The sequence below is a fragment of the Trachypithecus francoisi genome, unplaced genomic scaffold (assembly GCF_009764315.1).
Source record: "Trachypithecus francoisi isolate TF-2019V2 unplaced genomic scaffold, Tfra_2.0 Lachesis_group3, whole genome shotgun sequence".
In the NCBI taxonomy this organism is placed as follows: domain Eukaryota; kingdom Metazoa; phylum Chordata; class Mammalia; order Primates; family Cercopithecidae; genus Trachypithecus; species Trachypithecus francoisi.
This window is the reverse complement of record NW_022681468.1, coordinates 106,984,032-107,128,210: the sequence shown is the minus strand read 5'-3', so window position 1 is coordinate 107,128,210 and position 144,179 is coordinate 106,984,032.

Genomic DNA, 144,179 nt, shown 5'->3' with positions numbered 1-144,179 from the left:
ATGGATTGAAAGGAGCTGGTGAATTAATGTATGCCAAAGTGCATAAATAGTCGTGAATGCTTTATAAGTATGGGACACCACCACTACCACCACTACCACCATCATCATCATCATCATCTTCATCATCATCATCGTTATCCTTATTTCCTCTTGGCCATGGTGTAGAGCATTCCAGTAAGAAGTTTGGATCTAAAGCAAGACTTCTCAATCTGGGCACTATTGACATTCTGGGCCAAATAATTCTTTGTTGTGCAGTCCTGTCCTATGCATAGTAGGATGTTTAGCAACATCCCTGGCCTCTACCCACTAGATATTGCCTATGGCACCCTCTCCTGCTCGTGACAACCAAAAAATGTCTCCAGACATTGCCAAATGTCCCTGGGGGGTAAATTACTCCTAATTGAGAACCACTGCTCTAAAGGCAAGCACTACTCCAGATAAGAGATGGAAAGATGGAAGGAAGGAAGGGTCAAGTTATTTGGGCAACATGGCAACTGCTCTCCTCTGAACATGTGAACAAGAATCAGAAGAGATATGAGCTCCTGAATCCCATTACTCCTCTTATATCCTTTTGTGACTTTTCCCAAATACTCTTGGTGTGTCGTGGACATCATGAGCCCAGTAACCTTTGACTCTAGTTGCGTCTGCCAGATAGTCCCCATGTTTACATCCTGCCCTTTGCATGGACAATGTACCATCCACTTTTTCTGGTGATCTGCTCTAGCAGCCCAGAACTAGGAATCAGAGTATATGGTAGAGGGATTCCTGGCTCTTAGCAATGCCATGGGCAACTCTAGTATTTATACAGCTGGGAAGAACTCAAACAAAAGGGTTATTAGGGGAATTCAACTTCCACCTTGATAAAGCCGCTAAACAGGTTACCAGCCTCCTGAAAAGCCAATTGGGATAATCCCAGAACTTACCACTGTGGAGTCCCCTCTGACTTTTTGTCCTGCTTGGTTCTCTCCCCAAAGATGGGTGCCCTCTAAAAGACCCCAACCATCTCTCTTCCTTTGAGAATCTTATCAGTTGTGTTCCATCTTGTCTAGATTCCTAAACTTGCCCTGCAGAGTTACTCTCTCCTTGCAACCAAACTGACCCACCCTGCAGATCCCAGATGCCTCTCATTCAGCCTCCAGGAATTTTTGCCTATTCTCCCTCCTAGCCAAGAACCCCACAGTGCCTGGGCCTCCTACCTTGCCCTATCTCCTTGCCGAGGAAGGAAGATAGAATATTTATGGTACTTTAACAAGAATAAATGGTTTGAAAAATTGAAGCATTCAGAGACACAATTTCACCCTTCAGCACATCAGCTTGCTTCATTTATTTGTATTCTTATCTAATCCCTGTCTATATGCAAGCATAGCTTAAATGCTTATTAAGGTATATAGACACTCTTCGACTTTCAGTGGGTTGTATTGTGATGAAACCTCATATGTCGGAAAATATCATAAATGAAAATTGCATAGCTATCTGGGAGCTATAGCTTGCTGCCACTGCCCATCATCATGAAAGAAGTATAATATATTTCTACTGAAGGAGTATCATTTTCACGCCATCCTAAAGTCAAAAAAATGATAAAGTTGAACCACTGTCATTCAGGGACCATCTGTAAATATCATTATTTGTCCTGTTTTTTCATAGTTAATTTTATATCATAGGTATTTTCCATTTTGCTTTAAAAATTACCATTTTAACAACCACCTAGGTCTCTATAGAGTGGGTATAAAATTGTTTATGTGATCATTTTTCCAATATTTGGTCTATTCCTTTATTTTCTATTAAAGTTAATTCTGCAATCAACATTTAACATCTTCCATAACTGAGAATTTTTTTTCTTCTAAACTATTTCCTTGGGATAAATTCCTAAAGAAGGATTAACATTCAAGGATATACATGCTTTATAACCTTAATACAGATTGTCAATTATTTACCCAGAGGATTGCCCCAGATAACCCTGACATGAGCACTATTGGAGAAATTATTTTATCACAATGATGCCATTATTTTTACTGTTTTAATAGTATAGTACTGTTTGTGATTCGTTTCACTTGCATCTCTTTGATTGCTCTTTAAGACAAACATTTAACTCTGCATGAATTTTGCAGTTCACCTGAAGAGCTCTTGGGAAGGACAGAGGAAGGAACAAATGTCCTGAGTCCTGCTCCAAGCCACTCAGAATCCCACATTAAGTGTTCTGTCACATCCTTCCTTGGCTTTATCACTGTCTGTGTTTAGTGGTGATTACTTTGGTATCTGTCTTTCACCTCAGCCTACCATCAAATACTAACTTGCTGACATCTGACTATTATCAGAACCTCAAATTCCTCATGCTTTCATATCCAAGACAACTTAGCTCTGCCCAAGACTTATACACCCAAACCCATAAAGGCTCAAAGGCTTGATAGTCCCCACAAGTAAAAGACCCAGCAAACATAAAAGGTAGTCAGCAACAGCATTTTGAGACTTAAAGTTATTGACCCTTGGGTCACACCCTTTACAACCTAAAGTTATCAGTCATACTCCTGAACAGAGGCAGTCCACAGACTCCTGGTGAGGAAATTTTCTCTATCTTATCATAAGCTTCTATTCCTGAAGATAATCTGTGTATAATCTCTTCATCGTCATGTAAGGAACCACATGGAGAATCTGTACCTTGCTTCTGATAGATTTAATGATACTTTCCTTCTTGTAGATGTAAAAACAACAACCATAGTAATAAAAGCTAACACTTCTGTAGCTCAAATTATATGCCAGGTGCCCCTCTAAACGTTTCACATATATTAACTCATTTAGTCCTCCCCAAAACTATATGAGTTAAGTACGATAATGATCCCCATTTCACAGGGGAGGAAATTGAGGCACAAAGAGTATCTGGAGCTGGAGCCTATTCATAGCACTCTGCTTTGGGCTGTGAGGGCTATTGATGACTTGCAGCTGGTAAGATGCTGAGCCTAGAGACTAAGGGGAGGAGCATGTGGAGGCCAAGCAGCTCCTCAAATGCCTCACTCTGACCATGCACAGACCGAGTCTGTGGCCGGCTCTTTATGCAAGGCCATTCAGGAGGGGCACATGCTCATAGTCACAGTGGGCTCCAGCCTTTGCCCATTCTCAGATACAGGTTTTTATAAACACACTAATGTCCTATTTCTCTTTGTCAGCTAATGATAAGGTCAGAATGAATGTGGTAGGATAATGGATCTTAGTCAATACTGCACAGGAGGCACGTTTTGCCGGTCATAATGCTTCCTTAAAAATCAATTCCATTGGCATTAACAGAATGTTCTCATTAAAAATATATGAGGCATGCTGAGTGCCATATGAATGGAAAATAAACATTATGAAACAAAGTCAGCAACTGTGCTGAATCTACTCTTTAATGGTTTCTGTTTTTCTCCAAACTATCAGCCCCTCACTCTGATTATTGCTAATTAATTACTATTTGTTAGTGCAAGAACTGACAGCATCACTATCTGAATGGCAGGACCCTATACCAGAATAGACACTAGGTCTTCGGGGGGAGTCTGAGCTATGCCACCTGAACATCTCTGAGCCACCTGCTCTCCTTTATGAAGCATGGGTGATTAAAAATTCCATAACTGGAAAGCTTAGGGCCACACAAAGACTGCATATGGATATCTACAGCAGCTTTATTAATAACTACCAAAACTTGGAAGCAACCATGATGTCCTTTGTAGGTGAATGGATAAATAAACTTTGCTATATCCAGACAATTGATTATTACTCAGTGCTAAAAAGAAATGAGCTACCAAGCCATGAAAAGCCACGAAATTTAAAGGAGGAAATTTAAAGGCATATTACTAAGTGAAAGAAGCCAGTCTGAAAAGGCTGCAAACTGTAAGTTTCCAACTAGCTGACATTCTGAAAAAGGCAAAACTATGGAGACAATAAAAAGATCAGGCCAGATGCCATGGCTCACGCCTATAATCCCAGCACTTTGGGAGGCTGAGGTGGGCAGATCACCTGAGGCCAGCGTGGCCAACATAGTGAAATCCTGTCTGTACTAAAAACCCAAAAATTAGCTGGATGTGATGGCACACACCTGTAGTCCCAGATGCTCAGGAGGCTGAGGCAAGAGAAGCGCTTGAACTTGGAAGGCAGACATTGCAATGAGCAGAGATTGTGCCACTGTACTCCAACCTGGGAGACAGAGTGAGACTACATTTCAAAAAATAAAAAAGAAAGATCAGCGATTGCCATGGGTTGGGGCAGAGGAGGGATGACTAGGTGGAGAACAGAGGAGTTTTAGGGCAGTGAGACTACTCTGTATAATACAATAATGAATATATGTCATTATACGTTTATCCAAACCAATAGAATTTACATCACCAAAAGTGAACTCTAATATAAACTATGAACTTTGAATGATTAGGATGTGTCAATGTGGGTTCATCAGTTGTAACAGATGTTCCACTCTGGCGGGGGATGTTGTTAATGAGAGAGGTTGTGCATGGGGGGATAGAGCATATAGGATATCTCATGCCTTTCTCAATTTTGCCATGAACTTATAACTCCTTAAAATTTTTTTCCTTAAAAAAAAAGTACTTTAATTGCATTCAAGTCTCTGTGAGACCCAGATGAAATCATGAATCTGCAAGTTCTGCTTCTACCCTCACTAACTCTGGAATTTTTGCAGATTACATACCAGTGTGAACTTCAGTTTTCTTGTCAGTGAAATACGGGTTAAAATCATGGGGTTGATCGGGGAATCAGGAAGATGTAGATGTGGACATAGTTTGTAAACCAGGATGTGTTGTACATACATAATAGATGACCTCTGCTTCTCTTTAAGTTAACAGATTAAAGATAATAACTAAGAAAAGAATGGAGACCTTCCTGTTCTCATAATAACTCTTTTATTTTTTCTTCCCAAAGGTGGTGCACTGTTGCCCAAAACCATCCTTCCTTTCCCTATTGAAAGACTACTTTCCCCCAAGGTGACACAGAGGTAGAGCTACCTCATGAATGTCCAACCAGCACTGACCAAATATTTTCAATGACAAATGGTGATGTGAATGCACCACATGGGCTCATGATGGTTTATACCTAAAATAGGGCATCCATGTATGGCTGGGCTGTGTCGTTTCAGTTCCACCAAGAAGCAGATATTTATTGGGGGGTGGAGGAGGAGTAAGACCAGTGGAAGAAGTAGGGCTGGAGACAGAAAGCCTCCCAGTGCCATGCAGGGCACACAAAACCTCTGCCCACCCAATGGGGAGCTCTGCAGAAGATTGCCCATAGGAGCCCTGTATGGGGCGGAAATGACTAGGCCTGAGTCCCCATGCCATGTTCCGTCATTGCCTAAAGGCTGCCAAGTGGAAGCATGACCTTGGCTAAGTTGTTGCAGCAGATTCTGAAGTGAGGTAGCCATTCTGGCTGGAGCAATGTAAAGTAGAAGAAGAGAAGTAAGAGAAGATGTCAGAAAGGGAGTGAGAGGCCAGCTCAAATGGGGACTTGTCAACATTGTAAAGACCAACATTTACACTGCTTGAGATGAGAACTATTGGTTGGTTTTGAGCACAGTCAATGTGACTGCTGTGTGAAGCTGTGATGGGCAAGGGGAGAAGCAGAAAAACCTGGAGAAGAGCCAATGCCAGCATTCCAAGTAAGAAATAGTGGTTATTTAAACCAGAGCCCTAACTGGGTAAGTGGTAAGAGGTAAAATTCTAGGTATATTTTACAGGGGTCCTCAAGGAATTGCTTTGTGGTAAGACCACAAATGTCTTGTATATTTTGTTTTTCCTGAAAATAGAATTTTTTCCTCCTTAAAAAAAGATATCTGTGTTTTTTCTAACAGTATTTTTTTCTATATATTGATTGAATTCTTTTCTATTCTCCTTTTTGGAGGCATTGTTCTGGAGCCCACTTAATTCTGACTAGAAAAAAATTGTTTCCTCAGCCTGCAGTACAATCATTATCCTGGGATTTATTTTCTTCACATTCACAGGTTGCTTTATATTATTTCTTATATCTCACATCACCCTTTTCTTTGGCTTTTTGCTCATTTTGCTGGAACACAGTCTTAAATAACTTCTTCAGAAATAGTGCACAGGAGGTAACATTTCCCATTATTTGAATACCTGAGATTGTTTTTATTTTACCTCCTTTCTTGGCTGATAGTTTCAGTGGGTATAAAATTTAAAGTTCAAATCAATTTTCCTCAAAACATTGAGAACCTAGTTCCATGGACTAGGTTTTCTTTTGTGGAAAATATGATTTAATTCTTATTTTTGTTTTTGCAAGTGACTCATGCCAACTCTTGAATATTTTTGAAACTTTTTTCGATACATGATATTGTTAAATTTCCCAGTCTTGCTCCTGGGTGAAGATTTTGTTGTTGTTATTGTTCTCTTTTTGCTGGAAATCAGGTGAGTCCTCTTGATTTTGGTATTTCTAACTGTCTTCAACTCAAAACCATATCAAATGGTTGTTCTTGCTTTGAATATTATAGATTAGTGATAAAAGATGTGATACACTTCTCTGTGGTGTTTGTATTATTGACAGATCACTGTCTTCTAACTCTCTCTTACCTTCTAGTCATGTATGTAGTATACTTTTCACTTGTACCGTATTGCTATTTACTTTTATTTTTAACTTTTATTTTACGTTTCAGGGTACATGTGAAGGTTTGTTACATAGGTAAACACGTATCATGGAGGTTTGTTGAACAGATTATTTAATCTCCCAGGTATTAAGCCCAGTACCCAGTAGTTATCTTTTCTGCTCCTCTCCCTCTTCCCATCCTCCCTGCACTATTTAATTGTCTGTGTTTTCTTCCCAATTATGGTACAAGCTCCTTGAAAACAGGCAATGTTGCTAATGAATATGTCATCTTTCTAGAGCCATAGTGGGCAAACTGCTGAATGCCCAAAATATTGAAAGGAATTACATTTTCTAATTCCAGTTCATAAGCATGAGAAAATCTAGCAGATATTGTAGAAAAAGACTTAGAGCATTCCAATAGCACCAAGACAGAGGCAAGAAGAGAATAGGAATAGAAGATTCACTACTGAGAGGGTGAAATCAAGACAGAACCATGTGTAGGGAACAGGGAAAGAGACACTTCAAAACTGGGGCCAGGAACGACGGGGCCATTGCAACTTCCTTTAACACATGGCGCAGATGGAGGTGAGGCTGCATGAGGAGGAGAACTGAGCTGAGCCCCTGTACATCTCTGCCCCACCCTTCCTTCCAGGCACACACTTTCACTGAGTATCCTTTATTCACTGCCAATGTTACACTCAATTCAAAGTTTTTAAAAGATGGATAAAATATGATGGAGATTACCTTTTGGGGAAATTAATGACTAGGACACGATATGGGGTGGCGGTCCTCTGAGGCAGCTGATAAAATGGTCTTTCTCATGATCTGGGCCCTGATTACACAGGTGTGTTCGCTTTGTGGAAATTCATAAGGCTGCACATACTTATGATCTGTCCACTGTTCTCCACATATGTTACCTAACAATAAAAAGCTTACTCCAGGCTGGGTGATGTGACTCATGCCTGTAATCCCAGCACTTTGGGAGGCAGAGGCAGGTGGATTACGAGGTCAAGAGATCGGGACCATCCTGGCCAACATGGTGAAACCCCGCTGCTACTAAAAATACAAAAATTTGCTGACTGTGGTGGTGTACACCTGTAGTCCCGGCTACTCGGGAGGCTGAGGCAGGAGAATCACTTGAACCTGAGATGTGGAGGTTACAGTGAGCCAAGACTGCACCACTGCACTCCAGCGTGGCAACAGAGCTAGACTCCGCCTAAAAAAAAAAAAAAAATTCACCAAAAAAAGAATCCCTGCCCTCAAGGAGCTCTCTACCTAGGAAGGGAAGGAGAGATGAAGATTTGTCCCTTATTGTACTATTTTAGGCACTAAGAAACCGAGCTGCAGTGCAGAGTAGACAGCATTTACCTTCTCAGTGCCCAGCATAGCAGGACACACATCCCATGCATAGGAAGTGCTCTGTGGGAAACTCCGTGGGTTTTGTCCCCATTCCCCACGTGGCCGCACTTAAAGGAAAGTTCCTACGCGAGGACACATTGTGTCCTTTGCACTTTGCTTTTCACCCAAAGAGGATTCCAAACCCAGACCATTCACCAGCTGCAATAGATTGTGGCAGATGCTTCTGGAGAAAAGAGGGACTTGCCCTTATGGGTCAGAGTGGCTGGCTGGTCTCTCCCTGACCCACTGGGCTGCCTGCTCCTCATTATTGATAATGACTAACATTTAGTTGAATATTTATTATGCATCAGCACTGAGCTTAGTTCTTTGCCAAATTAACTCACTTAATCGTCACAGCAACTCTACGGGGTAAGAACTATTTTTTTCCCCATTTTGCAGATTAGGAAGCTAAGTGTCATATGGTTACTAAATGGCAAAGCTTGGACTCAAATGTGGAGCTAGGCGACCTCAGCACTCATGTACTCAAACTCCAGGCTGTATTTCCTTTTGAGGAGGGAAGGTGTAGGGTTTCCTCTTGGTGCATAAAGGGCCTGATCCTAGAGGAAAGTCAACAACGAAGTCTGGGACAAGGTTTGCCCATTCTGAGGGGCTTTAGCCCACAGATTGCTTCATAGTGTCTGCTGAATTTTTAAATAACTTCTTGTAGTGATACTGCAGGCCCCAGCTGGGAGAGCACCAAGGCCCTCTGACCATCCTGCGGGCAGTATGTCCAGGCTTCCAGCCTGTAGGCACTTTCCAACTACTATGGCAAGTCAGGCCATGGGGAGCTAATTTATGGGAACTCACTAAGTGCTCCACAAACATCATCCAGAGAGATTAATTGGTGGTTAAAATATGATTGCTTGGAGGTCCCTTGCTGATAGTTTGAAAAGGCAAACACGATAGGTGGGCTACTCCATTGGCAGCTTTTGCGGCAGGCCAGGCTGAGGACAGGGCTGCTCAGACGTGACCCAATTACCTGAAAGTGGTCATTAGCTGCATCCATTATGGGTTGTGTTTTCCCGAAGCCTACCTTGGTTCCAGGTTTTCCAAAGTTGCAATCAATCCAAATTAAACTGCATGAGACATTCAATAAAACAACTGATTGTAAACTATTTGCCCTTTGGTAACTTCCAAAGCTTATTCCCCCGGACACCAAAGGCCATTTTTTACATTAATGTTTGTGATATTTTCTGTCACTTTATAGGTTAAGTTTGCAAGCTCAGCATTCAAAATGCTGTTGGTTGTTAATTCACTTCAACAAGCATCTGTTACAGGCCTAGGGATGTTCCAGGTCCTGTGCCAGGAAGTAAGGATCATTAGAGAAAACAACACTTAACATGGCCTCAAAGAGCTTGCACCCTAAGGATATGGACAGATGTATTGGTTGTATTGTGCACCAACCTAATATAAACTAAGAATAATGCAATGAAATATGTGTTAGAACAGAGGTGTGTTCAAAGTGACATGGCACCTCCAAAACGATGACATCTAACTTTGTGTGGGGTTTGGGGGAAGTGAAGGAAAGATTTGAGGAGTGAATGGCATTTGAGCAGAAGGAAAAATAAACATGGAAGGACACACTGGCCTGCTCCGAGGGTCCTAGCAGTCTGACATGCTGGGACTTTGGCTATCCGGGTGAGGAACTGGAGAAGAGGCTTACTACTGCCATGTGAGGGTCTTCATTTTATCCTGTAGGAGGTGGAGAATTTCACCTGGAGCACTTACTGATGGTCAAGTTGTCATGGAAACCAATGGATTTTTTTTTTTTTTCTTCTAAAGGAAGTCTTCTGGTTTACCTGAGATTAATATGTTCTATACTGTTATATTGGATTTCTTAATTATAATGACAACATTAAACAGAGTTGTATATATGTGTGGAAAGCTCAGGAAATGATTTGGTTTGGAGATACAGATTTTGGAGTAATACAAATATATTTTTTTAATTGAAGCTGTTGGAGTGAATAAGCTCACCAAAGGAGATGTTATTTTAAAAATTAAAAGTATAGAGGAGGCTTGGGATTCAACAAAAATATAAAACACCTGGGAAAGTATCATATAAAAAATTATGCCACTTTGCTAAAGGCCAAAAAAGAAATTTAAGGTATCAATTCTTTGCAAATGAAACTGCACCATTAAGGTCATCCCAACCAAACTGCATATGGTATTAACTTTTTTAATTTGATAAATATAATTCTAAAGGTCATCTGGAGCCCTGATTATTTTAAAATCTGTTCTGATACCCCTGAATGTCCCTAACACCCTTTCCAAGAGTCTGCCAGTCCAAAATTATTTTTATATTAGTAAGGTCTGTTGGCCATCTTCCCCTTGATTCTTTCACAAGAATGGAGTTTTCTAAAGCCATACAACATGTAATTAAATCATCATTTGACAGTTATTAGAAGATGAGCTTGTATATTCATGTTTTTGGATATTCAAATGTAGTAAGTTTAGAGAATAAATATATGCATTTTGAGGATTAACTCTTCACTCTCCGTGCTTTTACTGTGTTTTGCTGTGGTCTCACTATTTCTTATTTACTATTCCTCTGTAATGACATTTATCATCCTATAAATCGTTACTTTAAAATCTCAAAGTTTTCTTTGTGGCTATGCAAAAACCAACAAGAAATAATTCAACTTGTCAAATTTTGCAATAATACTTAAAAGATTTTTGAAAAATTTCTGAATTATTATGCTACCTAAAACTTATTTTAGAATTATATATTTTATTCAAAATAAAATAAACAAACACTTATAAATTATTTGTCTCGTATTTATTGCTCATTGACTTGAAGAAGATTGGAAGATTTGCTTTCTCAACCTACAGGTGCACCATCTAAGTCTAAAGATGCTAACGACAGATGAAACAGATGTATCAGAGAATTCACTAACTCATGAAAAGGAGGAATCTATGCCAAAGAAACTGGAAAAACTATAAATAAGAAACAGAAATATGACAAACATTGTTATTCTCTTGGCTTTAGAAATGTTAGTAATTTACCTTATTGTGCATGCATAACCAAATATTTTCAAATAGGATTGTGGTGCCTGTTAAGTATCTGCATCCTTTTGAGTCTAATTATTCAGTGTTTCAAGACAATGGAATTGAATATTTAAGTGTAGGCATGATGAACTCTTTGAAAGGCAGACATAGTGTTTGATAAAGCCACTAAAGTATCTTATCTTACAGGGTAAGTGATCCCGTTGCACTGACTGGAGAAGTGCAAACAATGATGAAAAGACTAATACTCTTTTATTGAACAGGACCAAGAACTTCAAAGACATTTTCTTTCTGAGTATTATATCTATTGATATATATACCTATTGGAAATTAAAACTGAGAGATATTTAAAATATTTGTTTGCTAAGGCATGTAAAGTAAACACAATATCTGGCCTGTGTTTAGGAAAAATAAATAAATAAATAAACACAATGTAACCATTACATGTTAACAGAAATTACATGATTTTTATTTTTAAAAAGCTACATTTTTCAAAACAAAATATTGGTAAGGACAGGGTTTTTTGCTGTTTTTTGTTTGTTTGTTTTTTACATTTTTGAAAATCTCTTCACTATCTGGTTTAATAGAAGACTGCTTGATTTTTTACATCTGATTCGGCATCCAACTATTGGCCTATGCTGTTTTAGCTAAAGTATATAAAGAAAATCTGATCTCACACATACAAGTAGTTGGAAAAGGGAGGAGTCTTTTAATAGCCTTCTCAGGCAATTGTGGATACTCTTCTCTGATATTAAACCAATACTGGACAAATGGTAGTTTCTTAAAGGTTGCTTGCAATGTGTCATCTGAAATTATATCAAGGAAATTTTTGTACTGTATTGCTGTAAAATGTACTGGTCTATCTTATTCTTTAAATAAGTCTTTTATCCATGATTTTATAATGCTCCACATTGGTAATTTGGAAAATATTGGTTCAGCAAATTATGCAGGTCTTCAGAATGTTGGCATATTTCATTACACAAAATTTTTAAAATCACATTAATTAATATCATCATTGATATCGTGGCATCCCATGATTTCTTTCACTGACTTCTCATCTAGCAAGCATTTGGCAATGACAACTGTACATTGTATGTAATGAAAACTCACAGTAGGAAAACAAATTCAGCAAATGTGCAAGGACTGTGTTTTATCAACCCAAATGTCCATCAGTGACAGACTGGATTAAGAAAATGTGGCATATATACACCATGGAATACTATGCAGCCATAAAAAAGGATGTTTGTGTTCTTTGTAAGGACATGGATGCAGCTGGAAACCATCATTCTCAGCAAACTCTCGCAAGAACAGAAAACCAAACACCGCATGTTCTCACTCATAGGTGAGAACTGAACAATGAGGTCACTTGGACTCGGGAAGGGGAACATAACACACCGGGACCTATCATGGGGAGGGGGTAGGGGGGAGGGATTGCATTGAGAGTTATACCTGATGTAAATGACGAGTTGATGGGTGCTGACGAGTTGATGGGTGCAGCACACCAACATGGCACAAGTATACATATGTAACAAACCTGCACGTTATGCACATGTACCCTAGAACTTAAAGTATAATAATAAAAAAAAAAAAGAAAGAAAGAGAGGGAGTTGGCGGCTCTACAGAAATGCAGGTTCTACGTTCAGCATAAGACCTGCAGAGGTGGAGGACCAGCTTAATGCCAGTGTTCACCACTGCTTACAGGCTGGGGCAATTATAGCCCTGGGTGGGAGGGATTAAAAAAAAAAAAAAAGAATGTTCTTCATAACATTGTTTTCAAAAGACCAGCCTGGCCAACATGGTGAAACCCTGTCTCTATTAAAAATACAAAAATTAGCCAGGCATGGTGGTGTGCACCTGTAATCCCAGCTACTTGGGAGGCTAAAGCAGAAGAATCACTTCAACCTGCAAGGTGGAGTTTGCAATGAGCTGAGATCACACCACTGCACTCCAGCCTGGGTGACAGAGCAAGACTCCGTCTCCAAAAATAAATAAATAAATAGTTAATTAATTAAATAAGCCCATCTAATCCTCAACCATGAATAAGGGATTATTTCAATAAAATGTGATGCAACCTTAGAACAGAATATGGTGCAGCCGCTGAAAACAACAATGATACCGATGGAGAGATGCTCATGACAAATTGTTAGCTGAAAACAGTAGACTCTAAGTTAATATGGATAGTATGAATCCATGTGTGGAAGATATTACTAGTATTTCCACATGCAGTCTTCCTTCTTTTTTGGGCAGGAAGCAAGCCTCCCTTTTCAGTTTCATTGAAACTCGATGGAATCACAGGACTAGCTCTGGTCGATTGGATGTGTGCAGAGTGACTGGTGTGATTTCTGGGTTGAGGAAGCAAAAAGCCAATGTCCAATACTCCAGTCTTTCTTTCTCTTCTCAGTAACCAAGAACCCCTAACCATGGTCCAGATGGTGCAGTCACAAGACAGTGGAGTCTGTGCTAGCCTGGCTCACTGAAAAGCCATGTAGAGCAGAGACCCTGCCAACCTGTGTTGGAAAATCATCATGAGCAGGAATAAATCTTTGTTTTATTAAGCCACTGAGAATCCAGAGTTAATGTATTGCTGCAGTAAAACTCAGTTAACATAAGCAATGTGCTATTTTATTAAATAAAATCACAACAAATGTGGTGTGTGAATACACACACGTGTGTATGTTTTTGTTTTCTTAGTACAATATCTGGAAAATTATATTCCAGGTTGTAGCTGGCGACTTTCTCTGGCTGATGGATATTCATGATTTTAATTTTACTCTGTATTCTGTTTCCTGAACTTTACACAATAAACATGTATTTCAAAATCAGAAACAGCAGAACTATTTCCATTTTGTTAAATAAAAAGCACATTGATAACATCTCAGATGAGAATTATCTCAGTCATTTGTGGGCTTATGTCCATTCACGTCCATCTGTTATTAATGGAAGATAATAATCCTCTAAGCATGCTTTTCTCAATAAACAAGCATATCACGTTCGGGTAAGAACACATTTTCCTTTTGGACCAGTACTGAGGAGGGACTACAATTGAAATGAGAGTGCCACATGGGTGGATGCCAGATTGGGCAGGTCTTGAACATCAGAGTACAAAAAGAGAGACCTTGAAAAGGAGAAAAGAGAAAGAGTGGAAGGAAAGCACAGGCCAGCTGACCCACCGTCCTGACCACGCCCCAGCCATGTTCCCAGGCAGCTAGTGTCGCTGCTGGAAACACAACAGAACTGTCAAAACCCATGAAATCAACCACATAAATTAGGTTTCTGTTTGCTGGTGCTTGTTCATAGTATATTATTCATTCTGTGACAGAGAGAAACAAAAGAACCGTATCTTTTTCAAGATAGGAAATCAAAGCAGAGACTTTGACGCCATTTCATGAAGAGTCCTAACGCTTCCTCGCCTGTATCTGTGCTCTCCTGGCCCCTTCCACATGCCCCAACAGATATAACTTTAGTATAAATATGTCCCAAATATTGCATGGAACATATTTAACTGAAAAATTAATCTGTTGTTGATCTGAAGTTTAAGTTTAACTAAGCATCCTGTATTTTTATTTGCTGTATCTGGCAACCTTAAAAAAGAGAAGATATGTTGTACTTCCTGTTCCTGACAATGGCACCCCAGACTCACTTCTTCACCCTAGCAGCCACAGTCTATTCTAGAAGAAGCAACTGTGTCCAGTGTGCATTCTATGCAATGCCTCCAGACTCGGCCTCATTTCCCACCCTCAGCAATGCCAGCACCAGCTAGTTAGTGCCTCCTCCTCAGAAGTCTGGGTCCCAGCATCAAGGATCCTCCTCCAAGTTCAGAAACACTGTCCCCAGCCGATCAGTGCCCCCTTCACAGAAGTCTGAGCTTCAACTCGGAGATGGTTTCAACTGCTTTCTCCTGTTCCCCTAGCCTTTGGGATGGCAATTGCTTCCTCCAATTGCTACTTCTTGATACATTAGTATTTTCTTTTGGCCTTTTTAGTTCTTTAATAACAAATGCACAACCACCTGAGCTCCATCTCCTGGCGGCAGATCAGTGGTGGCATTAGATTCTCATTGGAGCAGGAACCCTATTGTGAACTGTGCGTGTGAGGGGTCTAGGTTGTGCGCTTCTTAGGAAAATCTAATGCCTGATGATCCCCCCACACTCATCCATGGAAAAATCAGTCCCTGTTGCCAAAAAGGTTGGGGACTTCTGGCTCAGAGTGACACAAACTTACTGTCTCATAGTTCCAGGGGTCAAAAGTCTAAAACGACTCTCCCTGGGCCAAAATCAAAGTGTCAGCAGTGCTGCCTTCCTTCTAGAGCAGCAGCCCTCAACCTTTTTGGCAACAGGTACCTGTTTCATGGAAGACAATTTTTCCACAGACCAGGGTGGGGGGATGGTTTTGGGAGTATTCAAACACATTATATTTATTATACACTTTATTTTTATTATTATTACATTGTAATATATAATGAAATAATTATACAACTCAGCATATTGTAGAATCAGTGAGAACCCTGAGCTTGTTTTGCTACAACAAGATGGTCTGGTCTGGGGGTGATGGGAGACAGTGACAGATCATCAGGCATTAGATTCTCATAAGGAGTGCCCACCTAGATCCCTCGCATGTGCAGTTCACAATAGGGCTCATGCTCCTACGAGAATCTAATGTCACCACTGATCCAACAGGAGATGGAGCTCAGGTGATAATGAGAGGTGCTATAAATACAGATGAAGCTTCCCTCACTTGCCTGCCTCTCACCTCCTACTTGTGCCATCCATTTCTAACATACTGGCCCATGGCCCAGGAGTTGGGGACCCACATTCTAGAAGATCTAGGGTCTAGGAGACAATCTGCTTTCTTGCTTTTTCCAGCATCTAGAGGTTGCCCACATCCCTTTGTTCCTGACCCACATCATTCTTTACATTTAAATTTTTTTTTGTAGTGATGGAGTCTCACTATGTTGCCTAGGCTAGTCTCAAACTCCTGGCTTCAACTGATCCTCCAGCCCTGGCCTCCCAAAGTGCTGGGATTACAGTGACCCACATCACTCTGACCTCTGCTCTTGATATCACATCTCAGACTCTCTTACTTCTGCCTTGTACTTTTAAGGATCTTTGTGATCTGGGCACTCCCAGATAATCCAGGATAATCTCTCCATCTCAATATTTGTAACCTCAATCACATATGCAAAGTCCTTTTTGCAATATAAGGTAAATGTATTCACAGATTCCAGGAATTAGGATGTAGATCTCTTTGGGAGACGTTATTCTGCTTACCACAGGGACCATGAGAGAGCTTCATGTGCACCAGTCCCTTTGACTAACTGAAGTGGAGGAAGGTTGATTCACCTGCTTGTGAAACCACCTTTGTAAAATTTAAAACTGAGAAAATGATGCCAGAGAAAGAGATCTGACCTAACTGACTCCATCTTGCTTCTAACCTTCAAGCTGTCCTTGTTCATTCCTGGGCGCAGGCTGAACTAACTTTGGGAGGAACTTAGATTATAGTGTAACTTTGAAACAAAGATGATTAACAGCCCTTTCCCAAAACAAATCTATTTTGTGCCTTAGGACTAGGCTGCCTTTGAAGGGATAACAAATTAGCCACAAGATTAGAAATTAGAGACCGGGAGCAGTGGCTCATGCCTATAATCCCAGCACTTTGGGAGGCTGAGGCAAACAGATCATGAAGTCAGGAGATCGAGATCATCCTGGCCAATATGGTGAAACCCTGTTTCCACTAAAAATACAAAAATTAGCTGGCAGTGATGGCACGTGCCTGTAATCCAAGCTACTCGGGAGGCTGAAGCAGGAGAATCCCTTGAACCAGGGAGTAGTTGGAGGTTGCAGTGAGCTGAGATCGCACCACCGCCCTCCAGCCTGGCGACAGAGCAAGACTTCATCAAAAAAAAAAAAAAAGGGAAGAAATTATGGCTTTGGAGTCATGCAACCGGAGGCTGCAAGATTCTGAACCTCCCTGAATTGCTCCTGGCAATAGCAACACTATTATAAAAACTAAGATTGGTGCTTGAGATATTTTGCAGACCCTGTACACGATGAATCAGTTGGCACCACCCAGATCAATACACTGGCTCATATGGTCTTGTGGCTTCCACCCAGCAACTGACTCTGTACAAGAGGGCAGCTTCAACTCCCTATGATTTCATCTTCCACCCAATCAATCAGTACTTCCCATTTTCCAATCCCTTACCCACCAAATTAGCCTTAAACACCCCAGTCCCTGAGTTCTCTTGGAGACTGATTTGAGTAACAATAAAACTCCAGTCTCCTATACAGCTGGCCCTGTGTGAATTAAAGTATTTTTCTATTGCAATTCCCCTGTGTTGATAAATCAGCTCTGTCTAGACAGTGGGCAAGGAGAACCTGCAGGGCGACCTATGATTCTTCAGATAACTCCAGTATGAGGTGGCAGTTACCTGTGGGTCATCTTTGGTTCCACCAAGGGTGACGATGGAGAGCAGTATGGAGAAGCTGGCCCATGTGATCAGGACAGGTCATATCAACAAGCATAGTAAGGGGCCGTCTATCCCAATGTAACACATTTACAACACCCACTGTTTTGGAAAGGTTCATCTTTAGCCATTAACCCTGGGAACTCAAGGTAAGCAGCAAATGACAGGAAAGGTACAAGTGGAAGGAACAGTGAAGGTGTGAGTGGGGTGCTGTGGAGGAACTATTCTAGCATTTCAATTCTGCCCTGGAGTGTTGCTGCTGCCAGAGCCCTGCCCCAGAGGACAGACATCCTTCCATAGAGAACCAACCAGGAGAGGAGCCAATTGGCAATTCGGTACCCTTAAACATTTTATTATTGTAACTTAGGAGCCAGGACTTCTGTTCCAGAACACCTGCCAAGTTGGCCAGCAAAAGAGGTTTTTCTGAATATGCTAAGCCAGAAAAAGCAATGTCCATTTGCTCATGTGACCCTTTGTCTGACAGCTTTAAGAAGCACCAGAAGTCAATTATCTGAAACCTAATTTCCCAAATGAAGTAATAAAGGGACAGAGAAGTAATTCACAGTTCCTGTGCAGCATTTGGGAGAGAGGTCAAGAACACAAACCCCAGGCCAGTCACATCCTGGCCACCATTTATATCCTCCCAAACCATGCTGCCATTTCACGCATGGTGAACCTTCCAGGCATGTGGTTCGGGGGGCTTGCAAACAGCTGTGTAAGCAAAAAAGTACATAAAATGGCAAAGTCATTTTCATAACACATCTTGCTTCCTTATAGACATTTTTTAAATTCATAGCAGTGTCTCCAATATTTCTGCTATCTTTAACTGTTGTTATGCCACTCTCTGATTTTCCAAATGAGGAAGTGGTCTCAAACGGGTGAAGTGATTCAATGTTTATTGAAATTTATGAACTTGCCATTGTGGTTGACTTTGGGAGCTTTGCAAAGATGGACAAGAAGTGGTTCCTGCCTTCACAGGACTTCCCACATGGAGAACTACAGGTGTGAGTAGAATATGAAAATAAAAGCTGTGCATGCTACAAGTGGAGAACAGATAAAGTGCAGAGTGTTTGGAGCAAATATAACTGCTAGACAAGGGGAGAGGCAATGTTTCTAGAGAAGGTAGAGTTTGTGTTGAGCACAGAAAGAAGCAGCGATGGATGGGAGAGCAAAGGCATAGATGCAGCAGAATCAAGGTTTTGCTGGGGGGAACAAGGAGCCTCCAACTGGGTTGGAATATCCAGATGATATCGAGTGGTAGAAAGAAGAAAGCAATCAATGAAATAGAGTGTATGAGTTTTACTCTAAGGAACCTACAGTCATCAAATGTACACATGTGAAAACAGAGCCATAAAGGGTCAGTGCCTGAGAAAGTGTGTTGTGAGAACTGAGTGGATGAGAAGCACAAAGGCAAGGAGGTAACCAAACAACAGATGGGACTGGGGAGGACAGGGGTCTGGATCTGGGTTTTGAAGGCATTGAGTTGGGTAGGGGGTATGTCTTATTTATGGACAAGTTGGCAGCCTGAGTCCAACTTTCTGGGGTGTTTCAAAATCCATGAATGCACAGTGGTTCTATGACCCAAAAAGTTCCAGAAGGCTGGCAGGTGCCTCGGGGTTCCCTTACAATGAAGCTGTCCCATGGACTAGTAGATTTAAAAAGGCTTCTAAATACCCAATACCATGTTTTCCGATGGCTCCCATGGGAGATGCTGTGCTTGCTCCGCATTTATTCCAACCTCTAGTGTGTCTCCTGGACTGCAAAGTCTGAAAAGCTAAAACCAATCCCCATACGCCCTTGAAGCCAGGGTTCCACACGTCCTGTTCCCCCAAGCAGTTCTACACTAGGGTGAGAACTGACGAAGAAACCAAGTTAAGTAGGGTGAGTGGGCAGGAGGACCAGAGGACATCCATTCTGTGGATGCAAGTTGTCACAGCAAGGTCCCGGGGAAAGATGTCCACTGGTAACCTTCAGTGACAGCAAGGACAGCAGCTTCCTGGACAGCTCCACCCTGAAGTGTGGTTTTAGGAGTTGCTCCTGAACACTTAGTCTGGAGTCTGTTCCTTAAGCCCTTCCAATTTTCAGTAACCCATTTATTACCTAGAAATATAACCCTTTCTGCTTAAACTAGCTAGAGTCAAATTTACTTTCTGTATCTGAATCCTGACTCATATAAGAGCTAGGAATGTCTCCTATCAGCAAAAGGGCACTTAAAATGTAGTCACCTGAGGCCTCAAAGCAATACGCTATAGTAGGTCATATAATGGTCCCCAAACACACCCATGCCCTCATCCTCAGAACCTATGAATGTGTTATCTTACACAGTAAAAGGGACTTTACAGAAGTGATTAAATTAAAGATCTTAAAATGTGGGCATTGTCCTGGGTTAGCCACATGGGTACCTAATGCAATCACAAGGCTTCTTGTAAGATGGACACAGGAGGGTCGGAGAAGGAGATGTGAGGACAGGAGGAGAGGTCAGGGAGATGTAGGGCCATGCATCCAGGAGCGGGATGCTTCCAGAAGATGAAACAGGCAACGAAATGGATTTTACTTTGAAGCCTCCAGAAGGCACACTGTCCCTGCCAACAATTTGATTTTAGCCCTGGAAGATTCATGGCAGACTTCTGACCTCCAAAACCATACGGCAGAAAATTGTATTGCTTTAACCCTTTATATCAGTGGTAATGTGTTACAGCAGTAATGGGAAACTAACAAAGGTGGCAATGGGAATCCACCCTATGGTTGCTGAAAAAGTCACCTTGCCCTTTTGTATTGGTTTCTTAGGGCTGCTGTAACAAATTACCACAAACTAAATGGTTCAAAACAACCAAAATTTATTTTCTCACAATTCTAGAGGGCAAAAGTCTGAAATCCAGGTGTTGGCAGTGCTGCACTCCCTTCAAATGATCTAGGAAATGATTAGATCCTTGGTTCTTCCAGCTTCTGGTGGCTCCTGGCATTCCTTGGCTTGCAGTTGCATCACTCCAATCTCTGCTTCTGTGGTCACATTGCCTGCTCCTCTTCTTTGTGTCTTCTCCTTTGTGTGTCTGACTCTAAGACATGTTAAATCATGTCTCTTTTATAAGGCATTAATTGCATTTAGGGCTTACCCAGACAATCCAGAATAAGCTCCTCCTTTCAAGATCTTTCATTTAATCACAGCTCTTATCAAATAAGGGATATTCACAGGTTCCAGGGTAAGCATATCTTTTGGAGGCCCCCACTACATCTTGGCCCCTAGGATCTAGGTGAGGGTGGCCAGGTGACTTTGAGGGCTCAGGAGGCCCTGAAAGGCCTAGCTCCAAGAGCGCCTTTCAGGACAGCCTGGCTTTCCCGGCATCATCTGGAGCTCCACTCACTGCCCTCCAACCCATGGCCTGGGGGGAAAAGCAGCAGGGTGGCAGGAAGGATGACTGGAATGAAAAATAGGATTTGGGGACAGGGTTGAGCAGGGTCTGGGTCAGTCGGAAACCTTTGGCTATGTCTCCTGCTAAACCCCTGAGAAATTATTCAGAGAATATTAATGGCATTCAGAGATTCTTGGAAATCTAGCAGGGACCCACACTCAAAAACTCCTAAGATGGAACACTTAATAAGAGACCAAAAGAAGCTGGATGGGAGCTGGGAGGTGCGGCGGGGGGGAAGCGCATGACATTTTCTCTTTGAAACCAAATTCTAGGTGCAGTAAAAATACTCTGGCAGATGAGTGGATGCCAGGGGAAGAAAGGAGGGGGAAGTGCAGAGTGACTGCTTAAATGGGTGTGGGATTTCCTTTTGGGATGACGAAAATATTCTAGGACTAGGTAGTGGTTATGGTTGCACAGCACTGGAGATGTACTAAATGTCACAGAATTATACACTTTAGAATGGTTAAAATCTTAAACTTTTTAAGTGTATGTATTTTATCACAATGAAAGAAAAAACACTCTGCCCTTATGGCTGGATTAGAGCAATAAAGCCAAATTATCTGGACATCGTGTATCCCTTTAAACATCCCTCAAAGGAAGCTGTGTTACCTATCACCCCCTTCTGCCCCAGAGCAAAGCACAGTGGCCCTGGGTGAGCCCGAGACTCAGCATGGGAAGCTCAAGAACGGGCATGATCAGAAGCAAAGCCTGTGGCCAGGTGAGGCCGCCCAAACCACCCAGCAGCATGGAGCAGCCCTTGCTGAAAGTCCATCCCTGGTAAGACTCACATGAGTCCTAGTGGTAGAAATATTTAGTCCAAAAGGCTCTTGGACTCTTCAAGCTTTAATAATCCCTACCCTGTGCCTGCCTATAGGCAGGTGCTAAAAGTAAATCAGAAAGACATGGAACTGGAGGACAGAAACTCCAGGGCTTTGCTGTGGACAAGAGAAGAAAAAAGGTGTCTATGACTCCTCTCTCTCCTCCAGAGATGGCTAGAAGAGAAGCTCTGCTCAAGAAGCTGCTCTGCTCTTGCTGGTTCTCTGTGCAGCTAAGGGGAGTTTCAAGGACAGATGTCTGTATTCCTTCAGTGAGACAAGGTCTGCAATGGCAATCATTGCAAAAACTTAGGAGCTTATGATGTGCCAGGCTTTCTGCACAGTGCTTAATCCTCTTTAATCTATCCTTTGAGGGAAGTCCACCCTAATGTCTGCCCCGACTTTACAGAGGAGGAAACAGGAGCCTCTAGTAGTTAAGGGCTATTTCCCACATGTCACACACATAGAAAGCTTCAGAGACTGAACTCTGAACAGCTGTAGAAAATGTAGAAAAATGGGATGTAGAAAATGGGGTGAAACAGCTCTTGTAAAGAGTTAAGATATTTGTAATATTTGTATATTATGTTGTCTTTGGGGAAAAAAATGTGTTTTTGCTTTTTTGTCCTTTATATAAATTAAACTACAGCTGGAATTAGATGATATAGTTATGTTTGTCATGGGTGGTGGGAGTGTAGGTTTGAGAGGGAAGCATGAGGGAATGTATCTTCACTTCACACTGGTAGAGAGACTTCTAAAGCAATGAGACCTAGAATAATAAAGCCTGACTGGACAGTTGTGCCGAAGGCTCCTAGGGTGTCACTCTAGGACCTAAAATGAATACTCCCCAGGTCCAGGCAATGTTTTGTGGATGGTTGTGCTCTCCATTTTAGTGGAGAAGAGGAGCTGATTCTTGGAGACAGCACTCCTAGAGGATTGGAGGCCTGAGACAGCAAGACAAGGTTAGGAACAGAGAGGTGCCCACCAGGGGACTGCTGTAGAAGGAGTATATTCCCTTTTGCTCTGGACTTTGAAAACAGTCACTTTTTGAACCTTGTATTGAAATACTACCTCCTTACAGAAAAGTGTACAAACTGTGAGTGTACAGCTTGATGCACTTTCACAAACTAAATTTATTCATGTAGCCAGAACCCAACCCAGAAAAGAGAGCAGGGCCAGCACTTCTGAGGCCACTTTATGTCTCCTTTCAATTGCAACTAGCCTCCCACCTCCACCACTGCCTTGAACTCTAACACTAAAGATCATTATGTCCAACACAGAACTACGCATACATGGAATCATACAGTAAATACTCTTTTCTAACTTCTTTTGCTCAAAATATTTTTTGTAAGATTCATCCATATTGTTCCATGATACATAGTTACAGTTTGTTCATTTTTGTTGCTGCATAGTATTTATTTTCTTCTACAAATACAGCCCAATCCATGCACTCTACTGTCAATGGACATCTGGGTGCTTTCCAGCTTGGGGCTATTATAAGTACTGCCACAAACATTCTTATAAAAGTCTTTTGATGAACCTTGTATGTACTTTTTAAATTATATTTTAGTATTCAGTTTTAAGTGGATTTTCCCACATAAATTGGGAAAGTCCTAAAAACTGGATACTAAAATATAATTTTAAAAATATGTACTTGACAGCCTCATCCCCAAACCCACAGTGAACTCTCTTATATATGCATCTATTAAATTCAAAATGTGAAAACAGCAACTGAATAAAAATAAAATCCCAAATGCCTCTCAACAGTAGAATAAATAAATATCTGTTGGTATATTCACATAATAAAATGTGATGCTCTCTTATGGCGCAGAAGGGACTAAGGGATAGGGAAGTAGAGGAACTGAAGCTTCCCTTTGTTATTCCTTCCCTGAGAACACCATAGCTGTAGCCACATCGCATTAAGGAAATAGTCCTCTCTCCATTCCAGGCAGCTGTCGATGGCAGTCTTTATGCATTAGCAAAGATGATAAAGGCCCCCAGAAGGGCAACTGGGAAATTCAGGTTCAGAGTAAAATCACACTAGGGTCAAGTTCACACTCTCTCAGAGCAGCACTGCCCACATTCTTTTCTCCTTCACTCTGATTTTGTGTTTTAGTAAGACAATTTCCTATTTTAATGCAAGCCATTACACATCTGCTGAAGAAGTGCTCTCTGAGATATATACCCATTTTCAGGATTATACTTGGATGAGATAAACATGAGAAAGCTTAGGAGAACACATGCTCATGAGTGAGAGGGAGAGGAGAGAGAAAAACAGAGAAAGAAGGAGAGAGAGCGAGATAAAGAGAAGCTGCCCCATTAAATAGAGTTATCAGATCCTGAAAATGGGATTCCAACAGCTGTTTCCACACCTATACAAATGAGTGACTTGTATGCCTACCAAGATGTTCTAAGCCTGCCATCCACTGGATCACATAAGTGAGAGGGATCCAGAAGGGGAATCCTTGGTTTGTATTTAACCAGCCTCTCCTCATTTAAGTTTATGCGTTAGGAAACCTTGTGAGGCTTATGAAATGACTCTGTGATATAAATGAGAGCTTCTGTTTCCAAATCAGCAGCTGGAGGAGAGAGCCTATAAGGTTTGAGAAACAAAATTGAAAAGTACTCTGAACATCTCAGAGCTCTACGAAAACACGCATTAATACTGATGGCTTTTCAATAAATGCTTGTGAAGGAACATCTCTTCCCAAACAAAGTAAGCCAAACTGCCTCATTTCAGATAATTTTCAACATTTCCTCTAAACTTTCACTCCCACCCACCTTGAGAAGAAAATAGAGAAAACTGTTTTCCAGGAATAAGTCGCAACATGCACCTTCACTTTGAAACAGTCACTGGGACCATCATCAGGGAGATTATAGCGAGGTTTCTTGGAGTTTTTTACACAGATCAATTTCACCATGAGAACTAAAGCATATTGCCCAGGGAACATGCTCCAAGTAATGCTGCAGGGTCCTTTTCTTCCCTAGGAAAGACGAATGATTAACGGCAAAGAACATTTTCGTCTTTGCCACTGGCTGTGCTGGAAGTTCTGAAAGTCAGCCTAAACTGATTACTTTCCAATTTGACTGGTGTATTTTTGCATGTTTGTTTTTAATCTGTTTCCCAGGTATCTCACCTGAGATTTTGCCAGTGTGTTAAAGAGACCAGACCAGGAAATGAACAAGATCCCTTCAGTTCCACTGTGGAGACAGTGAAACAAGGAGCTGGGGCTGCAGAAGCTGCCTTATCCTTATTCCTCTGAAGATATGAAGGACAAACCTGCAAGCCAGAAGGAAATAACATCCCAAATATAATCAAAGCCATGTGACATTAAAAGTGAAATAGTTAAACATAAATAACTCTGAAATGTTTAATGGTGTCATCCAAAACCCGTGGGTCTGTTGAGGCTTCTGTCTGAAAGAGGATTCGTTTTCAGCTTGTATCAGTTGGGATTCTAGAGAGAAACAAAACCAATAGAAACAAAACAGATTTGATAGATAGATAGAATGTGTGTGGAGAGAGAGAGAGAGAGAGAGATAGAATGTGTGTAGATAGATAGAGTGTGTTTAGATAGATAGATAGATAGATAGATAGATAGATAGATAGATAGAATGTGTATGGATGGATGGATGGATAGATAGATACATCGATAGACAGAGATAGGTATAGAGACTCAGAATGAGATTTGTTATAAGGAATTAGCTTACACAATTACGAAGGCTGAGAAGTCCATGTTCAGCCATCTACAAGTGAGAAACTCAGGAAAACCACTGGTGTAAGTCCAGTGGATAGAGAATCAAGGGAGCTGATCAGGTAAATTTCAGTCCAAGGGCTGCGGAAGATGAGATGAGTTATTCTAGCTCAAGCAAACAGGCAGGAAGAGAAAGGGGAGAATCTCTCCTTCCTCTGCCTTTTTGTTATATGCAGAACGCACATAGGGGAGGCCCATCCACTTTACTGAGTCCACCAATTCAAATGCTAATCCCATCCAGAAACATCCTCTGAGACACACCAGAAATAATGTTTAATCTGGGCAACCCATGGCCCAGTCCAGGTGACTCTTAAAAGTGGCTTTCATAGATGAAATCTGAAGGTTACCATTTGCACTAAAAAGAGTGAGAAAAATACCCTCCTTTCCGTCATAGCAGCACAGATGGGCTATAATATAGGTTTCTTAGGAAAACATACACAGACATAATAGAGATAGAAACCAGCAGGTGTGTTTACTCACTGATTCAGCAAAACTGCATTGAGTGCCCACCCTGTGCCAGACACTGCAGTAAACACTGTATACAGCTGAGAATGAAACAGACCAAGTCCTGCCCTTGTGGAGCCCAGAATGGTGGCGAGGCGGATAACAAGTGTAATGCAAAACCAATGAAGCAGGTAAAGAGGAACTGCGAGATTGGATGGAAAGGCCAATGAAACCCTCTCCAAGGAGTTGACATGACGAGGATCTAAATGATATGAGTGAACAACTAACTTGAAGGAAGTTCATCCCAGTCAGAGGAAATGGCAAATGCAAAAGGCCAGGGCAACAACAAGCAGGGCACCGCGCTGGTTTATTGAGTACCTGGAGAACACTGAAACACTAAACTAAAAGAAACTCTATTCAGATGACAGGAAAAGAAACTATTTTGGCCACATCTGACTCTATGTTTTTATTGTGTTTTTTTTTTTTTGGAGGGTAGGAGTTAAATAGGAAGACCAGAACCCAATCCACCCAATGGAACCAAAATGTCATTCTGTAAATGGTAGCAGAAGTAGTGGGGGCCTAATTGATTTAGATGAACCAATCTCTTTTCACTTAAAGGGGGACCAGCTGGTCCTAGATTGCTTAAGACTCTCCTAATTTTAAAACTGAAACTTCCACATCCCAGGACTTGCCCTACTTAAGGTTGAGTACTAAAGAAAAGGCACCATGAAGTGTATGAATATGTTCCCCAATAGAATGAAAAGAAGAAGCCAAAGTCAAAGGGAAGAGAATGAGTTTTTAAAATATTTTTAAGAAGAAGTAGAAGTAACTTTACAAAGTATCTTCTTGTTGCTCTTAAAGAATTAAAAAAAAGAATTAAATACTACATACAAATGTAAAAAATATCCTTGAAGCAAAGAAATATGGTACAAAAATATTAATTTAAAATTCACAAAACAGATATAAAATCCCAGATTGTATGAACAAAGACAAAGAAATGGAGATAAGGAATAATTCATTTATGACTTCAATTATTTTCCAATCAAAATACCTCTTCAGGGTTTGTTACAAGGAGGTAGAAAAAGAGCCTTGAAAAATGATTATAAAATTCATCTGAAAGGAAAACCTCATTAAAATAGGCAATATTCTTGGGTGGGAGAAGTTTAAAAAAGTTTAAACTTGCATTGCTGTATATTAAAACATACTAAGAGCAATATGGTGCTGACCTAATAAAAAGCCACAGAATCAAATAAAAGGCCTAGAAATCATTGCAAGTACATTTAACAATTTAACACAAGATAAGTATAAATGGGTGATCTAATAAATAGTGCTTGGATAACTGACTAAATATTTGGTGAAGGAGGAGAGTTAGATTCCCTATCTTAAATCTTATACTGAAATAAAATCCAAGCCATGAAATACAGAGGGAAATGTAAATGAATGAATGAATAAGTAAATTAAAAGAAAATGAAAAAACAAGAAAATACACGCAAATATTTACCTGATCTCAGAATGAGAGAAATTATTCTAAGCAAACAAACCACAGAGCAAACCAAAAAGGAAAAGCTATTTAGATCTGATTCCATTCAAACTCAAAATTTGTTCGTTAATATATATTATTAGCAAATTGAAAAGTAAATAAAAAACTGGGAAGAAATACTTGAGCTATGTAACTGTAGGTTAGTAGCTTTAGTATATGAGGAAAACTCATCAGCTAGAGCATACCAAAATTATGGTGAAAAGACTGACAAAGGACACATACTGATAATTCACAAAATACTACAATTTAAAAGGCCAAAAATATTTTTGTGTCTCACTTTACTAGCATTCAAATAAATGCAAATTAAAACAATAATAACCATTTTCAGCTATCAAATGAGAAACTTTTTAAAATTATGTTATCCAGTGCTGGAAAGGATGTTGGAAAATTGTAATTCCCACATTACCTTTTTAGCAGGTGGGAACTGAACAATGAGATCACTTGGACTCGGGAAGGGGAACATCACACACTGGGGCCTATCATGGGGAGAGGGGAGGAGGGAGGGATTGCATTGGGGAGTTATACATGATATAAACGTCATGCACATGTACCCTAGAACTTAAAGTATAATAAAAAATAAATAAATAAATAAATAAATAAATAAATAAATTACTAAATAACATGAAAAAAAAAAAAAGACCCAAAAAGAAAATAATATCATTTAACCTCCCAATTCTACTTCGAAAAACTCAATGTATAAAAATTTAATTTTTGTATATAAAATGTGGCACCATGGAATATCATAAAAAAGAATGAGTTCATGTCCTTTGCAGGGATATGCATGAAGCTGGAAGCCATCATTCTCAGCAAACTAACACAGGAACAGAAAACCAAACACCACATTTTCTCACTCATAAATGGGAGTTGAATAATGAGAACACATGAACACAGGAAGGGAAACATCACACACTAGGGCCTGTCGGGGAGGTGCGGGGGCAAGGGGAGACAGATAATTCGGACAAATACCTAATGCATGTGGGGCTTAAAACCTAGATGATGGGTTGATAGGTGCAGCAAACCACCATGGCACACGTGTACCTATGTAACAAACCTGCACTTTCTGCATATGTATCCCAGAACTTAAAGTAAAATTTAGAAGGAAAAAAAAATTGGCCGGGCATAGTGACTCATGCCTGTAATCCGAGCACTATGGGAGGCCGAGGCGGGCGGATCACAAGGGCAAGAGATCGGGACCATCCTGGCTAATATGGTGAAACCCCATCCCTACTAAAAATACAAAAAAATTAGTCATTAGTCGGGTGTGGTGGTGGGCGCCTGTAGTACCAGCTACTCCTAAGGCTGAGGCAGGAGAATGGCATGAACCCAGGAGGCCTATCTTGCAGTGAGCCGAGATAGCGCCACCGCACTCCAGCCTGGGCGACAGAACAAGACTCTGTCTCAAAAAAAAAAAAAAAAAAAAGTTAAAATGCATACTCACAAAATTTTGTATATAAGGATATTTAATGCTGCAACTTTTATAAAATGCTACTAACCATATATGCATGCCACAATGATTATTTCTGGAAGATAAAAATTAAAATAGCTTCTTTTATTTTATTTTGTTTTATTTTATTCCTTGTGCTGTTATTTCCCAGTTTTCTTTCCATAAAAGTCCACTATTTATGAACCAAGAAAACGTCAACAATTATTATTTCAAAAAACTACTGACCTCAACTCAAAGTCCAAATAAGAGTTTGATTTGTACCACCCTATTTTGAACAAATCCAGCTGAAAAAATCTAACTAATCTGAATTAGTCTGACTAATGAATTATGGGAAGTCTTATTGACTGCAGGGTATTCAGTTTTGCGGGGAGTTGAGTAGACAAGCGAAGACATCCCACTTGGTACGTTTGCAATATGGCAGGCATAAATCTTAGGTGGATATCAGTGAAGTGATTTTGCAAAGAAGTTATTATTAAATGAGGTGGGAATTTGGAAGCAATGAAATGGATATGAGAAATGAGGAGATATTTCGTATAAGTAAAGAATGCATCCTAAATCTTCCATGAAAGCTATTGCAGCGTAAAGGTAAGAAGAAATATGTGACGCGTCCAGAGCTGAGGAATCACAGACCCAAGACCAGGAGGTCAGCCTTAGCAGTCACAGGTATTTCTTCAACTCTAAGAACAGGTTTTTCTCCCTTGCAAAGAACCAGGAGTGATTGTTAATGGGTAGGAGAATCCCCTGGTTTTGTGGAACATTTAGAAACTCCACCTTACTTTAATTTTAATACTTAGTTACTCCAAGGCAAGCACCCCAACCCCAACAGTAATACAAACACAGCTAATGGTTTTCACTCAAGATAATGGGTAAACAAAGAAAAGGTAAATATTTAAACAGTCCTTAAAAGGAAAGAAGCAGAACAATGAAGAAAATGGAAAGAAGAAAAGAAGGAAGAGAAGGAGAGGGAGAGAGGGAGGGAAGGAAGGAGGGAGGGAGGAAGGAAAGAAGGAAAAAAAGGGAGGGACGTAGATGGGAAAATAGACCAAGAAAAGTCACACTGTTAATAAAAGTTTTAAAAAGCCATGTGGAAAGTGAAGGTGGAATTGTACTCAGAGTCTGTGGAAATGAACCCTGGCCCTGGTTCTGGCCCTTGTATATCGCTAAGAAAATCACTTAACCCTTCTGGATCCTGATTTCTTCTCCTACAAAATAGGTAGTGTAGCAGGCAGGCTTAATAGGCTGTAGGGGAAAGTTTTAGAATGAATTAGAACAGAACTTAAGCAGTCATGATAATCCCTTATTTGTGTCCAACAGTAAGCAGAGCCATTTTACACACATGCTCTCATTTGAACAGGGGTGGACTTGGTGAAAAATTAAACTTCTCTCTCACTCACTTTCAACCACCCCTTAATGTTGTCACAGCCACAGAAAAATAGAGTTTTAAGTAGGGAGCAATCACACGAGACAAATACTGCCAAGAGGGCTGAAATTGCTCATGACTTTAGCACATTAATGACATTGATAACCTTGGCAGTAATAGCTTTAGTGGGTGGTGGGAGCAGACAGATTTCAGTGGACTCAGAGACAAATGAGAAATTTGGAAATGAGAAAATGAAGAGGGGGTGTGATCCACACTTTCAAATAGGTAAAAATTGTGAAATGCAGCTGTATGAGTGGCAGATCCAGGGTCATCCAAAGGTGATTGCTGTTTTCTTTTCATTTCTTTTTGGATGAAAGAGACTTGTACATGATCATAAGCCACAGAGAAGAGGATAGTAGGTGGGGAGAAATTAAAGGTCAGAAACAAGGGAGGGAATGAGGTCCCTGGCAAAATAGAAGTAGCATGTATATAAATCACAGACAGAAAGAAAGAGCAAATGCCCTTGTAGCTAAGATAGATGGCCAGGGTAAATGTGTAGAGAAAAGACAGGAGGTTAAATGTGATCATGCTGATTGTCTCTTAAGTGGAAGATGAAGCCATCTGCTGAGAATGCCTGTGTCGGATGGAAATCTAGAACAGAGTGGTGAGGGTTTGCTGTAGCTGCTGATCATGATGGGAGAAGGATGGGACCAGATTTGCAGACAAGGTTTACAAAACAGAAACCTGTAGTTTTCAGTGACTTTTCTCTGCAGTTGCTTGCCCACTCATGTGAAAGATTAAAAGATGGGTGATTGGAATAATTTAAGACGGAATCATATGGCATGGACACTATAGAAAGACAAAAAGCAGCAAAGACTTGGAAGGTAAGAGGGCTTAGAGAATATTCTCTTTGGTTCAGGATAGATGGGAGAGAAAATGAGGCCAGGAGTGAGGTGACCATGGAGCAGGGGTGCAGAAGTGGAGAGAGCAATTATTTTAGTGTGCATGTGGCCAAACAGCAGGCTTTTAGAAATTTTAGCATGAAAATGGGAGTGAAGTATGTGGAAATGAAAAGAGTGAGGTGACAGGGGAGCACTGGAGTTTAAGATTCGAACTCTTTGAGTTTCCCACGACCTTCTAATGACAGCAGTAGGCTTTCAGGATAATGGAGTTAAATTCCCCTTCACAAAGTCTCAATACTCATAGTAACCTTCCATTTCAACAACAACTTACATTTTATGACGTTTAGGACATTATCAGCAGGGTGATGAAAGGCAAAACAATCAATGCCAACTATACCCCACATTGGAGGTGATTCCTCAGAAGCCTCAACCACTGATCTTGTTGGTCCTTGATGAATCAATTTGCCCGACACCAGCATTCTAATTCCTTTTTCTAACATCTTAATGCCAGGGAGCCAAAGTGTCTTTCCCATAGTCCAACACAAAGGCACACAGCTCACAACAGCATCCATAGATTCCATTGGCTACAGGAAGAATGACAACTCAACTATGTTTTAAATACTACAGGAGACTACAAAACATCCCAAGGCCAAATGGACAGGTCTAGAGGACTCACTAAGATGGCAGAAAATCATTAAGCAACACAACTCCTAAGCAGGGAAACAAGGGAGGGAAGAAATGCAGGCAAAATTGCCAAGATGAGTTTGAAATATCCTTGAAACAGTACGCTGGAAACATTTTAGAAATGATCTAAATGATCCAGACCCTGGGTCTGCCACTCATACAGCTGCCTTTCATAACTTTTTCCTGCTTGAGTTAATCAAATGGGTGGGCACAGCACACCCCAGCTCTTTTTGAGGATCCCCCACCCACATTTTAGAAATGGAATCATTCTGGATGATGGCAAGATCTGAGGTAGCTCAGGCTATGGTTTATTAAGGAAGGAGGTGAAGGTCACTGGAAATGAGGAGGTCACAGAACTCTAAAACCGATGTGTTAGTGATGGAGTGTCCAAAAACTGAGGTTCCCCAGGGTTATGATGGGGTTCAGGGTGCATGTCACATAGTCTTAGATTACTTTTATAGCTAGTAAATAATGGCACCAAGGAATGGTGTGAGTTTCATGTGAAAATGGATTTTTGCTCAAAATTTGGAAGAAGTGATAGACCAGCAGGGCAAGGCAAATCCTCTCCAGCCAGCTTATTCTTAAAGTATACAAAGCAGATCATCCTCCACTAGAGAAGGCACATTGGTTGAGAAATTAATATCCTTAGTGTAGATCTAAGCTTTCGTTAGGGCAAAAGATGGCCAGGTGCAACGATTCACGCCTGTAATTCCAACACTTTGGGAGGCTGAGGCAGGAAGATTGCTTGAGGCCAGGAGTTTGTGACCAGCTTGGTCAACATAGCAAGACCCCATTTCTACACAAAATCAAGACAGACATGGTGGTGTCTGGCTGCAGTCACAGCTACTCAAGAGGCTGAGGCGGGAAGATTGCTTGAGCCCAGAAGTTCAAGGCTACCATGAGCTATGATAGCACTACTGCACTCCAGCCTGAGTGACATCTCAAATAAATAAATAAAAAAGGCAAAAGATGGACAGCATTGGTGAGGAGGTATGAATTTCAGAATATGTCCCCAAAATGGCAGGAGTTCCAGAGGTTATGATGTATATATTGGAGAATTCCATAATGAAAAGTCAGGGAAGGAAGCCTGAAAAAGCAAGAACATAAGAGTATGAAAGAGGTGACCCAAAAGGGTCAAATTTTTACGGTGGCCTTCTGAATGGATTTGGTAAGTTTCATTCTTACAAAAATATCAGTGATTAAAATATTATTTTGGAAGGATCTGAGTTTCTGTGCACCATTCTGAAGGTGCTCAAAAGGCGTTTTTTAGGCTGAATTTTCTCACCTGAACCTTTACAATGAGGGACAATGAGGTCTCTTAACTCATTTTTAAAATCTCCAGTCACAACCCCCATCTAAGTCCAGCCCACATACACTCACCAGAATCATTGTTCTAAAATATGAGTTCAGGACCCATCACTCCTGTGCTTAGAACACATCATCAGCTCCCCATCATACATTAAAGATAAAGTATAAACACCTTAAATATGTCATTTAGGACTCAGCATAATCTAATCTTACCTACCAGCCTGAGCTCCTCCCCATCTCATTAATGCCAATCACAGTAGACTGTCACCTGCCATGGGGAGGGGTGGAATAATGGACAAGGGTTCCAGCTCCAAAGGCTGTTTTGCATGGGTTGGAACCTCAGGTTCATCACATACACTGACTGCGTGACTTTGATCTAGTTAACCAGTTTTAGATGGTAATGATATCTACCTCAGAAGGTTGATTTTTAGGATTAAACGAGTTAATACAGTGACAGCACTAGACATGTGATCAATAAATATTAGTGATTATAGAACAAGTGTTCGTATTTCTGAGATTTTACACCCTCATCTCTCTGCTGCAAATACTCTTCCCACCTTACCCATCTCAAAATCTTCATCTCTTCTCTCAAATCCCAACTCAAATACCACCACTTCTTTGAAGTTTTTAGAGTTTTTTCCTTTTCCTATCCTCCAAGTTAAAATTAATCACTGACTTTGTGCTCCCACGAGACTTATCCAGACTCAGAGCAATAATAGCATTATACTTAAATTAACTGCTTCATGCAGCTCTATCTAGGACAAACCAAGAGTGGTCTTCCTGTTCTGCAAAGGACCACAGGCTAATTCAAACTTCACGATCTTTGAAATACAAAATGACAAGGAAATGTTCATTCTTAAGCAGAAATAAAGAAACATCACTTGCCATGCTTTCAAACAAAAAGAAAAAAGCCATATGCTTTCCTGACTGCCAATAAGAAACCCAATTAGTGTCTTATTAAAAATCTCTACATCCCTAGTGTCTCAATAGTGCTTGACATTTGGTAGGTGCTCAGTAAAGGTCTTTTGGATCAAATGGAATGGAATAGAGTGAGATTCAATGGAATTAAATCTAGTTAGGTTTCAGGAAGGTAGGGTTACCCACCATCCATATCCATCAAATCACAAGTCTTATTATCATAAGATTCAATTATTTTGAGAAAACCTCTAAACTATACCACTAATAATACAAACATCTAAGATGCATTTTAATAAGCAACAGAAAGCTTATAATATCCCACTGCGCTAGCCAGCAATATGTCCCTTTTCTTGCCAGTAATATTTTCAATGAAGAAAGTATCTACAAGTATTTCTAGCTCCCTTTATGTTATTAAAAGTACCAGTGTAACCTAGCAACCGCCAAGATACAAATATTAAAACAGATACTTTGTAATATATCCCAGTACTTTGCCATCCAGTTAGTGTAAATGTCTACATTTTAATAATTACCCATCTCTTATTTATAAGAATAATGACATGCCATTTTCCCAATACCTTTTGCAAGACCCCTTCTCCTCTACTCCCTTTTTCTTCAATATTTTGACTGATTTACTCAGATATGGAGGAAAAGAACAGGTTAGTTCAAAAAAAAAAAGAAGTGAGCATCATAAAGGGTGCTTTGATGGGCCAGGCATGTGGTGTGAATAAATACTTGACCAGGTCCCGCAATACAACTTGGACTTCTTTTTATAAACCTGAGCAGGGTACTTTATTAGCAATGGGAGGGCATCACTTTGATTGAAAACCTTTGCATCATTATGCAAAGAGTTACTGAGACCCTTGTGACAAATGCCTTAGGTCAATTTATATTCTCACAATCTTTCAGTCTGAGGGCAAGAAATAGATTAAAACTGGCATGTAACCAAGCTATAGAGCAATGGAAAACAGATTCCTAAACGTGGGGGTTAAAAAGTGTCTTTAGAGTCATCTCAGCCATCCTCCCACGTGTGTTTGACAAGCCAACACCTAATACTTTTTGGCCACAGTGATCTCATGGGCAGGGTTTACTGCCACTAGAAGAAAGGGAAAGAGATATAGGTTGAAGGTGGGTAGGGAAAACCTAGAGGTTTTCATTTCTGTGAAAAGCTTGGCTGTGAAGAGAAGAAAGCGTGCTGGAAGTCTGTCCAGGCACAGAACAAGTCAAACAAGATCCTTTTTAACCCTCTACCCCTATAGTAGATATCTGTGGGCTTTTTTGTTTTTGTGTTTTTAGATGGAGTCTCACTCTGTCACTCAGGCTGGAGTACAGTGGTGCGATCTCGGCTCACTGCAACCTCTGCCTCCTGGGTTCAAGCGATTCTCCTGCCTCAGCCTCCTGAGTAGCTGGGACTACAGGCGTGTGCTACCACGTCTGGCTTTTTTTTTTTTTTTTTTGTATTTTTATTAGGGACGGGGTTTCACCGTGTTAGTCAGGATGGTCTTGATCTCCTTATCTCGTGTTCCACCCGCCTCAGCCTCCCAAAGTGCTGGGATTACAGGCGTGAGCCACTGCTCCCTGCTTAGCCTTTTTGACTCATGAAAACAGAAAGGTTGATGGTGCTTGGGAAAGAACACATGAAAGATGATACAAAGCCTGGGGTAGGCTGGAGGGAGTGAAGTCAAGTTCACATAAGTAAAAAAAGATAAGAAAATATTTTTCTAGATATTAAAAGGAAACGAATAAAAGTAATTGGAGATGGGGATACATTTCTAAAAGTAAATTTTTTCATTTACTTGACTTTGATTAAGCTATACCTCTCTGCCACACACTGTCTAAAGTATTATGGATAAAACATAATTCCCTGCGTCTGGTGGCAAGGAGAAGCCCAGAAAAGGAAAATCATAGTTGCAATAAGAAGATAAACAAAACAATGAAAGCAAGAGATTGAGAGCAAGTAGGAGATACTTAATCCATTCCTTAGTCAGGATAAGTTTCAAGGGGAGGTGCATGTTATGATGATAAAGAGGAAAGATGGTTGATGTTATCAGTAATAGGTTGTAGATATTTCTTGGCCATCTTTATTTCTTTTGTTTTATTTTATTTTATTTTATTTTTTTGCAATTGAGAAGGATAAAACTAAGGAATCACATGTAAGCTTAAATAAACTGATAGGAGTTGAAAGCATGATGTGATCGCTAAAGCCATCTCACAGCATCTCCTTCTGTATCTTCTGCATCAGAACGAAGCAAGTTGCCCCATTCTAGAGACCGTGTTTTAAGAGCACAGAATCATAAACTATTGACTCTAGAAGAAGGTGACCAGATGAGAGAATCTGGGCACACGTCATGCAAAGAGTGTGAGAAAACTTAAAATATTCTACCCTCAGATATGTATTTCTTTGACATATTATGAAGTAGCTGCTGCCTGGCCAACAAACAGAAACGGCTTTGCAAAGCTGTCTGTTGTGGGAGAAAATTGCATCTGTAGAGAATCTCCATTAATGCACTCCAAATTGCAACCCCTATGTGTACGTGGTGAGTCCTCCTGACACAGATTCTTACTGTTGCAGCTGTCACCATTCACTCCAGACAGTGCAGGGAAATGAATTCTGGAAAGACTTGAAAGAATTTAGCTGAGAGAGCTTGATCCTCAGCAGAGGCTCAACGGCAGTGTTTCCTCTTGGATTTACAAACCAGTGGGGTGACTGGTAGGGAGATCGATAATATGGGGCCCATTGTAACTGATGTTAGGGAACAAGGACCCTTTCCTAGATCCAGGAGAGATGGAAAGTCTGACACCTTTAAAAATCTGAAAAAAGGCCAGGCATGGTGGCTCACGCCTGTAATCCCAGCACTTTGGGAGGCTGAGGCAGGTGGATCATGAGGTCAAGAGATCGAGACCATCTTGGCCAACATGGTGAAACTCCATCTCTACTAAAAATACAAAAATTATCTGGGCGTGGTGGCACGCACCTGTAGTCCCAGCTACTTGGGAGGCTGAGGCAAGAGAATTGCTTGAACCTGCGAGGCAGAGATTGCAGTGACCCGAGATTGTGCCACTGCACTCTAGCCTGACAACAGAGTGAGACTCCCTCTCAAAAAAAATAAATAAACAAATAAAAATAAAAAATAAAAAATAAACTAAAAAAAACATTTACCATCTATCTATTCTCATCGAGAGAGGCTTCATTTACGCAATAAGGCTAGACAAGCTTTTTCCTTTCTCTTACAACTTGTCTTGCCACTAAACCTGACTTACCAACATAACCTGTTTCTGGCCATGCTCTGAGTCTGTTTTCTTTACTGTGGCCTCAGGATGGCATATAAGCTTCTGTATCTTATTGTTGGGTGGGTCTTCATTCTAAACGCTCCTGTGCATACATGTTAAATAAATGTGTATGCCTTTTCTCGTATTAACCAATTTACTTCATGCCAGTGATTTTTTTCACTGAATCTTTAGGAGGCCAACGGCCATGGCCCACATGGAGTGTCTTAAAAGTTGTCAGTGAGTTTGGCCTAGAGCAAAGGGGATGTAGCGGATCCTTGATGATGGGTAAATACAGATGTGAGCCTTTTCCACAAATCATCCAGTGATGCATTGGTTGGGAGATGATAGCATCAGATTCCCATTTTCAGGTTCTTTGGCACTAGTTTCCCACTGACTTCCAAATTGTTGTGGGATAACTAATCCCCCTGCTTCCACTCTGCAGAAACTTTAGTCCCTGGGTATGAACTTGGTAAGGTAAACATCTCTACTCTTAAATTCATTTAAGAGTTCTATGCTTTCCTCCTCTCTTCTCACCCTTTTGGCCTGTACCTCCCGCTTTAAACTCTTTGTTCTACCCTGCCTGGCAGGCTCCATAAGGTCCTTGGCTAGAGGAGAAGATGGACAAAAAGTGAGAACGAGCAGCTGGGATGAGAGTGAGAAGATGGCATAGAGAGTGTGAAATCAAGACTGTCTCTTACCCCCTCCCACCCCATGGCTGAAAAACAAATGGGATCCTGACTGTTTCCTGAAAAAATGCTGCCTGCCAAGTCAGCACCATCTGTCATGTGCCCCAGGATCAGCTCCACTCTGCTGATGGCATTGGCTCTTGTCCTAATAGTAAGTGCTAACTAAATACCAGGATATATGGGGTGGGGGTAGGACCCAGTGGGTTTCTACTAGGACTAAACATGAAGTAGATCATTTACACTGGAAGCAACCTAAGCCATCATGAGCTGGTGGAGTGGCACACAGAAGGATCTCAAATCTGTTAGGGAAGACCAAAGTCAGCAGAGAAACCTAGGGAAGTGACAGAACCAAGGATCTAGAGATTGACAGTAATAGTACCCCATTGGATAAAAGTTGGCAATGACTTTGGGGAAATTGCAAAGTGATTGTTGCAAAAGCCTGGTGGTATTTGCAGCTTCCTTTCACAGGTCTGTGGTGCATCTGCTTCAGTTAAAGAGCAAATAATTGGTATGCACCTGAGAACCAGGCATCATTCCCCATGACACCAGCCCATCACCCCTATTTAGCTTCTTCTAACAAGATCTTCCAGAATGACACAGATGAGATGTGTAAATGGTGAGTCCTGCCACACATTCTTACTGTTGCAGCTGTCACCATTTGCTCCAGACAGTTCAGGGAAATGAATTCTGGAAGAGTTTGAAATAATTTAGCTGAGAGAGCTTGATCCTCAGATGAGGCTCCAAAGCAGAGTTTCCTCTTGGACTTATAAACCAGAGGGGTGACCCGTAGGGAGATCGGTCATATGGGGCCCATTGAACTGGTGTTAGAGAACTAGGATACATCCAAAAGAAGGCAACTAAAAGAATGAGGAACATTTGAAAGTTCTGGAAACGTGCCCTTAACCTTCTCTAAACCAGAATTCCCTAGGGTAGTGATTCTCAGAGTTCTTGAGTCAGAATCACCCAGAGAATCAGGTAAATCATGGGTCACCGGCTCCACTCTCATAGTTTCTGATTGGTTGCTCTGGGGGTGGGCTTGAAAATTTGCATTTCTAATGAGTCACCTGGTGATACTGCTGCTGCTTCTAGCAAAACAGGCTGGCCTGGAATATCTTTCCATGTACATTCTTTCTAGAAAGTAGAGCTAGGACTAATAAAATAAGATTTTACTTTGGGTATGCCTGAAACAAAGAAGGATTAAAGTGCAAGCAGAATGAGAGATGGTCCCACCAAACCCTGATGGGTGAGTAGAAAAGTGTGACAAGGAAGGGAAGGAACGAAGCCAAAGGATATGATGAAGCCAGTTAACACTGTAGGTATCTAAAGAGCAATATTGTTGGAGAATTCTGGGAAACAGGTGCTTCAATATTATCCTCCTTTGGGAAGGGGTCTCCAGAGGGAGTATTATGTGGTAACTCCTATTGGCCATTAGTTGAGGACTGTCCAGGAGATGGTTAATTCCTTAGCACTCCAGCCTGCCACACTGGAGTAGCTGGCATGCCCTGACGATACAAGGTCTGGTGGGATACAGACAGGATGCTGACAGTATCAGCTACTGTTAGCACTAGGGAGGAAGTTATAATTCCTACCATTTGCACTCTTCCACAATCCATTGACTTGCTTCAAGAGTCTAAATGTTCTCTACAGCAGAAATTGGGTCAATGAGTCACTGCATTGGGTTAAACATCTTGAAAATCTCCTCCACATGAAGGTCCTATTCTTGGATTATTGGTGGCATATTAGAGGGTTAAAGGAACACTAAGGATGTTTTTAGGGCGTTTTTAGGGAGAGAGACATTTACAGTCACCTTTCCACTGATGGTCCCATCCATTAGATATTGCTGTCTAAAACCTCTCAAACGCTCCATTTCATCTTCTGTGTTAGGGTGTTAGCTCAGCCCTGATCGTTTCTCACCTGCGGCTGTAACATCCTAACCTACAGATGTCACTCTCCTGCGTCAACCACTTCCCAATCTCTCTCGATAAAATTCTTAGGAGGATATTCCAAGACTACTCTTGTTTATATCACTCTCTCCATCTCCAACCTTACATGTTCCTCCAGTCGCATAGGAAGCTGAAGCCACAGCACATTGAACTAAAGGTGCTTGAGATTCACAAATAAAGCACTGTTCTACATAGCAGTCTTTGCAAATTTTGTTCCCTCCACCTCCAATACCCATCCTTATTTTGACCACCTTCAAGCATCTACTCTCCAGGAATTCAAAAGCTCAGAACCACTGATATTGTTCTATTTTATGGGATAAGACCACAAGTTTTATTTTTCACACCTATTAACTGCTTAATTTTCTTTCTTTGCACAGATCCGGTGGCAAGGAGCACTTTTTATCCTTCCTTATTGATGGTGCCACCTAGCGATTCTGCTGCATAAAGATCCTCCCTGGCTGCTTGGCATACCCTGTCATGCCACGTGACCTAGTCCTGTTGGTGGTTAACAACTGGTGATTGCAGCAGCCATGTTGGGGACTGCTGGCTTCCTACAGACAGCTCAGCTTCCCCTGTTCATATCTATTTTTATTAGTACAGGAGGAAAAAATAGCATCATCGGTGTTTTATAATTGGAAACATGACCCATATATTCTTGGTTGCCCTAACCTTTCTTAGAAGGGGAGAAGAAAATAAAATTTAATTTCAGAAACAGCAACTTTTCTCATCTGTGTCTTCAGCATTAATACCTCCAGGTTAATTAAGGACAATGAAATGTGGTTGACTCAAAACAATGTGGGAAGGAGGCAGAGAAGCTAGATTCCAGAAGTACAAAACTTCCAAGAGGAAATTGAAGAATAGGATACATGCCTACAGCAGTCACGGGAGTTTTAAATAGCCGAATCTACTTAACGTGCAGGTTAAGCCTTCTGAACACAGCTTCAGAAAAGGGAAGTTTCTGTGGGGCCTGGGAAGCCTAACCCAGGGGTTCTAATCCAGCCCTTGAGATGTGGAGACCTTAGCCATTGCCTGCTTCAGGTGACCTTAAGCAGGTACTCTAGTGACAAAGCAGGAAGGACACAGCATTCTAACTTCCGTAGGGCACGGCATTAGAGAAAAGCATAGATGCAGCCCCCAGCAAGGTGAGACCCTTTGATTCTGTCCTTCTTCTTTTGTCCTCTGTTCCTATCTTGATGCTACTGTCTTTTTGGCCTTTTGATCCTTCATCATTTCCACCTGTTTGTCTCTAGTGTGGAAGTTCAGCCCTAGCCAATTCTGAGCCAATGAGAATCTGACCTGGTACCCAGAGAGGAATCTGACCCAGCCAGGTCCCCGCGACCCTGGCACGTGCTTCTGGTACTGGGAATTCACCAAGCCAAAACTTCCCTCTGGTTGCCCCCCAAGTGCCTGAGTGGTATTCAGCCTGCCACATGGTATCCCCCTTGTCAGATTCTGGAGCCAGTCTGCACCTGGTCAGAGGCATATCCCCACAAAGCTCCTGCTGGTCCAGTCTAAGACATCAAGGAGCCAGGACCAGACTCTGCCACCAGGAAGACGATGCTGTGAAGCCTCACCATGACAGCCCACTAACCTCTCTTAAAAATGGCTTTCTTCGGGCGAGTTGGCGGGCGCCTGTAGTCCCAGCTACTCGGGAGGCTGAGGCAGGAGAATGGCGTAAACCCGGGAGGCGGAGCTTGCAGTGAGCTGAGATCCGGCCACTGCACTCCAGCCTGGGCGACTGCGAGACTCCATCTCAAAAAAAAAAAAAAAATGGCTTTCTTCTGTTATCTTTTCCTGTAAAACTCATAAAGGTTCTAGTTCCAGTGCTACAACTTACTGCTAGCTTGGTAGCTTAGAAATGTCACTTTCTGGGTTTGCCTTCTCTTCGGCGAAGTGGACACAGTGAGTTCTGCATTTGTCTCTACAATTCTTTACTCTCCAGTGTTGTTCCAGAGCCTGACCATGCCTTTCATTTTTTTTTTTCTTTTTTTTTTTTTTTTTTATTATACTTTAAGTTCTAGGGTACATGTGTGTAAAGTGCAGGTTTGTTACATATGTATACTTGTGTCATGTTGGTGTGCGGCACCCATCAACTCGTCAGCACCCATCAATTCGTCATTTATATCAGGTATAACTCCCAATGCAATCCCTCCCCCCTCCCTCCTCCCCATGATAGGCCCCGATGTGTGATGTTCCCCTTCCTGAGTCCAAGTGATCTCATTGTTCAGTTCCCACCTATGAGTGAGAACATGCGGTGTTTGGTTTTCTGTTCTTGTGATAGTTTGCTAAGAATGATGGTTTCTAGCTGCATCCATGTCCCTACAAAGGACGCAAACTTATCCTTTTTTATGGCTGCGTAGTATTCCATGGTGTATACGTGCCATATTTTCTTAATCCAGTCTGTCACTGATGGACATTTGGGTTGATTCCAAGTCTTTGCTATTGTGAATAGTGCCGCAATAAACATACGTGTGCATGTGTCTTTTTTTTTTTTTTTTGTATTTTTTAGTAGAGACAGGGTTTCACTGTGTTAGCCAGGATGGTCTCGATCTCCTGACCTCGTGATCCGCCCGTCTCGGCCTCCCAAAGTGCTGGGATTACAGGCTTGAGCCACCGCGCCCGGCCGCATGTGTCTTTATAGCAGCATGATTTATAATCCTTTGGGTATATACTCAGTAGTGGGATGGCTGGGTCATATGGTACATCTAGTTCTAGATCCTTGAGGAATCGCCATACTGTTTTCCATAATGGTTGAACTAGTTTACAATCCCACCAACAGTGTAGAAGTGTTCCTATTTCTCCACATCCTCTCCAGCACCTGTTGTTTCCTGACTTTTTAATGATTGCCATTCTAACTTGTGTGAGATGGTATCTCATTGTGGTTTTGATTTGCATCTCTCTGATGGCAAGTGATGATGAGCATTTTTTCATGTGTCTGTTGGCTGTATGCATGTCTTCTTTTGAGAAATGTCTGTTCATATCCTTTGCCCACTTTTTGATGGGGTTGTTTGTTTTTTTCTTGTAAATTTGTTTGAGTTCTTTGTAGGTTCTGGATATTAGCCCTTTGTCAGATGAGTAGATTGCCAAAATTTTCTCCCATTCTGTAGGTTGCCTGTTCACTCTGATGGTAGTTTCTTTTGCTGTGCAGAAGCTCTTTAGTTTAATTAGATCCCATTTGTCAATTTTGGCTTTTGCTGCCATTGCTTTTGGTGTTTTGGACATGAAGTCCTTGCCCATGCCTATGTCCTGAATGGTACTACCTAGGTTTTCTTCTAGAGTTTTTATGGTATTAGGTCTAACATTTAAGTCTCTAATCCATCTTGAATTAATTTTTGTATAAGGAGTAAGGAAAGGATCCAGTTTCAGCTTTCTACTTATGGCTAGCCAATTTTCCCAGCACCATTTATTAAATAGGGAATCCTTTCCCCATTTCTTGTTTCTCTCAGGTTTGTCAAAGATCAGATGGCTGTAGATGTGCCTTTCTTTAACCCTGAGACAAAAGATAATCCTGCCACCATGGTAGAGGAGATTGCTGACCTGAGCTATAAGGTAACTGATTGAGGAAGGCAGGGTCAAAGGCAGGTGGCTAATGATGACTTCTATTACTGTCTGCCCAGTAGATTTCTCATTCCTGTATTCTGCTCACAGAATCTTTTTCCCTTGGGGGATTCTCTTTTAACTTCCAGTAATTCTGGTGGGGATGCCAAATAAGTGCCCTCCTCTCTCCTCCCCAGCACAGAGTGGACACCTGACCAAGAGAAGACATCCTGCACAGCATCACCCCAACAACACAACCCCGAATGAGCCAATCCAGGAAATTGGCGGGAAAAAATTGGCTAGTTCTTCTTATTACAGGTGGATTGAGAATTCGAGGAGTATAGACATATGACTGCTGGCCATTTTCTCAGCCACAGGGAGAAAGCTAATTGAAAATAAAGACAAGTCAGACAAAGCAGAGAAAGAGGAGATGAAAGTGATTCTTGAGCCCCTCTCTTTGTTTTCATAGGCCTATCCCTGTACTTACCAAATACCTCTGAATACACCCTCTCTCCCACTACCACCACCCACTTATGTTTTGTCCTGAGCTAGTATGAAGTACATTTTAATTGCTTGAATCTGAAAATGTCCTGTGTCACATACTCTTTGCTCATTCCTGTTCTTTCTGTGCCTGCGATCATAGACCACACATTTTCTATGCCTTGATTTCCTTCATGGCACAAAATCTCCATCGCTTGAACTTTCTGCCAGCCCTGATGTGCTTGGAAGTCTTCCAAGTCTTTTAGGTTCCTTTGAGCCTCTTGACAAACATCAAACACACTCACACATCCAAGAAGTGCAGTCCAGGGGCCACATCCAATTGTACTATCTCTATTTTGAGGAACAGTTTCCAAGCATGCTTGAATATGAAGAATGAAGGTACAATCAGCCAAGGAAAGACAAGTATCAGTGCTGCCAGAGAAATGAAGCTCGCGTTTCCAAAGTGTGCCTCCTCCCAGTGCAGACCTCCAGAAAACAGGCTCCCACCCCGCCCCACAACTCCCTTAGCCCAATCAATTTTATTAGTCCCAAACCAACCTCTGCAAATACCTTCTGTATGTCCAGCCACAAGGAAAGTGGCAGTAGTACATTATGCATGTGCCATGTTTACCTGGCTACGGAATCCCATAACCTCTCTTTTGTTTTTTGTGTTTTGTTTTGTTTTTTTTTTAAGCTACTGCTGCTGTGCATTGTGAGAGAATCATGAAGTTTTAAACCCTAAAATAAAGCATCAAATATAATAATTTCACAGTTTAATTACTGCATGAATAACCACATCTAGTTTAAATGTGTCATTTGGCAATGTCACAAAGACAAGGGAAAATACCCCTAATAAATCATCTTTTCTAAATCAATCCTGGAAAAAAATCCTAGTGCTTTTTGGAGCACGCCACACAAAATGCAATTTTATTTTTCCATTTTTCCCCAGGTTTCAAGTGGCAGAAGCAATCTGATGGGCTTATAGGCTCTGTATGTAGGTCACTGGCACATTTGCATGTCCTCCCAAGCATCATTTTCCATGGGAGTTTTGCTCAGGGAGTGAATGTATCTAAAATTTAAACTCTCTTTGGTGAGGCTGGTGTTCAAGTGGGGAAAAAATAGACAGCAGCTCCCAAGCTGCGCTAACAATGTTGGTTCCATTTCAAAGTGCATTCAATCTGATGAAAATTACAGAGATGACCACCTAAGCTCCCAAAGTGTCAAACAGCCATAAACTGTATGGAGGTGTCATTTACAGTTCACATGTGCCCTTTCTAGATTTACACCCAAAGGCACCCTGTCATTTTTTCTGTTTGGCCAATGCCTCTTGGAGACGTTTTTCTGTAATTATTTCCATGCATTTTCACAGAAGCATCCTGCTCTCAGATGGTGAAGCCCAAGAAGAAAATTAGAGAGGCTGTATATCCAGAAACTCATAGAATCCAAGTTCTCAAAAGAGAAGTGACCAAAGCCAAGGGAGGATGTAGAATGAGTTTTTTCTAATTCTGTCTTTAGAAATAGATTCATCTCCTAAGTAACTGAGGCAATGGCAGAAACTACATTTGCATTTCCCTTGATTCTTTCCTTTGCTTCCATCCAACAGATTATTAATTAGATAAATCTCACCGCCTGTCCCCTTAATGCACAGGTTATTTTAACACCATCTGTAAAGGAGGTTGAGACACCCTGACATACCTTCTGTGTCCTCACTCTGGTTATGTATTACTGTCCCTACCTGGGAGAAGATAACTAGGGACCAAGGACCACAGTAGTAGCAGCAACTCACCTTTAGGAGGAGCTCAAGGCCTTACCTCCCTCCCATTTCCACCTTCCCTGTGGAAGAGAACCAACCAGGGCCAAGGATTCACTCCTTTCCAGGTACTAGTAGTTGGTGAAGCTAAGAATAAAGACATTCTAATGTACCTCTGGTACATATAGTGAGCGCTATTTTTATATGGCTTCCCTGGTTTGATTGCCTCATACATCTGTTTCCTTCTTCCTCTTGGGAATGCACCCCCACCCCACTATTAGGATTCAGGAGGAGTTCAAAGAGATGGAATCATGACACCCTGGCTGAATTCAGTCCTCGCATTCCTTTGGGTCCCTGCTCTAGCTTTGTGAATGTTAAGATAAGACTCGAGCCTCAGGAAATGCTCACAGGGCATTTTTCTTATCTATAGTTTAGGCTTAGTACAAGAGGAGAAGATGTGGCTCACATGCGTTTCAGCTCAGTTCACCTCAGCAAGGTGAGCCCCAGGTAGTTATCATGTGCCATCTGTGTAATCTGTCATCCCTGGGGCCTGGCTGGGCTACAGATGGTTGAGTTCCGGAGTATCTGCTTCTTAATATCCCAGTGGACAAATAAACTCAACCTGTCTCCTGGTCATAGACTCATTTACTCAACATATCTTTACTGAGGCCTTACGACAGTGCTGGGGAAATAAAGATGATCAAGGTACAATTTTGATGTAAGAAAGCACATAGCATATTGCGGACAGAGTTGTGCGAATAGATACTTACGTTCCAGGGTGATCATGGAAGCACCATCCAGAGATGTATGAAGCAATGGGGCCACACAGTGATCAGCTATTCCTGGAGACAGGGAAGAGGCTCCAGAGGGTGATTAAGTGATGAGTAAGAATCAACAGCATGAGCAAAGCAAGAAGGAGTTTCTAGGCAGAGGAGCAGTAAACTTTAAAATACAGGGTAAGGACCCGACGCAGTGGTTCACATCTGTAATCCCAACACTTTGGGAGGCTAAGGTGGGAAGATGGCTTGAACCCAGGCCTGGGCAGCAGAGTGAGACTCCATCTCTACAAAAAAAAATTTAAAAATAAACTGGGCATGGTGATACACATTTGTAATGCCAGCTTCTTGGGAAATTGAAGTAGGAGGATCGCTTGAGCCCTGAAGTTCAATGATTATAGCTGCAGTGAGCCATCATGCCACTGCACTCCAGTCTCGGTGACAGAGTGAGAACTCATCTGAAAAAAAAAAAAAAAAACAAATAAAACAAAAAAAAACACACACACAATAAGTGGCAGGTAAGAAATAACAGGTTTTATTTATTTATTTATTTATTTATTTTCAAGAAACAATTAGTGGCTACTTCAGTATGACTGGAGAACAGGAACCAGTAGAAGAAAACCGGAGTAGATAAAAGAGATGGGCTTCCTTTTATGCTACCCACACATGTGTTCATTCACTCAACAAATATTTATTGAACACATTCTCAGTGTCTTACACCCTTCTAGGCACTGGGAATACAGCAGAGGAGAAAACACACAGTTCTTGATTTCATGGAGCTTACATTCTAGTGAGGAGAGACAAACAAGTAAACAGATAAGATTCGCACAGTGAAAAGAAAAAGAGAGAAAAAAAACAAACTGGATGAGGAAGTGAGAAGAGATGACAGATGCTGTTTCATCCAGGGTGCTCAGGATGGCAACTGGACAGAAACTTGAAGGAAGAGAAAAAGTGGGTCAGAAGAGAGGGCTGACCAGCATCCCCATCACAGTGGTTTGGTATTCACAGACCTCAGCTGGGCTTCAGCACCACTCAGCCATGTTACCATATGTCCTTGGTCAGCTGCGTGGCCCACACTCCACAACAGCCCTCTAGACCTTTCCCAGCTCCGTGGGCCCTGTACCAACTGACCTGCCCTTTCTTACAGCAGATGACTTTGCTTTCCTACTGCACAGAGTAATTCCAGGCCACCAGGGCATGGCTTCCATTTTCTGTTCCCACAACTGCAAATATCTATTTTTGTGTGCACCCAGCTTGGACACAACTTGCCAAAAGCCAGTGCACTGAAATTCAATTCACTGGTTCACCAATTTGATGAAGACAGTTGACCGTATAATTTGCTAAATTTGCCTACTTCCTTATTTATCAAACGTGCTCTTAGAACCACTTTAACAGTGATTACTTAACAACTTTAAGAATGGTTTGTTTTTATTACCAATCATGAAATATAACTTTCTAAATATTAACTATTTCATTATCAGAAACCAAAATTTTATCACTTTATAAACACATTTTTCAGTTAATATCATTTTTTAACTTTACTCAGAAATCTCTTTTAATGTCTTTTTGTTTTCACAAATCTTTTAGAATTTCTAGAATTTTTAATTCTCCTTCACACTTTTATATTTATAGTGAAATCTGAGGTACAAGCATATAACTTACCACAGTCTTTTATTTGAGAATTCTTATTCCCTTTCCCCACATTTGAATGGCTTTAATATTTTATGTCTAATTCCTCAGCAAACTACTGACAAGCCAACGCAACCAAATTGTTCCTTATTAAAAATGAAAAAAATTGGCCAGGCGCGGTGGCTCAAACCTGTAATCCCAGCACTTTGGGAGGCCGAGATGGGCGGATCACGAGGTCAGGAGATCGAGACCATCCTGGCAAACACGGTGAAACCCCGTCTCTACTAAAAAATACAAAAAAAAAAAAACTAGCCACGCGAGGTGGCGGGCGCCTGTAGTCCCAGCTACTCGGGAGGCTGAGGCAGGAGAATGGCGTAAACCCAGGAGGCGGAGCTTGCAGTGAGCTGAGATCCCGCCACTGCACTCCAGCCTGGGCGACAGAGCGAGACTCCGTCTCAAAAAAAGAAAAAAGAAAAAAATCAACATTTTAGCAACATGTTTTTAGTTTATACTGATTTCCTTAGCATTTTTTCATTTAGTTTATCTTTAAATTTTTAATTGCTAGGAATATACGCAAGGCTGACTTGAGGGATTTGCAAAAGCATACCTAAATTCCCGGAAAGCTTTTGAAAATAGAAAAATGCATTCAAAAGCATCAGAAAGAAATCAGAAATAACAAAGTACTTATTACATTTGAAATACAGAAGTTTGAATTATAGAAAAATAGTATTTTATGTGAAAAAAATGTTTTATAGTGATTTTTCTTTGGTCCACTTTTCAGAATTTTAAAATTTGCTTCCCAGTCACTCAAAGGGCAGAACAATTTTAGATTAGTTCATAATTAGAAAATCTTATTATGTAATCAGTAGCCAAAAATGAACATTTCTGCCAAGACTTTTAGAACAGTCACATTGAAGCTTTTAAACTGTAACACGTTTAATAAATTGGTCCTTTGATGAATTGAATTTTGACAAATTGAGTTTTTGAGAATTAGCTTTTGGTCATATTGCCTGATATTTGAAAGAGTACATTATTCTCACCCTGAGGAAGTCTGTGCCTACAACGGCTTCCCATGGGGAAGTGGTCTCCAGGTTGGTTGTATTCTTTTTTTTTATTTTTCTTTCTTTCTTTTTCTTTTTTTTTTTTTTTTTTTTTTTGAGACTGAATATCGCCCTATCACTCAGTCTGGAGTGCATCGACATGATCTTGGCTCACTGCAACCTCCGCCTCCCGGATTCAAGCGGCTCTTGTGCCTCAGCCTCCTGAGTAGCTGGGATTACAGGCACACACCACCATGCCCAGCTAATTTTTTTATATTTTTAGTAGAGATGAGGTTTCACCATGTTGGCTAGGCTGGTCTTGAACTCCTGACCTTAAATGATCCACCCTCCTCGGCCTCCCAAAGTGCTGGGATTACAGGCGTGAGCCACCGCGCCTGGCCAGCCACATTCTTATCTGTCCAATTCTACTGACACTTCCAATTAGATCACAAGGCTTGACCAAATCTTCAGCTTCCTTGGTAAGACAGGATGCAACTGGGACATGAGCTGTACCAACCCCTTAGCTGCAATTGAATTCACTTCTACTAATCCTCCCCTGTATCACTGTGTTAGGATCAAGACCTTTCTTTCTGTCAGTTCATAATGCAGCAAGGATCTCTGTCAAAACACTGACTTCTATTTTTAAGTGAGTCCCAGGCCAAGAGGGCATCCCATTCTGATTGAGTACCTAATACCCTTGATACCTAAATCCTAGCAGTCTTGTTTGGGGCACAATTATTCTCCATTTACTGTGAGAGTGTCATCCCAGGTTTGCAGAAGGAAAAGCTGAGGATTTTGCTGAAATTACAAGAACTCTCTCTTCCGTTATCCTAGTGTAGCAGAATGACAAAGCGGGATGCAGAAAAAGGCACTAAACTGGAAGTCAGAAGCCCTAAGCTCCATCCAGGATGCCACTCACTAGGTGATACTGAGCACATAGTTCCAGTTCTCAGACCTCACTTCCTGCCATTGTACAATTAGGAGTGGGATGGTGGGGGTTAAATGGTCTCTGAGGCCTCTCTTGGTTTTAATTCTGTGATTCTAAGTAGAGCTACTGCCTTTATCCAGAAAAAAGAGGCCCTCTCCACAAACCACTTTTTCCTAAATCACTTTTCTCACTTTTTCTGCCTCCTGTATTTGGATATCAGACTAAGGAACAAAGACCTCGATCCCAGAAAAGCCAGTTTTAGTGATGGCAAAGCCAGAGGAGAAGGTGTAGGCCATCCTGGTCCGATAAGACTTTTTGGCAGACTTTCTTCTCCGTCGTAAACAAATCACTGTTTCTATTCTTCATCTTCTCCTTTATAAATCAGAGATACTTATACTCATTCTCTGTATTGGAAAAGGAAAATATGTTTACCAAGACAGTGAAGTATTTTAAAGTACAAGTATTCATTCTATCCTTACATAGTAAGGTTTCTCAACCTCAGGACTGTTGATATTTTGGGCTGGACAATTCTTTGCTGCAAGGAGCTGTCCTGTGCCTTTTAAGATGTTTAGTGGCATCCCTATTCTCTACCAGCCAATAGCATTCCCCCCACCAAATTGTGACCACCAAAAATGTTTCCAGACATTGTTAAATATTGCCTGGAGGCAAAATTGCTTCCACGTGTGAACCACTGTTTTATCACAATCCTAAAATGCGAATCTAAAATTTAGGTGAGTAAATTAGTAGATCATGGTAGTAATGTCCATATGTTAATGCCGCTTAATTTCTGAAAGTTAAGAATTCTCAGGCCAGAGAGCAGCACACTGACATAGATGAAGAGCAGGCTTAGGAAGGAGATGAATCCAACCTACCAGCTGAGTGATCTTGAACAGGCACCACAACTTCTCTGAGTTTCCATTTCTTCACCTGTAGGATGATGGAGTTATTGGGAGAATTAAATGTGATGATTTAGGTACTTAGCCATGCAGATGTTCCATAATGATAATATTTGTTACCACTAAACTCTTCTAGAACTCTTATTGAATACAATTAATTGATCACCTATTGTGTGTCTACCAAATACTATACTAGTGCTGGAAGTACAAGAATGAAACAAACAAAACCACTTTCCTGAAGCTGCTCACTCATTATTAGAGAGGAAAGCTAGTCAGCAAGTAGTTCCAATGCAAATGATCAATGTGATAACAGATATATAGGGGTACAGTGGTCCTCAGACAAAGGAGTGTCTAACACTATTCCAAAGGGATTCATAGTCTGTTGGGGTGACAGCAATGTGAACCCAAATGGTCTATACAGTATGCTTTGTACTGTAACAGGGATACCTAAGGAAGAAACTAACATTGCCTAGGGGATTCAGAGTGCTTTCCAGAGAAGGTGATCCATGAAAGTAATAGAGTTTTCAAGGATAAACTGTTTAGAGATTACATTAAGAGTTATTCTTCATGTTCTTGGAAATGTAAAGAAAGATGAGAAAAAATGTCCACCAGTGATGAAGTTTTATTAATAGGACCTATGGGGAGGTGAAGTGACGGGGGACATTTTTTGTGCACCTGATCACTGCACAAATATTCTGTGTTCCAATGTGTCTGCGTTTGATGCATAAGAACTGACAAGGTATTGCAGCACTATTAGAATAATGATCAAAGCTAAGTGATTAAACTTTTCAGGGTTTACCTAGTATTTAGACATTTTAAAGAAATAAGATTGGATTGCACTGTACTGCCACCTTCCAATATAGGGTGCCCCCATTGGACTAAATTGGTCTCAAATCACCTCGAAGGTGGTTGGCCTCCCTCATGCTCCTCTTCGTTGTTTTTAATTATGCCCTGATCCTTGATACAATCAGCTGTGGGTAGGTTTCAATCAAGGCATATGACACAAGCCACGGTAACAAATGAAATGAAGATGTGCTTCTGGTCACCCGAAGGTACTCTGAAGTATAATAGCCCGACTAGCATACAGACCTATAGCTGTATATTACTTTTTAATAAATGACCCACGGTAACAAATTACCACAAACTGTGGATTAGAACAACAGAAATTTATTCTCTCACAGGGCTGGAGGTCTGGAAGTCCAAAATCAAGGTCTCAACAGGGCCATGCTCTCTCCAGTGACTCTGAAAATAGACTCTTTCTTGACTCTTCCTTCCTCCTTCCTCCTCCCTTCTCCTCCTCCTCCTCCTCCTCCTCCTCCTCCTCCTCCTTCTTCTTCTTCTTCTTCTTCTTCCTTTTCTGTCACTCAGGCTTCAGTGCACTTATGTCATCATAACTCACTGCACCTTCTAACTCCTGGGCTCAACTGATCCTCCCACCTCAACCTCCTGAGTAACTGGGACTACAGGTACAAGCCACCACACCTAGCTAACTTTTTAATTTTTTTTTTTATTTTTGTAGAGACAAGGACTTACCATCTTGCCCAGGCTGGTCTTGAGCTCATGGGCTCAAACCATCCTCTTACCTCAGCCTCCCAAAGTGCTGGGATTACAGGTGTGAGTCACTACACCTGGCCTCTTCCTAGTTTCTGGGGGCTCCTGGAGACCCTTGGCATTCGTCGGATTGTATAACCGCATCACACCAATCTCAGCCGCCATCTGCCCGTAGCCCTCTTCTCAGTGACTATGTGTGTCCTCTCCTCCTCTTCTAAGAACATCAGTCATTGGATTTGGGGCCCACCCTCATCCAGTATGATCTCATCTCAATCTTAAACCAATTACATCTGCAAATAACCTATTTACAAATAAGTTCAAATGTTGAGGTTCAGAGTGGACATGAAATTTTAGAGGACAATACCTAACATGCTACAAGCTCTAAGGTAGATATTTTTCTTCCAACTGTATGTTCAGCCTTTGAAACAAGTGTGAATTTATTTTTAAAAGTTGAATGGTATACTTCAAAAGAAAAACTTAAACAAGCTCCTTTAAAAAGCCAGGGAAGGAAGTCTTCATTGTCACATATGTGAAACTGGAGAAGCCATGATTCATCTGAGCCTTAAGGGTTAGATAAAATTTCCAAATGGAAATGTCAGTGGGACTTGATCATTTTGCAGAAAAGGACCAACATCAGTCAATGTGTAAGAGTAGATGTACTCATCCAACAAATAAGAGATAAGCAAGAAAATTGTACTTAACAATGGGCTTTTGGCTAGTAAAAAAAGGAAGTTTTGTGGGGAGGGGTGTCATGATTTGTTAATACAGTAGGAAGTGTTCGTTTTTCATTTATTATTTGTGCTTTCCTTTAGCTTAATTAAGAAATTTAATATCATAAAAATATTGTTCTGCATTTTATTTTTAACATTTTATTTTCTACGCTTAGATTTTTTTTTTTTTTGGAGATAGAGTCTCACTCTGTCATCCAGGCTGGGGTGCAGTGGCATGATCTCGGCTTACTGCAACCTCCACCTCCCAGGTTCAAGTGATTCTCCTGCCTCAGCCTCCTGAGTAGCTGAAACTACAGGTGCACACTACCACGCTCAGCTAATTTTTGTATTTTTAGTAGAGATGGTGTTTCACCATGTTGGCCAGGCTGGCCTTGAACTCCTGACCTCAGGTGATCCGCCTGCCTCAGCCTCCCAAAGTGCTGGGGTTACAGAAATGAGCCATTGTGCCTGGCCCACACTTAGACCTTTAATGTACCTTATAATTGATTTAAAAATATATATATGAGGTAGGGATCTAATTTATTAATTTGGAAAAATTGACATTGTAAATAGGAATATGGTGTGGCTCTCCCTTTAATTCTCCTTCATCCTTTCTGGCTTATAAAACACTTTTCTAACAGTTTTGTCACTTATGGACAAGAAAATATATGAGAATGTTCATTGCAATATATTTCATAATAGTAAATGAAACATCCCTCAATAATAAAATGAGTAAATAATTTTAATTGTATTTATATGGCAGTGAAAAAAACTCAACTGAACCACACATATAAAGGGAAATCTCAAAATTATAATGTTGAAAGAAAATTAAAAGCTCTAGAATGATATTCTTTGAATCCATCTAGTATAAACAACAGCAAGAAGGGAACAGGATAATTCCATGTGCTTAATCGGTGGTAACAGCATAAAAATGTGCATAGGAATGAGAGACGCCAAACTCTGATGCAAGCTCTGGGTAACAAGAAAGGGAACAGAATCAAGAACAGGTACATGATGATGTCTCAGTTTTAATTCTATCTGTAATGTTTTCACTTAAAAACAAAAAATAAACCTGAGCAACAACAACAACAAAAAATTCATTTCTTCTGGATACAGCATGGTGTTATAGGACTGAGGGGTATCAAGCTAGGTGGAACTGGATGGTACATAATTGAGTTTGGAATGTTCAGATGTTTACTATTGTATTGCTTGTGCAGTGATTTTCAAACTTTTTTTTAAACATTAAAATTTTTTTCAAACTGTGTGGTGATCCACAGTAAGAAGCTATTCTTTTTTTTTTTTTTTTTTTTTTTTTTTTTTTTGAGGCGGAGTCTCGCTCTGTCGCCCGGGCTGGAGTGCAGTGGCCGGATCTCAGCTCACTGCAAGCTCCGCCTCCCGGGTTTACGCCATTCTCCTGCCTCAGCCTCCCAAGTAGCTGGGACTACAGGCGCCCGCCATCTCGCCCGGCTAGTTTTTTGTATTTTTAGTAGAGACGGGGTTTCACTGTGTTAGCCAGGATGGTCTCGATCTCCTGACCTCGTGATCCGCCCGTCTCGGCCTCCCAAAGTGCTGGGATTACAGGCTTGAGCCACCGCGCCCGGCGTAAGAAGCTATTTCACATTGCCACCAAGTGCATGCACACACACACGCACACACACACATACACACACACAGTGAACAAAAACAAATTTCATGAAAAAATATTTACAGTTATTAAACTGAAGCACTCTGATATTTTTCATCCTATTTTATTCTGTTTTCCTTTAACAATGCTGCCTGCAGTTTGAAAACCACTGGTTCATACTTCCATGTGTCTCAAATATTTTACAATTTAAAAAAATATCAATACTGGTGAATACTTTAATTGGATGAAAGCAACAGTTTATCTTGAATAATTACTGATAATGCATTAACCAAATTCATAACATGTTAGAGTCACAGGAAAACTTGGTAAGTGCAATGGCTTTCAAACTGTGTTTAGATGTAAAACTCTTCTGACAAATTAAATATTAATCATATGCCAAGGAAGAGTAAAATGTGACAACATAAATAACTGGACCAGACTCTTTCTTAGGGAGAGAATTGTTTTCCTTGGGACACCTCCTGTGATGCACGCCTAGCATGGAAGGTAAGCCTCTCCCATACCCACTACCAAGCTTCTAGAGGCAGAAGGGGCCACTCCACATAACTGATGAGGAAGAATGTGGACCTGTCAGGGAAATCCTACAGGGTTAAAGTGAGGTGCAGGGCTGGTTAGCAAGGAGAAAGCGAGCTGGCAAGATGACAAGGGACAGTGAGGACTGCATCTCCCTCTCTGGGACCATCCCTCTAAGAAAACTCTATTAAGCTCATGGGTGTTTGGTGTATGGGACTTTGTTGTTGCAGAAACCAAAGGAGATGTTTTGTCTCGAGGCTAACTGGGCGTATTAGTCCATTTTCACACTGCTTATAAAGACGTAACTGAGAGTGGGTAATTTATAAATAAAAAGAGGTTTAATGAACTCACAGTTCCATGTGGCTGGTGAGGCCTCACAGTCATGGCACATCTTACAAGGTGGAGGGCAAGAGAGAAAATGACAGCCAAGCACAAGGGATTTCCCCTTATAAAATGATCTGATCTCGTAAGACTTACTACCACGTGAACAGTATGGAAGAAGCCGCCTCCATGATTCAATTATCTCCCACTGGGTCCCTCCCACAACATATGGGAATTATGGGAGCTGTAATTCAAGATGAGATTTGGGTGGTGACACAGCCAAATCATATCACTTGGTATGGCAGAATAACCCATAAGAACACCAAAACCAAGACACAATGAAAAAAGAAAACTACAGGCCATATCCCTAATAAAAATAGATACAAAAGACCTCAACAAAATGCTAGCAAACTAAATCCAGCAGCACATCAAAAAGTTAATTCACCATGATCAGTATGCTTTATTACTGGGATGCAAGGTTGGTTCAACATATGCAAATCAATAAATGTGATTCACCATATAAACAGAATTAAAAACAAACCACACATTATCATCTCAATAGATGCAGAAAAATATTTGATAAAATCCAATATTCCTTCATGATAAAAAAAAAAAAACCTCAAGAAACTAGGCATTGATGGCGTATATCACAAAATGATAAGAACCACCTATGACAAACCCAGAACCAACATTGTACTGAACATGCAAAAACTGGAAGCATCCTCTTTCAGAACTGGAACAAGACAAGCATGCCCACTCTCACCACTTCTATTCAATATAGTACTGGAAGTCCTAGCCAGAGCAATCAGGCAAGAGAAAGAAATAAAAGGCATTCAAATGGGAAAAGAATAAGTCAAACTATTTATTTTTCACTCACAATATGATTCTATACCTAGAAAACCCTAAAGACTCTGCCAAAGGCTCCTGGAACTGATAAAAGCTTTAGTAAAGTTGCAGGATACAAAATCAATGTACAAAAATCTATAGCATTTCTATACACTAATAACATCCAACCTGAGAGCCAAGTAAAGAGCATAACCCCATTCACAATAGCTGCGCACAAAAAATAAAATACCTAGGAATACATCTAACCAAGGAGGTAAAAGATCTCTAGAAGAAAAACTTCAAAACATTGTTAAAAGAAATCATAGATGACACAAACAAATGGAAAACAATCTATGCTCAAGAATCAATATTCTTAAAATGCCCATACTACGTGAAGCAATATACAGATTCAACACTATTCCTATCAAACTACTATCATTTTTCACAGAACTAAAAATAACTACTTTAAAATTCATATGGAACCCAAAAAGAGCCTATAGGAACCTTAGAAGAAAACCTGGGAAATACCATTCTGGACATCAACCTTGGGAAATAATTTATGACTAAGTCCTCAAAAGCGATTCCAACAAAAACAAAAATTGACAAGTGGCATCTAATTAAAATAAAGATCTTCTGCATAACAAATAAAACTATCAAAAGAGAAAAGAGACAACCTACAGAGTGAGAGAAAATACATGCAAACTATGCAGCTGACAGAGGTGTAATATCCAGACTCTAAAAGGAGCTTAAATAATTGAACAAGCAAAAACCAAGTAATCCCATTTAAAAATAGACAAAAGACATGAACAGACACTTCTCAAAAGAAAACATACAAGCAGCCAACAAGCGTATGAAAAAAATGCTCCACAGCACTAATCATGAAGGGAAATGCAAATCAAAACCACAATGAGATACCGTCTCACACCTGTCAGAATGGCTATAATTGAAAAAGTCAAAAAACAACAGATGCTAGTGAGGCAGTGGAGAAAAGGGAATACTTATACGATGTTAGTGGTGTCATAAATTAGTCCAGCCACTGTAGACAGCAGTTTGGATATTTCTCAAAGAACTTAAAACAGAACTACCATTCAACCCATCAATCTCATTACTGGGCATATATTCAAAAGAAAACAAATCTTTCTACTGCAAAGACACATGAACTTGTATGTTGATTGCAGCACTATTCCGAATAGCAAAAGCGTGGAAGCAACCTACATGCCCATCTACGGTGGATTGGATAAAGAAAATGTGATGTATATATACCATGGAATACTATGCAGCCATCAAAAAGAATAGAATCATATCCTTTGCAGCAACATGGATGCAGCTGGAGGGCATTATCTTAAGTGAATTAACACAAGAACAGAAAATCAAATACTGCATGTTCTTACTTGTAATTGGGAGCTAAATATTGGGTACACATGGACATAAAGATGGGAACAACAGGCACTGGAGACTATTGAGTGGAGAGAGAGGGAGGGAGACAAGAGCTGAAAAATCAACTATTGGGTACTAAGCTCAGTACCTGGGTAGTTGGATCAGTCATACCCCAACCTCGGCATCACGCAATATACCTAGGTAACGAACCTGCATATATGCCCTGAATTAAAATTAAAGCTGAAAAAACACCTGAGAACCATAGGAGGCCAAGGACCATCAGCCTTTCTTAAATTGAACATAAATGAAGAGAAAGTCTGGATTTCCACGGGATGTCAAAGTGAGGGATCTAATACTATTTCAACTAGATCTCAAAGAGCAGCAATGCCCAAGGATGAATATAGGGTGATAGCAATATCTCAATACATAAAACTGGGCTCTGATGAAGTGGACAGGAGTGGGTGAGGTGGGGTGGGGGCAGGGAGAACAGAATGAGGAGAAGTTGACTGCAGCCCTTGCCCTCAGCCTCCCTCCAAGGCTTCCCCAGCAACTGAGGGACGTCCATGAAAATGGTTGAGAAACAGTGGGCAACCCATTTTACAGATTTGGAAACAGGCCTAGAACAGTGAAGTTACCAGCCCAACACGACAGTTAATAAAAATAAATCCGGCTTCCTGGCACCTGGCTCATACCCTGACCCCTGGCCGTGACCATGCAGCACCCGTTGATATGAATTGCTTCACCACGTTCATTAAGTGCAAGCAAGAGCATCAGAGCCCTGGGGGAATAAAACATGGTTCATTTAATTTCAGCATGAGTATGAGGAAGTCAGAAATTGGAAAGGGAGTCAGGAATACGACATCGATGAAAAGGAACTGAATGGGGTTAGTGACAAGAAAAAAAGACGGGGCCGTGGGGCAATAAGAATGTTCTTAAGAATTTGCATAGGGTTGAATGACTGCAGAAAAAAGAACGATGGGAACCTGCCAAGCCCAGGCCCGCACGCTCCTGTAAGGCTTGTGGACAAATCACCTCCTCTCAGCCTCTCTGTGCCTCCTAACAAGTCCATGGGAAGATTTATGGTTGCTAAAAGAACTGCTGAAACAGGTCAAAAGATGTATTTGGTGTCAAGACACCAACAATTTGCCTCACTTTAATTTCCACCTAGTGCCTTTCTGCCTATTTTTATCAGGGCACATGAAAAAGCCTTTCACTAAAGAGAGCAAAGCCAAGAGACAATTGCTTCTATGATCTTCTTTTGACTGCTTTTCTCCAGGTGACTGAAATGTGAGCAGGTTGCAGAATTGACAGTCCCCAGTCAGCACACTCTTTATTCTGTTTATGTTGTTTTCATTTTTTTCCAAACTCTGGAACTTCTGAAGGTTAAAACAGACTTTGATTACTTTGGCTTAAAAAGCAGAGCTGGAAATACAAAGCAGAGCAGGGAAGTTGATCATAAGTTGATCATGACGTTTTCCTAACAATGTTACTCCATTCTTCTTCAAGGAATATCATGCCTCCTGTTTACTGCTATAAGTAGTAAAATGTTACAAAGACCACCTAAGTCCACATTTTCTTAAGAACAGTAGCCAAACGTTTAAGTCAAATTCACAGTGATGCAGCAATACAGGGCTTCTCTAGGTACTATTCCAATGTTTGTCCTCTTTGCCCGGTCCACATGAGAACAACTTCTGCCTGTCCTAAGTGCATACATGAGTGGCTTGTCAACCTAGCATCTTGACAGCCAGACCAAATCTGAGCAGCACTGGATGATCTGGCAATTGTCATTAGATTCTGCAATCCTCAGCTCTTGGAAACCATCAAAACACATCATACAGATCCATTAGAATCAGCTAGGAGTGAAGGACTTCTCCAACCCCCAGCGTTTTATTGAGAGTGCTCAAAAAATCAGCCACTCCTGGTACCCCAGCCTTCATCCAGAAGGGTCCTAAGCAGGCAAAATGGCCGTAGAAATCCATTTTGAAAATACTGATTTCCCACAGAACCTCCATATCCTCCTTGCTACTATTATCATTCTCAGTAGTTACTATTGGCACAGTAACACAATGATGATAACTGTCATCCATTACATATCTTGGGGCAGGGAAGTGTGGTGAGAAATTTGTTGGCCCAGGTCTAGGAGTCCTACTGTCCCTGCCCAGCAGCCATCTATGCCATGATAGTGGACATAACACTCTATCTCCATGATTGACTACATAACAGAGCGTGGGATGATCTTGCCTGCCCCTCATGTAAGCGCATCAAGCAAAACAGAGCATGGTGGGTTTCACAGCTCACTGCAATGCACAGGCATTGCCAACTGTGTGCACAATTACAGAACTCCTCTTCTGACCAAAACTGAGGAGGATGTGAGAGGCGGCACCATTATCTAGACAGAGCATAGGGTTAGGCATGGTGGCTCACACCTGTAATTCCAGCACTCTGGGAAGTTGAGGTGGGAGGATGGAGCCCAGGAGTTCAAGACCAGCCTGAGCAAGATGACAAGACCTTGTATTTATTTATTTATTTTTTATTTATTTATTTATTTATTATATAGAGAGAGCAGAGATGACAGGAAAGGGCAGTGGTCATGAGTACTGACTCCAAGGTCAGGTGCTTGGGCTCAAAGCCAACTCCAGGACTTGTTAGTTGTGTGACTTTGAACAGGGATCCTCTTCTCCCAGTGCCTCAGTTTCTTTCCTCTGCTATAAATAGGGATAATAATAGTTACTGTGAGTATGGAATGAGATTATACCTGCAAGGTCTTTGGACTATCTCCTGACATTCAACAAGTGCTTCCTTTTACTGTTATGCAGATTCAAACCTCACGATTTAAAACATATCATATGATTTGCATGTTTCCACAATCCAAGATCTTTTCGCACTGAACATGGAATCAGAAAGGCAAAGATGCACTTTTCTGCCCTTAAGCAGCTCTGTGACCACAAGTCAGGCACTTACACCATCAGTTATAGTTCTCTCATTTTTTAAACTATAAGTGATTATGAACATTCTTCCCTCTTTTTAAACTTTTGGTCATTTAAATTTCATTAATCAAAGGTATATAGCTTGCTTAGTTTTTTAATGCCCATCTTTTTATACTCTGGAGATATTTCATTGGAACAACACAAATACTTTCACACTTTGGCATTTATAATGACAGTTCCATTGTCACCATGGTGTCTTCTAATGTGCAGAGGTTTGGGATATTTAAAGAATAATTTTCTACAGCCAGTATTCCAGTAATCTACTGCCTCATAACAAACGCTCCCAAAATGGCAGCGTGATATAAGCACCGCTTTAATGAGCACGGATTCTGGGGATTGGGAATTCAGACAAAGCCCACTTCTTGTCTCTATTCTGCTATGCCTGGGGCCCCATGTACTAAGCCACAAACAACTGGGGGTGACGTTAATGGCTGGGACTTTTTCACTTGTGTGTGGCACCTGGGCTGAGTTAAGATGACTCATCAGTAGACACACTTCAGTTTAGTCAGATTTCTTATATTGTGACTCAGAGCTCCAAGGGTGAATATTTTAAGGAACAAGCTGAGAGCTACATGGTCATTTATGACTTAGCATCAGAAGTCACACTGCAGCACTTCTGCCATAGTCTACTGGACAAAGCAGTCATAAGTCTACCGAGATTTAAGAGTTGGTTGCATTGCCCCCACCTCTCAATGGGAGGATTACCAAAGAAGTTGCAATCATCTTAAATCTTCTTTTGAATTTTTGTGCTAATACTACTATTCTTAATTGGAGGCCACTCCTGGAAGGCATTCAGAAATGGGTGGGAGCCTTTTAAGCTTCCACAGTTACAGAGCAGGGAGGTGCTGACATTTAGTGGGCAGGAGTCAGGGATGCCAACTGTCCTACAATAATGAAGACACTCCCACACAGTGAAGGAGTGTCTTGCCAAAATGCCAGTGACAAGTCTGCCAGAAAACCTGCTCTAACATTCTCTACCTTTGACATCATGGATAACAAGGCATTCTTCACTCCAAGATGAAATATCCACTTATATTGTGCTCTATTATACTTACAACCTGATTACTTTAAATCTGAAATCTTTGATCCATCTGAAATATATTTAGGTGTATAAAGTATAAGGTATAGATATGATGGTTAGTTTTATGTGTCAACTTGACTGTGCCATAGTGCCCAAATATGTGGTCAAACATAACATTATTCAGGATGGTTCTGCGAGGGTGTTTTTGGATGAGATTAACATTTAAATCAGTAGACCGAGTAAAGCAGATTGCCTGGCTTTCCACAAATGTACCTGATGTAGGTGGACCTCATCCAATCAGTTGAAGGCTTGAATACAACACAAAATTGACCTGCCCTTAGCAAGAAAGAATTCTGCAGCAGGCAGCCTTTGCACTGGAACTGCAACATCAGCCCTTTCCAGGTCTCCAGCCTGCTGACCCATCCTGTAGAGTTTAGATTTGCCAGCCTCCATAATCACATAAGTCAATACCTTAAAATAAGTCTGTCTCCTCCCTCCCTCCTTTCTCTCTCTCTCTCTCTCCCTGTATGTATGTATACACACACACACACACACACACATCCTATTGATTCCATTTCTCTGGAAAACTCATATAAAATACTTTTACTTATTTCCATTTGGTGAGTCTTTTGTTTCAATACTCTCTACTGTAAAATCCAAACTTTCTCCAATATTTAAAGTGACCACCCTTATCATATAATAAAATATTTCATATATGCTTGGGCTTATTTCTGCATTTTAAAATTCTCTTTAATGTTTCTGTCTGCATACTTTTTTAATAGAACCACAATGAGAAATTATTGTCACTTTAAAATACATGTTAATAACTAATATAGAGAAAACTCCCCATCATTATCCCGTTTTATATTTTTTTGTTTTCTCACTAGTTTATTCAATCAAGTGAATTTTATAACTGTGTAATGGTATTCTAAAAACTTACCTTAGAAATTTCTGCTGGGGATGTGGTAAACGTATAAATTTATCTGGAGGACACTGACATAATTACAGTCTTCCCCAACATTCATTAAGTGTTCCATCCAATTAATGAAAAATTATTTTATGTTCATTGTTAAAGCTTTACAGTTTAAATAAATGCAGCATATTTCTTGTTAAATTTATTCCTAGGTATATTTTTTATTGTTTCTGTTTTGAATGAGAAGGTTTCCTTTATATATTCTGGGTTTTTGTCAGTACCTAGGAAAGTTACTGATTGTCGTATTTTTATTTTGAATTTAGCCCCCTTACTAAACTCTTATTTCAAATACATTTTTAGTTTGTTTACTTGGGTCTTCCCAGTAGATTAAAAAATGTCATATGCAAATGAAAATTTTGTCTCTACCTTTTCAACATCTCTGTCTTCTGTTACATTTGTACTACCCTGGCAAAAATACTTACAATAATATTGAAAAACAGTGTTGATAGTAACATTTTTTAAAGTAGAATTTAAGAAATCTTCCTACGGGTAGTATGCTTTAACTCTGCAAAGCAGTTTACATATATTTTCCTTTTTATCCTTCAAAATAACCTTCTGAGTTAAAAGAAGTTACTTAACCTTTCATATGCTCAGTTTCCCATCTACAAAGTGGGAATAATAACATACCTACACCATAGGGTTGCCATAGAAATTAAATTGCTGTGAAACACTTGTTCAATTCCCAACACAGCCAGCTTCCATTACGGCAGCAATTAACTCACTCATATGACTGTTATTTTATCATTGTTTTAGATTGTTTATTTACATTGTTTTACATGACTATTATTATCTTGTCATTGTTTTGCAGATGGAAAAATAACATACTTTGGAGAAATCAAGATCACACAGCTACTATGTATGGAATTGGGACTTGGGCCCTTATCTGTTAAACTCCTAAATTTATGCGCTTTCTCCACTTTTTCTTTTCACATTGATGGAAATTTTCTAGTGTTTCAATGTTAAGCATGATAGGCAAGTTACTTTTCAACTCCTAGTTAAGAAAAAGCATTTGCAATGAATAGTTATCTAATTTTATCAATTGTATTTTAGGGTATTGAGATGACTATGGCTTTATTTTGAAGTTTGTAATCTACTAACAAAATTAATTTTATGGACAGATTTTATAATGTTAAACCATCCTTGCATATCTGAAATAAACTTTATTTTGAGATAGTTGTTTTTCTTTTTATATATGGTGGGATGCAATTTGTTAATTTACTCCTCTTGATTAATTTTCCCATGTAAGACAAGTCCTTATCAATTTTATTTTTAGATTTTTAAGTACTTTGTTTTAAGTGTGTGTCTTTTAAAAACAGGGTTGAGCTGAATTCCTTTTTTTTTTTTTGATTGATTTAAGAATATTATGGGTGATGAGTGCACCAAAATCCCAGAATTCACCACTAAATACTTTATCCATGTAACAAAAAACCACTTGTATCCCAAAAGCTATTGAAATTTTTTTAAATAAAGTAAAATAAATAAAAAATGATGCACATCAAAAAACAAGAATATTGTATACTTCTATAGGACTGTTCAACCCAGTTACATTTATTTTCATAACTGATATAGGTGACCTTACTTCTGTCATCCTTATATTTCCTTATTTCTATAATTGTTCATGGTTTCTCTTGCCATATTTTTCAAATTTTTCCTCATTTGGCAAATTGGGGTGGGGGAAGTTTTAAACATTACAACCGCTTATGTTTAAGTTTTCTTTCAATATACTTATTACAATGTAGTATATATTGGCTATGACCATGAAAACAGGAGAGATTAGTACACATAATAACTTTCATGATTTCTCACCCAACCTCTCCTGCTTCTAAATATTGTAATTGGGCTTTTCTTTTTTACCCAGCTTCTTTATGACGAGTTGTTTTTACTATATCATGACTCTTTTATTTGAAGAATTACCTGCAACATTTAAATTCTCTTGTGTAACCATATTTACAGCAATTATTTAGATTTCATTCATTTTAAAAATATTTTAGGACTTTATGTTCCTTTTATGCCATGACTTCTCCATGCTTGAGTTCTTTGTTTTGATTTATCCCACAGTTGCCTGGTATTTATCTTCAAGTAAAGTTTTTGGGAAGGATATGGGGGCAGTATATTTTCTAAGAGCTTGCAAATCTGACAATGTCTTTCTTTGCTTCAACTCATAAAACATAAATTTGACTGTGAATAGTATCTGTGGGTCACAGCACTTTAAACACAAAAGCCTATCGATCTTACTTGGCTATTTTCTGTCATTAAATTACAGTCACCTCCCACTTTATTTACATCTTTGCTATAGCATTTCCTATGTTATACAGTGATATATCTTGTTGTATGACACCCTGCTACTAGACAATGAGCTTTTGAGGACTGTGACCATATCTTATTGATCTTTGATTCCCCAAGACCAAGCACTAACCCAGCACATTATAAGTGCTCCACAAAGGTTACTTTAATTAAGGAATACATGAATAAATGAGCTTCACAAATCATAATGTTCTACATGAATATAAGGGCAGGACCATCACGAAAGTCTCTTCAGTATATGTAAAATCACATAAAATTGTGTTTCAAAGCCTGTCTAGTGAAGTTAATATTATTATACTTTAATTGTGTTTATTTATGAATTGATTTTTGCAGAGAAGACAATGGATGAGGTTAAAAGTCTAGTCGAACAAAAAAATACTTGCTCCTAGGACTTTGTTGGTAAAGGTTGTGACTTCTCATTCAGAGACTTGATAACCAGGAGTGACCATTTAATGAAGGTTCAGTTAGATTGAAAACAGCCCAAAAGAAAAGCAACCATCAGAGAAAGCTGATACACTATTACAATAGTGTCAAAAACCAAGCAAACTTCATTCACACAATATAAGGCTAGCACAGGACATAGAGAACTTGTATCAGGAATAGCCAAGCATGTTTTCTAAAATAGCATTAAAGAGTTCACAGACAAGTTTCAGAGTCTGAGACACTTTGGCATGGATGCCTCCTATCTAGTTTGGGATTGTAACATGTACCAGAAACTAACCTTCATTTTCCTATTAGAATGAATGAGATAAAGCATGGAAAGGACTTAGCACAATATCTGAAAAACCGTAAGTGCACAATTAATCAGAACTCCATTTCCTTGCCATCCATGCACAGGTCTTAAATACGGGCACAAATTAATGGATAATTCAGGTTTAGGAGTTTGTCCAATAGTCATGAAGAATATGTTACATGGCCATTTATCACTAATACTCATTTAGTGAACAGCAAATCATTTTTTGTTCCTAGCAAATCATGGTGCTAGGAAATTACAGATATTTAGAATTTGGTTTTTAAATACCATCTTTATGATTTAGTTTATTTACCATAACAAAAAAATGTCATACATCAGAGTAGTATTTTAAAACAAAGGCCCAGGAATCCAAAAGACATAGATGTGCTTTAAGTTCAATACAGATGGTTTAAGAATTATCATTTAACTGTCCCCTTTCCCAGACTGGTTGTTATAAAAACAATACATATATATATAGTATATATTTATATACATATATATTGGTAAAATACTCTTTGAGTACTAGAGAATGTGAAGGAAATGGGAAAAAACAAAAATATATCAATAACATACATGTACCTTCCTAAAGAAAAACTAATTCTTAAATACCCAAGTAGACAAAGAAATACATAAAAATAAAGAATTCAAAAATGAGAAATATATTGTCTAAAAGCAAAAGTGATGAGCAAATAAGTCAGAAAATTTGGAGTTGATATCTAAATTATTATTAATATGATTATAAAACCTATGTAGGCCAAGTGCGGTATCTCAGCCTGTAATCCCAGCACTTTGGGAGGCCGAGGTGGGTGGATCACGAGGTCAGGAGATCAAGACCATCCTGGCTAACACGGTGAAACCCCGTCTCTACTAAAAATACAAAAAAATTAGCTGGGCACGGTGGTGGGCGCCTGTAGTCCCAGCTACTCAGGAGGCTGAGGCAGGAGAATGGCATGAACCCGGGAGGTAGAGCTTGCAGTGAGCCGAGATTACACCACTGCAGTCCAGCCTGGGGGACAGAGCGAGACTCTGTCTCAAACAAACAAACAAAAAAACCCTATGGAAACATCAAAGAGCATTCTTGGGAAAAAGATTCATGTGTAAATTAACAATATTTGACTTATATTATTTAATTCATTTTACTTAATATTAACCAACAAAAATATTGGTTAATATAAAGTCTTAGATATTCACATACATACCCACACAACACATGAAAACAAAACATAAAAGATATGCAAAGGGCAAGGATGAAGTTAAAGCATGATAAATTTCTCCCAAGATGGTTGGCTATTCCTGATACAAGTTCTCCACGTCCTGCCTCCATGAGGCAAATAAATAAAACCTTTTTTATTTTTGCATTTAACAGAAATATATTTGATCTGATATGAATACATTTGTATCTTAAATGACTATAATTAAAAACCATACATATATTTTCTAGAATACTAGAAGGAAAAAAGGTCAATAAAATTTGAACAAAAACTAGTGCAACAGGGAAGGAAATCAATCAAAAAGAAAAAAATTAAGGAAGCAAAAATAGAAAGTACAAAATAATTAAAATCAGGCACATCTGTTACCACAATAAATATAAATGTATTAAACTCCTCAGTTAAAGAGGCAAAGTCTCTAACATTGAGTCAAATAATGAAATTCAGCTTTGCTCTTTGGGAAAGATGTATCATATTTAAAATAACATACTTAAAATTTAAAAAAGAAGAGAGAAGAGATATCTAGCAAAATAAAAAAGTATCAATATTATTATCATACTAAGAAAAATTCTGAGCAAACAACATTTTATAATGATAAAAATAAGTCAAAAATGAATGTATAAAAAGTAAGAAATATTGGCCAGGCATAGTGGCTCATGCCTGTGATCTCTGTACTTTAGGAGACTGAGGCAGAGAGATCACTTGAGGCCTAGAGTACAAGATCTTCCTGGGCAACGTGCAAGACCCTGTCTCTACAAAAATTACAAAATTAGCCAGGAATGTTAGTGCATGTCAGTGGGTCCAGCCACTCAGGAGGCTGAAGCAGGAGAATTGCTTGAGCCCAGGAGTTCAAGGCTACAGTTCAAGGCTACAGTTAGCTGCTATGATTGCCACTGCACTCCAGCCTAGGTGACAAAACAAGGTCTGTTCTCTAAAAAAACAAAAAAGAAAAAGAAAAAAATTCCATTTAGAAACATATTTTGTATAATTATCATGAAAAAATATAAAGCCACTCTATTAGAATGAGAAGGAAATGCTGATGTACTCACAATCACAGTGGAAGAGCTTAATCAGCATCTCTTGTGTTTGAAAGACCAATTCGATCAAAATTATGTGATGATATGGAATATCCTGATAATAAAACCAATACAGGTTTTTAATAGCTAGAATTTTTTAACTTTGCAGTTCAAACACAGAATACATATTATTCCCAATATTTCTAGAGAATTTATAAAAATTAATTTTAAATCAGAAATAGAACATGTTACATTATTTTGTGACAATTCAAAAAGATGTTTTTGAGCAAAAGTCGGGAAAATAAATTTATCCGAAGAAATCCAAACATTTGGGAATTCAAATATACTTTTTGAAACAACACACTAATATTAAAAAAGAAATAATGGTCCCCATTCTGAGATGAACTCTTTTGTAATTCACACAAAGTCACCCTATGTGCTGGTAGCAGCCAGGCTGTGGGCTGTGGTCATGCTGTTTGTGCATTCTTCCTGGGAAAGAGATGGTGGGTGCCCTCTCCTCCTAGCTTCCCATCTCTGTCTGGGGTTTCTATTATTCCCTCCCTGCCTGCCAAGGACTTGAGGTCCTGCAGTGGGAAGTCAAAGCACATGTTTTCTTCTCAACGCCTACTGAAATTCACTTTGACATTTTTATGCTCCCACAGTTTGAAGTCTATTTATTTTGGAAGATTGGTTCTTTATGTATTATTTCAAAACTCTTGTTTGACCCCAACGTAGCAGTAACCTTTTTATTTTCCATCTTTTTCTATGTGATCCCTTTCCTAAAGCTGCAGGCCTTAAGTGTTCCAGCCATGAATGGGCTGAATCTAAGAAGGGCAAGATAAGAAATTTAAGAGAGTATTTATATAAAATGATAATATAAAATCCAATTTTTATTCTGCAACATGAGAACAATCTTTATTTTTAAAAAATCCAACATATCACACACATATGAAAATTAGGCCAATCTCACCTAAAATATACATGTCAATCTATTAATATATTGTATATTTTATTAACATACATTAACATATGTGACCACCTAAAAATATAGATGTAAATATATCAGTATATTGTATATTATATTAACATACCTGATCACCTAAAATTATAGATGTAAATATATTAAAATATTGTGTTATATTAACATATATTAACATATGTGATCACCTAAAATATACATGTAAATATACTAATATGTTGTATATTATATTAACATATATTAACATACATAATCACCTAAAATATACATGTAAATATGCTAATGTGTTGTATATTATATTAACATATATTAACATATGTGATCACCTTAAAATATAGATGTAAATATATCAATATATTGTATATTAAATTAACATGTTAACATACGTGAACACCTAAAAAATAGATGTAAATATATTAAAATATTATATGTTATATTAACATACTATCATATATGATCACCTAAAATATATGTAAATATATTATATATTGTATATTATGTTAACATATATGAACATATGTGATCCAGAAAGAATATATTAACAAGTATAATTCAGAGGTATACAAAAGGGAATAACATAAGATTTGCCACAAACTGGCAAAAATATTGATAATCACTGAAGCTGTGTATGAGGTTCACCATGTTTTTTTCTCTACTTTTGCTTATTTTTGAAAATGTTCATAATAAAATCAATTTAAATATTCACACCATGTTATAGCTTGCTCCATTACATTATAAAATGGTTCAATATTAGGAAATTTTTTTTTTATAGTTCATCACATGAAAGGGGAAAAAAAGAAAAGACATTTGATACTAAACATTTATTCCTGAAGAAGCTTAGTCAACTAGGAAAATGCAATATTTTGTTAAAACGATAAAAATATTTCAAGCTAGGAGACATTGTATTTACAGACAGAGGCAAGCACTTATAGAGGATATGTTGGATGCCCTCTATAAGTATTTTACACATGTGTGTTTTCAGTTTTCCCAAAAAATACATGAGTAACATACTGTTGCCATCATCTCTTTACAGGTGATAGAGTCAAGAACAGAGAGGTTACGTAACTTGCCCAAGTTCACACAGCTAATCAACAGAGGAGCTGGAATTAGGATGCAAGTACCTTGGCTCCAGAGTTTATCTCTCAACTAGTGTGCCTTGGCACCTCCCTACAATGTGCTCACCTGTGGTACAACTCCAGAGAATTTATCATTGCCATCGGGACCACATCGGAATGACCCATAACCATCACAGCTATAGGGTATTGTTCTGAAAGCTCTAGCAATTAAATGGCACAAAAAAAGATGCAGAAATATTAGAAAGAAGCTGACCAAATACCGCTATTTGAAAGTAAGAAAATCATTTCCCTAGGAAATTCAGAATAGTCAATTAGAAAATTATTAGAACAAATTAGCAAATATGAAATAAGTTGTTCACGAAAGAACCTTTCCTATATTTCAGAGATAATTAGTTAGAAAGCATAATGAAAAATAGTTTCCCTTAGGAATGGCAAGAAAAAAACATGAAATGCCTAGAAATAAAGATAACAGTACACAAGCTGTTCATAAATGAAGGAAACCACAGATTTTTATTTAAAAATATAAAATATGACTGGAAAAATTATAACATATACCAAGTTCCTAGAGCCAGATTTTCCATATCACAAAGATTTCAATTTCTCAAAGTGAATTTATAAAGATGATACAACTCCAATTACAATCCCAGTGATATGCAGTAAATTGTGTCACCTCAAAATTCATATGTAAAAGCCCTAACTCTCAATGTGATTTATGAGGATGAGGCCCTAAACCAATAGTACCGCAGTCTTCTAAAACTGGGAAGAAAGATCTATCTTTCTCCCTCTCGCTCTCATCTTCCCCCGATACCCCCATTCCCACCATGTGAAGACAAAGTGAGAAAATGGCCATCTACAAGCCAAAAAGAGGGCCCTCACGTGAACCCAACCATGCTGGCACCATGATCTCAGGCTTTCAGCCTGCAGAACTGTGAGAACATTAATTTCTGTTGTTTAAGCCACCCAGTCTATGGCATTTGATTGTGGCAGCCTGAACTGAGCTGATTAATACACCCAATAAGTTTTTCTGCTTAAATATTTAACACAGTTGTCCTTAAGTTCATCCAAAAGACTAAATTCTTAGGAGTTATATTCTAGAAAATTATCACTTGGCAACTCTCGTGGTAATAACCGATTCATGTAGGAATCATTAATGGATGCTAAAACTAGTGGTGAAATCTTGACAGACAATAGAATATTTATAGAATTTCAAAGAATTTCCCCACATGATATTTATTAATTACAAAGGGAAAATAACATAATAGTAAAAAGTCTGATACGAGGTGCCAAGGCACACTGATTGAGAGATAAACTCTCAAGCCAAAGTACTTGCATCCTAATTCCAGTTCTTCTGTTGATTAGCTGTGTGAACTTGGGCAAGTTACATAATCTCTCTGTTCTTGACTCCATCACCTGTAAAGAGGTGATGGCAACAGTATGTTCCTCTTGGATTGTTTGGGAAAACTAAATACACGTACGTGTGCAAAATGCTATCACTAAGCTGTCACCTTCACTAGTAATATAACAAAAAGATTTGATATGGCTCCTAATAAGATGCCCTGAGAAGAACACAGCATCACTTCTGTGATATTCCTGCCCCAAACTGCACAATTGGAGTCTAAACATGAGGAAACATCTGACAAATCCAAATCCAAATCGACAAACATCTTCAAAATAACTGGCCTGCACCTTTCAGAAAAAGTCAGGTTTTTGAAAGACAAGGAAAGACTGAGGAATTCTTCAAAAAACAAAAAAGACCAAAGAAACATGACACCTGAATGTAATCTATGATTTGGGATTTTCTTTTGCTACAAAAGACATTATTGGAAAATTCAGCAAAATTTGAACAAGTGTGTAGATATTCGACAAGTTTCTTAACCACTTTGGCCTTACTTTCTGTTTCTGTACTTGGACAAGTCACTGCCCTTCCATCTACCCTAAGTCAGACTTACATCTTTTTAGAACTCTCCCCAAACATGCCTTTCTCCATCCTGAACTCTTTCAACATTTATCAGATGCACCTCTGATTTTTAGCATTTCATGGCTTTCATTGTTGTACTATTATTTACAAGTTTCATGTTGAAGTAACTCTTTTTCAAAAATGAAATAGAATTATAACAGTTTGGAAAAAAAAACTTTAGCTTCAATGAAGTGAGAGGGTCAGATGGATAATGGAAACTAAATGTGTGGGTTTGTCTAAGAAGAAGTGGGTCTAGGAATTAAGATTTGATCTCTGGAGTCATAAATCCTCAAACCCTCAAGATTACAAAGGACCTTAAAAGTGATTCATGATTTTTTTCGGTTGTATTCCCACCCAGAAGTATCCAGATTATACCAGAATACGTGCAGTGATAGAAATTTATTACCACTACAGGTAATAAGAATATGAATAATTAAGCATCCATCATGTGTCAAGCCCTGTGCTAAGCCTTTTGCACACATTATTTTATTTAACCCTCACAACAACCTCAAGAGGTAGACACTAGGATTCCCATTTTACAGGAATAGAAAGTAAGGCCAAAGTGGTTAAGAAACTTGTCCAAGATCACAGAGCTGGCCTTTGAAGGAGCATAGATTACAGAGCAACTTAAAGTTCGTGCAGAAGTTGAAACTTGAGGCAGAAAAATTAAGTGTCAGGGAACAAAAGGCCAGTGGGAAAGGAAGGAGGATGAGTGTCAATCTGGGATGTGAGTGTTCAACCAAGAGGCTACCTTCTAAGACAGATAAGGTTGGTGCCAAGGTAATAGCATCCAGGAATTCTGCAAACACAGCCAGCAACCCAAGTGCATGTGAAAAGTTCTCGAATCTGTGCAGTGCGCCTAGAAATCAAAGGAAAAAGACCCCAGTTTTTCAGAGATTCAAGACTTACGAGGAAAATTAAAATAAACTGGAAGCTTGCTATGGTGTGGGAAGCACAGGTGTTGGTGTTGGACAGACCTACTTACCACCTGTGTAAGCCGGGCAAATAACTTCACCTCTCAACCTCAGCTTCTTCAACAATAAAATAAGAATAACAGTAGTTTCTTTAGAGCATTTTATAGGATTCAACAGTTAATATATGTAACATTTTTAGCATATAATACTTACCTAGTAATAATAGTTCTTTTCCTTCATTATTCCCCAGAAGGAAGAACCATTATCTCCAAGTGCCTCAATCAAGGAGCACATTAAGAGAGGCCTAGATATTTGAAGATGGAAGATAGTAGTAGAAGCCTAGAGGAAGATAAGTAATTATTTAAACCCACACCAACCGACAAGGGCAGCAATAAGCCTCCCAGCTGGGCTTGCTAAGATGTAGCCAATCTTGAAGGGCACAGGTGACAGAGGCTTGTTGAGCACATGGCCCAGCATCCAGGCCCTCCACTCCATGATATGAATACCATGGGTCAACCAGTTCTCTTGTCCACCTGCCCCACTCCTGATTACTCGCTCCGGGAGCTCTCCCACTTGCTGTCTTATTTGTTTGGCTTGTTCTTGTTTGTTTTCAATCGAATCTCACCTAGCCTAGAACCTTCAGCTACCAATGAGGTCTTAGTTGTGGACCATGAATATGGCTATTAGAATCGTAGTGGCCTGATTACACAGAGAGGGAAAATTGGGCCCTGTAAAGGGCAGAAGCTAGCCAGAGATCACAGAGGCAGTTATGATCATATCCACATCATATCCAGGAATGGAACACACATGTCTTGACTTCTAGTCTCCTCAGGACACCTTTTGAGTACTTTGAAAAACAAAGATCTGACTGGGCGCAGTGGCTCACGCCTGTAATCCCAGCACTTTGGGAGGCCAAGGCAGGCAGATCACCGGAGGTCAGGAGTCCAAGGCCAGCCTCGCCAACACGGTGAAATCCACCTCTACAAAAAATACAAAAATTAGCCGGACATGGTGGTAGGCACCTGTAATCCCAGTTACTTGGGAGGCTGAGGCAGGAGAATCCCCTGAAGCTGGGAGGTGGAGGTTGCAGTGAGCCGAGATCCTTCACAGCACTCCAGCCTAGGTGACAGAATGAGACTTCATCTCAAAAAATAATAATAATAATAAAATAAGGAAAAATAAAGATCTGTAGTTCTCATTGATGATAAGGATGAGGGCAGAAAATAGTTTCCAGGAAAATGACAGCAGGAACCCCTGTGGGCTGGCTGATTAAAGGTTAACTGACCTACGCAGATAGACAGATTCATGCATCACACATATGTGTACATGCTGTAAACTCTGCAGTACAGTAAGTCCATTGGGCAGGGGCACTGCTGTTCATCATTATTCTCTACAGTCAGTGCAGCACTGAGTGCAATGCTGTCACGTGCTCAGAAAATACTGGTTGAGTTATATTAGGCTTCTGTTTCAGTTTTGGAGAATGTCCTCTGGCTCTTTCAAATTAACTTCCTCTTTCAAGAGAACGGAGAGAGACACCTACAAAAAGATGAACAGCAAAGCATAGAAAGATAGAAAGTGGGCCAGATGCGGTGGCTCACGCCTGTAATCCCAGCACTTTGGAAGGCTGAGGTGGGCGGATGATGAGATCAGGGGCTTGAGACCAGCTTGATCAACATAGTGAAACCCCATCTCTACTAAAAATACAAAAATTAGCCAGGCATGGAGGTGCATGCCTGTAATCCCAGCTACTCAGGAGGCTGAGGCAGGAGAATCTCTTGAACCCAGGAGGCAAGTGAAGTTTCAGTGAGTCAAGATTGTGCCATTGCACTCCAACCTGGGTGACAGAGCAAGACTCTGTCTCGAAAACAAAAAAATAGGTAGAAACTGCTAAAACTACAAGATCAATACTTTATTCATCATATATTCATATAGCACTCTGCAGTGGAGCAGCGTTACTCAAGGTATGGTTCACAGATCAGCAGCTTCAGCTTTTCAAATGCCAATTCTAGGACCTCATTCCAGGTCTCCTAATCTCAGTTTCTCATAGTTAGGCCCAGGAATCTGTACTTTAGATAGTGCTCCAAGGCATTCTTATACACACCAAAGTTTGAAGCCACTGCAGTGGAGAACAGAGGGAGTGTGAATCAAGCTCCTCTGCCAAAAATCAACCGAAGAGAAGAAAGGGCCCGACAGAGACAAGTATGGCCGTGAAAAGGATTAGCTCAGATCTTAATCACCATTTTCTTTCTGCATGCTTAGTAGCCTAAGAGTGAGAATGGATATCCCCTCCCCTGCACCTCCACCCAAATACAAAGACAGCAATGGAAGAGTGCATCACTGTCATGACTTGCAAGTTGCCTTTATGGTGGGATCTTTTTAATTTGGTAGGTTATGTTTTGCTCATTCATTTTCATTTGAAATAAGCTTGATCCAACCATTTCTTTAAGAGGAATGTTAAATGCAACCAGTGTGGATGCTCTGATACAACTGTGGTTAAGGCACCCTGCATAGTCGTCATAGCTTCAAACTGCCCAGCAAATCATCAGCAAATTGCTAATGCTAGAGACAAGTGAAGGATGCAATGGACACGTCGATAAATCATGAAACCTGTTTACACAAAGTGAGAAACCTAGTCAATACTGAATCTCTGAAATGCTCTTTAACTCTGCCAAAAAGAATAGGCATGGTTAATTGCATTTCCAATTAAGGCAATTGTTAGAATTTGCCAGTTACACATCATCATTCTACAGCATGAAAATAGACATTAAAAAGCTTCCAGATTTAAAAAAAAATCAGCTTTCTATGTGTGAACTGATGGTGTGGCCACAAAAGTCAATTCAGAGGCAAAAGAAAATTCCATTCGCATGGAAGAAACAAGTAAGAGGCAGCCTGAGCTTGAACTCGTCATGGATAACCAAGGCCCAGTGGTCACTCTCAATGTTGTGATTCTTTTGTTGTACTTTGCATTGAATCAGAATGGGGTTAAGAAATTTTTAAAAAGCTTTGATGAAACCCCTACTACTTTGATGGTGTACAACTGTTATGAAATTTCAGTTGTTGATCATTTTGCAGAAAGCTAATATTTTAGCCTTTCAAGAACAAATGGGGAAGGAAAGAGGTTGGACCTGATTTATAGAATCTCATTACTTAAAACGGTCTCATTTCACCCAGCTCAACTCCTCCCCTTATAAATAAGGTTACAGAGGTTCAGGAGGTTCACCTAACGTCCCACAGTGCAAAGTGATGGAGCCATGACTTTCATCCATGCAGGTCTAGGTTCTCCCATTAGTAACTTCATTGTGACAGGTTTTACCTTTAAGATTTTTAATCTCAGAGCCAGAGTACGCTGCTGCCTTATTTTTCCAGCATCACCAGCTGCCCCAAAGGCAATTTTCCATATGAATGAATCTAACCCTTCTTAAGTACCAGATTTTGAAGCACTTTGGGGATGAAAATATTTCTAAAATAAATTGCTGTTGCCCCACCACATTCCTAAACCAAATATTAAATGTAGTTTGCTAGGCAGAGCACTAGCCCACAAAGGTGTCCACATTCTAACATGTTAATATGTTAGTTTACATGGCACAAGAGACTTTGCAGATACAATTAAGTTTAGGATCTTGAGATGGGAAGATTATCCTAGATTATCTGGGTGGGCCTGATGTAATCACAAGCGTGCTTATAAGAGGGAAGGCAGGGTCAGAGAAGGAGATGGGATGACCTGACAATGGAAGCAGAGGTCAGAGTGATGTGGGTCACAGTATCTCTAGAGGGAGTAATGTTTAAACTGAGACTATAAAGAGGAACAGAAATTTACCAGGCAAAGATGAAGTTTTAGGGAAAATCATTAAAGACAGAGGAAACAACATGTGCAAAAGCCCAGTTTTTGGCAAGTATGGGACTAATTCAGGAAATTAAAAGCTGATGACCAGCATGACTGGACTAAAAAACACAAGGGATCTACCAAAAAAAGTGAGGGTCAGATCATGAGTGACTTTGTAGACCATCTGAAGAATGACGAACATTACTCTAAGGGCAATGGAAAGCCAGTGGAGGGTCTTATTAGAGTTACATTTTGAAGTGGTCAGTTTGACATCGTGGTAAAGAGTCTATTGAAGAGGGTGCAGCAGCAGAGGTGGGTAGCAATCGTGAAGAGGGACAATGCGATGTACTTAAGGAAGGGTGAAGACAATGGGCATGGAAACAGGGGATAGACCTGAGTGGTCTTCAAACATCATAATCAACAGACCTATATGACCATTAGGTGTGGAGAGTAGGGCAGAAGGCGGAATCAAGGATGTCTCCAAAGGGCTTCCAGTTTACACAACTAAACAGAGAGTAATGTCCTCTCAAACAGAGAGGACACTGGAAGAGAAGATGGTTTGGTCATTTGGGAGAGGGAAGATGATAAGGACAGCCAGTTTTGGACACACTGCTTTTAAAACCTAAATGTCCATTCGAATAGTAATAGAGCAACAAATTATTAAATATGTTTACTATGGGATATTCTGCAGGGTTTATATGAAAAGATATGGAATATTCTCCAGCAAAACACAGTGTAGAGTGTGCTATAATTAGGTTTTGTAAATGTGTGTGTGTGCACTTATTCCCATAAATAACCATATAAACAGAAATATAAAAGAAACTATTAATAGTAAAAGTAATTATCTCTAAGGGAGATATTGTAGGACTCAGAGAGAGGAGGACTTACTTTTCACTGTATAGTTGTGTGTTGTTTGAATGTTTCAACATGTGTATGCATCGCTTATTTAAGTTGAATTTCAAATACATATACAAATAGACTTAAAATACGTATCTTCCTAAAAGAATAGAAAGCATGAGATAATGTCAAGCAGGAGAAAACAATAGAAAGAAGTGGATGTAAGAGATAAATTAGAATTCCTGACAAAAAACCTTCAACAGTCTAAAGTGGGTTATTTTGTGCTGAATAAAGATACCATGCAGAATAAATTTAGAATGATCATGAACATTTATATATCAAATGTCATAAAATCATATAGAACTTTAAAACTAGAAATATGAAGATAAATTGACAACTAAAATCAGAATAAGAAACAAAATGTCTATATTGTAGAATAAAACAACAGGAAATAAAGAAACTGTATAATAAAATCTTCTTTTGGTTATAGAAAATAATAAACTTTATAATTTATAGTCTATTCATCCTTTTCAAATAAATGTGGAACATTTATTTTAAGATTATGTTCTAGGGCAAAATGAAAATTAAATACATTTCCCAAAGTAAAAACAATATTTACTCTTCTTCCAAAACGATGCAAAATTAGCAATTAATATTTAGAAAGCAACTGCTTGGAAAATTGTTTTAACCTATGAGAGAAAATCTAAATTGCAATTGTATGTTGTTTGGAAAATAACAGCAAGGACACAGCTATTTTCCATATCATATATTCCGTATCAAAACTAGTGACTGGGCCGGGCGCGGTGGCTCAAGCCTGTAATCCCAGCACTTTGGGAGGCCGAGGCGGGCGGATCACAAGGTCAGGAGATCGAGACCATCCTGGCTAACACGGTGAAACCCCGTCTCTACTAAAAAGTACAAAAAACTAGCCGGGCGAGGTGGCGGGCACCTGTAGTCCCAGCTACTCGGGAGGCTGAGGCAGGAGAATGGCGTGAACCCGGGAGGCGGAGCTTGCAGTAGGCTGAGATCCGGCCACTGCACTCCAGCCTGGGCGACAGAGCGAGACTCCTAGTGACTGAAAGAATATAGAGATATATTCCATATCAAAACTAGTGACTTATAATATCTATAGCCTTAAGTGTTACTTACAAAAAAGAAATAATTTAAACAACGACTAAAACTACCTCAAGATCAAAAAGCTAAAAATGAAAGCAAGACAATAAATCCAAGGCAACATTTAGCAAACTGTTTTTTATGAAATACGAGTGAAAGCTCTCGTGTTTACTGGCAACACACACTTTGAGAAGGAAGGGAAAGTTCCATCCTTACGCAGTTGGTAAAACTTTTAATAATATACCCTCTCTTGGTTAGTCACCAGTATATGTTAGCATGTTACAACTCTGAAAATTTTTGCATTCAAGAGACTGTTTAACTTTATTTAATAGCACAATAATGGCATCATCTTACCTAAGAAGGAAAAATATAAATTGGAATAATTTTTGTTGAGATAAATTTGCCAATATGTATCTAAAGACTTACAATTTAATTGATAGTTTGACTCCTGGGAAAATACTCTAAAGATATGTGCAAATACCTAGCCTAAAGGACTTTATAAGCATTATTTTAGTGGTAGAAATTGAAAAACTCTAAATGTACAGCAATCAGAGATCAAGGACTGATTTATGGATCAGTAGCATCCTACGTATCCATTCACATTCCTGTTGATATCTTTATAATTAGGTGGGAAAAGTAGTTTACAAACTCAACATACAGAGTCTCATTTTTGTAAAATGCCTTATTTAAATAAATAAAAACTCCATGAAAAAGATACAGAGATTTCCAAGTAAAGCTGTCCTTGATATCAGGAGAATTAGTTCCTAGTTCTAACTATATTTAGCTGCATTACCTGAGAAAATAAAGTCCCTAGATCCAACCCCTTATCTAAAGGGATTGACTTAAACTATCCCTCCCAGATTTAATAAAATATTAAAATTCTTTTATTCTATGAATTCAAAATGATAAAATCATTTTTGGTACACACTACAATAAATTCAGATCTCAGTATTTATATTTTGTGAATTACTACTTTGTACAAATTACTAAGGTATAGACCAGATCGGGGGGCACCTACTTTTCAAAGATCTGATGTAATCCCCCAACTCAAAGGTATACTAACGGTCAACTTACAGTAAACCAATGTTATCTTACAGCAAAGGCAGAAAGCAGAGTGTTAATCCATTCAACCACCTACACTTGAAGACAGTTGAAGAAATATTATTTTGCAGATAAAGCCAAGATGAAACATGAGTTCTGGTTATTTCACATCATAGTTTGTTTTCTTTCCTTTTTTATTTTTTTTTTATTTTTTTGAGACCAAGTCTTGCTCTGTCACCCAGACTGGAGTGCAGTGGCCTGTTCTCAGCTCACTGCAAGCTCTGCCTCCTGGGTTCATGCCATTCTCCTGCCTTAGCCTCCCGAGTAGCTGGGACTACAGGCACCCGCTACCATGCCCGGTTAATTTTTTGTATTGTTAGTAGAGACAGGGTTTCACCATGTTAGCCAGGATGGTCTCGATCTCCCGACCTCGTGATCTGCCCACCTCAGCCTCCCAAAGTGCTGGGATTACAGGCGTGAGCCACCACGCCCGGCCTTCATATCATAGTTTTAATAGCTCTGTTTGTTCCATCCCTCAACTTTCAGGTTGTTTTAATTCAGCCAAATCTAATTATTGAAGCTTTCCAAGGTACATGGTATATTAATTTAGCAATCTGTGTAGCAATCTTCTCCCTTAAAAATGATTTCTTATCTTTCTCTAAGAATAAGAATTTCTAGAGTTTTAATTAAAGCTTCTAAATGTAAAAGATATTTGATTTTTTGTTTTCTTTCATTCTTTTTGTTTGATTTTTTCTCATTTCCCTTATTTCTAGGCTTGAAATTCAATTTTCAGTTTCTAGTGTCTCAATGTTCTGCAGCGATCGGATAATTTTCCCTTGAATTTGTAAGTGTGATGTAAATTACATGGTGTTTCAGGCAGTAGAGATGTTATTTTCTCTATGCTTACTAATTCCTTGTGGGGAACAGGGAGTCAGGAGTCTTGACTCGAGCCCCTGCCTTGCAACAGTGTGCAAGACACTTCCCATCCCAGGTCTCAATATTCATATCTGTGATTTAACACAAAAGGGAGGCAGAAAAGTAGGGAGCTTGTTCCAAGGATTGCAAACCAGAAGTGCCTTCAAGAACCAAACAGGTGACACAATGAATGAAGTGGCCAGGTGAGGACTGGAACAAAATGGAAGAGTTCCTGCCCCATCCTAGGGGAGTGGCTGTTATTTAGCGTCCAATATTGCATATGACTTTTTCCAGGGATACTAGACATGTACGTTTTCATATGAAATAGCTCGGTTATTAAGCACTGACTACTAATTCTGTATTTTAACATGATGTAAGCCAGACAAAATGTCTATAGCCCAAATTCAGCCCGTAGGACAACAGTTAGTTGGCTGGTAATCTAAAATGATAAGGGCCATTCTAGTTTGAAGATTCTATCTCTATGGACTTGTCTACAGTTTATTCATTCACAAGATGGTATGCCTTTCATCATACCTACAACAAACCTGCAGGATGCACCTACTGTACACAGACCATATGCTTATCATTGGAGATATGACATAAGCACATTTCTCCATCTGAACCCTTAAGGACACAGATACCAAAGAACCTTCAGCCTTTTGGGGACTATCTAAGGGACAAGTGCATATCTCCTCCTTTTTATAGACTTCCCTGACTCATTTCCCACCATGACCCAACACCAAGCAGAAGAAATTCCTCTCTCTTTTACCTTCTTGCAGCCAGCATCATGCTCAAAACTCCCTACATAATATATTACACATCATCCTTATTTCAGTGTCCTTCATTCTCCACAGTCTGTGAACGCACTGAGGGCAAGAACATGGTTTTTTCTGTTTGCACCTAAACATTTAGTTTAGGGCCTAATGTGCATACAAATGAATTGGCCCAGTAGGAACACAGAACACACCCAGTCTGGGTTTGATGCTTGTTTTAAAATGTACATTTTATTATCATTTGGGTATGGTGAGGCCACCAGAGCAAGAGACGACAGCCATTGGAAAGACAGTTTATTATTCTCACAGAGCGCAAGAGGAGGGGGCATACTATGTCACAGGAGGCACACAGAGAAGCACCGGGGATGGTCAGGAGGCAGAAAGGTGAGCGGAAATGTGGACCAGAGCCTTTATTGTGGTTTCCATGGGAAGGAACGAATGAGGCAGGGTAAGCAGACTTAGGGTTGGCTGGCTTGAATAATTTCATCAGCCTCTGGAGCATAGGGTCTGTCTCTGGTTGTCTTGTACCTGGTCTTTGAGTGATGAGGACAAGGAAATAGTGAAGGTGCTGGGGTGCTTATGGCAGGGGAATACTGACCCTAGTATAAGAGTTCAGTGAAGGAGGTGGTTGGGGTATGGGCTCTGGATTGGTCAGTTTGCTTATGGAAGGAGCGCTCATAGGCTTGTTGTTTCCTATCTCTAGGAATTAGCTACCCCTAGAAGCCATAGTCCCTCTGGGGTCAGCAAGGCCCCAAGATGACAAAGCATCAAAGCTAAAAGACACGATCAATACTGTGTCCAGTGTGAGGAGCTTCCCTAGAGAAATGCAGAGTTCAGAGGTAGATCCATTCCTCAAGCTGAAAGCGGAAAAGGGTGGCTTTGTGCAAGAGATGCAGTGAAGCCCAGCACACATCGTTGGGACTACAAGAGGTGGTAAGTGAAGGGAGGAAAAGCTTTCCTCTCCTTAGCTCTGCACTCCTCAACCAGAGTTCAGAAAGACCAACATCATTTAGGTCTAACCAAGATGCAACCGGGGTCTCCTCTTCACTCAAAAAATACCAAAATCATTATGAAACCTCAAATTCTAGAGCCCATGGCAGCTCAGGAAGCTCGGAGTCTCAGGACCACCTCTGCCTCTGGACTTCAGCCTTTCTCCCACGTGCTTTCTATGGTTGTCACCATGCTGACCCAGATGTGACACCAGCTCCTCCTCCAGTTTTCACACACCCCGGCAGGGGACAACAGCTGCCTCACACAAGACACGAGTCAATGTGGCAAAGGACTGTGAGAGAGAGAGAGATGAAGTCCTCACATGGCGACGACAGAAACAAACCACAAATCACGTTGCAAGTCTTTCTGCTGTCACCTCCTCCGAAACCCTTTGTTATTCTCCACCCATCAAACCCATGTGGACACAAAAACCATGTATAACTCCAGTCATTTCCTTCCTCATAAGTAATTTTCCTGGCCCCTCCCTCCTCATTCTTTATGCTACTTCCATCAGTTCATGCCAATCCACCCCTTCACCTAGAAAGAGGGTCCAAAATTCAGTTCCTTCTTCTTGCCTTTGCCCCCTTCTGTGGCTTGGATTATTGCCAGCTCCCAAGAGCTCAAAGTCTCTCTCCCTCATCCCAGTGCCTCATCATAGACTTCACTACACATAGGCAGATTCCTCCTTAAGAAGAATCTCCTGCCTGCAGTGCTTCCCACCACAAGACAGAGCCTTTGGGAAATCTGACTAATGCCCCAGGACAGGCCCCACAAAAGCTATCATCAACACAGCCCTCACCTACCTTTCTTTCTTCCTTCCTTCCTTCCTTCCCTCCCTCCCTCCCTCCCTTCCTCCATTCTTTCTTTCCTTTCTTTCTTTCTTTCTTCTTTCTTTCTTTCTTTCTTTCTTTCTTTCTTTCTTTCCTTCTTTTTCTTTCTTTTCTTCTCTTTCTTCCTTCCTTCCTTTCTCTTTTTTTTTCAGAGTCTCACTCTGTCGCCCAGGCTAGAGTGCAGTGGCACAATCTTGGCTCACTTCAACCTCTGCCTCATGGATTCAAGTGATTCTCCTGCCCCAGCCTCCCGAGTAGCTGAGACTACAGGCACCTGCTACCACACATGGCTAATTTTTGTATTTTTAGTAGAGACATGGTTTCACTGTGATGGTCAGACTGGTCTTGAACTCCTGACCTTGTGATCCACCCGCCTCAGCCTCCCAAAGTGCTGGGATTACAGGTGTGAGTCACTGAACCCGGCCAGTCCTCACCTTTCAAAGTTGAAGACCTCAAAAGGGAGCGAGCTTACCAGGACTTGTCCTCACCCTGGGCACCTTGGTACAGGACACCAAAGGATCTTTTGCAGGCCTGGGGATTTTTTCTCTCCATTTTTCAGAGATATTTGGTAGTGTAGCCGTGAGACTATGAAATCACCTCTTTTCTACATTTCCTCAGTTTTCTTGAGACCAGATTGGGAGAAGATAAACTAGATTTACTAAAACTGATTCAAAGAAGGGAAGGCTTGAGGAAATTTGGAATAAATTTGGCTCCCCTTTTTGCTTTTCTGTGGGAATGAAATAACATCTAAAAATCTCATCATGAGGCATTGGCTGATCAGGAAAGCATCTCTTCAGCTTCGGGCCCAAATGTGATCCCAGTGGCAGCCTCAGAGAGGTGAGGGCAGGGGTGAGGGGTCTCACTATGAAGAATGGTTCACTTTGCACTTAACACTGAGCAGAGGCTCTTTGCTGTGGGGCCTCACACTTTAACATAAATGTCTGCATTCGCTAGCCCAATTCAATTTTATTTTACTTCATTTTCTAAGCTAATGTAGTGCTTTTCAATATGATTCCACAGTGTCTTGGCATAGGAAAGACCATGGTGTAATATTCGAACTATTCATTATGATTCTAATATGTGAGGGGAAGTGGCCAGTTCTCTTCTGGCTCCGTGTGTGATGGCAGTATGAACATTCTCTATTCTGTTATGAGTAAATCAAGTCAGAAAAGACCTATAATTTCCCCAAAGAGGGCTGAAGCAGACAGCCGACACAAATTATGAGTTGCTTACTTGCAGGATATATAAACTTGGTAATTATTTTTAGGAGTAGGTAACTGTGATCAAATTAAAGTGCTCTATTGATAGAAAAGAGGAAAAGAGAGGGAATAAGACAAAGAAATAAGAAAATTGAATCAGTCTCAGGAATTTCATTCTCAGGAGTGAGAGAGGAGAGGGAAGAGATACCAGAAAAATAGAGAGGCAGAGATAACTTCCACGCGGGTTCCTTCACAAATAGGCCCTTAGAGTCATAGTCCATTAGTCCTGGAAGAAACTGAGGCCCAAAGATAGGTGGTAACTTGGCCAAATCTCTTGAGTGAGTTATGCCAGAATGAGAATAAGGAAGTAAGTCTTCCACCCTTAAGTACAGTGGTCAATTGTTCACCATTCACTTGAGTCCTCAGAGTTTCAGGAGTGTGTGTATGAGTGGGGTTTGCCTGAGTCGTTTTTGCTATTCCTTAACTAAGAGAACTGCCTTTCAGACACCAGCTTTTTGTCACTATCTAAAACAACCCCAGAAGGTCATTTTCCCTCAAGAGCAGTGAGGGGGTGGGAAGACGAGGATGCAGGACCAGAAGGTCAGGATCCTGTCTCAACTCAGGCCTTCCTGCCTTGTGTTCAATGAGTCTTGGTCTTCTTTTCAAGAAAAATGAGCCCCTCACACCTGCCCAGCCTGTCTCGTGGAGTTAAGCGAGGATCAAGGGAGGTGGGGACAGGAGAGGTGTTCCATCAATTGCATAAAGTGTAAAACAAATGTTCAGGGTTGACAGGGTTGCTATTGAGATTAAGAATATGATAGACGTCAGGCACAGCGGCTCATGTTCATAATCCCAGCACTTTGGGAGGCCAAAGCATGTGGGTCACTTGAGCCCAGGAGTTCAAGACCAGCCTGGGCAACATGGCAAAACCCCATCTCTACAAAAAATACAAAGATTATTCAGGCATAGGGGCATACCCCTGTAGTCTCAGATACTCAGGAGGCTGAGCTGGGAGGGTTGCTTGAACCTGGGAGGCAGAGGTTGCAGTGAGCTGAGATTGCACCACTGCATTCCAGCCTGGGTGACAGAGTGAGACCCTGTTTCAAAAAACATAAGAAAGCACATGATAGAGAGGGTCTTCCAAAAAGAGCATAGGAGCCACAGCCTTAGGCTTTGGGGTTATTTGTGCTTGCAGCTTGGCAGCTGGAAGAAGAGAGCCCAGAGACCAGATGCTTCCCCAAATAAGGTAGACAGAGGAACCAGAGGCTTGGACGAATGGATAAGGCTGCTGGGACAATGTCATTCAACAAGATGCTGGAACCTCCCTGAGGTGGGTGCTATATCCTGCATGCCTAGTTTCAGGTCATGCCCAGCCCCAGAAACCAGAGTCACAGCTCACTCAGTTCCAAAATTATCACAAAAGGTGAGACTCACAGAACCAACTTTCCTTTAAAAATCCCAACTCAATGAATCTAACACATCCTCTTTGTTTTGTATTGGATTGGAATAGATTGAGGTCTCCCTGGTTGGGCCCCTGAAGAAGTAGTTTGGCCTCTACTGTGCAAAAAGTATGCAAGTTTAAAGACAAGGATCATACGCAAAGGGCTAAGATGCGCCAAGTCTGGGAGGCTGTGGAGATTAGCTGGGCTGAGAAGGCAGACAAGTCATGTTCTCTAGCTATGCAAACTCAGGCGAATGAGCTCACTGAAAAGAACAATGGGCAAAGATCCCGCTGCCATTTTAATGTTCCATTTCTCTCTCCTCTCCTTTCCACTCGGGTTTATAGCAGAGTTACTTACATGTAATGTGCCTTCTATGAACACATGTTGGAGCCCTGACCCAGTCTCACTGAATCATTCCCCTCAACTTTGTTTCCTCTTGAGCTCTCTCCAGCACCAAAATGTGTGTTATGAGTTGGCTCAGTCAGTGGGCTCAGGAATGGTAATGGGGAGTCCCTAACTCGGCTCTCTAAGGATCCTTTTCACCTTTGTGGGCAGGCATTCTGGAGAGCCAGGTGGGAGCCTTCTGCCATCAGTCTTTGCATGAGTCCCAAAGCAGAACTTGCATCAGACCCCCAGCAAAGTACTCAGAGGGATACGTTGAAAATTACTCTAGTTAAAGAACTCCCTCTCTCTTTCCCTGGCTCTTCAGACAAGAGCTGTCTGAGCTGAACAAATCCCATCCCCTCCAGGGGTCTATAAATTAGAACAATTGGGCTAGACCATTTCTAGCCATTTCCAGCCATTTCCCGTCTCCAATCTGGACCAACAATGTGTTGATATAGGCTGGAACTAGAAAATTTCAAAAAGAGGAACAGGCTGGACACATCCATCTTCAGCAAGACATGACTACAACCCTGAAGTTTTTTAAGCATCAATTTGGAGCCCCAGATTGAAAAACGTGGGAATAAGGTGTGACTGAGATCCAAGGCCCAAAGTGAGGAGCTAGGAGTGCTGCTCTACTACTGAATACAAGGCCCCTTGTTTATTGCATTTAACAAATATTTACATAGCACCTACTACTGCCAGACATTGTTCTGAGATTTACAAATATCAATTCACTTAGGCCTGTTTCCAATCCCATGAGGAAGGCACTACGATCATGTCCATTTTACTGATGAGAAAACTAAGGCACAAAGAAATTAAGGAACTTGCCTGAGATCTTAGTAAGTAAGGACTCATTAGCATATTTGCTCGGACATTAATGTAACTAATGTTCACATGAAGGGGCTGGAGAGTGGGAAGCAAAATCCCCAGGGAGGAAAAAGGAAGAAAGCTGTGAAATCCACCCAGGCTCTTTGACCTGCAAGCCCATGCTCAAGCCACCTCCACTGCATTTCTTATCATTTGCTGTATTGGTCCGTTCTCACACTGCTAATAAAGACATGCCCAAGACTGGGTAATTGATAAAGAAAAAGTGGTTTAATAGACTCACAGTTTCTTATGGCTGAGGTCTCACAACCATGCTCTTCCAATGAAGGATGAGCGAAGAGACTTCTTACATGGTGGCAGGCAACAGTGAAGTTGTGCAGGGGAGCTCTTAATAAAACCATCAGATCTCGTGAGATGTGTTCACTATCACAAGATCAGTATGGGAAAGACCCACCCACATGAGCCAATTACTTCCCACTTGATCCCTCCCACGACACATGGGAATTGTGGAAGCTAAAATTCAAGATGAAATTTGGGTGGTGACACAGCCAAACCATATCATTTGCTTTTTCAAAAGATATGAATGGACATTTTTCCAACTATGAAATGGAGGTCTGGGTGGGGTTTTCATGAAATGTCACAGGCAGCTGGCTGTAAGACTTCCCAGAGCCTTTACTTTGCTGCTCTGCATTATGATCTGCAAGGCAGCATGATGGAATGCAACTTCTCCCAAACATGTTTGCCAAAGGAGCCCCCCTTTTTTTTCACAGAATATCTCAAAAAACTGAAATTCTAACAAACGCACTTAGGAAATATCAGCTTGATCAGTGGAACGTTGGTCGTGTTCGTTACACCTGCCAAATGTAATAATCAGAACCCTATGTCCCATGGGCCTCCCCTGTCTTTCACAGGACTCACTTGCCACTTAGGGCTACAGTTATGAGCATTCTTGTCTTTCCTCCACTACAAATGGGGAACTTCTTAGGGCAGAGCCTTGTCTGGTTTATCTCAGTAGCCTTCACAGTAGTGAACATAGTTTCTTGCACACAGTAAGCACTCAGATATTTGCTGAACAAATAAATGAGCATGTGTAAACTATTTCCATATGAGAACCACAGAAACTGGTTTCCCAAGAAAAGAAAGAGGAAGTCATAAAATTAAAATTCACAGCACCCATTTTGGTTTTTATGGTGACAATGGTGTGAAAAAAAGCAAAGATGAGGAGAAAAATCTTATTCTCACATAGGAGTTAGTTTGTTGGTAACAGAAAGGTTGGGGGAGCAGAAAAATAAGTTGCAGGATTACCCAACATTTAAAACTGCAGGGGACATTCCACCTCATACCCATTAGAATGGCAACTAGTTTTTAAAAGTACAAAAATAACAAGGATGTGGAAACACAACAGTGCACCCCTGCGCACTGTTGGTGGGAATGTAAAATGGTGCAGCTGCTATGTAAACAATATAACGGTTCCTCAAGAAAACAAAAAATAGAACTACCATATGATCCAGCAGTTCTACTTCTGAGTATCTACCTGAAAGAACTGAAAGCAAGGTCTTGAAGAGATATTTGGACACTCATGTTCAGAGCAGCACTATTCGCAATAGCCAAAAGGTGAAAGCAACCCAAGTGCCCGTGGACAGAAGAATGAATACACAAAATGTGGTATATATCTACAATGGAATATTATTCAGCCTTACAAAAGGAGGAAATTCGGATCCAGGCTACAACATGGATGAACCTTGAGGTCATTGTTCTAAGTAAAATAAGCCAGTCACGAAAAGAGAAATACTATATGTTTCCACTATATGAGGTATCTAGAATGTAAATTCACAGAAACAGTAAGCAGAATGACAATTACCAAGGACTGTAGGGAGAGAGAAACGGAAAGTTGTTTAAGGATATAGATTTTCAGTTTGTAAGATAAAAAGAGTTCTACAGATGGGTGGTGGTGTGGTTGCACAACAATGTGAATGTACTTAACACGACTAAATTGTACACTTTACGCTCTAATCATTTTATATATTGTGGAAATTTTATGTATGTTTTACCACAATTCGAAAAAAAACTGAAGAAGACATTGAAGATACACCAGCCAGAGTCTAACATTGATATGCGAAGAAACCGAGGCCCAGAGGTACATAATGGCATCTTCTAAGCCAAAATATATCAATCATAAGACTTTAATAATACTACCAAGGCTGTAAATACAAGGGATCATTCACAGGTGACCTCCTGAAATTATTTTTAAGAAAATGTTATCACAAGTAAGCAGGAAAAAATCAATCCCTTATTAGATTCTTCTCCAATTTGGAAATAGCCTAGGACAATCTGATTTTGAAGGGCCAAAGGGCAAGACTGCCATCAGCTCTGAGCTCCTGAGCAAGCCTCCCTCTTACATCACCCTGCTTCTATTCAGTTGCTTGGTCCAAGCTCAGATCCAGGCTGTCTAATGGGAGAGCGACCCGCAACTGCCAAGCCTGAGTTTCCATCCATCTGTACCAAGCCCACAGAGTGACGAGGCTCACAGTAGAAAAACTGCAATTTCCGTTGCTCGCCAATCAGCCAGGCTGCTTCATGGATCATTTTTCAGCAATCTTGGTAAAAATTGAAGTAAAAATCATGTTTTTCACTCAGATCTAAACCAAATTGTCAGCAGCTGACTTCCTCAGCCTAGGCACAAAACTGCAGTCATGAAATGTGAGAAGGAACAAAGGCCATCGAGCAAGAATATTTTCTGGTTTCCTATGAAATATCATGTTACCTTCCCATGTCCTGGAGTTCTCTCAGTGCTGATGGAAAGAAACCTCAGTCAGCTATGGGCAGGGGGCAAAGAGCTGCCACTGAAATTCAGGGCCCGAGCTAAACCCTACACACGAGTGAGCTCAGGGGACCATTGTCTTTAAGTTCTTCTGAGGTCAAGGCTATTTGTTTGTGGATAGGAATGTTTGCTGAGAACTGGCTGCAAGAAAGTAGGATGTTCCCACACACTGTTCTTTGGGAAAAGTCATGATTGATTGCTGCACTAGCCCTGCTCAATTTAACCAGATATGCCAACAACACCTATCTGAATAATTTGGTCTTGCTCTTGTTGCTTAATGGAGGATAGACTTACATATAGACATTTGGACCAAAATAGAGGGAAGGGACCAGAACACAAGACAAAAAAAACTATGTCTTTGTAAGCAAGAATAAACAGCAAGTTGAATTTCTAATGTCTTTCATATAGGAGGGGCAATGTTTACCTTTTTTCCTTTTTTTTTTTTTTTTTTTTGAGATGGAGTCTCAAAAAAAAGGCTGGAGTGCAGTAGCATGATCACAGCTCACTGCAGCGTTGACCTTCTGAGCTCAGGAAATCCTCCCACCTCAGCCTCCTGAGTAGCTGAGACTAGAGGCTCAAGCCACCACAGCAGGCTAACTTTTTGTAATTTTTGTAGAGATGGGATTTCACTTTATTGCCCAGGCTGGTCTCAAATTCCTGGAGTGAAACTCCTGAGCTCAAGGGATCTTCCCACCTCGACCTCCCAAAGTGCTGAGATTACAGGTGTGAGTCACCCCACCCAGCAAATACTTACATTTTTTAAACACTTTTCTTCATCTTATCTCATCTGATTCTTGCAGTATGAATTGGTGTTAGTTGCAGCAGTAGCATTAGCAGTAGTTACACCATTGTACAAACACTGAGGCTCAGAGAAGTTAAAGAAACTGGCCAAGGTCATACAGGGGATGACAAAGTCAAGATGAGAAGGTTGAATCCTCACTCTGTCCAATTCTCCCTATACTGGGTAGATTCAGTTGTAGGTATATGGCTTCCAGACAGTATTTTATTAGATTCGACTAATCTTAAAGATGATATTCAAGTGCCTTGCTACAGAGAAAAAATTACCCAAAGCGTTATTTCAGTCAGTGATTCCATTCTAAACGAAGCTCTTTATGGCTCCCCAGGCTCGTTGCCTGCAGGGTGAGAGGGCTGCCAGGTGCACGATGGTTCCTGGAGTACAACTCCACAACAGAAGCAGGCAGGTGCTGGGGCACAGGTTTCCTGCAACACAGGAGTCCATTCAGGTTCATTGTAGACAACTTTTATTAGCAGAATGTGGCTATTATTAGCTTCTATTGCCATGTCCAGAAATCAAATAAAAATTTATAGAGTAAACCAGCAACATGTAGTTTGGCCATTTCCATATTAATTTTCAAAACTAGCATTTAATGTATCCCCAATCTTCTCTCACACTAAACTAGAAAACAGTCTTCCAGGGCAGAATCCTGGAATGAACAGGGCTGTGGCAAACACACAGCTCTGGCTCTGACCTCAGGTGCTGGCTTCTGCCGTCTCTTGCTCAACTTCATTCCAGGTATTAAAAGCCTTTGCCTACCACAGCCTCAGCACAGCACAGCTCCTGAGCTCATCTTGACCAGGCAAAAGGGTATGTTTGGGAGCCTTGGCTTCTCCTGTGAATGTAGTCTACAAAGAGTTTTGCTGCTACAGATCTGTGCACGCAGACAAGTGGGTATCCATGCATGCACTCACACACACACACACACACACACACACAGAGCACACACTTCAAAGAAGAGGGGCCTGGAATGTATTAAGTATCAACTAAGACACAAAAATGAGAACTCATTTCCTTCCCCAGGATGAGGGTTAAACTTTGAATAGAAGAAATGAAGCAATTTTTAAAAGTCCTAGGCAGAGGCTGTTTTCCTAGCTAATTCCACTATGTTGGTAAACTTTGGGTTTGCTAAGCACATTGATTCAGACCTGCCCATAAGGTGTTATCATAGTCACATTTCACTGAAGCTGAGACACCACAACTTGCTAATAAACGTCATTATTTTGCTTTATATATCAGTTTAAGAAAAAAAGAGTCACTTCCAATTAACCTATGGTAAGAGGTAACTCAATTTAAGAAATGTTAAAATGTAGAAAAAGTGACTTAGAAATGATAAAATATTGTATGTTCATTTTGGTCACACAACTAGTATGAACCTCAGATGTAAATCCAATTGTATCTGACTCCAAAGTCAAGATTCTTTCTACAAAACATTACCATGTTCCAGCCTCCCAGACCGACCTTTCATATGACAAGACCTTCCAGAACTAACTAGATTCCCTAGAACATTATGTATTAAAGAGCTGATTCCAGGCTGGACGTATTGGTTCATGCCTGTAATCCCAGAACTTTGGGAAGCTAAGGTGGAAGGATCACGATCCCAGGAGTTCGAGACCAGCCTCTGCCGCATAGGGAGACCCTGTCTCTACCAAAAATATATACATATACTTTTCAGTTAGCCAGGCATGATGGCACATGCCTGTGGTCCCAGGTAACTGGGAGGCTGAGGTGGGAGGATCTCTTGAGTCCAGAAAGTCAAGGCTATAGTAAGTTGTGATCATACAACAGTACTTTAGCCTGGGCGACAGAATGAGACTCTGTCTCAAAAATACTACTGCTACTACTAATAATTTAATGAAGAGCCAATTCCCACTGCAGGGAGCAGCAGCGTAGCAAGACAGTTCCCCCAGCCCAGGGATGGGTTTTTCTTTTCCTGACTGCCTGTTTTGCCAAGGTCCGCTGTGCCTTATGCCTGAGCCTGCCTGATATGACAACAGGCCTACACGTCTGTGCCCTAATGCAGTGATGCCGAAGAGATGCTGGAGACTTTTTTTTTTTTTTTCTAGCACAGTAGACCAGAGTTCTTAATATAATAGACCAGCACTGTTGATATTGGGCTGGATAACTTTGTGTAGGGGCTGTCCCATGAACTTTAGCAGCCTCCCTGGCCTCTACCCAGTAGATACACCAAAAATGTCCTGAGACACTGCCAAATGTTCCTTGGGATGGGGTAAGACGCAAAATTCCCCCCAGTTGAGAATCACCAAAATAGACCATTTTTGGCCTCTTTTTTACTTAAAAAAAAAAGTCAAGCCATCTCTTTAGCACTCTACATTAGCCTCCAGAGTGCTCTGTCTCCACCACAAATGGGAAAAGGAATGGTAACGGAACACAGATTCCAACCATGCTGCAAGTCCATGGTGATTACATTTACCAATCAGGAAAAGTGAAAAAAAGCTTCCTCTCCCTTCCCATTAAAAATTTTAACGGCACATTATTTGTTAAATAGATCATATTCTAGTTGTAACCTTCTTTTGAAGGATCAAGTTGCAGTTTTACAGCTTGACACCAACAGTCTCTAAAGACAATCTGGCTTTTATTTCTTGAACATAATCTTCACAAATGCAATTAGTAAAAAGTAACATATGACCCAGTTGTTAAAATAACTGTTAAAGATTCTACAACTAGGTAACATTCCCACTTATGTGGATGCAAGTTCAAATGTTTTCTCCTTTCCGTTTCCACCTTAGTAACTCATTTAATCTAAACAATGGCTGGATCTAAATTAGAAGCAGAGTCTAATGGCTTGATTTAGATTCTAGGGAGTTAATATCCTTAGGATGGGATTTGAGATACCAGCTGAGCTCTCATTTACTCCCTTTCAAGCAAATCCCTGAAGCATGAATTTAGGAATAAGTTTAAATAGTCTTCGTATAATTTTAATGGTTATCAGTTTGTATTATCTTTCTTGTCAACAGCCTAGAGGCACACGGTGTGTTGTTATAACGCTACGGTAAGGCTAAACTAGCCCAATGGATACTGGAGATGTAGGTGCAGTCAGCAAAATAGACCCTTATCCTGGTTTGCATATACTGTATTTTTTTCCCCATGGCTATGCAAATTACCCTAGAAGGAAACTGCATCTGAGGTCCAAGAAAACTAAGAAAACAAATATTTAGTCAGGGCAAAAGGGTTTCTATTAAACAGTAAAAAAAACTTTTTTGACCCTTACATTCCTTCATTCATCCATTTATTTCTTTTTCATTTTAAAAATATATATTAAGCCCCTACTCTGGGCCAGATGCTGTGCTAGGAACATGGGAGATAACAGAAGCAATTTAAACAAGCCCTCAGAAAGCCTATACTGGGAATCAGACAAATAAGAAGTATTATTGAACAGGGTAATTATTGTGATGCGAAAAATATATGTAATATGGGCAATAAGAAGCATTCACTTAGTCCAGGAGAGGTGGGGGAGAAGGGTGGGAAGATTTTCTGGAGGAAGTGATCTTTAGGTTGAAATTGGAAGAGAGAGTGACTCCTTCCATCATGCAAAGTGATGGGGCAAAGGAAACGTGTTCTAGTCAAAGAGAACCTCAAACTACAGATGGCTAGAGGTTGACAAGACCTGAGAAACCTGATGCAATGTCTTTATTTTAAGTATAGGAAACCTGAGGTTCTGCACACTGCTAGCAGAGCTAGGACTAAACCAACTCTTCTGACTCATCCTCCAGGGTTTACTCCATTACACCAGGCTTCCGCATGGCTAGAATGACTGGCCAGCTGATTTCTCCTGATTTGTGCATTCTTATTGCCATTTAATTATTTATAGACAACCTCTATGTGCTCCTGATGATAAAAATGTGAGTCAGTCACACACCCTGCCTTCAAGAACCTTACAGCAAGTCATTGTGATAAAAGATAAAAATTGCTAAATGCAAAAGAAGAGGTGCTGGTGAGGATGTGAGAAAGCCCTTAGTCAGTTCAAGCTGCTAGAAAAAATTACCATAGACGGGGTGGCTGAAACAACAAATAGATATTTCTCACCATTCTGGAGGCTGGGAAGTCCAAGATGAAGATGCTGGCAGAGCTATTGTCTGGTTAGAGCCCTCTTCTTTGCAGGTGGCTGTTTTCTTGCTGTTCCCTCACTTGGTAGAGACAACAGGGGGAGAGAGAGAGAGAGAGAGAGCTCATGTTTTTTTTAAGAGATACTATCCCATTCATTAGGGCTCCATTCTCATGGCATAATTACCTCCCAAAAGCCCCACCTCTGTTTTTGTTTTCTGTTTTCTGTTTTTTGTTTTAGATGGAGTATCTCTCTGTCGCCCAGCCTGGAGTGCAGTGGTGCGATCTCGGCTCACTGCTAGCTCCGCCTTCTGAGCTCATGCCATTCTCCTGCCTCAGCCTCCCAAGTAGCTGGGACTATAGGTGCGTGCCACCATGCCCGGCTAATTTTTTGTATTTTTAGTAGAGATGGGGTTTCACCATGTTAGGCAAGGTGGTCCTGATCTCCTGACCTCGTGATCTGCCCGTCTCGGCCTCCCAAAGTGCTGGGATTACAGGTGTGAGCCACTGTGCCCGGCCCAGGCCTCATCTCTTAACACCATCAGGTTAGGGGTTTGGATTTCAACATATTACTTTGTGGGGGGACATAAACATTCAGTTGATAACAAACAGGAACTCTCATTCACTGTTGGTGGGAATGTCAAATGGTGCAGGGACTTTGGAAGACAATTTGACATTTTTTACTCTTACCATAAAATTCAGCAATCATATCTTTGGCATTTAGCCAAAGGAGTTGAAAACTCAAGCCCACACAAAACCTGTACATGCATGTTTATAGCAGTGTTATTTATAATTGCCAAAACTTGAAAGCCATCAAGATGCTCTTCAGTAGGTGAATGGATGAATAAACTATGATACTTCCAGACAATGGAATATTGTTCAGTGCTACAAAGAAATGAATCATGAAAAGATATGGAGGAAACTGAAATATATATTAATAAGTGAAAGAAGCCAGTCTGAAAAGGCTACATACTGTATGATTCCAACTATATGATATTCTCAAAAAGACAAAACTATAGAGACGGTAAAAAGGTCAGAGGTTGCCAGGAGTTGGAGGGAGGAGGGATTTTATGGGAAACTATTCTGTACAATACTGTAATGGTAGACACAAGTCATTTACATTTGTCCAAACCCATAGAATATACAACATCCAGAGTAAATTCTAATGTAAACTATAGGTGACAATGTTGTGTCAGTGTAGGTTCATCAGCTGTAACAAATGTACCACTCTAGTGCAAGAATTTCGATAGTGGGGGAAGCTATGCATGTGTGACATATGTGAGGGGAGAGAGTATATGGGAATTCTCTACTCTACTTTCCACTTGATTTTGCCATAAACCTAAAGCTACTCTAAAATAGAGTTTATTGAAAATTGAAAAATAAAAGAGGGGTGCAGATATGAAGGCCCCAACATTTGATTGATGTTGAAAGTACATATTAGTTAGGAGATAATATACTATTGGAATCAGGAGATCCCCAAATATCAGTGGCTTAAATAACAGTAAAGTTTAGTTCTCTGTCACTTAACAGCTCAAGATGAGCACTTCAGGCAGCTCTGCTCCAATGGCCATGTATCCCAAGAGGGTTGTCCTCATCCACTAAGTCTAAGGTATGTAGACCAGTCCAGGGTCCAGCTGCAGAAAGAGAAAGAAGATTCCTTCTGCCTTAGTCCGTCCCTTCCACAGTGAAATATAACCCCCACCTCCATTCCATGGGAGAGAACAGAGCCAGATGGCCTCAAGGGGCTCTGGGAAATGCATCCCTACCTAGACAGCCATGGGCCCAGCTGCACATCTATCACTATGGAAAAGGGAAAATGGATTTTTGAGGACAGCCTACAGTCTCCAGCACCAAAGGGACTTCAATTACATAAAAAACAATAAGATAACTTTCTATTTCCCCAAGGATCTGAGAGTCTTAGATAACGCTAAATTCTAGCCCCAAAGTCTAAAAAAAACCTGTCCCTGTAAGATTTCCCCAGGCATGCATCCACACGTGTACATCAACGGGAGAAGGTGGTGCCCTAGCACATTGCTTTTCTGAGCTGTGTCTGCCCAGACCCTGCAAGGCAATTGTGTTAGGGAGAAGGTGAAACTAAAGAGATACAGCAAAAGGAAGCTTAGAGATCATGGAATCCATCAGCTCACTGCTTGAGAAAAGAGCACTGACCTCTGGAGGACTTAAGTAGCTGATCAAAGGCATATGAAGATTTAGTGCAGAGCAGAGAGAACTCCTTAGACTCCTAACTCTGAGTCTTTATTCTTTCTGCAGCGTTCTCACCATGGGACTCACTGTCTGAAATCCCTGGAGGCAGTTTGTGACTGATGGTCACCAAAGCATGACCTGAGATTTTCAAGAGGCGGTACCCTCTATGCCAGCAAGTGACAGATGCAAAGGGAACTGAAAAACAGGCAGCAAAAATCCTACTTTCCAATATAACGAACCAGGGTTCCTCTAAATATTGCCATTCCCTTAGTATTTCAAGGATTTAGTAATAACCACAACCCTCCACTCTCATTATTTTTCTTTAAGTTTGCTTAATGTCTTTACTTAAATGAAATTGTTTTAAAAAGAAAGTTTATGTCCCTGCCACAAACAGGAATCTGTATAATTTATCTTGAATGGAAAGTAAAATATGAAAATAAGTAACCATTACAATGAAAAAGACATTCCTCTATGTACTACCTAAAATCATCTTGCTGGTCGTCAGGGGAGCACACGAGGGAAACACCGTCCTAAACCATAAGGACGACTTTGAGTTACAAAGAGCTTAATCCAGAATCCACGGGCATCCCAGGTTTCTCACTGGGAAGTTTCAAGCACAAGGATGAGTGAAAACCAAGCAAGCATTATGCTAAGTTCCGCTTGAAGAACATAACAAAGTGAAGTGGAGGCATGCGTTCACCTTTGCCATCCTGGGAAGATGGCGGAGGCTGAGTGGCTATGTCACCCTGGGACACACACAACAGCACACAGCCTGGGAAGGTAATGGATGCCCATTCCAGGACAGTCGGGGCTGGGTCAGTGTCCTTTGCAAAGCATGACCTGGCAGCCTGAGTTTTAAGTTTAGTACCAGAGACTCCAGGTTCCTAATGCAAGGCCAGGTCCTGAGAGTTCTTTAACTGTTCAACTCTGTTGTGCTAAATGAATGGGAAGACACAAGTGTAATGAAGTGAGGGGGAAAAAGTCTTATCAAAGTAGCAGCTGGTTCTAGCATTTCTTTTGGTAAGGCAACTGTGTTCAGTGGGGAAAATAACTCAATACGTATTTTGAGTTGAAGGTGACTGAGGGACTTGAATGGGTCCCAAACTACCAAGGGAGAAACAGGTTTGAGGATCCAGAGACAGGAAGAGAAAGAAAAAGAAAGAGAGAGAGAGAGAGAGTCAGAGAGACAGAGAAAAGAAGGTTTAGTAAAGAATGAAGAAATTGCTCCCCACTGTCCAGCAGACTGGATGCATGCAAACCGAAATGACCCAGAGGCTAATGTGAACTTGTCACCCGGTGTCCACAGTGCCTCTCAGTCCTCAGGCTCTTCTGGCCAACTCTTAGAATGGGGATAGACAAATAGATTTTAGGGCATCTGTCCCTACCAGCAGGGTGACTGCCTAGAGCACTCCCTCACGCACAGTGGAGAGATGGTGTCTGCCATGGTGCAGAGAGGGCACTCTGCCACTTTCTTGTCATGCCTGGTCCAGCAGAATCATGCTCTATATTTCTTTTTAGGTCTTTGTCTATTGCTTAAATTCCATGCCTATCTCAGCTTCTCATCTGTAAAATTGAAGTGATAATAATAGTGCTTTCTTATGAGGTTGTTGTGAAGATGAAATGAACTTAATCTGAGAAAAGGTGCCTGGTTCAATGAGTCTCAATAGTAGCTAAAGTTAGTATTATCCTTATCTTTTCTATTATCCCATCTCTTCCCATAGCAGACAGGAAATGCTGACTATCTAGTAAGAACTCCCTTAATTTATTTCTCCTTGCCCTTCAAGTATCATATCTACTTCTCACATTCTACCAGACACTGTGCTAAGCACTTCACGTGCATTTTGGTTGATGCTTCCCAAGCTACAAATCAAACCCGATCTACTTCTCTCTGTATTTGCTGTCCTGTGTCTTACAAGTGTCCCTCCCCTGCTCAAGGCTAATGCTCTCACCTATGCTCTGATGCCATCTCGTTTTCCTCCAGTTCTTCCTGCTCCTCTTCCTCTTTCTCTCCATCATCTCCATCAGCAGTGGCCTCACTGTCATCATCTCATTGCCATCAGCCTACCTATCTTCCTCCTTTTACTCTTTCTTCAGGCTGTCACCCCCATCAATACCCTCCTTCCTCTTTCCTGTCTCTTTGGCTGACTCTCTTACAGTTCCTTCTGTTCCCCATAAACATGCTCAATTGTATCCCATGCCTAGGAAACAGAGCACCTTCCTTCAACCTTCTCTCCTCCCTTTTCCAGAAACTACTGCTGTATTTCCTTTCAGGTCTTCACTACCGAAATTCTTCTTATTTTTATTTTTTTACTTTTGTAGAGACATGGTCTCACTATGTTGCCCAGCCTGCTCTCTACTTCCTGACCTCAAGTGATCTTCCTGTCTCGGTCTTCCAAAGTGCTGGGGTTATAGGTATGAACCACCATGCCTGGACCCAAATTATTCTTATTCTTATTATTATTATTATTATATTGATAGAGACAGAGTCTCACTCTATTGTCCAGGCAGTAGTGCAGTGGTGTGATCTTGGCTCGCTGCAACCTCCACCTCCCAGGTTCAAGCAGTTCTCCAGCCCTAGACTCCCAAGTAGCTATGACTACAGGCGCAAGCCACCATGACTGGCTAATTTCTTTTGTATTTTAGTAGAGACAGGGTTTCACCATTTTGCCCAGGCTGGTCTTGAACTCCTGAGCTCAGGCAATCCACTCACCTCGGCCTTCCAAAGTGCTAGGATTACAAGCGTGAGTCACCTCACCTGGCATTTTTTTTTTTTTTTTTTTTTGAAACGGGGTTTCACTCTTGTTGCCCAGACTGGAGTGTAATGGCATGATCTCAGCCTCGGCTCACTGCAACCTCCACCTCCCAGACTGAAATGATTATCCCACCTCAGCCTCCCAAGTAGCTGGGATTATAGGCAGACACTACCATGTCTGACTAATTTTTGTATTTTTAGTAGAGACGGGATTTCACCATGTTGGCCAGACTGGTCTCGAACTCCTGACCTCAGGTGATCCATCTGCCTCAGCCTCCCAAAGTGCTGGGATCACAGGTGTGAGCCACCACGCCTGACCTTACAATTATTAAAAGAGTAGTGTACACATACTATAACCACTTCTTCACCTCTCCTTCACCACTCAACTCTCTGCAATCTGGATTCCATCCTGACATTTCCTTATATCTTATGATCACGAATTTCATCTCTCTGCAGCATTTAGCAATAAACTTAGTAATAACAGCTAGTAATTATTGAGTGTGCACATTCTACCAGACACTGTGCTAAGCACTTCACGTGCATTTTGGTTGATGCTTCCCAAGCTACAAATCAAACCCGATCTTTTTTTCAAGCTCTAGACTAGTATAGTGACAGGCACCACAAATCCATTCAGATGAAAACAGAGCTCATTAGCAAAATCCCACTGCTGGATGTCTCCTGCTTGCCCTTCTAGTTCCACTTCCACCCTTCCCCAACCTGCTCTGTGCTCTGAGAGGCTGACCTTTGTGAATGGCCTCCCTGGGCTCCCATGTCTCTAGCTGGTGTTTGGAGAACCCAGCAGAAAGCTGGAAGGAGACAGGAGAGTGAGGTAAACGTATTGATTCCTCAGCCACCATCTGCTGTGGCTGTGTGGGCTGGCTGTGTCCACTTGGCTGTGTCCCTCTAGTGAAAGGCACAGCCAGTGTCATGCAGCCCTCATCACACAGAGCTCCCTGGATTCCAGCATCCTCTCGCTTCTCTTTTCTCCTTCAGGAGTCATGGCTCCACTGCCAAAGCCACAGGGCCATACACTGTCTCCCTGGTGCATCCCCCTACACCCGCCCACACTTTTCAAGCAGCCTTTTAAATAAACTCTCCTCCTGTTACTTAATTGGGGTGTGTCATCTTTTCTGACCAGAATGACGACTGACACATGCCCTCCCCATTCTCTATCTCATTTAACGGAGTTGCTCCAACATCATATTCCTAAAATGGAAACCAAGATGACCCTAGACTTCTTCACCCTCACCCCTTACATCCCGTAAGCCTGCCCATTTTCCTTCAGGAATGCATCCCCAAACCCACTCTCTCTTCTGAACCCCTATTCTCATTTTGCTCACTGCCTCAGATTTCAGTTCTCCCTTCTCACTCCAGAAAGTTACTGTTCTAAAATGACAATTTGACCATTTCAATTGCTTATTACCTATCATCTCCATGGTCTGTAGAATGAAGAGAGAAGTTACAACTTACGCAAGGGTTTATATGAAGGCGAGTCTCTTTGAAATCTATAAACTAAGGACCACTGTGAAACAGAGAATTTCTACATAATTATGCATTTAACTTTACCTACATACCATTTTACTTGTATCAAAGCAATATACATATGATTATGTTTCATTAAATGTCTTGACAGCATTGAGGAGTTATTTCATGCTTTAGCATAAGGTCTATGCAAATTTGATTTCTAATACCTCAGCCAAATAATAACTACAACAGCAACAATATGGACTATTTCATCTTTCCTGGGTCCGCGAGAGAAAATAAATAACAAATCTAAAACCTGGGGAAAATATCTGCATCCCATCCAACAAATAAAAACATACCTGGCTGGGTGCAGTGGCTCACACCTGTAATCCCAGCACTTTGGGAGGCTGAGGCGAGTGGGTCACTTGAGGTCAGGAGTTTGAGACCAGCCTGGGCAACAGGGTGAAACCTCATCTCTACTAAAAATACAAAATTAGGCGGGTATGGTGGTGGGTGCCTATAATCCCAGCTACTCAGGAGGCTGAGGCAGGAAAATCTCTTGAACTTGGGAGGCTGAGGCTGCAATGAGCTGAGATCATGCCACTGTACTTCAGCCTGGGCCACAAAGAGAGACTCTGCAGGGGAAAAAAACATCTAATTCTCTCAAGCCAACAAGTGACAATTGCCACAAAGCAATGCAGCAAAGGGTCCAACAATTCTATATAGTTTTTCTTCATGGGAAGGTTTTATTTTGTAATAATTTTTGTGTAATACCCCTCCCCCAACACCACCGCCAGATGAAAAACTGAAGCAGAAAAAAATAACCGCTGAGCGGGACTTATTTGCCAGCCTTCAGTGGGCCCTCCAGAGAGGGTGTGAGGCCATGCGATGCAGTGTCGCAGCGGGTCCAAACGACATTAGCCAATTAGAGAGCAGACTTCTGAGCCACTTTGTTTTCTGAAGAGCAAACAGAGCCGAATGTTTTAATTCCCTGGGAGCGAAAATCTTTCACTGGAGAGACTCGCATAATTTCTTATTTAGGAAAGGTTTAAAGAGATTTGTGCTGGAAATCCAAAACCTTGGAACTGTCCCAGCAGTGGGTATAGATTAGGGAACAGTTGACTTCACACATTGATATTCAAAATAGAAAGGGTTCTTCGTCAAACGTGGCAGGGAGATTGGGGAATGACAGCATCTAACACCAGCTGTGCAGGGACATAGATCTTGCTCTCTCACAACCTTCAGGAGCTTCCGTATCTATTGGCAAGCCAGCTTCCACTTACCCCGAGCCTTTGGAAGCACAGTACTTTGCAAAATTAACCCCACAGTCCTGCTTGTTCTCAAGGAAATAGCTCTATTCTCTCTGTCTCTGTCTCTGTCTCTCTCTCTCTCTCTCTCTCTCCCCCCCTTCTATCTCTCTCTCTCTCTCCCCCTCTTCTCTCTCTCTCTCTCTTGTTTCTGTCTCTCCTCTCTCCTCTCTCTTTCTCGCTCTCTTTCTCTCTTGCCTTTTATATTTTATTTCACTGGGTTTTCATGCCACAGACTAGGAATAAGCATTTGGCAGTGAGCCCACAGTCATAAAATCCAAGAAGGATTGTTTATTTATAAGAAAGCTGCAGTTAGGGTAGGCTCAATAGAAAGTTTCAGTTTAAAGTAAGCAAGAAACACTGGGCAATCCATCACCAAATTATATTTTCCATTGAGAAAACAGCATGTATCACTCTCTGCAAATAGCCACATCCTCACTCTCAGGGTTTGCCAAGTCAAATGCCCACCCAGTGAATGGTAGACAACCTTGAGATAAAGTGAATGCATAAATCAGATCCCTGGGTTTTATAGACAGCATGCAGAGAGCTGCAGGAGAGGCCCACAGACCTTGGAAAGAAGGTAATCCCTGACATTCAGAGTTCTAAGAATTGACTCTTTTTTTTTTTTTTTTTTTTAATGATTTTGTTTTATTCGGAGTCTGGCTCTATCACCCAGGCTGGAGTGCAGTGGCGCGATCTCGGCTAACTGCAAGATCCGCCTCCCAGGTTTACACCATTCTCCTGCCTCAGCCTCCTGAGTAGCTGGGACTACAGGCTCCCACCACCATACCCAGTTAGTTTTTCTTTGTATTTTTAGTAGAGACAGGGTTTCACCGTGTTAGCTAGTATGGTCTCGATCTCCTGACCTCGTGATCCGCCCACCTTGGCCTCCCAAAGTGCTGGGATTACAGGCCTAAGTCACCGCGCCCGGCCAGAATTGACTCTTTATACTGACTGCTAGCCTTAAATAGAAGTCCAAGAGGCAGTGTGTAAGGTGTAGTTACAAGACTCAGAAAAACCCAAGTCCAGTCAGTGATGTGGTGCCAAGGTGGTAGGTCAGGAGAGTAGGAGATATCAAAAAAGACTAGCAATGTGCCCCAACAGAGAAACACCATATGAACAAAGAAGGGAACAGACAGCACAAACACCAGAAAGGAGACCCAAAGAGCAACAAGGTGTGGGTTAGTCCCAGAGCCCAAGTCCTAGCTTCTGGGTTGGTAGATTAGTGAATGAAAACCCAGTTACAGAAACCCCACCAAAGTAAAGGACCCCATAAATTCCTGTTGGAGCAGCCAGTTAGCTCTGCCTCTTCTCTCTTTCTTCTCTCTCTCGTCTCTGTGACAAGTTGATGGCTTCCATCTCATTGAATGCTTCTCTTTATAACCCCCATCCACCCACCCACCCAGTCCCAATCTACCTACCACATTATGTCATTCTAAATCCACATTATGTCATTCTGAAGGTACAACACACAAAGGAAATGATCATGGCCAAGTACTTGCAACAGAATAGAGGACAAAGGCAGAAGCAAGGCCAAGGTCTAGACTCACCCTGGTGCTGGAGCAAAATGCACCACAATTATTAACAGAAGTAAATACAGGCATGATTTCTGATGGTTTTCTATATATTCCAAATATTATAGTGATATTTAGGAGGAAAAAATGACAAGAACTAGAAGTATTAAAAGCAACAAGATAATAAAACAAAAGTCCAAGAAGCAGTTTAAAAAGGGATTGATGTGGGGAGATAGAGGAAGAAAAATTTTATGAGGAGACATAGGTAGAACCTAACAGAAAGGCATACCGATAGATATTCAGGCAAGTGCAAAATCCAAGTATTAACAGGCATTAGGCCTCTGCCAGTGGACTTGGGGTTGGACATAGCCATACCCCATGGAAAGAAAAATAGAAAAGGCACAGCAAGAACCCGGTTCTAATCAGACATGAGGATACAAAGCAGGTGTCCTTAACAGGAAACAGAAGATACTGAGACAAAATCATAGTAATGAGAATTAAGATACTCCAGAGACACAGGAGAGAAGAGACTGAAGTTTCAAAATGGAATGCCAGGTCCTAGTAAGATGAGTTGCAAGTGAAGAAAGGGGGATAGTTTGCCTCAGGTATTTTGGTTATTTTTGTGCTAAAAATAATGAAACAATCTCAGTGGCATAGGAAGGTCAGTATGTATTTAGCTCAGTCATCTGTGGATTGATGGAGGGCCCCCTTATGTATGCTGGTCTCAGTTGGGGGCTCTGTCAGTCTTGGTAAGCTCCCTCATGCAACTGAAGTTCATCTGGGTTTTGACGGACATAGGCTCAGCATAGCTGGTGTATGGGGCTGGTGTTACACTGCTCCACACGCCTTCTATGCCCCTCCTGGGACCAGCGGGCTAGCCCAGTTATGTTCTTCTTATAGTGAAGGCAGAAGTGCCAAAAAGCAAGGCCAGTTGCCAACCTGCATTTTAAACTTTTGGTAGAGCAGGCCACTAACATTCCACTGGTCAAAGAAAATTACAACCAAGCCCAATGTCAAAAAGTAAACGTGTACTCCACCCACAGAGGTGGCAGGAGGGTGGAAGGAATAAGTATTTCTGAACAACAATCCACTAGCCCTCTGATTTAAAAACATAATAAACCCAAATGCTATGAGGAATAAAAGGAAGGGTGCAGAAGGAACGAACAAGGCTAAGTCTAATTCAATGGTCCTTTTTGTCAGATAAGCCGCACGTTTGCCAATCCCACCTCAGAGGCAACAGGAGACATAGTCCAGATGTTGATACTTGTAATTTTTCTTCCCACAGCTGAGACCCCATGACCTCCATTTGCATATTTAGCCTTGCCTAACAATCTTGCTGCAGTCAGGTAGCTTTTAAAAGTGAACCCCATTCTCACATCCTGAACGTCCATGGTCATCCTATGATGCATACCATTCAGCGGTCACCCTCTGAATAGTTGGCCCACTTCCCAGAAATGATTACTTTTTAAATGTGGAGTAGGGATACATTATTATTTAAAATCAATTAAAGGTCAAGTATGATTAGTAGCCAACATAAGGACTTGGGATCAAGATAACATAGTGATTGGTGCTAGAGAAATACTCCAAGACACTTGCTCAGCACTAAATACTTAATGGTGATGAAGTATAGAAATAGGAAAGCCAATGACTGCCCTACTAAAACTGAAACAAAAATCTCCATGGGCCAGAAGTGGAACAGAAGTCTAATTAATGAAGAGAAATGAAGTGGAGGACTGCTTTGGATCCAAAAGAAGGTAGCAGCCTCCAGGAGTTCAGCTTATGTGAGAGTAACGAGGATGAATGTTTCCGTAAGAACTGGGATAAGAGCCAGGCACACTACGTGAAGTCAGGGACTGGACTGGGGCACCCCACCATGCTTTAAAGGAGGCTGAAAAAACATTGCAGGTGACATCCTCCTAATGCCGCTATTTCATGGAAACTAGGTTTGGTGCTATGAATAGAGATAAATACTCCAATGGCTCTACAGTTGGATCTGTGATATCCTCAGTAACATAACTGGCCTTGAAGCCATTACAAAATCTGATTCTACACAATGGGCCTAGGGGTAGAGGTGGGAATCCTATAGGGCCTGTGGAAATACAGCAGGATCATTAGACAAATAGGAAAGCATGAAAAAAAAATGAAACCAAACTAAAATTAAACCACCCACTCAAAATGAGCTTTCAAAACAAAATTAAAGAGCTAAAAGGTTGTCTACAGAGGAGCAAAATCTGGTGTAAAATTTTGGAGCCTGAGGAAGGAGGGGCAGGCACCCATAAGCAGAGTCAAGCACAATGTATTGCAACATGGATGGGTTGAAGAGACTTGCACACAAGGAACAGCAGCAAAAATAATACCTGTGTAGGGAATGGAGTGGTGATGGTGATAGGAGATTAGTTACATAAAAAGAAATTAATCAAGTAAGCAAGTATACTGAGGACAATGAGAGCCAGGTTTCTCACTGTCAAAGAAGGAAGGAAATTATAAATGTGAAAAGAGAGAAATATGGAATTAATCCTGTAATGTTGAATTGGAATTAAAAGTATTGATGTAAACTCTTGTATGTATATAAACTCATATATGTATATACAAACAATTTGTATGTATGTCCAAATCTGGCACAATTTGAGCATCAAAAGAAATAATGGCATGACTAATTACAATCTATTGAATAAAATAAAAACCTGTGAACCCATACTGATAAAAATAGATCATTGAATAAATTGAACATTTGATGAAGAATGTGATATTTACATTCTTTGAAAGTACCGCCCTTCAAAATACTTATTAATTACAAATGTTGAAAGGATAACTTTTCCACAGAAACCACCTTAATTTACTAATTATAGTAAATATAATCAGTAACAGAACAAATCTGAATTGGGTGCCACCTGATAAGATACGATGAAATAAACACAGTGTCACTTTTGTCATATTCTTACCAAAAATGCACAACATGAGTCTAAGGGGGACATTTCCAATAAATTCAAAGTTGTCAAGAACCTAAATGCAAGGCATGACTATAGAATGGAATATTTTGTTAAAAGGAGTGTAACTGGGACAACTGATGAAACCATATGGGGTTTGATAATAAGACTGTCATAATGAATCAGTGTTAACTTCTTGATTTTTGTAATTCTTTGTGGTTATGTAGGAAAACGTCATTGTTTGTAGGAAATACACAATGCAATATTCAAGGATGATCATGTCTGTAACTTACTCCCAAAAGGTTCAGGAAAAAAAAATCTTTGTACTGCACTTGCTTTCTCTACTTTAAGCCTACAATTATTTCAAGTTTTTTTTAATTAATGAAAAACTAAGTAAATGAAAATTAGAGTTTACTCACGAAAAAGAAACAAAATTATACAATACATGAAGAAATTTAATATTTACAGAAAGTCAGCAAAATACATCAAGATATAAATTCACTTCAGATGAACCACAATTTAGAAGAGTCTGATAAAAATATTTAAATAATCATGTTTAAGATAAACTAGTTAAGAGGATTTGTTATACAACAATCTTCGCTAATATTTGGTAAACAGGAAAAAATAACTAACTCTGGACATTAAACAAGTGATGATTTAAATTATTTTTTAAATAGGATATGAACAAAGATTAAGTTCATGGTTTAAAAACATATTAAAGAATTCCTCCAGAACAGGCACAGAAAAAGAGATTTTTAAAAATTCAACAGTATTTAGGAGGCATAGAGGATGAAAAATCTCAGAAGAGAATGAAAAGAATAGCAGAGATTCAATAATTAAACAGGTAAGAGCTGAGAATTTTCCAAAATTGAAGAAAGCCATAATCCATCAGAACAAAAGTGCATTCTGACCACCAAGCAAGTGAATGCACATTATGATTGTTTATGGTGAAACTAAAAGGACATCAGTGATAAAGAGGAAATGTCATTGCTGATGGTAGGTGGGAAACTACCTATTAAGAAATTTAACCCTGTTAAACTACTACCCAAAAATGAGGACAAAATAGGAAAATATTTTAGATATAAAAATTAAACTGTGGTATCACTCACAGAATTTACTGAAACAATTATTAAAGAAAATTCTGAACCTAATACTGTACAATACCTAGAAATTAATATTTTTAGTTGGTAAATTGAACAAACTACTCAATGTAAAAAATGACAATAATACTTTTTACATCAAAATAAAGAGGTCAACCTAGAACCCCAGGCAACAATAACAAGACAGTGGAGAAAGGTATTTAATGAGTAAAGTATGTTAAGATATCTGTTATGTTCAGAAACAGAATATTATTTGAATAATTTATATTTAAGTACATAGATTAAAAATATAAGAGTAGCCACTGAAATTATAGTAATAAATTTTAAAACAAAGCAAAACAGAAAAGCAGCCTAGGCACATGATAGTGAAACTGCTGAAAATCAAAGACAAAGAGTCAGTCTTGAAAACATCCTACCTTGAATCCAAACATGTTACCTTGAACAAAGCACTAATAAGACTGATAGCGTTCTAAGGACCTTCTGTTGTCATAAAAGTGGTGAAAGCACTAATTTCCATTATACTTTAATAAGTCAGGATTTCATGCTGTATTCTCAAGAGTAATGACAAAAAGTCTAGTAAATGGATTAAATATTCCAATAAAAAGACACAGCTTTTCAGACTAGAGTTTCAAAATCCATTTATGTGCTGCTTACAAGAAACACATCTTAAAAACAAAGATACAGAGAGATTGAAAGGAAAAGATGGAAAAAGATTTACCATGAAAATACTAACCCCAAGAGCCTGGCATAATTATACTAATAACAGACAAAGTAGACTTTAAGGTAGGAAATATGACTAGAGTTAAAGAAGGGAAAATAGTGATAGAAGATTCAGTCCACCAGAAAGATTTTACAATTGTAAATTTAAATGCTCCAATAACAAAGGCTGAAAACATCTAAAGCAAAAACTAATCATAACTACCACAGTAATTTTTAAAACTATTTATTTCAAGCAAGTAGCAAAAAATCAAAGGAATTAACAGCAACAAAATCTGATCAATTAATTAAATGGAAAATTTTTTCAAACAACTCAGCTTTCCAAATTTGTTTTGCCCTTGGCAATTTCCTTTGTTATATTCCTGGCTTAGCAATCTTTAAAGTGATGTACCTGTGCTATCTTTAGTTGTATTTTAACAATAGGTGCTTTTAGGACATCTAGTTCACCATACTGCGCAAAGCAGAGGTCTCTTTCACAGCCCTTGTCACTGTTAAAATTTTACATTCCTGTTGTGATTATTGGGTTAATATCTGTGTTTTCCACAATACTATACATTATTAGATTTGAGGATTATGTCAGCTTTTACTCACTGGTATCCGTGCCTAGCACAGTCATCATCAATTAATATGAAAAATTTGATCTTTGCTTAGAGAAGTTTAACAGAAAAGGAAGTTATTAAACAAATAGTAATATGCAATCAAAAAAATCTACATGTGTTAAGTGGTAGGAAGATGTACAAGTTGCTAAGGAGTAAATAACAGGAATGCTGACCTAGCCTGGAAGGTCAAAATGAGATGGTGCTAAGTAGAGGTTGCTACCAAGTGCTCAACTCATGCATAAAGAGGCTGAGTTCTCCTAAGGATATCCCTAGCACAGGTCACCCTCACTAGATGAAGCTTCCATTATCCTGCCAAGATGGGCTCTCATTGCCTCAAGCCTGGTGACACCAAACATCCAGTACCGATAGGACTGACCCATTCCACAGACCATGTGTTCAGGGGTCAGCCATGACTAGCCAAGACTGACCTAACTATGTTAGTAGCCTACCCCTGGGAACACCAGGTCTGTAAGTCCAGAGGGAAGATGTGAGCAAGTAGATCATTTTGCTTCATAAATCTCACTTGGCAACATCATCAGTAGATTTCACAAATTTGTATTCTCGGTTGGGTAGTAGGAAAACATAGTAGAGAATGAGAATGTAATCTTAAATCACTATTTCAAGGTGGACCATCAGTTATAGAAGGAAGGTAGAAAGCACATGGATGGATGGATGGATGGATGGATGGATGGATGGATGGATTAAATAGATGAATGGAAGGAAAATGTTTACAAATAAAATTAAAAAATGTCCACATGACACAAGATCCATTTAAGACTGTATGAAGGGGAGGTTTGCAAGACATGTAATGTAAATTGAGGATTCAGGAGCTTAGAATCTAAGAATAAAAAGTTTGGCCAAAAAGTTACACTACCATTGCTTGCCTGTGCTGCAGAACCATTTGTACTGAGCAGTTTATTGATTTGGTAATTGTTTCTCCAAGCATGAAGGTAAAATGATCTCTAGGAACCCTTCGCTGATATGTACAAGAAGGACATCTGTGTTTCCTTTTACTTAGAGTGGACCAGGGAAAAATCAGAAGAATTTTCTTCAGATAGTCTTACAAAGTGAAAACTGGGGGATCAGGTAACAGATAGGAAGCGTGACTCATGACTTGTGTGCGTGTGAAGTGGAATTCCGTGTGTGGCACCAGCCGTCTCTCTACATGATGAAATAGCATGAATACTTAACTCCTTCTTATGTAGCAGAGACATTTTTCACATGTGCTGCAGCACAGGAATGGGGAGGAGTTATACCTCTAAAATCACTTGGGGATTGAGGGTACATCAGAAGCCTGTGTGTGGACAGTACTTCAAAGTGTAAAGTTCAGCAATGGGATAAATCCATCAGAACAAGTTCAGTAACTACCATAGCCTATTTACCCAAGCTCAAATTATTTTGATACCTTTGTGAAATATTCTGGTATATATGAAGGTTACATAGGTAGACACATGTCACAGGAGTTTGCTGCACATAGTATTTCATCACCAAAGTATTAAGCCCAGTAGCCAACAATTATCTTTTCTGCTCTTCACCCTCCTCCCACTTCCTCCTTCAAGTAGAGCCCCGTTTCTGTTGTTTCCTTCTTTGTCTTCATAAGGTTCTTACCATTTAGCTCCCACTTATAAGTGAGAACATGCAGTATTTGGTTTTCTGCTCCTGCATTAGTTGGCTCAGGATAATGGCCTCCAGTTCCATCCATGTTCCTCTAAAAGACATAATCTCTTTCTTTTTTATGGCTGCATACTATTCCATGGTGTCTACGTACCACATTTTCTTTACCCAATCTGATATTGATGGGCATTTAGGTTGATTCCATGTCTTTGCTATTGTGAATAGTGCTGCAGTGAACATTCATATGCATTTGTCTTTATGGCAGAATGCTTTATATTCCTCTGGGTATATACTCATAATGAGATTGCTGGAAAAAAATGTAATCCATGGTTCTTTCCTCCTCCCACCCATCCTCCCTCACTAATGTAGGATGATAGCCCATAGAAAAGTCTACCCTTCACCCCCACAAACATTATAAATACATTTGCACACCCAGATATACCCAATTAATTTTGGAAGAAACCAGGAGAGTTCTCACAAGTACTTACCAAAAAATCCAATATGTTACCAAGTGTCATCTGCAATTGTATTCTTCCTCTCCTATGACCGTCTTCTCTGCTGACTATCCCTGGAATGCATCCAGCACCTATGAAGAAGGGCCCTTTCTCCCCCAATACCCTCTGCACTCTCATATCTGTTCAAGGCCACAATGTCTCGCAGAATATTTACTGAGCCATCACTTTCAACATAGATGGATCTCTACTTTCCACCGTAGCACTCAGACATGAATCCAGTTGAGTCTGGGCTGGCAGACAAATCCAAATAAAAATACAGCAAGCTTGACTCAGAATGGCTCTTCCTCACTGATGACTCAGTTTTTGTTACTTCGCCAAGGTTATTCTCTTTCTTTAAATCCGATTATCTTCCATTAGGGTGAATTATATCCTAGGGGTGTGGGACTCCTCACTCCCTCAAACACATCATCTCCTGGCAGGTCCACCCCACAGTTCCCCAGGCACACCAAGGCAGGTCTGAACCCCAGGGATGGGCCCAGCTGAGGCTCCGTGTGGGATCCCTGCTATCATCATCAACAACAACCTTTGTTTTAAAATTAGGCCAAAAAAAATTTTAATGAATTGTTTAGGGTTGCAATCTGAATCCTGATGGTATTTAAAATACCTCTTGTGGGAAGAACAAATGTTTCTAAAATCTAAAATAGACAAATTGCACTGGCCTACTTTACAACAAGTCCTAACAAGGCACCAACAATAAAAACTTCCCATTTTCTTTTGGTCTTAACCAGACTAGGAAAGCGCTGTGCTTTAGTTTGCAATTTTCCACTGGTCAAAAGAGAGCACTTTCTTGAATCACAGCCTACAGACATAGGCACTCTATGACAGTTCAAACTCTGGGGGTTTTTGCCTCAAAGAAGGGCCACAAATAATCTTTCTGCCCATTGCTAATATATTTATCATTTGAAAGAAATGTATCTTCGTGGACAGGATCAATGACTTCTCTAATGAAAAGCACATTTGTATACATGTTCCTAACAAGATCTCATGGAAGGCCCATGAACGTTGAAGCAGATGGAGCCTGCACAGCTTTCAAAACTAACTGCTTCCAGGTGCCCAATGAATACAACTTGAGATCAGCTACAGTTATTTTCAACCTAGTGCCTAAGCGTCTTTGTACTTGCAAGTGTAAAGTTTCCCTCATTCTCCTTTTTATGGCCACAGGTTTCTGGGTTGCATAACACCCCATAAGAGAGCACCAAAGGGCTTAGTTTTATTGTTTGGTTGTGTTTTATTGACTACATGTTTTATTCAGCTAATGTGTGCCGGAGAGGCAGGCAATAACAGCCCAATTATATCACTCATGCTCTTCCTCTCCTCCAAGTGCCCAGCAACCTAGCACACTTTTATTGCATCCACATGCAGATGTTAAAAAAAAAGAAGAAAGTAATGAAGGAGGACTGGTTAAAGTGTTAAAGGTGGAACCACTCCTTTCCCAAGTGATCCTTGAAGGCCAAGAGCCTTCCAAAGAATGGCAATTTGTTCCTGCTTGCAGTCATGGAGTCAGTCACCAGATCTCGTCTTGGAAAAAGAGTGCTGTTGCTCTTTGGAGAAACGCCAGAGGAAACTTTCTCCCCATTGGGAGGACTTGGCACTCCAGGATTGTGCCAGGAGTGCCCAACGATCCCTGAGTCTTTTTGCCAGCCTTGCAAATTTGATGGCATTTCAGTAAAGATAGAGGAGTTCACTCACACCCACTTAAATTTCACAGTTATTAATTTTCATAATGCTTTAAAATAATTCATAGAAAACTGTGTAACCAAAGGTTTATTTTTTTGGAAGACAAAGAAAACAATTTTATGACTGAATAAGCATTAAACCAGAATGCGATGTGCATCACAGGCAATCCACTACAAAGACAGAATCTTACTCCCTTGTACAGCTGAGTGGCTTCAGCCCATCACATTAGTTAGGTTTTGCAATTTGGAGTCAGGTGACAAGTCAGGCCCTTGTCCTCCCAGGAAACTGAATGGGTGGACCATATGTCCCTTGATAATTGCATTTCAAAGAGACTGCTCCCAGGAAACATTCCTGAGTTGAGATTGGTCATAGGTTTATTTACCCATTAAAAAAACTTGCATATATTTGAAAAGGAGGGAGAATAAAATTCTGAAATAGAAAGGGGGTGATATGGAGGGGACTCTTAATTTCCACAAGGAAATTAAAGCCCAATATTTAATTTGTATTTGCGCTTCTATCTGCATCACCTTTCCCATGTGCTAGTCCCATACGTAGGTTCCTGTCCATTCCTAAGGCCCTGCTTCCCTGTCTTCCTCAGCCAGGGTCTTCCAAGTCTATGTGGCTACACTGTGAAGACCCTGCATCCCCGCTGTACTCAGATATATCCCCTCTTACCTGTACAGTCATCGTAGGGGAAGGCTCTATCATTTCAGGGCTCAGCACACTTCTCCCAGCCGGGCTGCCAGGGCTGTCCTGTTCCATGCCCTTTTAGCTGTGGGACCCGGGGGAGATTACACTAAATCACTAAAGGGGTATCCAAGGGCAGTGGAGCGACTTCACTGAGTGGACACACAGAAGCCTCAGGATGTCTCTAACCCTCCCTGCCCTCTCAACTTAACCAAGGCTTTAGAATCAGAGAGGGTGGGGTTCAAATCCCAGCTCTGTCATTTCCCAGTTCTGCGATCTTGAACAAATGGCCTAAGCTCTAAGCTTTAGTTTCCTCATCTATAAAATGGGAATCATGTAACTTGCCTCACGGTTGCTGTGAATATTTAATAAGATACTTACAAAGCACATAGTATATCACCTGAATTCACACCACTTGGTAGCATATTATACTTTTTACACCTTTATAAACAGATGCATTCAATTTTTATTCTTTGCTTGTCATCACTTGTTCTATTGAAAGTATATCTGTGATTTTACACCCTTCTGTTAACATTGTTTTCATTGCATCATCATGTTCTACTTTTAGCCATTTCATCATTGCTAAACATCTAAGATTTCACTAATATCCATGTAAACAATGCTATAAAATGCATGTTTGTGCATAAATGTATCAGCTTTAATTATTATACCCTTAAAATAGATTGACAGATGAGAACTTACAGGATAAAAAGATATGAATCACAAAAATATTTTCCAAGAAGATTCTCCTTACATTTTACAACAATGCTAGCATCTCCTATCAGCCATCAGAAAAGGGAAGAAATATCCCAAATTTGACTTCTTTCTTTTGTGAAAGATTTGTGTTTGGACATTAGGTTCACATTCCCTTCTACATAGCAAGAAGAACAGAAAATAGTTGTAACTATGCAGCTAATAAAACTTATCCATAAGATTGAAAGAAAAGTAAAACCAAGCTGTCTGAATATTTTCTTAATTCTCTGCATTACATTTCCAGACGTAATCTCAAGAGCACCGAATTATCGTTTCTACATTTTAAGGTCCAAATGTTTTCATACTAAAGTAAAAAGAGTTCCAAGTTCAGGCATCCAGCAACCTGATGGAGTCTTTAGTACTCAGCAGGTAGAAGAACATGGGTGCCCAGATAATGAATTTGAAGGTTGCGTAGGAAAAGGGGTTTCCAATATGACCATTGATGTAAGGTTATTATCAAAGTGGAAGAGAGTTTACAAATGATCCATTTCAACATTTTTGTAAGTAAGTAAACTGAAACCAAGAGAATGCAAGGGATTTGCCCAGTTACAGGATTTGCCTAGTAAGTGACAGAACAAAGACCATACCGCAAGCAGTGCTTGCCCAGACTGTCTTCCTCTACATGGCAGCATCTAGGCCACCCTAGATGATGATCACCACCACTGTCTGATGATGATCACACATCCCTAGAGATGGCTCGGTTCTCAGATCTGGTATCCACCTAATGGAGATATCCTGATGGGAACTGAGAAATAAGCCCTGATGAGGAAAACCATTAACCGACATATCTATGTATTAGGATAATATACTATTGGACTCTACTTTATCAATGGGAGGCAGACAAATCCCTATATGCTTACCATTGTTTACTGCCTTGTTTAATTATATCAGATACAAGGCTATTTCTTTTCTTCTTCTTTTTTTGGGGGGGACAGAGTCTCGCTCTGTTACCCAGGTTGGAGTGCAGTGGCCTGATCTCAGCTCATTGCAAGCTCTGCCTCCTGGGTTCACACCATTCTCCTGCCTCAGCCTCCCGAGTAGCTGGAACTACAGGTGCCCACCACCACACCCGGCTAATTTTTTTGTGTTTTTAGTAGAGACCAGGTTTCGCTGTGTTAGCCAGGATGGTCTCAATCTCCTGACCTCGTGATCCACCCAACAAAGCTATTTCTTATGTGACTTGATGAATCAGTAAGCAGTAATTGTCCCAGGGGGTCTCATTTTCTTTCTTTTCTCTCCACTTGTCTCATCTTACAACAAAAATTATTTAGTTTGTCCATGAGCTCAATACCATACAGACGCCTTTGAGTTTTCCAAAAATATGCATCCTTTGATACGTTTGCCTTCCATATATTGTTTCAATTCAAAAGATAGTAAGTCATTGTAGGTGATCTGGAAATAAATATAAACAAGCTTCATATCACTTTAAAATGAATTTTTATTTCAGACCCAATATTATGAGTAAATGTACCTTTCATCTGTTTAAGATTTTATAGGTTATAAAAAATATACATATAGTTGACCCTTGAACAAAGTGGAGATTGGAGACACCAACTCCCCGCTCCCCATTCAGTCAAAAATCCACTTACAACTTTTGGCTACCCAGAAACTTAACTATTAATAGCCTACCATTGAATGCAAGCCTTAATCAGTAACATAAACAGTCGATTATTTCATAAGTCATTTGTATTATATACTGTATTCTTTTTTTTTTTTTTTTTTTGAGACGGAGTCTCACTCTGTCGCCCAGGCTGGAGTGCAGTGGCCGGATCTCAGCTCACTGCAAGCTCCGCCTCCTGGGTTCACGCCATTCTCCTGCCTCAGCCTCCCGAGTAGCTGGGACTACAGGCGCCCACCACCTCGCCCGGCTAGTTTTTTTTTTGTATTTTTTAGTAGAGACGGGGTTTCACCGTGTTAGTCAGGATGGTCTCGATCTCCTGACCTCGTGATCCGCCCGTCTCGGCCTCCCAAAGTGCTGGGATTACAGGCTTGAGCCACCGCGCCCGGCCTATATACTGTATTCTTAAAGTAAGGTAAGCTAGAGGAAAGAAAATGTTATTCAGAAAATCATAAGGAAGAGAAAATACATTTACTATTTATTAAGCAGAAGTATCAGAGAAGACTGAGTAGAAGCCACAACTTTCATGATTACCAGCTGCTAATAAGCCCCCATACCACACTGACCTGTGGGAGCTAGAACTCCCCAGGAAACCTCTCCTCCTCTTCAGGTATCAACAGGACTGAGTGGGGAAACTTGACTTCTACCTTGCCTGGCCATAACAAGAGCATCCATCCCTCTTCTTCCCCTGCTACAGTGATATATACAATACATAATATATGTGAAAGTGAAAGGATTCCAGTCTTTATAGTGTTTTCCCACAGAGATCATTTATCAATAATCATTAATCATCACCCAACTGCGAGGTAATGATTCATTTTCTTATTATTTTCCACAAAGGACTGGGGCCAAATACACAAGTTTACATACCAAACACCAGAAGGACCAGAGAAGAAGATACACAGAAAAACTAACTTTAGTTTGTTCATTTAAAATAAAACGACAGGTTGTAAAAATATTTTACAAGTAGGTTTGTGGAAGACAGCATGGATTTATTATCCCCAAACCTTGTTTTGGGGATAATACATACATATATATAAAATTACATACATACATATATGTAAAAAGACTGATAAAATAGGCTTACATAAGATCCTGGGTCTTAGAACATAATATTAAAATGTCCAGAATTCAATCAAAAATCACTTATCATACTAAGAACCAGGAATATCTCAAAATGAATGAAAAAAATCAATAGATGCCAACATCGAGATGAAAGAGGTGTGAGCAATATCTGACAAAGATTTTAAAGCACAATAAAAATGCTTCAACGAGCACTTATAAACAAGTTACAGACATGCTTGAAACATGAAAAATAGAAAGCCTCAGCTAAGAAATAGAAAGTCTCAGCAAAACACGTCTCATTGGCCAGAATTGGATTAGTTCTGGTCAATGAGATGTGATCTGCTAAGATGATTACTAACTGTAAGGGGTTAGTTCTCCCTTGGAGTTAGTAACCATCCCTAACTACAAGGGAGTCTGAGAAAATGCCTTAGCTTCCTAGGGTCTTGAGTAGAGGAAAATGAGGCAAAACAAGGTTCAGGTATAAAAAATTCATGCTGTCTTCTACAAACGTACTTGCAAAATATTTTTACAACCTGCCATTTTATTTTAAATGAACAAACTAAAGTTAGCTTTTCTGTGTATCTTCTTCTCCGGTCTTTCTGGTGTTTGCTTTTTTTTTTTTTTTTTTTAATTATACTTTAAGTTCTAGGGTACATGTGCATAATGTGCAGGTTTGTTATATATGAATACTTGGGCCATGTTGGTGTGCTGCACCCATCAACTCGTCAGCACCCATCAACTCATCATTTACATCAGGTATGACTCCCAATGCAATCCCTCCCCTCTCCCCACTCCCCATGATAGGCCCCGATGTGTGATGTTCCCCTTCCCAAGTCCGAGTGATCTCATTGTTCAGTTCCCACCTATGAGTGAGAACATGCGATGTTTGGTTTTCTGTTCTTGTGATAGTTTGCTGAGAATGATGGTTTCCAGCTGCATCCATGTCCCTACAAAGGACACAAACTTATCCTTTTTTATGGCTGCGTAGTATTCCATGGTGTATATGTGCCACATTTTCTTAATCCAGTCTGTCACAGATGGACATTTGGGTTGATTCCAAGTCTTTGCTATTGTGAATAGTGCCTCAATAAACATATGTGTGCATGTATCTTTATAGCACCGTGATTTATAATCCTTTGGGTATAAACCCAGTAATGGGATGGATAGGTCATATAGTATTTCTAGTTCTAGATTCGTGAGGAATCTAGATTCTTGAGGAATGTTTTCCATAATGGCTGAACTAGTTTACAATCCCACCAACAGTGTAAAAGTGTTCCTATTTCTCCACATCCTCTACAGCACCTGTTGTTTCCTGACTTTTTAATGATTGCCATTCTAACTGGTGTGAGATGGTATCTCATTGTGGTTTTGATTTGCATTGCTCTGATGGTGAGTGATGATGAGTATTTTTTCATGTGTCTGTTGGCTGTATGAATGTCTTCTTTTGAGAAATGTCTGTTCATATCCTTTGCCCACTTTTTGATGGGGTTGTTTGTTTTTTTCTTGTAAATTTGTTTGAGTTCTTTGTAGGTTCTGGATATTAGCCCTTTGTCAGATGAGTAGATTGCCAAAATTTTCTCCCATTCTGTAGGTTGCCTGTTCACTCTGATGGTAGTTTCTTTTGCTGTGCAGAAGCTCTTAGTTTAATCATATCCCATTTGTCAATTTTGGCTTTTGTGCCGTTGCTTTTGGTGTTTTAGACATGAAGTCCTTGCCCATGCCTATGTCCTGAATGGTACTACCTAGGTTTTCTTCTAGGGTTTTTATGGTATTAGGTCTAACATTTAAGTCTCTAATCCATCTTGAATTAATTTTTGTATAAGGAGTAAGGAAAGGATCCAGTTTCAGCTTTCTACTTATGGCTAGCCAATTTTCCCAGCACCATTTATTAAATAGGAATCCTTTCCCCATTTCTTGTTTCTCTCAGGTTTGTCAAAGATCAGATGGCTGTAGATGTGTGGTATTATTTCTGAGGACTCTGTTCTGTTCCATTGGTCTATATCTCTGTTTTGGTACCAGTACCATGCTGTTTTGGTTACTGTAGCCTTGTAGTATAGTTTGAAGTCAGGTAGTGTGATGCATCCAGCTTTGTTCTTTTGACTTAGGATTGTCTTGGCAATGTGGGCTCTTTTTTGTTTCCATATGAACTTTAAAGCAGTTTTTTCCAATTCTATGAAGAAACTCATTGGTAGCTTGATGGGGATGGCATTGAATCTATAAATAACCTTGGGCAGTATGGCCATTTTCATGATATTGATTCTTCCTATCCATGAGCATGGTATATTCTTCCATTTGTTTGTGTCCTCTTTTATTTCACTGAGCAGTGGTTTGTAGTTCTCCTTGAAGAGGTCCTTGACATCCCTTGTAAGTTGGATTCCCAGGTATTTTATTCTCTTTGAAGCAATTGTGAATGGAAGTTCATTCATGATTTGGCTCTCTGTTTGTCTGTTACTGGTGTATAAGAATGCTTGTGATTTTTGCACATTGATTTTGTATCCTGAGAGTTTGCTGAAGTTGCTTATCAGCTTAAGGAGATTTTGGGCTGAGACAATGGGGTTTTGTAAATATACAATCATGTCATCTGCAAACAGGGACAATTTAACTTCTTCTTTTCCTAACTGCATACCCTTGATTTCTTTCTCTTGCCTGATTGCCCTAGCCAGAACTTCCAAGACTATGTTGAATAGGAGTGGTGAGAGAGGGCATCCCTGTCTTGTGCCGGTTTTCAAAGGGAATTTTTCCAGTTTTTGCCCATTCAGTATGATATTGGCTGTGGGTTTGTCAGAAATAGCTCTTATTACTTTGAGGTACGTTCCATCAATACCGAATTTATTGAGCGTTTTTAGCATGAAGGGCTGTTGAATTTTGTCAAAGGCCTTTTCTGCATCTATTGAGATAATCATGTGGTTTTTGTCTTTGGTTCTGTTTATATGCTGGATTACATTTATTGATTTGCGTATGTTGAACCAGTCTTGCATCCCAGGGATGAAGCCCACTTGATCATGGTGGATAAGCTTTTTGATGTGCTGCTGGATGGATCCGGTTTGCCAGTATTTTATTGAGGATTTTTGCATCGATGTTCATCAGGGATATTGGTCTAAAATTCTCTTTTTTTGTTGTGTCTCTGCCAGGCTTTGGTATCAGGATGATGTTGGCCTCATAAAATGAGTTAGGGAGGATTCCCTCTTTTTCTATTGATTGGAATAGTTTCCGAAGGAATGGTACCAGCTCTTCCTTATACCTCTGATAGAATTCAGCTGTGAATCCGTCTGGTCCTGGACTTTTTTTGGTTGGTAGACTATTAATTATTGCCTCAATTTCAGAGCCTGCTATTGGTCTATTCAGGGATTCAGCTTCTTCCTGGTTTAGTCTTGGAAGAGTGTAAGTGTCCAGGAAATTATCCATTTCTTCTAGATTTTCTAGTTTATTTGCATAGAGGTGTTTACAGTATTCTCTGATGGTAGTTTGTATTTCTCTGGGGTTGGCGGTGATATCCTCTTTATCATTTTTTATTGCATCTATTTGATTCCTCTCTCTTTTCTTCTTTATTAGTCTTGCTAGTGGTCTATCAATTTTGTTGATCTTTTCAAAAAATCAAATCCTGGATTCATTGATTTTTTGGAGGGTTTTTTGTGTCTCTATCTCCTTCAGTTCTGCTCTGATCTTAGTTATTTCTTGCCTTCTGCTAGCTTTTGAATGTGTTTGCTCTTGCTTCTCTAGTTCTTTTAATTGTGATGTTAGAGTGTCAATTTTAGATCTTTCCAGCTTTCTCTTGTGGGCATTTAGTGCTATAAATTTCCCTCTACACACTGCTTTAAATGTGTCCCAGAGATTCTGGTATGTTGTATCTTTGTTCCATTGGTTTCAAAGAACATCTTTATTTCTGCCTTCATTTTGTTATGTACCCAGTAGTCATTCAGGAGCAGGTTATTCAGTTTCCATGCAGTTGAGCGGTTTTGATTGAGTTTCTTAGTCCTGAGTTCTAGTTTGATTGCACTGTGGTCTGAGAGACAGTTTGTTATAATTTCTGTTCTTTTACATTTGCTGAGGAGTGCTTTACTTCCAATTATGTGGTCAATTTTGGAATAAGTGCGATGTGGTGCTGAGAAGAATGTATATTCTGTTGATTTGGGATGGAGAGTTCTGTAGATGTCTATTAGGTCTGCTTGGTGCAGAGATGAGTTCAATTCCTGGATATCTTTGTTAACTTTCTGTCTCATTGATCTGTCTAATGTTGACAGTGGAGTGTTGAAGTCTCCCATTATTGTTGTATGGGAGTCTAAGTCTCTTTGTAAGTCTCTAAGGACTTGCTTTATGAATCTGGGTGCTCCTGTATTGGGTGCATATATATTTAGGATAGTTAGCTCTTCCTGTTGAATTGATCCCTTTACCATTATGTAATGGCCTTCTTTGTCCCTTTTGATCTTTGATGGTTTAAAGTCTATTTTATCAGAGACTAGTATTGTAACCCCTGCTTTTTTTTTGTTCTCCATTTGCTTGGTAGATCTTCCTCCATCCCTTTATTTTGAGCCTATGTATGTCTCTGCATGTGAGATGGGTCTCCTGAATACAGCAAACTGATGAGTCTTGACCCTTTATCCAGTTTGCCAGTCTGTGTCTTTTAATTGGATCATTTAGTCCATTTACATTTATTGTTAATATTGTTATGTGTGAACTTGATCCTGCCATTATGATATTAGCTGGTTATTTTGCTCGTTAGTTGATGCAGTTTCTTCCTAGCCTCGATGTTCTTTACATTTTGGCATGTTTTTGCAATGGCTGGTACTGGTTGTTCCTTTCCATGTTTAGGGCTTCCTTCAGGGTCTCTTGTAAGGCAGGCCTGGTGGTGACAAAATCTCTAAGCATTTGCTTATCTGTAGAGGATTTTATTTCTCCTTCACTTATGAAACTTAGTTTGGCTGGATATGAAATTCTGGGTTGAAAATTCTTTTCTTTAAGAATGTTGAATATTGGCCCCCACTCTCTTCTGGATTGTAGAGTGTCTGCAACAACTGACCAGCACCGATTGTCCGGGACTCACTAGTGAGATGAACCCAGTACCTCAGTTGAAAATGCAGAAATCACTTGTCCTCTGTGTCGCTAGTGCTTGGAGCTGCAGACTGGAGCTGTTCCTCTTCGGCCATCTTGCTGCCCCCCACCTTCTGGTGTTTGTTATGTAAACTTGTGTATTTGGCCCCAATCCTTTGTGGAAAATAATAAGAAAATGAATCATTATCTCGCAGTTGGGTGATGATTAATGATTATTGATAAATGATCTCCATGGGAAAATACTATAAAGACTGGAATCCTTCCACTGTTACATTGATATTTTAATTACTGATTTTAAACAAACTATTAAAAGGTTAATATTTCAGAGGAAATATGCAGATGTTTTTTGAAACTGTCATAGCAAAGGCTGCATGTTTGCTATGACAGTAGAGGCCATAACAAACCTTTTTTCTAAAGTGGCTATGAAACACATTCACTCAAACAAATTAATGTTCCCCCGAATCTCTCCTATTGCCAGAATAACATCACAAGTCAATTTGGATGGAGAGGCACTTTACCACTTTATAACAGATGAGCACAGGCACTTCATGAAAAAAATAAAAATAAAAAGTGGGTCTGCATCACTATTATTTACCAAAGGGGAAGGGAATGAACGGAGAGTGGAAAAACACCTGGATATTTCTAAGAACAGAAGAAGCCCCCAAGATTCCAAACTGAAGCCCTTGTTTCATGGTGTGTAGCTCAGAAAAAGAAGGCTGCTAATTTTTCTTTTTTACAAATTAATAAGAATAAAGAATGTAGTGAAAATATTTTGCTGATTATATATCTTATGAGGTTGTGTGTTAATGCACTTTCCAAAAGTTTCATTTGAGAAAAAATGTATTTATAATATGTGGTGCTTCGAATACAAGTTGCAACAGAGTGAGGTGCTGCTGAGGGAGAGGTTAGTAATAATGGGAAATCAGGCCAGGGGTTTTTTGTGGAAAAAAGTAAAATAAAACTAGAAGAACAGGCAGGTGGAAAGAGACTTTTCTAGAAGGGGAAGTAACAGGATAAGGGTGACTGTGCTCAGAATCACCCCGCACTGGCCTCCTAGGGTGTTTTCTTTGCCAGGTGGGTGAGAAAGGCCAGGGCTGTGAGAAAATGTGTCCTCCCCTTGGATAGTCTCCTCAGGGCTAAGGAGAGCTGGAGGCCTGCTTCAGGTTATATCTCTTTGAGTGCAAGTTACAGAAACAGCCTCCAGCTACCAAAGCACTAATAAGAATTGAGTTGGAAGGGCCTCCTCTCAATAAATCAGCACCACACATCTTCCTTCAAGGTTTAAATGCCCGGGAGAGAGCACCTGATCGGAGTCCTGTGGGCCAGATGCCCACCAGCTGGCCGAGGACTTGATTAAGACTAGAAAAATTGTGGCAGTGACAATGGCCAAAGATGGAGTCATTAATGCCCAATAAGCCAAAAAACCAAAGATGTCCAGTATGCTAGTAGAAGTCTCAGAGGAGTAGGCTAATTATGGGAAGGTCAAATCAGAGAGTTTGGAGTTTAAGATGAATTGGTCAAGTTATTTTCAGTCAATGGGTTAAAAATGGAAATTAGAAGAAGCAGGCAGTGAATACCATCAGGAAAGAGGAAAAAGTAGGTTGCCTGTGGTCTTATTCTTAGCAAATGTGCCAGGCACTGTGCCTTGAATTTTATGGGCATTACCTCTTCCATCCTTACAACAACCCCATCAAGGAAGTACTAATATTTATCCCTATTTTACAGATAAAAAAAGTAAGCTTCGAAGCACTTAAGGGATTTTCTTAAAAATCACATAATGAGGGCCGGGTGTGGTGGCTCACACCTGTGATGCCAACACTTTGGGAAGCTGAGGCAGGAGACTTGATTAAGCTCAGGAGCTCAAGACCAGCCTGGGTAACATGGTGAGATCCCCATCTCTATAAAAAATAATTTAAAAATTATCCAGGCATGGTGGTGGCAGGTGCCTGTAATCCCAGCCACCCGGGAGGCTGAGGCAGGAGAATCGCTGGAACCTGGGAGTTAGAGGCCGCAGTGAGTTAAGATTGCACCACTGCACTCCAGCCTAGGTGACAAAGTGAGACTCCATCTCAAAAAAAAAAAAAAAAAAGCCAGGCATAGTGGCATGCATCTGTGGTCCCACTACTCAGGAGGCTGAGGCAGGAGGATGGCTTGAGCCCAGGAGGTCAAGGCTGCAGTGAACCATGACCACATCACCACACTCCAGTTGGAACAACAGAGCAAGACCCTATCTTAAAAAATTAAAAAGTCACACGACAAGTAAAGAGATGAGGGAAGAAGTAGGGGGTCCGGGAGAGCTGGCCTCTTAAGAGTCACAGAGTTAACAAGTAACAAAGCAAATGCACAGACCCGTGTAACCCCATCCCGCCACCTTCCTTGGCTATCTCTCACAGACCCAGCCCTAAGCCACTGGAGTTCTGTGTAAGATTTTTTTCTTTGAAAACAGAATTGGCTCTGTTGCTAAATATACAACAAACAAACAAATATTTATAAAACCTCTGATAGGTTTTAGACACTTCTAGATTCCAGCTCCTAAAGGGATGGCAGGCATCATGTAGGGATTCTATAATGTATTGTTGAAATGTATGGGTAGAAGCATTCTTTGACAAGAACTACAGTAACAGAAAATGACTTTAACAAGTATTTTATGCTACAGTGGCAGGGGGATGGAATCTGTATTTGGTTAAATGTCCACGTTAATTACTTACAATTTGCCTGTTGCTACAGTATATGACTCACTGAGCATATTTTAGTTTTCAACCCTAAGCATAGTAATGTATTATATAGTTTAAAGTTGAAGTTTTTAAAGACACAGTCAAAATTAAAACCATTTTCATAAAAGGCAGAAAATTATTACATGTCATCTTGAAGCTTTAAACTATATATTTAATGTGTTATTTTTTATATCAATTATTGGTATGAAATGTTATCTATTTGGCACTCTTTTTCAACTCAATGCACTCAAGTTATATTCTTTAGTACTCATATTAATTGGAAATATCCCACTATATCTGATTTTGTGTGCAGGAACTGTACTCTTGTAACAATGACAGTATTCAATTTTTAAGTCTTTTCTATATTATTGTATAGCGTATAATTTGTGTCCAAAAGCTTTTGTTAATATTTCTACAAACTGTGATTCTTTTATGTGGGTTTCATTACACCATTGATCTCCAAAAACTGAAATGCATGCCCATGTCTCCCCTGCCTTTACTAAACAATTCAGCTTTCAAAATTACTATTTCTGAGTCCACTGCAACCAAAGGATTCCTGCATCTGGCTGTGACACCAATGAGCTCACATAAAGCCTTTGGAGGGAAAAGGATGGGGAACAATGGGTCTGTGACTCCTGCGTTTTATTTCTGGAGTTTCTCTGATCATTTCTATATGTGTGATGCAGTAGAAGAATCATAATTGAGGGTTGGAAATTCAGGTCTCCATGGCTAAACTCCCTGGGTCACAGTCTCTTCCTCTGTGAAATAGAAATAGCGAGTCTCACCTCTCAGCTCTTTGGATCTCTGTTCTAGCAGAAGATCTACCATTTTTGTGACTTTTTAAAAAAGAATGTGCGTTGTGAGGGGAACTAAAATGAGGTTGTGATACTACATGTTTAGGAAAACTATTAATAAAGAACATTTGCATGATGCTTCACAGGAGACAAAGCCAGGTCACACGCATGGTCGTATTTGAAGGATTCAATACTCCTGTCTGGCAGAGAGGAGAGGTAGCTTAGAATATGGGTTACACCCTGCCTCTACTGTTAATAGCATTGTGACTTTTATCAACTTACATAACTGCTTTGTACCTCAATTTTCACATCTCTAAAATGAAGATTGTAATAACGCAAACACCTTGTTGGGAGCATAAATTGAGTAAAGATACATATGCATAAAAAATGTCAAACAGCATGCGGTGTTTGCTCAGTGTTTAAATGGAAGCCAGCTATCATCATTATCATCATGACCACCATTATTATTATGCCTACTGTGCTTATAAGGAATCTAAGGTTCTGAATGTTAGATACTGTGGATTGCCTCATGCAATTCCCATCCCAGCCTACTTCCAGTATGACTCACTGAAGTCACAGTCTGAAAAGCTAAAAACACTTCCCAGAATCCGTTAGAATAGAGTCCTAAATGATTTCTGTTCCACCATTCAGATAAATTCAGGCAAGGCTCAAGGCATTTACTTTACTAGAGGGGAGTTTAGCAGAGGAGTGTGATTCTGGAGCTGGCATGACCATATGCAGGCAGAAGTTCCTTAGATGGCTCGGTCCAGGGGCATATGGCTTTTGGGGCTGTTCTCACAAGCACAAGCTAAAGTTTGTTTCTTCTACACTCCCTATGATATTATGAGCTATGTATGTCTCTTAATATATCTCATTTTCTTAGACCAGGTAGAGAGGATTCTGTTTGCCTGCTACTAAGAAGACTGGTCATTAAGGGAGGTAAAATCACTTTAATTAAATCATAGGCATCAACTGTAGAAGACCAAACCAGGTTTATGACTCTTATGTTAATGCTCATTTTACTACTTTAGCCAACTTTAATCCAAATTAATTCATTAAGTCTGAGACATGATTACGTTCTTCCTCTAATCCAGGAACTGTGCTAGGTACTAGGAATGTTGCTGAGTTAATATACAGCTAAGTTACTTACCCTCAAAGAGCTTTTAATCAATAGAAGGGACAAAACTAAAGCAAACAATAAATGTAAGATGTGACATAAGTGCTCTAAGGAAAGCATATTTTCTACAATAGGAACATAGAGAAAGTAAATATATCAGAAATTAGTAGGGTGGAATTCTCGGGTGAGGGGGCCAGAAAAGATGGGGAGGAACTAATTATGGACAAAGGGAACAGTCTGCACACACAGAGGCTCAGAGGGCATAACTGTTCATGGCAAGTTTGTTTTAATATTCAAATAAAAATCAACATGATTTTATTTCAAAATTGGCTTCCTTTAAAATTTTACATCACAACTATTTTGAGCCATCTTGGCTCCATTTCTTACAGCGCATTCAAACAATCAACATAGAAGCCATAGGCTACAAATTAGTCAAATAAATGCATATGGCTATAAAGCTTTTTAACTTTTTTAATCACGTTAGTACAAGCTATCATTCTCTTTAGAGGAACATCAGAGGCCATTGTGAGTTATAATTGTAAAGACACTATGCTCATTCCACAGGTATTCTTTTTTGTTTGTTTGTTTTTTGTTTTTTGAGACAGACTCTTGCTTTGTCGCCTAGGCTGGAGTGCAAAGGTGTGGTCTCAGCTCACTGCAACCTCCACCTCCCAGGTTCAAGCGATTCTCCTGCCTCAGCCTCCCGAGTATCTGGGACTACAGATGCATGCCACCACACCCAGCTAATTTTTGTATTGTTAGTAGAGATGGCGTTTCACTATGTTGGCCAGGCTGGTCTCGGCCTCCTGACCTCGTGATCTGCCCACCTTGGCCTCCCAAGTCCACAGATATTCCTGAGTACTTGCAAGGTGCCATGTGTTGCTCTAGACTAGGAATGCAACAAGATCCTTGCCCTGGAGAAAATGACATTAGCTTTTTGTTTTATTTTTCTTAAAAGATTCATGGCCAAGCACGGTGGCTCATGCCTATAATCCCAGCACTTTGGGAGGCTAAGGTAGGGGGATCACTTGAGGTCAGTAGTTCAAAACCAGCCTGACCATCATAGTGAAACCCCATCTCTACTAAAAAAAAAAAAATACAAAAATTAGCCTGTCGTGGTGGCACACACCTGTGATCCCAGCTACTTGGGAGACTGAGGAAGGAGAATCACTGAAACCCAGGAAGTGAAGGTCGCACTAAGCCAAGATCATGCCACTATACTCCAGCATGGGAAAGAGAGTGAGACTCAGTCTCAAAAAAAAAAAAAAAAAAAAAAAAAGATTCACTGACCCCTGGTAGGAAGAAGAAAATGTTATAACTTCTCCCTCCCATGCCTTTGTAGGACTTTAGACACCTATTATTCTAAATAACCCTTATTTCATTCCTGACCCTGAGGTCAGCATTCCAACTGCTAACAGGCTTTCCATCCTTCCTTCTCTACCCTCTTCCTTACCTAGCCCTAACACTTAAGCATTTCTCAAAACTTTCTTTTGATTGGTTCCCCTCCCCTAGTTTCTTATACTGATCTCTTGTTTAAGATCTCAAGAAAAGTCTGTAGCATGTTGAGATGGAATTAACAAAGAAATGGGAGTCAGGAATTCTAGGTTTCGACAGCTATGAGACTATATATCCCTATTCTGGGACTCCAAGCCTCTAATCGGAAAATGAACTTACTGAGATAGATGACCTCCCAAATTCCTTCCAGTACCGACAATTTGAGTGCTTGTGCCTCTGTGGACCAGGGGAGCTTCTTTCAGATGCAGTTATAATTGTGTTTGCAGAGGATAATTGAGATGGAACATGAGCCATAGAACATTTGTTGTTTAAACTTGTTTATAACCAGAGGAAATTGAACTAAGGATAGAGCTTCTCCACTTCTGATCTAAGGAATTCAGGGGGAAAAATCAGACCAATTCTAAAAATTTCCACTGTAGAAGCATCTGGAGATCAACTGGATGGAATAAATTGTATGCACAACCCCTATAGAATAAATAACTAAAAAATTGATTGCTATTCCTAGTGAAACATAAACATAATTTTATAATTTGGCCAGCTGGTTTTTAACAGGCTTCCGTCATCATCTTGATATAGAATATTTTTTCAAATCTAAAGCAGAATAACACAAGCTGAAATTAAATTACAATGCAGCCTGGACATCATGACTTCCAGGGACTGATGAGGGCAGAGAAGTAGTCAGAAAACCTGGTTCTGCATCTGGTTCTGCATCCTTACTTGTTGTATAATTCTAAGTAAGCCTCTCAAAACTCTGAATTGATGCCAACCCTAGTCACAGGGCTTTTGTAAAGTTCAGTAGAGACCACAAAAGTGAGACAGAGTTTTGCAAGCTGTAAAACACTGTACCTCTTTGGGGAATTCTTGTTGTCTAAGAATCTGGAACATTCCTGTTTTATCTTGTACTAAAGAGGGGCTTCAATGCATAGTCTTCTGTTGTTCCAGATATTGAGCTAAGGGCTTAAAATACATTTTGATTCTCACAACAGTCCTCCTATCCCCATTTTATAGATGAGGAAACTGAGATTCAGAGAGATGAAGTAATTTGTCTAGGTTCACCCAGCTAGTTAGTAAAAGCAGAGTCAAGACTCAAACACAGATCTGACTGGCTAGCACAAGTAGAATTCTGTCTTGTTTATGAAGGCATATCCTTTTCAAGGTAGAGTCTCTTTTTCAGAATAAGACTTGAGGATTCATTATTGGATTTCCAGGTGATAAAGGAGGCAAGAGCTATTATTTGTCTATGGATGGTCCAACTCTCTGGCATTTTCCCAGCCTGCACGTTTCCAAGATCTTCTCAATTCCTATAGAAAAGCACTGTGACTTCCTCCCAGGTCTCACAGGTGCTGACATTTCCAGATATCACATGGAGACTGCAGTATCATGGCCCCTTGGGAGTACCCTACACATTTCCATGACTGGTCAGCCATATTGGTCTGAAGATATTCAGCTCCCTGGGTTATTACCACATTAGATATTTCCGTGAGCATAGATTTAGAAGAGAAAGCCTCTTGGTAAGTGAAAGGGGACCAGAACATGCCATGCCAAAATATGACACTTTGGCAAATTGATTATTTTGAGATGAAGGCACTTGAGAAACAGCAGATGCAGGAAAGGCTCCCTGACCTCCCCCATTCTACCTAAAAGTAGTTCATAAAATTTCCGTGAGAAAGGTGTCTTCCCTGTACCGGGAAGAGAAGGACATTCTTATCACCAGACACTTGGAGTCAACGTCAAAATGGACCTGTACAAACAAACCTACTAAAATAACCCTTATCTCCCATTAGTTTCCTCCATATATTTCCTAGTCACTGTCCCACAATTTACTGCCCTGGCCCAGCCCCTTTGTCTTGTCAGATCCTACAATTTATCGTTCTTTGTGTAGAAAAGCATATGAGCTTTTGGGCTTCATGACTTCCTCAGGTCTTTATTTCCCTTTTGAAGACTCCTGTGTACACATAAAAATATTGCATAAAATGTGTATGCCTTTTCCCTGTTAATCGGTCTTATGTCCATTTAATTCTTAAGCCCAGACACAGAACCTAGGAGGACAGAAGGAAGTTTTCATTCCCTAGATAAGCACATGGAGAGAGTTAAGAGTATTCCAACTGAACGATGAGATGCTAAGGAAAGCTGGGGCCCACATGGGCCAGCTTCCCCAGGCTGCCATCACACATGCAGGGGAGGACGAAAGCTACGCCTCGTACCAGCCTCTGCCCTGGAAGCATTTACACTCAAGTAGTAGAGATAAGACAGATGTGCAATTGCTCTTTAATGAATGCAGCAGATTTCTGGGCCTGTAATGCATCTCATTTCTATATAAGTGAAGACTTGCTATTAAAGGTGTGGCAAAGAAACAAAATGAAAGAAGCATTTTTTAAGTAAACTGATAAATAACTACTTGTCTAGTAGGAAATTCATCTGACATTCATATTTATGCATGGTTTAAAATCCATGGCAAGGATTGACAGCTATTTGAAGAATTCAGAATGGTGAATGTCCAACACCATTTCCCATTTGTACCACAAAAAATAGGAGAGTGTAGCCACAGGGAAACATGGTATTTACAACATCCATTATTGTTCTCTTTCTCAGAATGCTAGGAGTCTTTATAAGAAAGAGGAGAAAGGAAAAGAAAAACATAAAAAATCCTGTTTCTAGAATCACAGCATCATTCTCTATTGGAATGTTTGTAAGTGATGTTATAAAATGCCTTGTGGCAACTTTTCACTTGGCAAATGAGAAAACTGAGGCTCAGGGGGAAGAGATGGCTTCCAAAAATTGCACAGCTAAACAGCCAGGGCTAGAGCATCCGGCCTGTTTGAATTCAGTTGGCTTACAAATTAGTTTCTGTTGATCTGAAGAGAGGAACACTGATGAAGTAAAAAGAAGGAGGGAAGAAGGAGGGAAGGGAAGGAAGGAAGGAAGGAAGGAAGGAAGGAAGGAAGGAAGGAAGGAAGGAAGGAAAGAAGGAGGGAAGGAAATGAAGGAAAGAAGGAAGGAAGGAAGGAAAGAAAGGAAGGGAGGGACAGAGGATGCCCCCTTCTAGAGAATGCTCCAGGTTGCCAGGACCACAGAATTATCTGCCCAATTGTCCTTGAGCCCACACACCACCAGTGTGTGAATCACCATGCCCAAGAGGAGAGCAAAGTGGAGATGTGACTAGCCTGGGCTGAGTTAAGAAGCATAGGCTGGGAGGTCCAAATACAGACATAAAATAGGACAAACCCAGCAGTGTAGGGAGAGCAGGGTTGGCCACTGGTCAGAGTCTGGTAAACAAATCTTCTTGACAGCCATGTTCTGATGCCAAAATCCAGAAAGTTCAGATTTTAGTTCAAATCTAAATTCTAACTTAGTTTTTCAGGTCATCATGAATGAGGGCATATTTCTCATAGTAAAAAGATAGGACATATTGATTTAATAATGTGTTAGCTTGACTGCTAGTGTTTAAATGTTAGGACATCTCATAAGTGGGCCTCCATTTGTACTCTTGCCTTGGACCCAATAGATGAAGCTTCAAGTTGTCTTCTGCTTCAAAATGCCTTCCTTTCTGTGAAGAAAGCATTGACTTCATGCTAGTTCCAGTGTTTTACTATCAAACCTGAAACCAGCCACAGTGGAAAGGAGGGTACCTGGTTGTTTCTTCTTATTCTTAGTGTCATCTCTTATGAGGAGAAAGCTCTGTTACTCTAATACTCCTAGTCTGTCTATCCTTTCACTTGATCCAGCCCAGGAGAGATGGAGTGAGTTCTCTGATATACTTCTCCCCTTTTCCTATTGGGATGAAGTTTCTTGAGAGGAACAGGAATCCTCCTCTTTCTTCCACGCATACATCTGTTACCTGTGACTGGATAGGTAATTCTGTTCAATAAACTACAGGCCAAAATCTAAAAAATATAAATACAAAAAAATAAACAAATTGAATTCAGATATCAAAGTATACTGTGTAGCCAAGGTAAGATCTATTCTAGAAATGAAAGGATGGTTTGGGATATGTATTAGTTACATTAGTAGGTCAAAGGAGAAAAATCACGTGATTAACTTAACAAATATTCATTTGATAAAAATCAAGATAAATAATTGATGAAGCTCTTTGTAAACTGGAGATAGAATGATACATCCATAACATGACACAGAAAATATTAAACCAACTATACCCAAAATATAAAACACTAAACAAGGCTTCCCAAGATATTTTCAGCTAAGCAAGAGCTCTGTGAATGCGTTGTCCACTACCTTCCCTCTCCCCATCTTACCTTTTCTCCCCAGATTTGGGGAAGACGTTTGGTTCCATGATTAAAAGAATTTAGAATGCCAGGCATGGTGGCTCACACCTGTAATCCAAGTACTTTGGGAGGCCGAGGTGGGTGGATCACCTGAAGTCAGGTGTTCAAGACCAGCCTGGCCAACATGGTAAAACCCTGTCTCTACTAAAAATGGAAAAAAAAAAAAAAAAACAGAAAAACTAGCCTGGCATGGTGGCACATGCCAGTAATCCCAGCTACTCGGGAGGCTGAGGCAGGAGAATCACTTGAACACAGGAGGCAGAGGTTGCAGTGAGCCAAGATGGTGTCATTGCACTCCAGCCTGAGTGACAAGAGCAAAACTCCATCTAAGAAAATTAAAAAAGAAAAGAAAGGAAAAGAACAGAGAAGAGAAAAGAAAAGAGAAATGAAAGGAATTTAGAAAAAAATGCATACTATATCCTTATTTTTTAGTACAATAACGCATTCAGAATGATGAAATACAGTATAAACAGTTTTGAAAATGACTACAATGAATAAAATTTAAATATTTAACCCTAAACACTTTGACCATGGAAACTTTTATCATGCACTACTATTGAGAACATTTTGTAAACTAATATGTAGTATGTCAGAGGGAGGGTCAAAAAGAAAGCAACTAAGCACATTATCCTTTTTTTTTTTTTTTTTTTTTTTTGAGACAGAATCTCACTCTGTCTCCCAGGCTGGAGTGCAGTGGTACAATCACAGCTCATTGCAACCTCCACCTCCCAGGTTGAAGGGATTCTTATGCCTCAGCCTCCCAAGTAGCTGGGATTATAGGCATGTGCCACCATGCCCAGATAATTTTTGTATTTTTAATACAGACAGGGTTTCGCCATGTTGGCCAGGTTAGTCTTGCACTCCTGGTCTCAAGAGATCCACCTGCCTTGGGCTACCCAAAGTGCCGGGATTATAGGCATAGGCCACCAGGCCCATCTAATCCTACTATTATTTATGCATTTCTAAATGAAACAAGAAAGAATGATAGAAATAAATACTGAAAATTAAGAAAAAAATTATTGCTATTTGGAGATGATGTAATTGTCTCTCTGGAAAACCAGGGAGGTCAGCTAGAAAAAGTAACACAACTATTACAATTAATGAGTTCAGTAATACAGCCAGTCATAGAACAATATACGATAATATATAGCACCCCTGTAAGCCAAAAACAATCAGTAGTAGCATGAAAAATTTTAAATCATTACAGCAACAAAAATATATGTTAATATCTAAGCATGCGCAGCACAAAAATAAACTGTGTACATAAAAAGAAAAACTATAGACCTTTACTGAAAAAAACATAGAACAAGAGTTGAAAAAATTAGAATGTATAGCAGATTCCTCTTTTGGGAGAATCAAAACATAAAAACATCAGCTCAGCTCAAATTATCTAATTGATTTTAAATGATCTCAATACAAATTTCTAAGGGATTTTAAAAAATGTGTCTAGAGGGGCAAAGCAAGATGGCCGAACAGGAACAGCGCCAGTCTCCAACTCCCAGCGCAAGCGACACAGAAGACCGGTGATTTCTGCATTTTCAACTGAGTTACTGGGTTCATCTCACTAGGGAGTGCCGGACAATCCATGCTGGTCAGCTGCTGCAGCCCGACCAGCGAGAGCTGAAGCAGGGCAAGGCATCGCCTCACCTGGGAAGCGCAAGGGGGAAGGGAATCCCTTTTCCTAGCCAGGGGAACTGAGACACACAACACCTGGAAAATCGGGTAACTCCCACCCCAATACTGCGCTTTAAGCAAATGGGCACACCAGGAGATTATACCCACACCTGGCCGGGAGGGTCCCACGGCCACGGAGCCTCCCTCATTGCTAGCACAGCAGTCTGCGATCTAACTGCAAGGCAGCAGCGAGGCGGGGGAGGGGCGCCCGCCATTGCTGAGGCTTAAGTAGGTAAACAAAGCCGCTGGGAAGCTCGAACTGGGTGAAGCTCACAGCAGCTCAAGGAAACCTGCCTGTCTCTGTAGACTTCACCTCTGGGGACAGGGCACAGCTAAACAACAACAACAACAAAAGCAGCAGAAACCTGTGCAGACACAAACGACTCTGTCTGACAGCTTTGAAGAGAGCAGTGGATCTCCCAACACGGAGGTTGAGATCTGAGAACGGACAGACTGCCTGCTCAAGTGGGTCCCTGATCCCTGAGTAGCCTAACTGGGAGAAATACCCCACTAGGGGCAGTCTGACACCCCACACCTCACACGGTGGAGTACACCCCTGAGAGGAAGCTTCCAAAGGAAGAATCAGACAGGGTTCAGCAATATTCTATCTTCTGCAACCTCTGCTGCTGATACCCAGGCAAACAGGGTCTGGAGTGCACCTCAAGCAATCTCCAACAGACCTACAGCTGAGGGTCCTGACTATTAGAAGGAAAACTAACAAACAGGAAGAAAACCTACACCAAAACCCCATCAGTACGTCACCATCATCAAAGACCAGAGGCAGATAAAACCACAAAGATGGGGAAGAAGCAGGGCAGACAAGCTGGAAATTCAAGAAATAAGAGCGCATCTCCCCCTGCAAAGGAGTGCAGCTCATCACCAGCAACGGATCAAAGCTGGTCAGAGAATGACTTCAACGACATGAGAGAAGAAGGCTTCAGTCCATCAAACTTCTCAGAGCTAAAGGAGGAATGACCTACCCAGCGCAAAGAAACTAAAAATCTTGAAAAAAGAGTGGAAGAATTGATAGCTAGAAAAATTAAGGCAGAGAAGGTCATAAATGAAATGACAGAGATGAAAACCATGACACGAGAAATACGTGACAAATCCACAAGCTTCAGTAACTGACTCGATCAACTGGAAGAAAGAGTATCAGCGATTGAGGATCAAATGAATGAAATGAAGCGAGAAGAGAAGCCAAAAGAAAAAAGAAGAAAAAGAAATGAACAAAGCCTGCAAGAAGTATGGGATTATGTAAAAAGACCAAATCTACGTCTGATTGGGGTGCCTGAAAGTGAGGGGGAAAATGGAACCAAGTTGGAAAATAATCTTCAGGATATCATCCAGGAGAACTTCCCCAACCTAGTAGGGCAGGCCAACATTCAAATTCAGGAAATACAGAGAACGCCACAAAGATACTCCTCGAGAAGAGCAACTCCAAGACACATAATTGCCAGATTCACCAAAGTTGAAATGAAGGAAAAAATCTTAAGGGCAGCCAGAGAGAAAGGTCGGGTTACCCACAAAGGAAAGCCCATCAGACTAACAGCAGATCTCTTGGCAGAAACTCTACAAGCCAGAAGAGAGTGGGGGCCAATATTCAACATTCTTAAAGAAAAGAATTTTCAACCCAGAATTTCATATCCAGCCAAACTAAGTTTCATAAGTGAAGGAGAAATAAAATCCTTTACAGATAAGCAAATGCTTAGAGATTTTGTCACCACCAGGCCTGTCTTACAAGAGACCCTGAAGGAAGCCCTAAACATGGAAAGGAACAACCGGTACCAACCATTGCAAAAACATGCCAAAATGTAAAGACCATCAACGCTAGGAAGAAACTGCATCAACTAACGAGCAAAATAACCAGTTAATATCATAATGGCAGGATCAAGTTCACACATAACAATATTAACCTTAAATGTAAATGAACTAAATGCTTCAATTAAAAGACACAGACTGGCAAACTGGATAAAGAGTCAAGACCCATCAGTCTGCTGTATTCAGGAGACCCATCTCACATGCAGAGACATACATAGGCTCAAAATAAAGGGATGGAGGAAGATCTACCAAGCAAATGGAGAACAAAAAAAAGCTGGGATTGCAATACTAGTCTCTGATAAAATAGACTTTAAGCCATCAAAGATCAAAAGAGACAAAGAAGGCCATTACATAATGGTAAAGGGATCAATAAAACAGGAAGAGCAAACTATCCTAAATATATATGCACCCAATACAGGAGCACCCAGATTCATAAAGCAAGTCCTCAGAGACTTACAAAGAGACTTAGACTCCCAAACAATAATAATGGGAGACTTCAACACTCCACTCTCAACATTAGACAGATCAATGAGACAGAAAGTTAACAAGGATATCCAGGAATTGAACTCATCTCTGCACCAAGCAGACCTAATAGACATCTATAGAACTCTCCACCCCAAATCAACAGAATATACATTCTTCTCAGCACCACATCACACTTATTCCAAAATTGACCACATAATTGTAAGTAAAGCACTCCTTAGCAAATGTAAAAGAACAGAAATTATAACAAACTGTCTCTCAGACCACAGTGCAATCAAACTAGAACTCATGATTAAGAAACTCAATCAAAACCACTCAACCACATGGAAACTGAACAACCGGCTCCTGAATGACTACTGGGTACATAATGAAATGAAGGCAGAAATAAAGATGTTCTTTGAAACCAATGAGAACAAAGATACAACATACCAGAATCTCTGGGACACATGTAAAGCAGTGTGTAGAGGGAAATTTATAGCACTAAATGCCCACAAGAGAAAGCAGGAAAGATCTAAAATTGACACTCTACCATCACAATTAAAAGAACTGGAGAAGCAAGAGCAAACACATTCAAAAGCTAGCAGAAGGCAAGAAATAACTAAGATCAGAGCAGAACTGAAGGAGATAGAGACACAAAAAACCCTCCACAAAATCAATGAATCCAGGAGTTGGTTTTTTGATAAAATCAACAAAATTGACAGACCGCTAGCAAGGCTAATAAAGAAGAAAAGAGAGAAGAATCAAATAGATGCAATAAAAAATGATAAAGGGGATATCACCATGGACCCCACAGAAATACAAACTACCATCAGAGAATACTATAAACACCTCTACGCAAATCAACTAGAAAATCTAGAAGAAATGGACAATTTCCTGGACACTTACACTCTTCCAAGACTAAACCAGGAAGAAGTTGAATCCCTGAATAGACCATTAGCAGGCTCTGAAATTGAGGCAATAATTAATAGCCTACCAACCAAAAAAAGTCCAGGACCAGATGGATTCCCATCTGAATTCTACCAGAGGTACATGGAGGAGCTGGTACCATTCCTTCGGAAACTATTCCAATCAATAGAAAAAGAGGGAATCCTCCCTAACTCATTTTATGAGGCCAACATCATCCTGATACCAAAGCCTGGCAGAGATACAACAACAAAGAAAATTTCAGACCAATATCCCTGATGAACATCGATGCAAAAATCCTCAATAAAATACTGGCAAACCGGATTCAGCAACACATCAAAAAGCTTATCCACCATGATCAAGTGGGCTTCATCCCTGGGATGCAAGGCTGGTTCAACATTCGCAAACAATAAACGTAATCCAGCATATAAACAGAACCAAAGACAAAAACCACATGATTATCTCAATAGATGCAGAAAAGGCCTTTGACAAAATTCAACAGCCCTTCATGCTAAAAACACTCAATAAATTCGGTATTGATGGAACGTACCTCAAAATAATAAGAGCTATTTCTGACAAACCCACAGCCAATATCATACTGAATGGGCAAAAACTGGAAAAATTCCCTTTGAAAACCGGCACAAGACAGGGATGCCCTCTCTCACCACTCCTATTCAACATAGTCTTGGAAGTTCTGGCTAGGGCAATCAGGCAAGAGAAAGAAATCAAGGGTATGCAGTTAGGAAAAGAAGAAGTCAAATTCTCCCTGTTTGCAGATGACATGATTGTATATTTACAAAACCCCATTGTCTCAGCCCAAAATCTCCTTAAGCTGATAAGCAACTTCAGCAAACTCTCAGGATACAAAATCAATGTGCAAAAATCACAAGCATTCTTATACACCAGTAACAGACAAACAGAGAGCCAAATCATGAATGAACTTCCATTCACAATTGCTTCAAAGAGAATAAAATACCTGGGAATCCAACTTACAAGGGATGTCAAGGACCTCTTCAAGGAGAACTACAAACCACTGCTCAGTGAAATAAAAGAGGACACAAACAAATGGAAGAACATACCATGTTCATGGATAGGAAGAATCAATATCGTGAAAATGGCCATACTACCCAAGGTTATTTATAGATTCAATGCCATCCCCATCAAGCTACCAATGAGTTTCTTCACAGAATTGCAGAAAACTGCTTTAAAGTTCATATGGAACCAAAAAAGAGCCCGAATTGCCAAGACAATCCTAAGTCATAAGAACAAAGCTGGAGGCATCACGCTACCTGACTTCAAACTATACTACAAGGCTACAGTAACCAAAACAGCATGGTACTGGTACCAAAACAGAGATATAGACCAATGGAACAGAACAGAGTCCTCAGAAATAATACCACACATCTACAGCCATCTGATCTTTGACAAACCTGAGAGAAACAAGAAATGGGGAAAGGATTCCCTATTTAATAAATGGTGCTGGGAAAATTGGCTAGCCATAAGTAGAAAGCTGAAACTGGATCCTTTCCTTACTCCTTATACAAAAATTAATTCAAGATGGATTAGAGACTTAAATGTTAGACCTAATACCATAAAAACCCTAGAAGAAAACCTAGGTAGTACCATTCAGGACATAGGCATGGGCAAGGACTTCATGTCTAAAACACCAAAAGCAACGGCACAAAAGCCAAAATTGACAAATGGGATATGATTAAACTAAAGAGCTTCTGCACAGCAAAAGAAACTACCATCAGAGTGAACAGGCAACCTACAGAATGGGAGAAAATTTTGGCAATCTACTTATCTGACAAAGGGCTAATATCCAGAACCTACAAAGAACTCAAACAAATTTACAAGAAAAAAACAAACAACCCCATCAAAAAGTGGGCAAAGGATATGAACAGACATTTCTCAAAAGAAGACATTCATACAGCCAACAGACACATGAACAAATGCTCATCATCACTTGCCATCAGAGAAATGCAAATCAAAACCACAATGAGATACCATCTCACACCAGTTAGAATGGCAATCATTAAAAAGCCAGGAAACAACAGGTGCTGGAGAGGATGTGGAGAAATAGGAACACTTTTACACTGTTGGTGGGATTGTAATCTAGTTCAACCATTATGGAAAACAGTATCGCAATTCCTCAAGGATCTAGAACTAGATGTACCATATGCCGCAGCCATCCCATTACTGGGTATATACCCAAAGGATTATAAATCATGCTGCTATAAAGACACATGCACACGTATGTTTATTGCAGCACTATTCACAATAGCAAAGACTTGGAATCAACCCAAATGTCCATCTGTGACAGACTGGATTAAGAAAATGTGGCACATATACACCATGGAATATTATGCAGCCATAAAAAAGGATGAGTTTGCGTCCTTTGTAGGGACATGGATGCAGCTGGAAACCATCATTCTTAGCAAACTATCACAAGAACAGAAAACCAAACACCGCATGTTCTCACTCATAGGTGGGAACTGAACAATGAGATCACTCGGACTTGGGAAGAGGAACATCACACATCGGGGCCTATCATGGGGAGGGGGGAGGGGGGAGGCATTGCATTGGGAGTTATACCTGATATAAATGACGAATTGATGGGTGCTGACGAGTTGATGGGTGCAGCACACCAACATGGCACAAGTATACATATGTAACAAACCTGCACGTTATGCACATGTACCCTAGAACTTAAAGTATAATAATAATAAAAAAAGTGTCTAAAAGTATTTCAACATTTATTTTGAATAATAAATAAGACCAATTGTGTTTTATTAATTAAATAAAAGAGGTACCCTGCTAGATATTAAAATCTATTATAACTGTAATAATTAAAGCATTGTGATCTGGTATTGGGTTAAACAAAAAACTAAAACCGGAAATACAACAATAAACACTAAAACAAACCCAATTATAATTAAGAATTTAGTACAATCTCCAACAGTTTTTAAGGCCAGGAAAAAAAAAGAATTCAGCAGTAAACAACAAAAAGAATATATTCAATATAGTTTTGGGGCAATTGACTAATCATTTAGAAAACAAGAAATGTAAACCTTTTCTCCTCATACCTTTAAAATAAATTTTAGACACATACAAGATTTCAATTTAAAAATTAAAATATTTTTATATAAACTTCAAGTAAAAATCATTTTAAAGCAGGATACTATAAGTAGAAATAATAAAGGAAATGATAAGTGGAAGTAGATTTAAAATTCAATATATACTTTATCAGATGCCTATTAAACACCTACTGTGTATCAGGCATTGTACAAGACCCTGGTCTCACCACGTTTGTACTCTAGTATACTTACTCTGGTAGACTATATTTTTAGCTGCTTTACATCTTGATAGAGCCATGTGACTGAGTTTGGGAAATAAAATATGGAAGGAAGAGATGCAAGCTATTGCCAGGTCTGACCCCACTTAAAAACAACAACACAATCTTCCTCTCTCTTCCCTGTTTGCAGCAACCTTGGTGGCCACATACTGGTGGTGGTATCACATGGTGGAAGAAGTCTTAACCTAGAGAAGCACCACATGGAGAAGGACCAGCTGAGAGAGAGACTCCTAACCATGAAAATAGCCATGGAACTTTGCATGAGCAAAGAAGACATCTTTATTGCATTAAGCCTTTGAGATTTGAGGCCTTCTATTATAGCACTTTGCTTTTCCTGACTAGTACAAAAATCATTACTGAAAATGGGATTGGTTTAGGAGGGAGTAGCAGTAGCAGTGAGGAAACATAACAGGCTGGAGGCTGGATATCATGTTATTCAGCAGCAAAACATTTAGAAAACCTGACATCTGAAGTGACTTAATAGGTAGACCATGCGTCTACGGGCCCTAGAGGAGGGAGAAAAGGTTAGAAAACAAAACACTCACTGTGGATGCCGGTTGTTATTTGCTTAATTTGGCAAGGTATTATGAGAAAGAGCTGCACTGAGGAAAGAAGTGACTGGCTTATATGCAAAAATAAAAGAGAACGGAAAGATTTCAGATATTTGTAGCAATGAGGAGTGAAAAAGCCAAGTGCTTCTAGAACCCAAATAGGACTAGTCAGAATTTTTAGTGACTTTGAGTCACAAAAGCCGGTAAAACTTCACAGAGGAATCAAGTCACTCCAGGCTATGATTATAGTAAAGATGTATCCTTCTTGATATGGTTTGGCTGTTTCCCCACCCAAATCTTACCTTGAATTCCTACGTGTTGTTGGAGGGACCCAGTGAGAGGTAATTGAATTATGAGGGCGGGTCTTTCTTGCACTGTTCTCATGATAGTGAATGAGTTGCACGAGATCTGATGGTTTCATAAGGGGGAAATCCATTTCGCTTGGCTCTCCTTCTCTCTTTGCCTGCTGCCATTCGTGTAAGATGTCACTTGCTCCTCCTTGCCTTCCACCATGTTTGAGAGGCTTCCCCAGCCAAGTGGAACTGTAAGTCCAATTAAACCTCTTTCTTTTGTAATTTGCCCAGTTTGTCTTTTGTAATTTGCCCAGTTATGTCTTTATCAGCAACGTGAAAACGACTTGTACACTTCTCAAAGGTTGTTCTAGATACATTCAGGTAGATGACTGTGGTTTAAATAGTGTGGTTTAAAGTGGAGAAGCAAATAAACGGATAAAGAAATGAGGGAAGGGAGTTGGTTGCTTAGCATATAGTACTGAATGAAACCAAAGAAATCAGAAGTCTTCCAGGTTTTTTTTTTTTTTTTTTTTTTTTTTGAGACGGAGTCTCGCTCTGTCGCCCAGGCTGGAGTGCAGTGGCCGGATCTCAGCTCACTGCAAGCTCCGCCTCCCGGGTTTACCCCATTCTCCTGCCTCAGCCTCCCGAGTAGCTGGGACTACAGGCGCCCGCCACCTCGCTCGGCTAGTTTTTTGTATTTTTTTTTTTTTAGTAGAGACGGGGTTTCACCGTGTTCGCCAGGATGGTCTCGATCTCCTGACCTTGTGATCCGCCCGTCTCGGCCTCCCAAAGTGCTGGGATTACAGGCTTGAGCCACCGCGCCCAGCCGTCTTCCAAGTTTTAAAGGGAATTATGAATTGCTAAAGAAACTAAAATTAAGCAAACAAACTACTCAAGATATATAACTTTAGCTTCAAGTTGCAGGAGTAAGAAGAGAGCAGAGGCCAGGTGCAGTGGCTCACGCCTGTAATCCCGGCACTTTGGGAGGCTGAGGTGCATGGATCACCTGAGGGCAGGAGATCAAGACCAGCCTGGCCAACACAATGAAATCCCATCTATACTAAAAATACAAAAATTAGCTGGGCATGGTGGTAGGTGTCTGTAATCCCAGGTACTCGGGAGGCTGAGGCAGGAGAATCGCTGGAACCCGGGAGGTGGAGGTTGCAGTGAGGCAAGATCGCACCACTGCACTCCAGCCTGGGTGACAAGAATGAAACTCTTTTTCAGAAAAAAAAAAAAAAAGAGAGAGAAGGAGAGAGCACAAAAAGCTGTGTAGCTCCCAAAGAGGACCATTGTCTCCATACCCACTTCTCACATGGTCAAGGAGGATAAGAGAAAAGGAAGCCTATCAGAGAGCGGACCAAGGACCACAGGGTGCAAGGCTAGAGTAGCCTTTTCCAATCAGGCTCCCTTCCAGGGGAGAATTAAGTCCAAAACATACCTTGTAAGTAACCAAATTAACTTTTCTCCCTATCTGTCTAGGATGGTTCTAGCTATATACCAACCTTGGGAGAACTGGAAATAGTCACTGGGGTCATTTTCTGCTTTATTTTCTCATGGAACCTCCATTAATAAAAGATTCCAGAGTTTCTTCTAGAAAACCAAATCTGTGTCTAATTAGAAAATTTCTCCACTTCCAAGGCTGGGGACTTCAGGATTTCAACCTTGACATACACCAGGAATGACTATGTGGAAAGTCAACACTTTTGAATCATACTGATGAGTTTGAAAATTAAGTCAACATTTTTTAGGATAATTTAAAAGGTCTTTCAAAATATGCATTTCTTTTAACCCTGCAATTCCACTTTTAGGATTTCATCTCAACAAAATAAGTTTACGTATTTGCAAAGAAAGTCGCTGAAATGTTAGTCATGGGGCAAGTTTCTTATGTATAGATTTGGTTATGCAAGAAATATCAATATACTTTACAAACTTAAATCAAAGTAAATATAACAGTCTCCCCACGCAATCCTACCAAGAAGGTGAGAAATCAGTCTTGGCCCTTTTTGAAACCTCCTCTCTCTTCCTGGGCTCTCTGGTGGGCACTGATGGCTTCCTTGTCCAAGCTGGTCTCTTGGAGGCAATGCACCTTGCCTTCTCTGCCTTGCTTGGAGACAGGAATATTTGCCAACACTAAGAGCCTACTGCCCAAGGTCAGCCCTCTGCAGGTTTTCCCAGTGAGGTCCTGTCACCCCCACCACTGGGGGTCCTGTCAGGCCCAG